Here is a 111,402-nt window from a genome sequence, read left to right on the forward strand (position 1 = left end):
CTGGGGCAGATTATTCTATGTTTTGTTTGTTTGTTTGTTTGTTTTACAGGTCTAGGGATTGAGCCTATGTCTTCGTGCATTTTAGGCAAGTGCTGTGCCACTGAGTGACACCCCTAGCCCTCTCTGATTCTTGGTTTCCACATCTGTGAAACAAAGAGTAGATCCAGATGCATAGAGCTTTTAGGATTAGAGGAGTGTTTGTGTAGCACCTTCATGGTCTGGGAAGAAGTGAGCCCCGAATGGTAGCAGCTGGTGCTACTGAATTTAAGCTTTGTTTCATCCTTGTTCTCTACATTCCCCTCGATCCTGCCTGCAGCAGCAGGATCCACATAGGCAGTAGCCCTGGCCTTCTTGGCCTAAGTGCTCCCAGGTAGGTTCTCAACCCACTCAGCCCTCAGTTGCTTTGTCTGCTGGCTTAAATGGCAGATGCCTGGTCTCTTCCCTCAGAGACTCAGATTTGGTGATGGGCAGGACCTGTGAATCTGTACTTTTAGCTACCACCCAGGTGCTTGTGATGCAGGTAGTTGGTGTCACCCTTTTGAGAAATATGAACCTAAGTTGATAGCAACCTAAGACCCAAGGTCACTGGTCACTAGGCAGGACCCAACTCCCTCTCTGTGCTCAGTGCCCATCCAGCCTCATCATTTCCTTCTTGGACCTGGAAGGATCCCTGAAGGCAGGGCTCTCACACCTGTTCTTCACTACCACCATTGTCCCAGGACCTGAGTCTCCACCTCCATGGCCCTGGGAACTGGCTGGATGAGGGGCACCCCAACTATGTGATGGTTGGACAAAATAGGGCTCTACTCTGGAGCAGGGGAGACGTGAGGGCCTCCCTCAGATATTCAAGGAGCCCCCAACCACATGCCCACTTGGCTTCTGGGAACTCAGTCTAGCCTCAGACCTTTCGAAGAATCCATGTGTGGCTGGGTGGGGAAGCCAGGCCTCAAGGGGATGGTTATGACCCTTAGCAGAGATGTGAACTTGCAAGCATGTGTCCCTGGCTCCCGAGTGAGCTTTATCAGCAGAACCAGCACCTGGCAAGGGTCATCAGGAGATGGGCCCCTCGGCCTGCCTCTACCTCCTCACTGCTGTAGGAGAAGCCCCCTTTCTTCACCAAGCCTCCATTCCCCATTTGTTCGGAAGGGTGGTGAGTCTGGTGACAATACCTCACTTCAGGTCACTCCCCGTGTGTAGGAGCAAGGTAGAGTCTGGGAGGCAAAAGGACTGTAGTACTTGGGTGCTTGGGGTAGGTGGGAGGGTGGGACAAGGGAGAATCTTGGTTCCTGTAGTTTTCTAAGCCAAATTGCGATGATAACTATCATGTATAATATCTACTACTAGCTTGGTCCTTGTCATGGAATATTTATTTCTAGCCCTCACTGTCACCCAGTGAGAAAAGCATGTGTTCCCATCTCACAGGTGGGAACACAGTAGTGTGGTCAAAAGGAAAGACTCTGGAGTCAGACTACCCGGGTTCGAATCTTGGCTCTGGGACTGGGGGGTGTGGCTCAGTGGTAGAGTACCCGCTTAGCATGTGCATGCATGTGACCTTGGGTTCAGTTCCCAGCACAGCAAAAAAAAATCAATCGATCCTGGCTCCAGCTCTCGCAAGCAGTAATATTAAACAAGTTCATTAAAGTTTCTTAACTTTTCTGTGCCTCAGTGTTTTTATCTACAAATCAGGGGAAAAGATAACCTATTTCGTGAAGTTGATATAAGGATTACATGAGTGAATACACTTTAAAGTGTTTCAAGTCAGGTGTGGTGGGGCACACCTGTAATCCCAGGTATTAGGGAGGCTGAGGCAGGAGAATCTCAAGCCAGCAATTTAGCAAGACCCTGTCTCAAAAGTAAAATAAGATTATAAAGATGTAGCTCAGTAGTAGAATTGCTCCTTGGTTCACAGTCCCCAGTACAACAAAAGGAAGCTCCTAGTGAAGATGGAACTTGGACTGTGACATTTGAGGTGCAGGGCGTGTGTGGTGGGTTGGCTGATTTTCTAGTCCCACCCGGCCCCACCCTCCCCACCCTCCCCACCCAGGGCTGGAGCCTGGAGGCAGGCCCTTTCTTTCCTCTCAGCAACTGCAGGACCTGGCCTCCACATCTTGCTAGGGGCGAGGAGGGTGAACAAGGGGGCATTGAGGCTGGTGGGGCCTCACAATGGCTGCTCTGTCCCTGCTGGCCAGGGGCTGGGCCCGTTTCCGATGGGGACAATAGTCAAAAGGCAGTGACGTGACAGGGCCTGGAATCCCGGGCAGGATTTTCCAAGGCCTCAAAGCCTGCTGTTTGTCCTCACATGGAGACCCAGGAAGCCTGCCTCCCTGTCTTCTCCCACCCCACCCACCCACACTGGGCCCAGCGCCCAGAGGCCTTGACCCACTCCCCAGCCCTGAGGTGCCACTGTGACTTGGGAAGGATGGCCTGAAGTCCAGGTTCTGAAGGGGAGCTCTATATTGTAGGCACTGTGCCCGATGGCCCCTTCTTGGGGCCTGGGGTAGAAGACACCTCACATCTGGCTCAGCCACAGGCCTTGGTTATGGAGAGAAGTGGTAAAGGTCCACCTCCAGGAGGCAAGAAACTTCTGACGGCCATGAGCAACCACACCATAGTCGAGCTGTGCTGTCTACATGGTCCACTCTGCACTAGGCACGTTCAGTTGTGGGGCAGTCCCCTCTACGATTGCAGAGGGAAGCCCGAAAGAGCCTGTCAGAGGTGGGAGGCTGCTGTCTGTTAACTGGACAGTGAGCAGTGAAGACTTGACAGCCACGAGGCAGTTGTGTTAGGTATGTCAGAGTTGTGTCCTGACCCAGGGCAATACCGGTCGGTGGCTGACATGTGAGGCTGGGCCTGGGACTCCCAGGGAGTTTTAGCTTAGAAATCTGGGTGAGCTCCCACCTCTCCCGCTGACTGCAGCAGAGACCCCAGGACTATTGGACTTCCTTGGAGGACGAGGCCAAACAGGTGAACCTTAGTCCACCCTGCTTCTAGCCCTATCAGGACCTGACCTTACAGCCCCACAGCTCAGCTGGCAGCTGTTTTGTCCTCCGGAGTAGCCAGTGCTCAAACTCAGGCTCTGGGCTCCGCCCTGAGCTCTGCCTCCAACCCTACCCCAGTCTCAGCCTCTCAGGTGAAATTCTGCCCAGGTCCTTCCCTGACCCTAGGCTGGAGGACTGTTGGGTGAAGGCCTAGGCTGGCTAGTGGGACTTAGAAACCTTCAGCCCCTGTGGTGGGTAGAGGAGTCAGTACCAGGCTAGGAAAGGCTCTCCTTACTACCCAGTGTTTGCTGCCCCATCTGAGGGCAGGAGACCCATTACAGGGTCCCCAAATGGACTCAGAGGTGGCCTAAGAGCTATGGGGCCCTGGAGATTCAGGCTTAGGCCTCCCACCTGCCACCTATAGCCCCTTGTTCTGCTCCTCCTTTCCACCACCCTGGCTTCCCCTCACCTCCTGCTGGGCCCTCACCCGGCCAGGCTGGGGGGCCGGCACTTCAAGTCTCCTCAAGGTCTGACCCAGGCACTGGCACTGCCCAGCCTCAACTTAGGACCATAAATCAGACTCAGTGTGGCTGCGGGGGCTGGGGGTGGCAGCTGGGCCAGGGAGGGGAGCGTGGCGGGGGGGGGGGCCTGTCCTGGTACATGCTGCGTTAGCAGGGAGCAGTGCCCAGCTGCCAGCCAGGCAGGCAGGGTGCTGACTGGTGTTGCCCTCCTAGCTGGGGGCCCCCACTAGGGAGCCCAACCTTGGGGTAACAAAGCAGGAAAACTAGACCCCCATCCCAGGGGCCCAGGTAGCTGGGATATCTTGAGGTTAGATAGAGATGCCCCCTGCCTGGATTGAAATCAGAGTCAGAAAAAAATCCCCCAGGGGATAAATACAGACCTGCCCCTAAAAGGGTAGATAAATAGTTCTTCCTTTTCGCGAGGATAGTCACACAGAATCCTTTTTCCCCAAGAATGAGAGATACACAAATGCCTCCCAAAGGAACGGATATCCAACCCTCGCAAGGAGAAGACATGATCCCTCACTCCCTAGGGACAGAGGCACAGGAATGAAGCCCAATCCCCACCCCACCTTGGAAGACAAACACAGATCTTCCAGAAGAGCAAGAAATGCAGCCCTAGGGGGCTGGGGTTGTGGTTGAGTGGTGGAGCCCTTGCCTTGCATGTGTGAGGCACTGGGTTCGATCCTTGGCACCACATTAAAAAAAGTTATTAAAAAACAAAAAAAGAAATGGAACCCTTCCCAGCCCAGAAGGACAGATCCCCAGCTCTCAGGACAGACAGCAGACACACACCCTGGCTGGTCCAGGTCCTGAGGCTGCCTGAAGAGGTTGGCAGGTTGGGGCTGGGAGGGGCCTCTTTCTCACGCTCTCTGCCACTTTCTCCACTTTCCCTTCCGCCCAGGCATTTCCTCTGGTATGGAGGGTGGGGGCTGGGAGTGACATCCCAGAAAGGTTGGGAGGTAGAGAAGCCACTGTCTAGGATGCTAGGGAGCAGAGGTTAGAAGGAGACAGAGGGTCCTCCTCACCCCCACGGCCTGCCCTGGCTGGAGGGTCAGCAGGCCGGTGCTGGCTATCCAGGCAGGCTGGCCACCGTCAGGAGCCCCCAGCCTGACGTCAGTCCCACTCATTGTTGTTGCTAAGGCTTGAGTCACTCCCTGTGACGCCACTGGGGTCAGCTCTGGAGCGGCTGGGGTGGCCTTCAGGGCCAGCTTTGGGGCTCAGCTCTCCTCTAGGCACACCCCAGGATGAGGTGGGGCCATCCAAGGCCACACTTACCAGGCAACGCCAGCTGCCTACTCCCAAGGTCTTGGGTTGGCCTTCAAGGTCCCTCCACGGGCCTCTGCTGCAGGCATGGCTGAGAGCCCTGCTCAGTGGCCTGACTGGCCGGCCGAGGCCCTAGGCTCTGACTGAGAAGTTGGCTCCCTTTATTCTTGTCTTCCCTGCCTCAGAACCCCATGTCTCCCTTGGCCCTCAGCAGGATCTCTCCTCCAGCCTGGCTTTTCTCCTCCAGAAGGACTTCCCAGAATAACCCCCTGAGCTCCACTTCTTCCTGGAACCACCAACCCCCCTTCTCTGCCCATCTCCTCAGGTTGCCATCCTGTGTTCTCTGCAGACGTCCTGATTTTCTTTTGGTGCCCGGTCACTTCCTAATTTGCAGAGAGCAGGGCTTGGGACTCCTTCTTTCTGACTATGCCACTTTCTCTTTCCGGCCACCGGCATCTCTGGGATGACACTAGTGGCCCCCATAGAACCGCCTACCATTTTTCCCCCTACTTGTTGGGTTTTCTTGCCCAGTGGTACCTCCTGGTCCATCTCACCTCTGTAAGACTAGGAGCTCTCAGAGGGCAAGTATTGTGACTTGTTAGCCAGGCATGGTGGTGCACAACTGTAATCCCAACAGCTAGGGAGACTGAGGCAGGAGGTTCACAAGTTCAATGCCAGCTTCAGAAATGTAGTGAAGCCCTTAAGAAACTTAGCAAGATCCTGTCTCTAAATAAAAAGGGCTGGTGCTGTGGTTCAGTGGTTAAGGGCCCTTGGGTTTGATTGCCGGTACAAAAAAAAGAGAATCGTGACTTGTTCCCTTTGGCATGTGGACAGTTACATATATAGGCATGAATGAATGAATGAACAATTGCATCTCAATCCTCAGGGGTAAGGGCATGGGAGAATTCATGCTATGCCATACCACTTTTTTGATTAAGATCCCCTCCCTAACCCGACTACTCAAATAAAAGTGGGACCCTGGGTCTGAGTTGCAGTGAAGATTTCCCTGGAAGAATTCAGGGTGGTAGGAGGAGGCAAGGCCTAGCTAGCTGTGAGATCAGAGAGGTGAGGGGACTTAACCTCACCTTAAGGCAAGGAAGCCTTCATGGGGAGGATGAGTTTTGGTGTAGGGACAAGAGTGGTAAAGGCTGGTGGAATGAGGAAAGAGCAGCTAGCTGTGTGGCCTTGGTGAGTGTATTAGTCAGGGTTTACAGAGACACTGAACCAATAGGACACATGCATGCACACAGACACCCACAGGAGTAGGGCGATAGAGGGATATTTATTATAAGGAATCAGTTCGTGCTGTTATGGAAGCTGACAAGTCCCAAGATCTAAAGTCAGCAAATAGAGAGCCAGCAGAGCTGATGTAGTTTCAGCCTTAACGCCAGCAGTCTTGAGGCCCAGGTAGAGCCAGAAAGGACTGATGTTCCAGCCCTAAAGCAGTCAAGCAGGAGTTCTCCTTGTGCATGGGAAGAGTCCAGTTTTTTTTTGTTTGTTTGTTTGTTCTGTCAGGCTTTCACCTGATTGGATGAGGTGGAGGCCACTTGCGATACTCCGTCTGCCAATTCAAATGTTAATCTCATCAGAAACACCCAGAATAATGTGTGACCAAATTGCATGTTTCTGTCCCAGTCAAGTTGACACAAAAAGTTAATCCTTGCAGCAAACCACTGCACATCACTGAGCTTGTTTCATTATCTATAAACTGGGACTGGGGGTAGAATTGTATATATATGTATATATACACACATTTATGTATATATATATATATATTTTTTTTTTCCCTTCCCAGTACTGGGGATTGAACCCAGGAGCACTTAACCACACTGAGCTACATCCCCAGCCCTTTTTAATTTTTATTTTGAGACAAGGTCTCACTAAGTTGCTTAGGGTCTTGCTAAGTTGTTGAGGCTGAACTTGTGATCTCCTGCCTCAGCCTCCCCAGTCTCCAGGATTGCGCTGCCGCACCTGGCTATCTATCTCGGAAGGCTTGGGGAAATCAGCACAGATGTGCCCAGGGAGTGCTGGCATGGTGTCTAATAGGGCTCCATGATGACGATGATGATGATGGCAGTATACTGGCAGCAAAGGGCTTGAGATGGTGTGTGTGTGGTGTGGTGGACAGAGGTAAGTCACTCTCCTCATTCACTTGCGGGATCTGGAGGTTAGGCCCTTGTTTCACCTGCACACCAGGGCTGGTTCCGACTTCCCTGGGTCCCCCCACCCCTTCACCTTTCTCATGGGCTCTGTCCTGTCAACATTCTCTCCTGATGACCTAGTGGTTTTGTGCAGGCTCCAGAAAAGGTCTTGTAGGGCAGGCATCCTTTTCTTCCCCCAGATCCTGGGAAGTCTCCCAGACTTCCCAGGGAGTTTTGCCCACACCTGGGATGTAGGCAGGGGGCTGAACAAAAAGTAGAACCATGGCGAAGAAGGAAGGGGAATAGGGAAAAGAGGAGAGGGAGAGAGGGAGCTGGAGACAGAGGCCGGGGTAGTGCAGCTGTGTTTGGAAGAATAGGTGGGAAGGGGAGCCCAAAGGGTAGGGTCGATGACAGTAGTGTGTTTAAGCTTACTGGTACTGGCTCTCAGGATACTGTATCCCTGATGATCAAGAGCAAATAGTTCATTCAATTCAAACTCTGAATTCAATGATGTCCTGTAGCTTGAAATTATCATGGTAGGAAATTGGCAAAAATGCTACAAATCAAGGCAGTTCCCTACTAGAGAGTAAATGTTAACATTTACCAGCACACTACTGGTGGTGGTAGTGGGGTGTATTGGAGAAGGTACTGCACCAGGAGGGTCCTGTTGGAGAAAACTCTGAGGTGGTAAAGAACACTAGATTTGTACTTCTTGCTCTGCCACTAACTGAGTGACCTTGGGCAAGTTGCTTAACCACTTCCAGAATCAATTTCTTATCCACAAAGATTGATAGGTATCAGCTGTGTATATATATATATATGACATTTAAAAATCATGTCTATTTTTTTTTTTTTTTTAAACAGGAACTTGCTAGATTGCCCAAGCTGACCTCCTTCCTCAGTCTCCTAAGTGGCTGGGATTACAGGCGTGTGCCATTGTGCCTGGCTTAGATTCATGCCCTTTTCATGCCACTCAATAAATGTTATCTATTACTGTTTTGGGAGATAAAATGTGTTAGGAAAACGAGCACTTTAATCTTCAAGTAAACTCAGCAGTGCCCCCTGTTGGAGATGGGGCATGACAGATTCTCCTGGTATTAACAGAGCTGCTGACAATTCTGACCTGAGTTTATAATCTGCATACAGAAGGAAACATATTTTTAGGCAGTTACAGAACACTAAAAATGCACTCAAGTTCACTGAACACTTTATAAGTCACAAAGGTTTTCCATATGAGTTATCTCTTCTGATCCTCATGGCAGTTCTCTGTTTACAGAGGGAATCAGAATGAGTGATAACAGAGAGTTACAAGCTTACAAGAACTGTCACCAGATCGGTCATGGTAGCGTGCCAGGTATTGCTGCTGTATAGTAACCCGCAGATTAGTCCCTTTCTCCAGCATCTTGGTGAGGACCAAGGGGGAGAGATCTTGCCTATAATTCAAGCTGAACAAGCTCAAGTTTTGTCATTAACTTGGCGTCATGCAGCACACTGGCGTGCGCTCATCTTTAGGACCTCTCTCTAGATGGTATGCCCCTAATTTTATGGGAATGGATGCTCTTAGCCCAGAATTCAAAATTTGGGACCAAATCTCTGTGCTAGGGATGCGTCTCACCGCCATTGACTCCTCTCCGCCATGGGAGGCAGCGCGGAGCCCATCCGGCCCTCCTTCCCTATCATCTCTATGGCGGAAATAAGTTATTCCGGCAGAAACAACATTCTCGCTGGTTGAGTATATGGACTCGTCCAAATGAGGGGGATACTTCTTACTATCAAATTTTACGATCCAAGGAATAGTCAAGAAAAGGGCAGTACCGAAGTTACAGAGAATCACAAGAATATATGTATGAGATCCTGTGAGTTTTCAAATCCCATGAGCAGCTACAGTGGTGTCGGGGCTCGGCTGAGCCGGGCCGCTCCCCGGCAGCCGCAAGTGGCATCCTCCAGGGGCGGGGCGAGACCAGGACTTCCGGTCCCGGAGCCGTTCTCGTCGAGGTGGTCTGACGCCTGCGGGGAGTGGGGTCGCGTGGCCCGCGGGGTCCCGGATCTGAGTTGGAAGAGGTAGGTGACCGTCTTAATAACCCGTCACCTGTCCTGTGCGAGTGCGGATGCTCCCCGGGGTGGCGGGCATGAGGGCTAGCCCCGAATCCCGGGGGCGGCTAGGGACGCCGCCGCCAAGACGTCTGAGGAGCCAGCTTTTGCCTGGGTCCCTAAACTATGGAAGTTCGCCGGCGACGGATGTCCTGCCTGCCTCCCACCCGAGTCGCGGAGCCAGACAACCTTCTGTTTTTGCTTCTAGTCTGTCTCACGGCTCAGCGCCCGCGCGGAGGTTGGAGAGCGTCCCTGCGGAGGTGATGTCCGAGCGGGAGGAGGCGAAAGGGTGATCCGAACCCCAGTGTCCGGCGCTTTAGGTTTGACGCATACGGTGGGATAGGTGGTGTTCAGGCCTCTGACCACCTCTGAGAAGGCATCCGTCAGCCTCTGGGGCGAACAGAGGGACCAGGTGAGGCTGGGGCAGGTCAGGACTGACTTTCTGGAGAAGTGGGCCTTTAGATTAAAACTGAGATTGAGGGAAGAGCCTGAACTTGGGGCCAGAGTATGGAGTTGTATGACCTGCATGAAAGTTTGTGGAAGAAGGTGGACTGAACTGGAGGTGAGAAGCTACAGGATGGAGTTAAAACTAGAGGACACAAATGGTCAAAATAACCCATCTTATCCTTGATCTCAGAGAAACAAACCCTGCAACCCCTACCCCTGGAAGGACCTGGAATTCCTGGGTCAGGATTTGTTGAGCAGGTATTTTGTTCCAGGTACTGGGAACTGAGTGTTGTGTTGAAAAGTTTGTAGTCTTTGTCCTTCAGGAACTGTCTGGTGGGAGAGGTGAGAATAACACCTGACAATACAGATAGGCCCTGGAGTGCAAGGTGAGAGACTGAGCCAGCCTGATTTCTGTGTGGTCCACTACTGAGCACCACTGTTTTAAGACGGGGAGAGACAATGCAAATGCAGAGGAGAGTTGCCAGGACACCAAGGAGTCTTTTAGGATGTGGTGTTGAGCAGACGTGTTTATTTAACTTGTTAGAAGCGGGGAGGTGGTTGGACAGAGAGCTGCTTCTAGATTTCTGAAAAACTTACTTGTGAAAAAGGGCTGAGACTTACTTTACGTGGCTTCGGATATGAAAGCTAAATCCAGGTGGTTTTATGGGTGCAGTGGTGCATGCCTGTAATTCCAGCCACTTAAAGACTGAGACAGGAGAATCATATTCTCAAGGCCAGCCTGGGTGACTTAACTAGACCCTGTCTCAAATGAAAAAATAAAAAGGGGTGGGAATGTAGCTTAGTGGTAAAGTGCCTGGGTTCAACCCCCAATACTAAAAAAATAAAATCAGTGGTTTGAAGCACAAGATACAGATGCCTTCAGGAGCAGGAATAACTGACTTGAACTGTCTCAAGTTGAAATGAGGTGCTGTGAGAGGTAGTGAATTCCCTGTTGGGTGGTTTGCAAGCTGAACACAGCTGAGACACTTGAGTGTTCCTCTTCTGGGCTCATGTTTGGTTGGTTACTAAGTTCTGGTACTCAAGTCTGTTCTCTCCCTCTTGGTCCCCCTGCCATTGCTGTAACAGCCTTGCATCATCTCTAGTCAATAACAATATAATAATGAATGACTGCAGCTAATGCTTAGTGAATGTTTACTATTTGCCAGGTATTGCTGTAAGTGGTTTACACATGCTAACTCATTCAATTCTTGAGACTGTCCTTTTAAGGTAGCTATTACTACAATCTCCTTTTTATAGATGGGGAAGCAGGCACATAGTTGTTAAGCAGCTTGCCCAAGATCACCCAGGGAATAGTGCAGCACTGGGGTTCCAATCCAGGCTGGCTGGCTTCTGAGTCATTGTTTTTAACATGTATTGTACATGTATTGCCTTAACCTTTCCTTGCTCTAATCCCTGTAGTATTGCAGAATATCTTGGCAGGGAGGGCATGGCAGAGTAAAGCTGTTCCCTCATGGTGATCAGGAAGCAAAAAAAGAAGGGACCAGGGTTTTAGTGTCATATTCAGTGGCACACCCCCAATGCTGTAATTTCTGTCTATAGGGTTCTAAAAAGTTTCACTACTAACCAGTGCTACAGGCTGGTGACCAAGCCTTCAACACATGGCCTTTGGGGAACAGTTAAGATCTATACCATAGAACACAGCAAGATGTTGGAGAGCTGGGTGTGGGCCTGTGCCTGCAGTCCCAGCCACGGAGGAGGCTGAGGCAGGAGGATTGCTTCAGTTCAGGAGTTCAGGGCCAACTTGGACAAACAGCAAGACCCTGTTTTTTAAACAGAAAAACAAAACAAACAAACAAAAACCCATGTGGAAGAACTGGGATTCAAACCCAGTTCTGGAGTTTGGATGGCCCTGGTAATATGTGAGATTTAGTGTGTAAGTGTGTAATCCGGGTTTTGACTTCTTGAAGCTGTAACCCCAAAATAGTTAAGAGCCATTCTTTGCCTTTTAGTTAGAGTTAACTTCCTCCTCTCCCTGCTGCCCCTCTCTGTCTCTCTTTATTCTAGGGCTTGAACCTAGGGCCTCACACCTGCTAGGCTCATGCTTTATCTTTGAACTACATCTTCAGCCCTTCTTAAATTTTATTTTATGACAGGTTCTTGCTAAGTTGCTAAGACTGGCTTTGAACTTGGAGCTGTTGACCTTAACCTCTTGAGTAGCTGGGGTTATAGGTGTGTGCCATTGTGTCCAGCCAGATTTTGGTTCTGGGGCTTGAACTTAGGGGTGTATTACCACTGAACCACATCCCCAGTCCTTTTTATATTTTATTTAGTGACAGGGTCTTGCTAAGTTGCCTAGGTTCTCACTAAGTTGCTGAGACTGGCTTTGAATGTGCAATCCTCCTGCCTCAGCTTCCCAAGCCGCTGGAATTACAGGTGTATGCCACTGTGCCCAGCCTCAGATTTAACTTTCTTTCTTTTTTTTTTTTTTTTTTTTTGTGGTGCTGGGGATTGAACCCAGGCCCTAGTGCTTGCAAGGCAAGCACTCTACTGACTGAGCTATCCCCCCGACCCCAGATTTGATCTTAGTACAGGAATGCTTTGACTCTTTACTTACCGCAGGATAGTCCAAGTGCCTTAATCTATTCATTCAAGATCCCAGGAAGTCAGACTCTAGTCTTGTTTTCTTATTTCCACCTCATCTTCTCTCATCACAGTGGGACTATTTACTGGCCTGTTTCTTCTGCGTTCCTTCAACTTCTAATAGCAGTGCTAGGCTTGCTTTTATGTGGCCAGTGCCCAGCAGGTGTCACACAGTGAGCCTCTATTGCACGCTGCACCTATTGTTGTAAAGGGAACTCAAACCTCAAACAGGTTTTTGGATGGGTAACCTTGAAACTCTCTGATCCCAAGGGCCTATGAATTTCTGATAGTAGGTGCTTCCAAAGGACAGAGAAGGGCAAGGAGAGGCAGGGGCTGAGCTGAGTCAATGCAGATGGTTCAGAAGGTGTCAGCATTCTGATCTGGGCTTTTCTTGCAGGGTTGCCCTTGAGTGGGTTGAAGCTCCCTGTCTTTGTCCTTGTCACTTGCCCTGGTGTGGCTCCAGGATGAACTGTCGTTCGGAGGTACTGGAGATGTCAGTGGAGGGGCGGCAGGTGGAGGAGGCCATGCTGGCTGTGCTGCACACGGTGCTCCTACACCGCAGCACAGGCAAGTTCCACTACAAGAAGGAGGGCACCTATTCCATCGGCACCGTGGGCACCCAGGATGTTGACTGTGACTTCATTGACTTCACCTATGTGCGGGTCTCCTCCGAGGAGCTGGACCGTGCCTTGCGCAAGGTTGTCGGGGAATTCAAGGTAGGGGTGTGACAGCCTGAGGAACGCTCGTCCGCCCTCTTTGTTGTACCAGCTTCTCCTTCCTGAGAGTGTGACTTGGACTCTCAGGCTCTAAGGAGAGCTCCTCTCAGAGTTGGATGTTGATCTGGGATGCGGGAACAAATTCTTAGGGAAGAAGGGACAGCAGGAAGCCCTTAACAGCGTTGGCAGTCAGACTCCCGTTCGAGTCATTGCTCCTGTGGTCTTGACCTTTTCTCTGGCTCCACAATTCTCTCTTGACATGTCTCTGTTTCTGTGTTCACTTTTCTCTGGTCTGGGCCTTTTGCATTTGAGACTCCCTCAGAGGGAAGACTGCTTGACTTGGCAGCTGCCATCCAAGATGACTGATCCCTTTGGGCAGTGTGGCATGGGTTTTTATGTGCCTGTGTGGAAGGAACACACGAGGTGCTAATGTTGGTCACCTCAAGAGGTGGGAATGGCAGGATGATTTTTAACTTTATCGTAGTTGAGAGTCATGGTGTTTCCCTATTTCAGTGAGTGGCTATTTAAAACCTGTAAAGAATCAAGGGGAAATTTTTCTTTTTCTATTTTTTGAGGGCTATAGGGTCATGCACTTTGCAGTAGTTGCCTAGTGTTAGTTGGACCCCCTCCCAGGCCACAGCATTCAAAAAACCCCTCCCCACATCCCTGCAAGCCCAGAAAGAGTGAGTTCATGAGGTTTCCTAGTTATTCTGCAAGAGAAGCACCCTTTTTATCCCTCTATCCCTCTGAGAGGCACTCAAAGCAGTGGGGGTAAGAGCATGGGTTCTAGACCGAGACTATACCAACCAAATCTCACCTAGGGAAAGTGACTCCACTGTATGTGAAATCAGGTGTATGTACTACAAGGACTAAATGAGTCAACTGTGTCCAGTGTTTCGAACAGAGCATAGCACACAAAGTGCATTGTAGAATTCTAGGCCATTGTAGCCATCAGTCAGGGTCATGTGACCTTGGTTTGTCCATGAAGGAGAGATTATTCCCTGATGGGTGGTTCGGGATTTGAGGCATTCTCATTTTCTGGATTGTCACTAACTTAGGTTGAAATGTGCTTCAGGGTCCTCGCTGGGAGGAGGAGTATGGGGCTGCCCACACCCATGGGGATGGGATAGATAGGCAGAATTATTGAACTAGTTTTTCCATTGGTTTCTCAGAGAGTTAGCCAAGTTTGGCCTGTCTTTCAGCTATCCTTCTTCATTCTGTTTCTTGGCTTCCTTCTTTCTATATAAGGATCCTGCTTGGAGAATGTTATAAGGATAAGGACCAAAGGGCTGGGACTGTGGAGGGGGAAGGCCCTGAATAAGACGATGGAAGAGGGATTTGGGGCTAAGGGTGTAACTCAGTGGTAGAGCACTTACCTAGCAAGTACAGGGACCTGCGTTCAATCTCTAGTACTGAAAATAAGGAAACAAAAAAATAAAAGAAGAAGAAAAGGAAGAATTTTACAGTTGAACAGTCTAGATTCAAACCCTGGTGCAACTGTTTATAGACATATGACTTTGGGAAATTACCTTCCTCCTTTGAGCCTCATTTTGCCTCAGTAGAATGAAGGTAATGTACCTACTTTGGGGAGTTGAGAAGATTCAGTGGAATTGTTTATTTAAATTTCCTACAGACCAGAATTATTTCTACAGCATTAATCCCACCCCCCTCCCAAGTACTGGGGATTAAACACAGGAGTGCTCTACCACCCCTCTTTTAAAAAAATTCATTTCGAGGCAGGGTCTCACTAAGTTGCCAAGACTGACCTTGAACTTGGGATCCTTCTGCCTCAGTCTCCCAAATAGCTGGGATTACAGGTGTGTGCCATTGTGTTGGCTTTCTATAACACCAATTTTTTTTCTTTTTTTCTTTTGTGATAATTGGGAGTTAAATACAGGGATGCTCTTGTCATTGAGCTATAGCCCCATCCTTCTTTGTTTTTTTATTTTCAAATGGGGTCTCACTAAGTTGCCTAGGCTGACCTCAAATTTGTGATCTTTCTGCCTCAGCCTCTCAAGTCCCTGGATTATAGGCATATGTCACTGCACCAGGTTATAACATCAGTTCTTTTTTTGGTGCTGAGGATTGAACCCAGGGGCACTTTACCACTGAGTGACATACCCAGCCCTCTTTATTTTTTATTTTGAGACAGGTTATTGCTGAGTTGCTTGGGGCCGTTGCTAAATTCCTTAGGTTGCCTCCAAACTTATAGTTCTCCTGCCTCTGCCTCCCAAATGGCTGGGGTTAAAGGCATGTGCCAGTGTGCCTGACATAACATCAGTTCTTTTTTTGGTGGGGTGGGTACCAGAGATTGAACTCAGGGGTACTCGATCACTGAGCCACATCCCCAGCCCTCTTTTTTTTTGGGGGGGGGGGCAGTGCTGGGGATTGAACCCAGGGCCTCATGCTTGCAAGGCAAGCACTCTACCCACTGAGCTATATCCCCAGCGCCCCCAGCCCTCTTTTGTATTTTATTGAGACAGGGTTTCACTGAGTTGCTTAACGCCTTGCTAAGTTACTGAGGCTAGCTTTGAATTTGCGATCCTCCTGCTTCAGCCACCATACCCAGCATAACATCAGTTCTTAATAAAGCTGGAGGTGTTGGGCTAGGAGACAGGCATTAGTTTACTTGAACCACTTATTTTCAGGCTGGCTGTGTCACCCTCATGCAAATCCTTAACTCTCTGGGTCTCGCTCCCTGTCATTCCTAAAGGTCTAATAGAGCTAGGAGAGTATAATTCCTAGGACTCAGGAGCAGGCCCCCCCAGGGAAAGAACTCCTCAGAGACTTTTACTTGCTCATCTCTTATCCCTTCTTCCCAGGATGCACTGCGAAATTCAGGTGGCGATGGGCTGGGGCAGATGTCCTTGGAGTTCTATCAGAAGAAGAAGTCCCGCTGGCCTTTCTCAGATGAGTGCATCCCCTGGGAAGTGTGGACCGTGAAGGTGCATGTGGTAGCCCTGGCCACAGAGCAGGAGCGGCAGATCTGCCGGGAGAAGGTGGGTGAGAAGCTCTGTGAGAAGATCATCAACATTGTGGAGGTGATGAACCGGCATGAGTACCTGCCCAAGATGCCCACACAGTCGGAAGTGGACAACGTGTTTGACACAGGCTTGCGGGATGTGCAGCCCTACCTCTACAAGATCTCCTTTCAAATTACTGATGCCCTGGGCACTTCAGTCACCACCACCATGCGTAGGCTTATAAAAGACACCCTTGCCCTGTAGGCCTCGGTAAAGCCTCAGGAGCTTCCTCAGGGTTCCCAGACTTTGCTTCTGGGCATTGTACTGTCAGGCCCTTGGGATTCTGAAACCCGCTCTGGGTCCTGGTGAGACTTGGATGGGGCAGACCCTGGCTTCCATGTTTTGTGGTTGCCAATCTTTGGTCATCCCTGTGACCTTTGCTGATGGTCAAGTCCTGTCTGCAGTCACCAACCCTTGTTCCCCTTTCTTCTCCACTGTACAGAAGAGCCTTTATGAGGATGGCGAATAAAGTTGAGATGTGAGTCTGGGTTCAGTCATCACTCCCTGACTTGTGTTCTGCTGTGAAGCATTAATACTTTTTGGCCTTTCTGTGAGGACACAGGTGTGTGTTGTGGGCATTATTGCAAGATGAGGGAAGGGATAGATTGGGTTAAAGAATATTGAAGCAGACAGATTTTTGTTCTTTGTTGAATATTGACACAAGCAGCTCTTACCTGCCCAGATGAGTGACCATGACTAGTCCCATGAATGACGGGTATAGGGTGAGGGTCTCTCACTCTTGGATGAACTGAACTTACTTTCTTCCATTCTTTTTTTTTTTTGTTGGGGTACTGGGGATTGAACCCAGGGATGCTTAACCACTGAGCCATATTCCTAGCCCTTTTTATTTTTTATTTTGAGATAGGGTGTTGCTGAGTTGCTGACATTAGCTTTGAATTTGTGATCCTCTTGCCCCAGCCTCCTGAGTCACCATGATTATAGGCATGCGCCACCACCCCCAGCTTCTCTTCCCTTCCTAAGGGAGCTATGACATCCTTAGGCTTTATGTTGTCTGGATTTGTTTCATGGTGGCCCCGAAGAGTATCTTCTCTGTCTTCATAGAACATATACAGGTCCCCATCTAAGCTGGAAAGGTCACTTGATATGGGGTGTCTGGGGAGAGACTGACAACTGGTAATATCACTTCCAAGTTGGGCTGCCCTCTGATTGTTAGGGCATTGCTTTGGTAATTCACACTCATTTTTACCCAAGCATATTAAAAATCTCCATTGCGTTCAATGCTTTTGATTTGATCTGTGTTTGACAATGCTTTTTGGCCACATCTGGGGCAGTTCTAACCTTACAAAGTGAGATGTTTATAGAGAGAGGTGCTAAGGGAGGAAAACTGTGGGTGGGGGTGTCTTGCACATGGCTCTGGAGCATTGCATAGCCAGGAGGGTCAGGGAATGTTTGTTTTTCCCAGACCACACCACCCTTGGCCATGTGCTCTTTCCTGACTGAGTTTTATAATGTCCTACTCTCAATTTCTGGGCACCAGAGTTGGAGGACTGAGGAGAGGGTTTGGAGATGAGAAAGACCTCTTCCCCAGCAAATATCTGATGGCATGTGACCTCCACTTGCCCTCCTGCAGTGCAGGATGGTGGTAGTGGTTCCTGTTTTTCCTCTGAGATGTTGGCTGATACCAGCAGTGACATTGTTTATTTTATTTTCCTTTTTTTTTTTTTTTTTTTTTTGCTGTTCTGGGAATGGAATCCAGGGCCTGCCTATATTAGGCATGTGCTAATTATTTATTTATTTATTTATTTGTTTGTTTGTTTTGGGGAGATTACACACCAAATTATTGGGAGGAATATTTACAGGGGCAGGAAGAAGAAAAGGAAGTCACACACAAGGTAGAGATAAGGCAGGGGACATGGTAGGTACAAGGCAGACCAGGGAACACAGAATGATCTCTTCTCCCCCTAAACCCTAGAAGCAGGGGTCAGCTAGGGCCTAGGAAGACTGGGATCAGAAAAGGACAGCGATGATCTGAGTACCTGGGCTGGGGGCTCTGGGCTTGTAAACATTGACCACTCTCAGAGGGATGGTTTGGGGCAGGGCTCCCCCACACTTCCTCACAGTTAAGGCCACTTCAGGCTTGTGGGCCCCCAAGCTCAAAGTCTCTCTCTCTCTTTTTTTTTTTTTAATTTTTTTTATTTTTAAAAATTTTTTTGTAGTAATATGGATAGAATGCCTTTAAAAAAATTTTTTTTTTTAGATGTTGATGGGCCTTTATTTTATTCATTTATGTGTATGCAGTGCTGAGAATCAAACCCAGTGCCTCACACATACCAGGCAAGTGCTCTACCACTGAGCCACGACCCCAGCCCACCTTTTTTTTTTTAATGTGGTGCTAAGGATCGAACCTAGTGCCTCACACATGCTAGGCAAGCGCTGTGCCACTGAGCTACAACCTCAGCCCTCAAAGTCTGTTTAGGTGACTTTATTTTTATAAAGAAGGTTCAAAGTTGCTGCAGGGTCTTCCAAAAGGCCTGGGCAGGAGGGTTTGGCTCCTATTCTAGCTTTCCTACTTTCTACCTTTTTTATTGGTACAAGGGATTGAACCCAGGGGTACTTTACCACTGAGCCACATCTCCAGCCCCTCTTATATTTTATTTAGAGATAGGGCCTTGCTAATTTGCTGAGACTGGCTTTGAACTCATGATCCTCCTGCCTCAGCTTCCTGAACCACTGGGATTATAGGCATGCACCACCATGACTGGTCACTTTCTACTTTTCTGTATTCAGATGATTGCTCCTCCTACCCTGGCTGGCTTTTGGACCTCCCCCGTCGCACACCTCAACCTCGTGCTCCCCCCCCCCCCCCCCCAACAGCAGTGCGCTGCCCTTGGTGGATAGGATAATAATGTACCCATCCCTTTTGGCTTAGTGATTGTTTTGAGACACAAGACTATTGAGCCCGGATGGCCCAAATCTATACTCTCCTATTGGTAAATATGTCACTCCTTGGTGTTTGGGGTGGGAGAAAAGGAGTGGGGCTAGGCCTTGAAATCTTGGTATCCTGCTCTGCATGGCCTCCATCTCCTTGCCTGGACTTTGAAAAAGGCATTGGTCTGCTTGTCTGCTTCTGGGGGAAACTCAGATCTTAAAGAATGCCCATTGCCTGGTGTCCCAGCAGTGTTGAACTTTGGTCAAGGACAGAAAGCCCTTATTTGTCCTGTGTCCTCCCCAGAATGGGCAGCACCCCAGCCAGCACTTGGGACAGGCCTGAGTCTTCAGTCCTCTGAGGGAGTCTTGGCCTTTGCCGAGGGAGGAGAACCTTGGGGATAGGGCTCCTGGGCTTGACTGCATGAATGCATACAGGTGGGTGTGTGGGCCTTGGTGAGAAGGAGAAATATGTTGGGAGTCCCCTTGTCTGAGAAGGGACCATAGTCTACCCTGGAACAGCCCTCTGTCTAGGAAAGGCCCCAAGTCTGCGCAAGGAGTGGGGGTGTAGGGCCTCTGGGACCCGCCCCTCATCCCGCCCCTATGCAATCTCCTGCCTGCCTGCCTGCCAGCTGAGGCTCCAGCACATCTGTCTGTCCCATGCATATCTGGGCAGCTGGTGTCGGAGCATGAACAGCTCCCTGGCGGGTCCAGCGGCCCGGGCCGCCTGGCTGAGCTGCTGTAACCAGTCTGGGCCGCTGTTGGAGCCCTCCGAGGGGCCACGCGCAGTGCAGGCCGTGGTGCTGGGCGTGCTGTCGCTGCTTGTGCTGTGTGGGGTCCTGTTCCTGGGTGGCGACCTGCTGCTCCGAGCCCAGGGCCTGATAGCGCTGCTGGCCCGTGAGCGGCAAGCTTCCCGCGAAGCTGAGACTGGTGGCAGCACAGGCGATGATGTATCCTAGGTGTTGGGCAGTGCCAGAGGATCCCAGTCCCTTCTGCGCTTCCAGAGCCACAGAGCATGCCCACCACTGCTGCTGAGCTGGGGGCCCTTCCCCGACACTCTTGTGCCATGCACAGGTGAGAGGGTTGGGTGTCGGGGGCATTGCGGTACCCTTATTGCTGGGTGCCTCTGGGTGCAACCAGGCACCAATCTTTGGAGAATCAGGTCTTCAGCATGTCTGATCCCAGGCTTGGTCTACCAGCTGTGTGTCTCTCCCACCTCCCGATTGTCTCTCTTGCAGCATTGAATCCCCTAAATGTCCCCCTCCCCTAGGAACAGATGACCACTGTGTAACTGTGGGAAAGGGAGGCAGGTGGATCAAAAAGGAGGTAGTCTGTAGGGTCCACAGTGTGCTTTGGTGCCCTTCTACCCTGAGACAGCCTCTCTGTGTTTCACATCACCCCAGAACCACCAGGTACTGAGGCCCAAGCCAGAGAGCCAGTACTGCTTTTGCACAGGAGGCCCAGGAGAGTCAGGCCAGGAGGGCAAGTAGCCCAGCCAAGTGCTTCAGTGGGCCCCCCTCCTCTCTTGGAATCCTTTTCCCTGGAAGGGGGTTTAAGTACGATTCCTCACTTGGCCTCCCACTTGAGGCCTCTTTGGAGGGGAGTGTGGTCTGGGCAGCCCTGGGGTTTGGGGAGGTGTGCAGGGCCCTCTTCCCTTGCTTAGGTTTGGGAAACAGATGTAGCTCAGAGCACAGAGCTTCGTGTGGTGTGTTGAGGGTGTGTGGATGGCAAGGTTCCCAGCAGCTGGGGGGCCTCAGGAGCACCATGCTCCAGGAAGTGGGGCTGAAGACTCCCAGCTGTGGGTGCTGTCTGGGTCTCCTGCCTCTGTCTCTCCAAGGACAGGAACCATCTGGAAGGAAGGGCCTGGGTGGCCCAAGGACAAGGTAACTTGAGGCCAAGGCCTGCTCAGGGCTGGGTGGGGAGAGCCTTCTCCATCTGTCCCCTCTGCTCAACTGTGTAAGCAGGAGCTCCTGGTGGGGTGGCAGTGTTTGTCAGGGTGACTGACCTCCCTTGCCCCTCTCACTCTGGAGCCTCCCCAGTTTGCCCAGGACAGGGGCAGGGTCCTAGTTTCCCTCAGAGGAAGGAGTCCTATTGGGTGCCTAAGAGGACGGCCGGTGAGGGTCAGTGGAAGGTGTGGCAGGTGCAGCTAAGCAGCTGTGAAGCTGACGACGATGTGCCATCCCAGCAGAGCAGCTCAGGATTTGGCGCTAATCCTGGGCAGCTGTGCCACATTGGCGTTGCTGAGCTGCAGGCTTCTCACCTCAAGAACCCGCCCCCACCCCTTGGACAGAGAGCTGCCCAGGGCAGCAAGGGCATGTGTGTGACTGCCCCTGGCACCAGGGCAACAGACTGGGCCCAAGGGACATTCCCCAACTCACTTTGCTCCATCCTGGGGGATAGGGGAGAACTTCACCGTACCCAGGTTCTCCTGGCCCTCTGGCTTGAGGCATCCCCTGCCTCTGCTTTCCCGTCACTGTCTGAGAGGCTGATGTCAAATATGGCTTCTCTCCCCCCAAAGCAAACCTTCACATGCCCACATTTTGACATATAGCTTGAGTCAAGGACTTGAACCTTAAGCCTCTGTGTCACTGCCCTCTCTTGTCCCCCAGTGGCCTTATCAGATCCTTCTTGCTGCTAGAACAGTCTTCTGGATGCCAGGCAGCAATTGCCCTGCCAGCTGGACCCAGCTTTCCTGGCCTGAACCTGAGGAATGGGGAAGGTGCAGAGGGTTAGTAGGAATAAACGCTGATGGAAAAAATTCAGGCTGTAAGAGCAGAGGGATCAGAGCTGAAGGGTAATGACCTCCGGGTCAGCCTTTGGGTTCAAGTGCATATGGTGTTAGGAGTACAGAGTGATTTGGTGGGGAAGGGCTGTGCCCTAGTATCACAGTGTTTGCTCATACCCTGCTCAGGGCAGGGGTAGGTGGAGGGGGTAGGTAAGGGTAAGTCATCCCACTTCCTGACTTTGACGTCGCTACTCAGTGTTTGGAGTCGGTGTCTGGAGACAGTGTGGGGTGTGCTGGGGACCTCAATGTTCCTGGGGGAAGATATTGAGATGTTTGCTATGGAAATCTGGCCCTGGTCAGGCTGAGTGGGGAGGAAAGAATTTGGAAAATGGTAAAGTAGGTGCTGCTGTCACCCTATCTCAGGCTCCAGCTGGGACTGAGAGGTGGGGGCTGGTGGTAGTTCTGAGGGCCCTGAGAGAAGCAGCGTGTCTGAACTTCCAGCAAGCTCCAGTAGCCTGCACTCTGTCCATGGGACAAGGACTGGGTGACTGATGGGATGAAACATTTTTTTTTCCCTGTAATGGAGATTGAACCCAAGGGCCCTCTACCACTGAGTTAAATCCCCAGCCCTTTTAAAGTTCTTTCAAAAAATTTGAGACAAGTTCTTGCTACGTTGCCAAGGCTGACCTTCAACTTCCTACCTCAGTCCTCCGAGTTGCTGGGATTACAGGTATGGGCTACTACACCCAGCTAGGCTGAGCTCTTCCCTGACTTCCCTCCAGCCCCTGAGTTCATCCTGAGCTATCAGGCTGCCAGGAGGTTATCTGATCCTCTCCTCAGACTCCACACAGTGAACTTCCCTCCAGCAAGATGGGGGTGGCCATCTCTTACAGATTCCTGAACCTTGCATGGTCTTCTGAGAACTGTCCTTCCAGCTGCCACACCGGGGAACCCCTGCCACCTTCAACCCATTTGCATCGCAGATGATAGCGTGGGAGACACCTGGACTGTGAGGATTCCTCATCCTGATATCCACCCAGGATCCTAAAGTATTGCTGGGTGCGGGACTAGGAGATCTGAGCTGCCAGGAGCGAATGAGTCTGCTTGGTGACTGCTACATGGTCTGAGCACTGAAGCGGCCACATACCCTGGGAGCTTGGTGCAGGAGACAGTGGCTGTGCCCTCTGCTTCCCAGGTCTCTGCCGACATATGCATAGCCTCTGTCCTGCGGATGCAGAAGAGCATGGTCTGATAGACCTGTCCCTTCTGGGGGTCACTGTCACCCATTTGGAGACATAGGGCACCCCAGCAATCTAGCAATGCCCCATCACTTTATGTGGCTTGTTATTAAATATGCTGATCATTCAAGTTTCAGGTATACAGTTTGTTTTTAGTCCTTGATTTTTGAAATTTGTGGTCTGTTCCTGCACTCTCCTTGTTTGACTCTTTTGTAGCAGATAATGAACTTGTGGCCCCTTTCCCCTGGTCTCTTCTAGTAATGACGGGTCCCTTTCCACCCTCAGATCCCAGTCCTCCTGAGGGTGAATGTGAGGTGGGGCTGAAAGTGACCCTGACGCCCGCACTTGGCTGCCCCCTTGTGGTCAATGTGGGCAAAGCACTGCCTCATTCAACTAGTAGTGACCATTGAGGTCTTGCTTAGTACTGTGAGATGAGACTGGATTTTGTAGTGTGTGCACTGAGTTCAAACTGTGTGCAAACTTTACCGACCCCCAGTCTTTTCATCCATGAAGAAATGGAAGCAACAGTATCACTTTTGAGTGTCCAACAGGTAATGTACTTGTCCACTGATAAAAGACTTTCTGCACTGTAATTATCATGTGACTTTGTTTCCCCCGAACCCGATCATCTCCAGAGAAGAAGAGAGGAGAGAAAGAAAGAGAAGTCCCAGGATGAACAGATGCTGGTGGCCATAAGCCAACCCAAGGCTGCTGCAGGTGAATCCGTAGCTGGGGCAGTCTAGGAGTTACAGGTGTGTTGAGTTTGAGGCAATCAGGGCTGGAGCTCAGCAAAGAGAGAGTTCTAGGCCGTGGTGTTGCTAGAGATGAAAGTCTCGGGCTGATCCGCTGAAGAGAGGGCAGGAGCCTGGAGGTGCGGCCCTGGCAGACCTTCACTTCAGTGAAGGGCGGGCAGAGAAGAGCTGCAGGGAGAGGGAGGAGGAGTGCCAGACAGCTGGGAAGCTGGGGAGGGGCTCCCTTGGGAGTCAGGGAAGAGAGGTTTTCAAAAACTGAGCTGCTGGCCAGGAACGTTTTGTGTTCCTAGCAGTTCTGAGGTGCTGGAAAGGAGCTATATCTGGGGGCTGTGGAGAAAGGCGGTGGAGAAGGCTCCAGCCCACTGGGGCTGCCCTGCCACTGCCCCTTAGCCTGGGCAAATGGAGACCTCACGCAGAAGAAGGTGGGAACAAGGCTCCCTGGGCTGGAGAGCCTGTTGTGGGCAGAGGGGTAGACTTATTTTTAAATACTGTGTGAGTGCTCTACAGTGCACACGCTTCACCTAGGCAACTAAGACGCACGTCTAACATCGACAGCGAAACCCTTTTCCAGACATGGAAACAGGCACTTCATCCCACTCCACGGCTGGGCTGCCCTTGCAGCTGCTGTTCATGAGTCCTGCAGGATGGCCGAGGCCTCAGCCACACACCTCATGCCCAGCTCCTCTTTGCATCTGTGTCCCCACTCAGACCTCTCTACCTCTAAGGTCACTTTTTTTTTTTTTTGTACCAGGGACTGAACCCAGGGGCACATAACCACTGAGCCACATCTCCAGCCCTTTTTATTTTTGAGTCAGGGTCTTGCCAAGTTGCTTAGGACTTTGCTAAGTTGCTGAGGCTGGCTTTGAACTTGCGATCCTCTTGCCTCAGCCTTCTGAGTCGCTGGGATTACAGGTGTCTTGTGGTCACTCCAGTTCTTTCAACCTATGCATGTGGCATTTTCACTAGAGTGCCTGGACTTTGCTTCCTTCCTGTCCCTCAGACCCTTCTTACCCCTTCCACTTTAGATTCCATGGTCACTGTCATATCCATGTCCTAACTTCGATCCTTGCATAAAACCTTCTGGGTCAAACCTCAGCCCTGGATGACGGCAACACTGTTCTTTGACCTTGCATCTGACTGCTGGGTACCTCTGGAAGAACATCACACCTGGACGGACGGGTGGCAGTGAGAAAGGTGACCAGGCTCCCTGGGTCCTCATGTGGCCTGGCCATGCTCCAGCCACTCTCTCTTAGCACACTGCCTTCAGTCGTCTCTCAGCGGCTGAGCTGCCTGCCTCCACGAACTCTGCTCCCCTTCCATTCTCTCAGGAACAAGGCGCCAGCCGAGGGCAGCACCCTGCCTCTGCAGCCTCCCAGGCCCGCCTGTGCGCTGGCTTCTGCTCCTCAGTGCTCCTCCGCTGGCACTAGCCTTCAGACGTGCTGGGTTTCTTCCACCTTAAAATAGCCCTCTTTGCCTCCACTATCTCCTCCAATTACTCTCCTACAGCCAAACTCCTCAGTGGCTTCGCCCTGCTTGTCACCTCTATTTTTTGGCCTCTGACTTGTCCCTCAGTCCTCCCCAGCCTGGCTTCCACCCTTTTCCTCCCAATCACCAAATGAGGGGCCAATGCTCCAAAATCCCTTTCTCTGTTCTGTTTTAGCCTCTCCTGACCACTTTTGCTGTCGTTTACTCCTGTCCCTTCGTGGTCCTCCCCCTGGTTATGTGAACCAACATGGCTGGGACACTGGGCTCCAAGACAACACTGGGCCCCAATGCTGGGTCTGCCCCTTAGCACCTAATCTAAATTCTCCTCATTGTCAGGAAGGAAGGATGGTAGTAATATGGACTTAGACTCAGATGCTTTGGTGACATGCTCTTTTGGCTTGGGCAGGTGACCCCTCTGGTCACCTGCTGGGTCTATCCCAGCCTCCCTCAGCTGCTTGCTCTGCCTTAAGGAGTCTTGGTTTCCCTTCTGCTTATCTTCCCTTTTTTGGGTCAGCCTCTCCTCCTCCCTTCCTGCACTTCCTGCCAGTTCCTCCGGGCTCCTTCTAGCTCACACCTTCCCTGGTACTGGAATGACCCATGCTGTGTCCACAGTTCCCAAGTCAGTAGCCCAGCTGGGGATATCCATTCTGCAGAGCCCCATGGAGCAGCTATTCTGGGCAGCTGTTGTCTGGTCACTGAAGAGAGGTTCCTGCCCCACAAAGCCCTGTGTTCAGGTGTCGGGACATTCCATGGACCTGCCATGGCAATGCCTGACAGGGATTCCAGTCTGGAGGGGTGTCAGGAAAGGCTTCCCTGAGGAAGGGACATCTCAGACCCAAAGGACCCTTTGTTTATCAAAGACTTGTGAGGTAACTACTTATGCTTTGAATCTAGGGGGCGATTAGTGAAAGTGTCAGGGAAAGCCTCTCTGGAGAGGTGGCGTTTGAGTCAAGACCTGACCCACGAGGAAGAGCTGGGGCATGGTGTTCCTGCCAGAGGGACAGCGTGTGAAAAGGCCCGTGATAGGAAGGAATTTGGCAGGTCCGAGGGACAGAACAGAGTCTAGTTTGATCCAGCTTATGGAGGTGGAGGCAGAGGGAGAGTATGGGATGTGGTGGGCAGGAAGGTCAGCCAGAGTAGGGCTCACAGTGATGGTGACACACGGCTTTGGTTCCAAGAGCATATCCTGCCCTCTGGAACCATATTCCTTGCATGTTCTTTGTTCCTAATGACTGGTACAGCTTCTTCCCTAGTGACTGTCCCCGCTTGTCTTCCCTTCCACAGCCAGACCATCACCAATTATGGACCATTCTACCTCAGAGAAAGCTTTGCTCCATCTCCTGCCTACCAGGCTCAACTTTCACTTCACCCGCATCCCTCCTTTGGTTCTTCCGGGCCCCTTCATTCCATACTGACATCATGGTGGTCTTTAAAAAGGGAATACCTTGTCATCCCACTTTTCCATTTAGCCCTGTTCCCCCACCCCAATGCTGCTTCCGATTGCTCAGAAGAGTCTAAAAATCTTCCTGTGGTTCCTAAGCATAGCCCTTCTGGGTTCCTGCTCTTTCTTGCATCTCTTGCTTCTTCCCCTGCCAACCAATCCTCTAACGTCTTACGTCCTCTGGGACTTCAAAAATGCTATTCCTACCAGGCATGGTGGTGCACACCTGTAATCCCAGCAACTCCGGAGGCTGAGGCAGGAGGTTCACAAGTTCAAGAACAGCCTCAGAAAATTAGTGAGACCCTAAGCAACTTAATGAGATCCTGTCTTAAAATGAAAGAAATAAAAAGGACTGAGGATGTGGCTCAGTGGTAAAGCAATCCTGGGTTCAATTCCCAGTATCAAAAAAAGGAAAAAAAAAAAAAAAAAGAAAAGAAAAGAAACCGTTTCTCCTCCTACTGCCTATTGTTTGACTGACCCCTTGTCCTCTTTTGGGTCTGAGAGGTCCACTAATTCAGGGAAGTCTTTCTTCATACCCTTCCAGACAACTGGGGTCCCTATAAGACATTCCCATGGAATCCAGGATTGCCCTTGAGTCTCCCTTAGTTACACATCAAGTATTCAGTTCCACACAGTGTCCATTCTCTGAAGTTATATAAGCCCTGTGAGAACAGGGCCTATAACTGTGTTGGTTTATTGGTTTACTGGAAGTGCCTGATGCATAATAGGTGCTCAATAAATATGTGCTGAATGAGTGAATAGTTGAGTTCACAGAGAGAACAATGTAGGCGGGGGAGGGCAAGGTGTCCCTGGCCTGCCCGCCCCTTGTATTTGGGTTGTCCACCCTTGCTCATCAACCCTCGCCCTATAAGATGAGGCCGAGGCTCCCTGACATCTTCCCATCTCCTATCCTGAACCACTGAGCTGTGACCTCACTTCAATTCTGTGTCTCATCCTCTTCCTATTCTCTACCTGGTTCATCTTCTGCCCTCAGACCTGTGGGAGAAAGATGTTGCTCCTGGGCACAGACTTTATCTTCTTTCCTTGACTCCTGTTTGTTTTTCTTGTATTATATCTTCTTCCAGCTTCTCTGGGAGATGTCAAGACAGCGGGATCCAGGCTGTGGCTGTAGCTCAGTGGTAGAGTGCTTGCCTAGCACGTGTGAGGCAGTGGGTTCGATCCTCAGCACTACATAAAAATAAATCAATAAAATAAAGGCATTGTGTCCGTCTACAACAGAAAACCAATTTTTTAAAAAGATGTTAAAAAAAGAAGATAGCTGAGTCCTGGGTCTGGTTCCAGAGCCAGCTTGGGTGGACCAGTTCCAGGTTACGCCAGATTGGAAGCAGTGGGGTTGAGTACACTGAAGGGCAGTACTAGGTGTGAATATTCCCGCCAGAACTGGAGTTGAAATTTAATCTCTAATATGAGGTATTAATATGGTGGAAACAACCAACTGTGATATTTGGAGGTGGGAGCCTCCAGAAAGTAATTAAGGCTAAAGGAGGCCATAATGACGAGGCCCTAACCCGATGAGACTGTGGCTTTGTAAGAAAAAGAGGAGAGACTTCAGCTAGGATGCTATCTCTGTCTCACCATGTAAAAGCCCTGTGCTGCCTTGGGACTCTGCAGAGTCCCCCACAGCAAGAAGGACCTCCCCAGATGTGGCTGCTTGATCTTGAACTTCCCAGCCTTCAAAACCAAAAGCCAAATAAACCTTTATTCCTTATAAATTACTCAGTCTGTGGTATTCATTTGTAGTAATGGAAAATGGACCAAGACAGTCAGTATATTGCTGGAGGGGTCCCCATCCTTCATCAAGGGTAATTAGGAGTGGGCAGGTAGTGGAGACTGGCAACCAGGTACTGAGTCTCCTCTGGATGTGAAGCCATGATTTATTTGTCACATGTTCAGCCTGCCACTGTTTAGAAAGCATGGAGTGGTGCATGCCTATAATGTCAGAGGCTTGGGCAGGATCTGAGGCAGGAGGAGCATGAGTTCAAAGCCAGCCTCAGCAACTTAGTGAAGCCCTAAGCAGCTCAACGAGATCTTGTTTCTTAATAAAATATAAAAAAGTGTTGGGGAAGTGGCTCAGTGGTTAAGCTCCCCTGGGTTCAATCTCTGGTACCAAACAAACCCTATTTCAAATCAGATCATATTCTGAAGTACTGGGGGTTGGAACTTCAACATGTCTTTTGGGAGAAGGGGCCCAGTTCCACCCGTGGCAGACGGGAATGAGTGCCACGGAGAAGGCGAAACTGGGAGGGCACATGGAGAGTGTCAGGGAAAGGCTGGACCTCCAAGTGGGGTCGCTGGGGAAGGTGTCACTGACAAGGTGACAGGGGCAAAGACCAGCATGGAGGTGAGCTGTAGACAGCACTGGGGAAAAGCAGGCCAGGTAGCAGGCAGGTGCTGAGACGGGGGGTCCTGGTGGCCTGGTGGTGAAGGAGCAGCAGGAGGCCGGGGAGCTGGGCCAGTATGAGAACAGGGACCATGAGGGCAGGAGCCCCAAGGATGTGGAGACCCTTGGGCTTCCGTCCTGGGCAGGAAGCATCCACGAGAGTTTGGCAGGTCAAGTGGGTCTTCATGGAGAGCCAGAAAATGGGCCGCGCTTGGACATTTTCTCAGGAAGTCTCTGAAAGTTGTTCTCTATCCAAACTTCAGAGTGAGCCAGAAATGAGGGCAGCGTGAGGCTCCTCTGTGTGCTTGGGGAAAGTGGGGAGATGGGAAACCGTCTCATGAGCTCTCCGGGCGAGCATGTTGGATGCTCCTCTCGCCCAGGAGTGCACAGACAGCCACTGAGAGGGCAGCTCCTTTTGAACTCTGTCCCCAGCCTGGCTGCTGTCCTTCACTGGCCAATACACATTGAACTTTTTTTTTGGTAGCGGGGATTGAACCCAGGGGTGCTTAACTACCGAGCCATATCCCCAGCCCTTTTTATAATTTTATTTAGAGACAGGGTCTCGCTGAGTTACTTAGAGCCTCACTAAGTTGCTGAGGCTGGCTTTGAACTCATGCTCCTCCTGCCTCAGCCTCCCGAGCCACTGGGATTACAGGTGTGCACCACCGCACTGGTCACATTGAACTGTAACGGACACCCGGGGCATATTTTAGGGAAGGATCAGGTAAGGTTTCCCAAGCTGCTAGTAGAGACCTGACTTTGCCAACTTGCTTCCTCCTGCCACAGTGGTTTCCTAAGGCTTCTGCTTCACTGTCCCTCTGCTTTGTTCCCTTCATGCCAATCTATTGCCCCAGGCTTCAGGTGATCCTCAGCTTGGGCCTCTGGGAGCTCCTGGCCTCTGGGAGCTTCTGACTGGCTTTCTCTACCAGAGCCTCTCTCTTCTCCTCCAGAGCAGCCCAGACCCTGCGCCTGTCTGAAAGCTGCTCCTCATTTGATGTTTACTCTCTTATTTTCACGATTTCAAACCCATCCTTGCTAAACAACCTGGCTTAAGATGCATTTGCCTCCTTCTTGTACTGACTTTCATGATAAGAGCCATCATAGTAGCTGGAAACTTCTGTCTGAGCCATCTGCTCAAATGCCAGCTCTGTTAGAGAGGGACTTTTGCTGTTTTGCTGTTTTCTTCCCTGCACATAGAGGGCAGTTAGGAAAAAAAAAAAAAAAAAAAAAAAGAATATATCTATATATCTATATATCAATGGCATTACCTCTTAAATTTCTTCTTTGATCACAGGGTGGAGAGGAGGGGTAACTGTAAATGTGTCATAGCCTCTTAGCTCTCTCCAGCAAAAAAAAAAAAAAAAAAAAAAAAAAAAAAAGTGTCACCTCCCAGAATGTGCTAGAAGCTAACAGAGGCACATTGGAGTTGATCATATGATATGCTGCTGGCATAACCAGAAAACTTAGAGAAATGTTACAGCACAGTTGAAGGAGAGGACAGCTGGTAGGCTTGCAGATACTGTCATGCTCATCTTTTGGATTTAGCAATAATGAAGTTCTGTGAGGAAATCAAATAACTCCAAAATGTTTCCAATACTGTTAATTTTTTAGACACCACGCTTCATGGATTTGCCAAAAAAAAAGATAGAAAGTTCAGCACGTTTTCTTCTGTGTGCAAGCTGGATAAGAGGGACACAGCTGTGTAATTGGCTGGAAATGTGAACAGCATGCTCTTGTACCTGGGAGGGTGTCCCAGAGGTTATGGAAACATCCGGAGTGTGACCAAGCACTTCAAAAGCACAGGTGGCTGGTAAATGGAACAGTTTGTTGCCTGCTCCTTCCCAATTTTGAATGTATCTTTTTGTTTAAAATGTCTTTATCACATACCAAATGCTACAGGAATTGTAGGGGAAATGATCTAAAAGTAGAAACAATATTTCATCATTTGTCATTTGAGAGAAATGATGAATATTTCAAAACCATTTGGCAGGAAGCAAGGAATTATGTCCCACCTTCCCTCCCCCAGGGGCTAAGGCAGAGTTCCTTCAAGTGAGTTCCAGGTTTCTCTGGCCCCAGGGGACTCTAAAGGGTGTTATCCTCAAAGAGGGTTCCATGGTCTAATTGGAGGACTACTGTGTTAAGCAAAGTTAAACAGGGTTTTTATTGCAGCTTTAAGAGGCATCATTATGCCAACATTACCATGAATCTAAAAGAGAGATGGAGAGGCTGAGGCAGGGAATTTTTGAGCCCAGGAATTTAAGACCAGTGTGGGCAACATAGACTTTGTCTGAGAGAGAGAGAGAGGGGAAGAGAGAGAGAGAGAGAGAGAGGGAGAGGGAGAGAGGGAAGGAGGGAAAGAGAGAGAGAGAGAGAGAGAGAGAGAGAGAGAGAGGGGAGAGAGAGATTGTTTTCCAAGTAGATTTGACCAACAATTCTTTTTTTTCTTGGTGCTGGGGATTAAATCCAGGGCCTCATGCACGCTAGGGACATACTCTACTACTGAGTCACACCTCCACTGTCTTACTTACTTAAAAAAAATTTGTGGTAATGAGGATTGAATCCAGGGGAACTCTACCACTGAGCTATACCCTCAGCCCTTTTTAGTTTTAGTTTGAGACAGGGTCTCTCTAGCTAAGTCATCCAGGCTGCACTTGAACTTGAGGTCCTCCTGCCTCAGCCTCCCAAATTGCTGGGATTACAGGTGTGCACCATGGTTTGGGCTTTTAATTTTTAAAAGGAGCATTTCATGGGACTCCAATTCCAACAAACATGCTTTGGGAAACATTGTATCTAAACCTTCCCTTTGGAAGAGAAGCAAAATATTCAGGAAAAAAAAATCAGACCAAGTCACGTCAGATAGTGCATTTGCCTTACTTTGTCAGAACAACAGTATAAAACTAATTTTATTTCCAAGGATTGTAATGTCACATTACTAAATTTAAATTCATTTTTTTCCCCTAAGAGAGATTTAAAGAACATTTCTGAACTACAACTTATGTGAAACAAACTTCTATGTGCAACAATGGCCAAATATGTTCAAGAATTTTATGCAGCATGCAAATGTGGTCCCAGAACTTCCTTTCTGCCACGACTGTCTTACCCAAAGTTCACAGCACTCTGTGCGTGGTTCCAGCAGTGCAGGAGAGCTCAGAGGGAGCCGTCCGAGAGGGAGCCCATTCCTCCTGGAACTGTTCCATTCGCCCAGCAGCCTTGTTACCTAAAATGAACTGACCTGGAGAGGACGGTCAGTGGCCTGGGCTGCTGGCCGAGGTGCAGGGACTGAGGGCCGATCTGGGGAGTTCCAAGGCCTGACTGGTCGGCTGTGGGGAAGTTGGCTGCACTGGCGGAGGGACTGGTAATGTTTTACTAAGCTAATCGGAGCCTACCTTGCTCAGTCTTGTTCTGAGTTGGAACCCTGCCTAGGTGGTTTTGGCAGGGGGGGTGATATTGGCTCTGTAGCTTGAGGAACATAATGAAAATGAACCAATTTTCTTTGTTCCGGGGATGGAGCCCAGGGCCTCGTGCAAGCTAGGAAAGCACTGAGCTACATCCCTCGTCCTCATCCTTTTTATTTTTTTAAATTTTGAGACAGGGTCTCGCTAAATTGTTGAGGCTGAACCTGAACTTGCCATTCTCCTGCCTCAGCCTGCTGAGTTGCTGGGATTACGGGTGGGCACCATTGTGTCCAGCTGATCAGATTTGTTATGAAGCTTTATTTATTTATTTATTTTGGTGCTGGGGATTGAACCCAGGGGAACTTTACCATTGAGCTCTTTTTATTTTTAGACCAGGTCTCATTAAGTTGCTTAGGGTCTTCCTTGCTTAGTTGCTGAGGCTGGTCTTGAACTTGCAATCCTTCTGCCTCAGCCTCCTGAGCCACTGAGATATAGGTGCCACTACCGTGCCCGGCGAGTGCTTCAATTTTCTGTGGCTTCATAACATGTCAACCCTGAACATGGTAGTGTGCACAATGACCACCTTTGATTTGCTTTTGGTTCTGCCTTCAGGATTCTGGGAAGGGCCCAGAGAGGAGTGCTGGGTAGTCTCACGGGGGGCGGGAGGAGCCAGGGTGACTTTACTCCCATGTTTGGCACCTCAGCTGAAGTGACTGGGGCATCTTTCTGTCCTCTTGATCTCTCATTCCATAGTCTGTCCTATGCTTCTTCACAAGGTGCTGGCTCCTAAGAAGTCACTTGGTGGCACTTCTACTGCAATGTATTGGTCAAAGCAAGTCACAGAGCCAACCTAGATTCAAGGGAAGGGAACATAGGCCACACCTTTAGATGACAGGGGTGGTGAAGTCCCCGGGTAAAGGAGCCTATGCGTGTTCTGGTGGCGGCAGCGGTGGGGCTGGGTGTTGCTGTGAGGGTCTTCTGAAACAACCACAACTCCCAAATATGCCCTGGGGACAGCCCAATACAGTGGCCACAGGTGAGCTCTGCTGGCTGGGTATTTACTCTAATTTGAATGTCCCTTCCATCATTCATGTTGAAATTTAATCTCCATGGTGATGGTATTGGGCAGCGGGACCTTTAAGAGGCGATTAAGTCATAGGGCTGCATGCTCATGAAAGCACTTTTGGAGAGTGTAGGTGAGTTATCAGGGGCGTGGCTTTGATATAGGAGTAAAACTCTGTCCTGCGCGCTTGTTTACCCTCCCACCACAGGAATATACCCTCACCAGGTGCTGGTGCATGCTCTTGGACTACCCACCCTCCAGAACTATGAGAAGTACTTTCTTTTCTTTATAAATTACCCAGTCTGTCAGGACATGGTGGCACATGTCTATAATTCCAGTGATTAGGAAGGCTGAGGCAGGAGGATCACAAGTTCGAGGCCAGCCTCAGCAACTTAGCCTGAGCCTGTATCAAATTAAAAAATTGAATAGGGAATGTAGCTCAGTGGTAGAGCACCCCTGGGTTCAATCCCCAGAACCAAACTAAACCGACCAAATGAAGAAACTCAGTGTGAAGTATTCTGTGACAGCAGCAGAAAATGGACTGTCTATCTAAGAGGGTCAGCTAAGCAGCTCCAGATGACTGTCTTGTGAGGAAATTCAGGTACAATGTTGTTGAATCTTCTGATTTTTCAAGAGGAGATGGAAATCCAGATTTTTACATAAATCTACTCATTTTAAAATATAGGCCTAAATAGAAAAAAATGGTGAGAACCAATTCAGATATCCATCTGTGACCTGAAGTTGGTCCATGAGCTGCCAGCTTTTGATCTCTGATGACTAGAAAGTCTGTTTCCAGGTTTAATTATCTCCTGAACATCAGCACCACATACAGAATGGCATTCCAGAGGCGTCTTAGTTCCCACATGTCCAAAATTGCACTTGTCACCTCCTTGGAGCTGGTGGGTCCTGATTCCTGTTCTTAAGTGAGGACGAAGGGAGCATACCATCACTCAGACACCTGGTCCTCTTGGACCCTCCACTTCCCTCTCCACTTTTTCATATTTTTCTATTTTTTGGTACTTGGGATTGAACTGAGGCACTTTTTGTCACTGAGCCACATCTTCAGCCCTTTTTACATTATTTTGACACAGGGTTTCACTAAGTTGCTGAGGCTGGTCTTGAATTTGCAATCCTTCTGCCTTAGCCTCCTTAGTCTCTGGGATTACAGGTGTGTGCTATTGAGCCCAATCTCTCTTCACTTTTAGGTGATCTTTATGACTTCCCGGCTCTGGCTATTGACAGTCACTAGCATTTATGCCTTCTCTCCATCTTCTTGCCACTGGTTTTAGACCCTAATTCTCCCTAACCTGGACTGCTTCCACAGCCTCCTAGCTGCCTGCCTCCAACCTTCTGCCTTCACATCTGTCTTCCATAGCTGCACTGTCCACTGTAGCGATAGACACCTGTGGCTATTTGAATTTGAATAAATTAAAATTAAATAAAATAATAAAATTAGTTCCTCAGTCTTATCAGTCACATTTCATGTGCTCAAAAATCACATGTAGTTAGTGGCTTCCATGTTGGACATTGCAAATACGGAATGTTTCCTTCGCTGCAGGAATTTCTGTTGGATAGTGTTGCTGGGCGATCAGTGTCACTTCCCCGAACCCCTCTCTGGTTGTCATTTCCTCTGGACAGATAACACCATCTCCTTAGTCTTGCTTACACCCCGCCCTGCCTCACGTCTCCAGCTGCACCTCCCATCTTGTCTTCATCCCATCCGCCTCCTTGCGGCCACACCATTCTGGAGGTATTGCTTTACCTGACTTCTGGGCATCCTCAGGTAGCATAAAACCTCCCACAGCACCTCGATGACCCCATCACTAGTGGCTTAGTTCAAACAGTGTGCCTGCTTGTGGTTTCGCTGCCACGCCCACACCTGTACAGCACATGCGCAGTACCCTAGGCAGAGCTTCAACACAGCGCTTCAGACTCACTCTGGATTATGAGTCTACCTCTCTGGCAAGGTCTAACTGAGCTTCCTTCCATCTGCATAACCCCGATTTGGGGAGTGGGGGTAGGGACTGATTGGGGATCACATCTTTGAGAACCGTTTCAGGGTTGGCAGCAGGCTTTTGTTTGCAAGAAAATGCCTCACTCACACTGAACTAAAACAGCAAAGGGGTTTTATCAGCTCAACTGGCTGGCCAGTGCTGGGGAGGGCCTCAGGGCCGATTTGACCCTTCCGGTGGGGTGGGGAATGGGAGTGGGATGGAGTTCTGTGGGTTCCTCCTCCAGGTAGGCGTGGTGCAGCCACCCCCTGAGTCTGGCGCCCTCGTGTGGCCTAAGTAGCACAGCTGCTCACAGGGCAATGGCTCTCCGGTTCAGGTCCCGGGAGGGAGGGGGAGGCCCCTTTGGGAGGCTCTCCTAGGAGGCTGAGGGAGTGACTTTCTGAGAAGCCCACAGCAACACTCTCTTGGATGGGGTCACAGCTTCGTCTTGACTCATAACTGGCAGGGATCTACAGGTACGGTATCATATACCCAGCGTAGAACCCATGGAGGGGTCAGTTCCCAGCAAAGCACTTGGGCTGCTTGGGTGCCCTGTGGGTATGTGGGAAATAAAGTTAGGGGTGTAATAAAAAATAAAAGTGGAATGGTTGCTGGGAAGCTATCTGAGGATTACCACAAACTTCTAGGCCGTCCCCTATTATTATTTGGACCTGGAATGTCTCCCAAACACTCATGTGTGGAAGGCTGGATCCCCAGTGCAGCTGTTTAGAGTTGAGGCTCTTGGGAAGTGACTGGATCATGAGGACTCATCAGTGGATTAATCCACTGAGGGCTTCATAGCTGATGGCATTATTGGGAAGTGGAGGAAACTCCAGAAGGTGGGTTCCAGTTGGAGGAAGTAGGTCACTGGGGAAGCAAGATACATCTTGGCCCTGGTTTCTCTCTCCCTTCTGGCCACCATGAGGTGAGCAGATTTGCTCCACCATGTACTTCTGTCACGAAGTTCTGCCCCAAATCAAAAGCCAGCCAATCATAGGTTGAAACCATGAGCCAAAACAAACCTTTCCTCTTTTAAGTTGATTTTCTCAGGCATTTTGTCACAGTGACGAAGAGTTTATTAACTTTCCTTCAACAGCTAGCCAGAGGATAACACCTCTCACCTCCAACTAGGAGTGGTTGAAATTGGAGAGGCACTTTTGTTCTTTCCCTCTTCCAGTCTCAGGGAGGAACAATCACTATCCACTGCCACTTAATGGAGAAGTCTGGGAATGTTGTGCTTGGGAGCAGATCAAAGAGCCTCCCACCACAGCTCCAGACACCCAGGATCCTCTGAGTCCCAGTCCTTGCCAGCTGTGGGGCCTGGTCTGAGTCTGCACTAAGGGCCCTTACTGCCCTCCACCCCTGTGCTCCCTTCCCTGTGCAATGGGGTGGGAGGGGAGGGGGATTTCTCTCAGCTTAACTAACCCTCCTATGACCTCTCTAGGCACTCTGAAAGTGTGGCAAAGGAATTGGAGGGATACTCAATTCTTCATGAGGAGCTCTGAAGGCAACCAGGTCAGAGCCCTTCTCTCAATCTGATCCAGCAGGTCCTGGGAACTAGGAAGAAATAAAGGACTCCGGATAGAATGATGGGACCTCTGGAGCAGGACAGATGCCTTGCAAATATGGAAATGTTCTTTCTTCCTTCTCATTAGTTTGAACTTCTCCCTGGGAGATGCTGTGCCGTCATCTAGGCTAGAACCCTCTGAGAAGGAACTGGCGAATCTGCAGCGCCCTCTAGTGGGAATTCTGAAAAGGAACCAAATTCGAGAATTCCCTTGGTTGTCACTGGGGGCTTCCAGCAGCCTCTAAGCCCTCTCCCTCAGTGCTCCTGAGTAGACAGTAAGGGTTTGCCTCTTCTCCATCCCCCTGCTGAAGTCAAAATGCTATCTAGGGCTGCAGGACTCCAACCTGAGGCGTGCTATGAAGGAAGACGAAGGGAAAGCGTGGTAGAGAGAGAATTTTCTGAAGGAAGGAGTCCATGCTGGGGGGTTGGGAAGGCCCCGTCTTTAGGTCCATTCTTTGTGAAACTCAAAGGGGAGTCCAAGCCGGTTGGGATGTCATTTCTTCTCAGAAGGGGTAAGCACTTCAATAATAAACCTGCATGCATGGCAAAGGTGCCCTTGGGGGAGAATTAAGGAACGGGGGGCAAAGGGGACCCGTGTTCCTCCATCTCCATTTTCTAGTGGAGGAGATGTCAGATTACTGAGAGGCCAGGAGGTTCGTGGGGGTGATCTGTAGCTCTAGAGGTAGCACAGCAACAGCAGAAGAAATAAATCAGAGGACATATGCTGGACAGATAAGGAACCAAATTTTCCTATGGTGCCCAGAGAATTGAGAATTCTGCCATCCCTGGCCCAGGGTGAAGAGGACAGGGATAGTGAACTGCTGCTTGTTTGAGGACGGTGTGTGGACCATCCGAGTCCACTCCCACCTCCTTTTGTGTGCCTGTTTGGACTGTAGAGCCCTGAAAGCCAAGCCCCACACTTCCCTGGGCTGTGGCAGCCAGGGAAGTGCCACCAAACAGAGGAGTTTATGCAGGGTTCAGAAGGAAGTGTGGTCGACATCGGCTTCCTGCTACTTTTTCTGTTTACCAGCAAGGTTGTGCCAGGTGTTTGTGGCCTCTGTGTCTTGTTCCAGCATCTGGTCACCAGGTTCCTGGTGTTGGGTGGTAGTTTTGGTGGCAGCAGCTGCCACAGCAGCCATTTTGGAACCACAGAAGGTAGCATGGTAGAAGGTTGGTGTGTCCACACGGTCCCATGGGGAAGGAGCCTCCTGCCTCCTGCTTGCCCAGCTGCCCCCTTCCTTTCCAGCCTGTGACTATATGAGCACCTGATTCTGTGCTGAGTATCTGTTTAACCTAGAACAGTTTTTCTGGCATGATTGGTGCAGGGGCCATGCAGGAGGAGCTGCCTTGAACGAATCTGCTTCTCTAACAGGTCCTGGGCCCCCAACTCTGGAAGGAAGGATCACACTGGGTAGGTGGGGAAGTGGGGAAGAATCCTCACGGGTGTGGGGTTGGATAGAGGGCTGTCTCACAGAGGCCAGAACCACAGGCCCAGGAGGAGGGCAGGCGTAGGTAGAGGCAGATGCTCCTAGAAAGGACCAGCCTCTGGCTGAACGGTGACCTTAACCAAAGCGATCTTAAGGACTGTAGGTCCCCTTCTCTTCTCTCCCCGCCCCAGGTATCCAGTCGAGAAGGACTTTCGGTCACACACAATGGCCCTGTTCTCCCTCCTCCTCTGTTAGCCACAGCTACTCTCTGGCAAGATCTAGTGGGTTCACCGACCTGGCAACATTAGAGGACTCAGACCTTGTGCCAGCTCCAAAGGTGGTGATGGGGAGACAGGGGGGCCCATAGGAGCTGCCTTAGAATGACAGTCCCCCTGAAAGCAAGGATGAAGGCTGTCCTTAGGCATGGCAGGCACGAGCAGGGTGATGTTGGGATACCCCAAAAGCAGATACATGAAGAGGCACCTCAACGGGGCCTTGCTATGGTGTTATGAGGTGTGGCTGTTTAAGACAGGGTCTCCCATTCTTTGACACTCGCCCCCATGGAACTGGGAGTCAATTTCCTCTCTCCCTGAAATCGGGTGGGCTTGTGACTGCTGCCACCAGTGGGGTGCCGAGGAAGAGAGGCCATGGGGTTACCTCACAAAAGGCCAGGCAGCTTTGGCCAGGGGGTCCTGGAAGCTGTCCTTTGGTTGTCCCTCTCTGACACTCTGCCTCAGAACCCGCTGTGGCACTGGGAGCAGCCTCAGCCATGTGAAGAGGTGCCCTGTGGGTGCTCCAGTTGGCAACACCTGCTGAGCCATCCGATGTGTGAGTGAGCCTGGAGATGGCTGCTGACCCAGCCCCCATGTCCCTGTCGTCCCAGAAGCGAGTCCTCCCAGCGAGGCTCAGGCTCCGTCGCCGTTACACCTGTCTCTGGCCTTGAGCCCGGCAGACTCTCCACACCACAGAGTGGTTGCCTTAGCATGCCCCCAGGTGGGCGCGGGTTTGAAGCAGAGCAGTAGCTCAGGCCACCCGGGCTCACTGTCCACACCAGGGCGCTTCTGTGGGATTGCCGCCAAGCCCAACACAGTGGGTTGTGCTGGGACAACCCCACACTGGAGCCGCAAAGTCTAGCGTGCACCTTGAGCTGTGCAGACGGACCGCAGATGCTGGAAAGTCATGGCTGCGTGGCGGGCACAGACCACGCCCCTCCAAGGTGGCCGACCCTCCCACGAGGCTGCTGGGGCTTCGTCACAGGGCTCAAGGTCTTCACCCATGCCCGGAAGTAATCCCAGGACTCCCAGGGTGGAGATTTGGGGGAGAGCTTACTGACATGTAGTGGGGGCATCTAGTCACCTTCCCCCTTCCCAGGGCCCCTCCCACTCTCCCTTGGCCGTCCAGCCTCTTTCCCCTCTGTACCCAGTATTTTTTCCTATAATGCAAAGGAGCATCCCCCTGAAATCTAGTCACCACTTGTCATGGAGACCTCGGGTATGTCCTCACAGGTGGAGTAGTCTCTGTTTGGCCAAGTAGGTGTACAATCCTCACTGTAGCCGTTACTCTGGTGGTGGGGTGAGACTGGCTCCAGTGGCTACTGCCTCTGGACTAGGCAGGGTTGGCCATATCTCTGAGTCTCAGTGTCCCCATCTATAAAACAGGGACAGTGTTGAGTCCCATGGAGGGGAGCTGTCCTTCTCATTAGATTGCCGGTGGTGAACTAGCCTCAGGGGAAGTTCACGCAGTTGAAGACAATGCCCAGGAGCCAGTCTGGTGGCTCCTGGGAGCAAAGACAATGTCATTTCATGGGTAGTTCTTTCCTGGAATTCACAGGGATATAGGTTAGCCTACAGATTTTGAGTCTATTGCATTAGACTCAAAATAACAGTGGCTTAACCACAATGGAAGCTTAATTTTCTCATAGTTTTCCTTCTGGGAATGGAATGCAGCTCCGGATTCTAGTCAGAGTCTCAAGCTGTTTCTATCTTGTTGCCCCAGGGGCTGATGGGCAAGTTTGAGCCAAGCTGGATGGCTGCCATCACCTCTGTGTTCCAGCCAGTGGCCTGAGGCAGGAGAGGGTGTGTTCCCAACCTCATCACTTCTAGTGGCATCCTGTTGTCCAGTCCTCAGTCATGTGACGCCCCCGCCAGCTACAAAGGATCCTGGGAAACACCATGGGTGGCCGTGTGCCCTGATACACATTAGGGCTCATTTTTTCCACAGAAGGGGAAAGCAGATAGCAGGGAAGAACGAAGAGTCCGCTGAACCAGGCAGAGAGGCGTGAGCCACCTTGACCTACTCCTCCCAGGCTTGCTCAGCTCTTGAGGGTGGGAAACCAGGGCTGGAGTTACAGAAATGGAGGGGACTGGCCCTTTCCTCAAGGGACCACCCATTTCTCAGCAAACTTGAGTGGGTAGAGGGTGTTTCAGGGACTCTCTGATGGACTGAACCACCCAGCCAATTTCTGAGTACTCCAAGTTCTGGCTGTGACCAGACTCTCCTGCCTGGGGAGAGTCTGTCCCTGGATCTTGTTGGCCACCTTTCTGTGTCCCTGGTACAGTGTTTTCAGCAGTGGTCAACTAGTCACAGGAAATATGCTTTCCTCTAGCTGTCGAGATTTTTTTTTTTTTTTTTTGCGGTGCTGGGGATTGAACCCAGGGCCTTGTGCTTGCAAGGCAGGCACTCTACCAACTGAGTTATCTCCCCAGCCCAAGATGTTTTTTTAGGATGTAGCCGACAGATTTCATCACTCAGTGTTCTCCATTTCAAGGTCCACGCCAACCATTTTTATTGGAATGTGTCGGAAGGGCAAAGCTTTGTCCCCACAGAACAAGCAGTCTGCTTCCTGCAGATAGTATGGATCCCATTTCTTCTTCTGCCCCGGCTGCCTTGAGGTTTCATGGCTGCGTGTTGCTAGGCAGGCTGGCCTTTGGTATTCTCTGTTTTCTGGGGGCCTGCATTTTAGTTCTCTGCATTGGCTACGACTCTGAAGCGTGTTGCCTCCCACGTTCTTTCTCTCTGGAAAGAAGCAGGCTATCATTACCGACAAAATAGAAAGTGAGAGCCCACTAATTGGGGGGGAAACGAAGCCCGTGGCCATGAGGGTGGTACCATCCCTGACTTGTTTTCCAGAAGCTGGGGCAGAAGGGGAGGAGTTAGCAGGCTGTCTCAGAAAGATGGAGGTGGAGACTGGAAAGCAGCAAGCCCTGAGCTGGGGGAAAGAGCTCTCGCAGGCAGATGGGCCACTTGGGCTCGGATCCCAGTTCTTCCATCTGGGAGCTGTGTGACCTTGGGCAAGTCACTTTGCCTTTGTGTGCACCAGGTTGGTGGGAGGGTTAGATGTTTAATGCCTACAAAGGGTGAGGAGAGAGCCTTGCACTCAGTAAATGCTCAATAAATGTACATTTGCGTCGTGCTCATAATGGGTGGAGAAAGGATGGGGAGAAGGAGATACACAAGCATTATGGAATCCCTTAGCTTGGAGTGGAGCTGACGAAAAGTTTGGTTTCATTTGTCTATCAAGGAAATGCAAAGTTAAAACCAGAATGAGATAGCCAGCTCTGTATTTCTGGGAGCCTAGCTAAAACAGAAAAGACTAACAATAATTAGTGTTGGTGAGGGTTTGGAGCAGCAGGATTTCTCGCAGGCTGCTGGTGGTTGTATAAGCTGATACAGCCACTCTGGAAAACAGTTTGGTGTTAAGTATTAAAGATGAAAGCAGGCAACTTGGGAGGCTGAGGCAGGAGGATCAAAAGTTTGAGGGCAGCCTCGGCAACCTCAGTAAGACCATCTCTCACAATAAAAAAGAGAAAGATCTGGGGATTTAAGTAGAAGGAAAAAATAGAGCTGTAGATCAGTGGTAGAGTGTCCCTGGGTGGTTCAATTCCCAGTACCAATTTTTTTTTTTTTTTTTTTTTTTTATAAAGTCACATGAGGCTGTGTCATGTGGAAAGGGAGGGGTGGGCATGAGAGAGCCCTCTGGTGGTGACAGTTTTCCCTTTTCACCTGTATGGGAGTTAAGCAGGTGTTTGCTTTGCTGTAGTTTAGTGAGCAAGTTTAATTTTTGTATATGTATGTGAGTTTTTTTTCCTGTATGTATGTTATACTTCTTTTTTTTTTTTTTTTTTTTTTCGGTGCTGGGGATTGAACCCAGGGCCTTGTGCTTGCTAGGCAAGCACTCTATCAACTGAGCTATCTCCCCAGCCCTATGTTATACTTCTTAATTTTAAAAATGTTAAAACTAAGATATCTGTTTGTCTATATTTATCTATGAGCCTGAGAGGATTTGCCCCCTTTTTCTGGGGTGGGGTCTCAGCAGTTGGCCGTCTCCCTGGGGGCCCTAGGAAGGAGGCGCTCATCCCATGCTGGCTCAGCTCAGCTCTCAGTGGGGGCCACACGCCTGTGCAGGTCTTCCTCATCACTCAGCCTGGGTGAGTCTCCTGCTGTGAGCAGACGGGCCTCTGCTTCTGGCCTCTCCATGACCAACCCTGGAAGGCCACTTCCCTGACGGCCTAGGATACACGGAACCAGGCCTTGCTCAGCCTGCTGCCGCTTTGCTGTGTGCCTCCAGGGGTTGGCCTGTGCTTCTTGGCTGAACCCTTTATCAAAGCTCTTTTGAACACATGTTCTGTAGTGTGGCTGCTCGGTACTGAGGACAGAGCCCTCTGGGACTCACAGTCTGGCTGGGAGTAAAAGTGGATCAGCTAGTCCCTCAATTGATAACAAATCCCAAGTGCTACAAGGGATGGGCAGGGACTTGGGAGGGAGGGAACTGGAAGTGTGCCTGGGAGTGACACGTGACCTTGGATCTGAGGTTTGTGAAGGACTTAGTTCAACAGTTAACTGGGGATGGACGAGCATTCTAGGCAGAGGGAATGGCATATGCAGACTGCCCATGGGGACAGGACAAGCATCCTGAGCAGCAGCGTAGGGTTTCAGCTCCAGCAAGGACTCTGGATGAGGGTGCCAATGTGTTCTGGCACCTCCAGACCTTACATGGAGCCGCCCAGCTCGCTGCTAGGATAGTTTATGCTAACTTGAAATGCCAGAGCTGCCCTGGCAGAGAGTGGGGGAAGGGAAGGGAAGGTTCTGGGAAAGTCATGCGGGGGGTGGGTGTTCTGTGCATGGCTAGATCATCCAGAGGAGGATTTCTGTTCTTGGGAAGGATCCGAGGACACACCATATATACACCAAATGGAAAAAGAATGGGCTGATGGGAAGCACTGTCCCTTCCACATTCAGGATAACTTGGGGAAGAGAGGGTACAGGCAATCAGGTGTCCTAGCCAAGTTCAGGCTGGACTTGGCTCAGAATTCAATGCAGAACCTAATTGTATCATTCTTTTATATTTTTTTGGGTACTGGGGATTGAACTCAGGGGCACTCGATCACTGAGCCACATCCCCAGTCTTAATTTTGTATTTTATTTAGAGACAGGGTCTCACTGAGTTGCTTAGTGCCTCACTTTTGCTGAGGCTTGCATTGAACTCAAGAGCCTCCTACCTCAGCCTCCCAGTGGCTGGAATTACAGGCGTGTGCCACCGCGCCTAGCTAGTTGCTGTTTCTTTGATCCCCAAATGTATAACTGGGGTTGACCAGAGCAAGTGCTACCTCCACACTGAGTCCTTGGCTGTGGGAAGGGCTATCACTGGAAGAGGCCAAGTGAAATGCCCTTCCACCCCAAAGCCAAGAGCATAAATCAAAACCAGCACTGGAGGGTGGCTATGAATGCCATCCCTAAGCCTGTGAAAGACTTAGGAGAGTGATGACCATCACATCTCCAGGTAAAGCACCAGCCTGGTCTCAACGGAAAGTGGACAGAACGTGGTAGATGGACTGTCATGACCAGTGGGCAAACACTAAGTTCTGGTGAGAGGCAAAGGGGGATTGGAAAATAAAGATTGACAGACCCAGATCTTGAAGATTAGGTTGGGATCAGGTGGGCCTGCTCTCTGATGGAGATGCAGGTCTAAAGAGTTAGGCCAGCAATCTTTATTTATTTATGTCTCATTATCAGGTTAAAGACTATGAAAGCATTATTCTTTGTATTCAGGAAAGTTACAGAAACTAGGACAGCTATGTAGCTTTTCCTCAGTTGCAATCCACAGTTGCAAAGTGCAATTTAGGAGCTTTGTGTAGTTCTTAAGAAAGCCCATTGTTAAAAGTTGCTATAAGGCGGGCAGGAACTGGAGAATCGAGCTGGAGAAACATTGTGGTTGTCTAGCATAAGAATTTCTTTCTTCTCGGAGCTGTGTGCCTGAGATCGAGGTCAGAGTTCATAGGGCTCTTGCACAGAGCCTGCGCATACAGGGCATTGCTACAGTAGTTAGGCATCCTGTGCCCTTGCACAGAAACATTCCCAGAAACCTGGCATGCCACAGCCACGAGGGCATCAGAGACCCCTGATCTCAGTAACTGCTCCCCCATCCTCCATCACTGCTCCCAACAACGGTCATAGACTACCACTGTGTGACCAAGTAGGAGTCCCCGTTGCAACGGCCACGCTAGATGTGGTGTCTGCTAGAGAAGAAGAAACCAAGCTGCGATATTTAGTGAACAAACACTGATTCTGCAGCTGTGTTCTCATCTTCTTCTAATCTAGCTAGAGAAAAGGAGCACGAGGCAGTTCACATCACACAAACTGGGAAGTAATATAATTTGCAGCTTTGCCCCAGGGTTATATTAAATTTCTTGCTCTTTGTCATATCCTCTTTGTTTGAAGAGGATCTGGACTCTGGACATCTGCACGTCAAGTTGACCTGTCACATCATGGTATTGCACTAATTGGGTCAGATGAGCAAGTGGCTGTACCCAGGAGGCCCAGGCCACCGCTCCTTCTCACAGAGGCATTTGCTTTTTCTTTTCTGTTTTGGTGGGGCGTACTGGCGATTGAACCCAGGGGCTCTTAAGCTCTGAGCCACATCCCCTTTTTTTGTATTTTATTTAGAGACAGGGTCTTGCTGAGTTGCTTAGGGCCTGGCTAAGTTGCTGTAGCTGGCTTTGAACTTGTGATCCTCCTGCCTTAGCCTCCCGATTGGCTGGGATTACAGTCGTGTGCCACTATGCTTGGCTTACAGAGACATTTTCATTTGAACAACTGTATTCATGGTTGTCCTTTCAGTTACATCCCTAGTCCTTTTATATTTTATATTTATTTTTTGGTACCAGGAATTGAACCCAGAGGCACTTAAACACTGAGCCATATCCCCGGCCCTTTTTATTTTTTATTTTTTAAATTTTGAGACAGGGTCTTGCCAAGTTGCTTAGGGCTTCACTAAGTTGCTGAGGCTGGCTTTGAACTTGTGGTCCTTCTGCCTCAGTGTCCCGAGCTGCTGGGATTACAGACATGTGCCACCCCACCCAGCTTCTCACGGCTGTCCTAACCAATCATCACCAACTTGTTGACTTGAAAGAACAGAAATTTATTCTCTCACGTTCTGAATTCTGATTAGGCCAGGAGTCCCTAGTTATGGGGGCTTCAAGGCTGTGCTCCCTCCAAAGGCTCTAGGGCAGAAGGCTTCCTCGCCTTGGCCGGCTTCTCGCAGCCGAGGTGTTCCTGGCGTGCGCCACATCACTCTAGACTCCGAGTCTGCCTTCATCTTATTCTTTCTTTATGTGTCCACGTCTTCTCTCCCCCAGCCCTGCTCTCCCACACAGAATCGATCAATCCGTCAACCAGTCACTCCGTCAGTCACGGGGTTTAGGGTCCACTTGGTAACCCAGGACGCTCTCAGTTGGACAGCCTTTTGATTCCATCTGCAAAGACACTTTTGTCAAATAAGGCCACACTCACAGCTTCTGGGACATGGGCCTATCTTTTACAAGCCATCATTCAAACCACTACAAGGACTAAAGTTTTGGGTCTAAGCAATGGTCTCCTGTGGGTGGGAGGAGAGGGCCCCATGGGCCCCTCCGGATTCCATCTGGAAGTCTTCAGATTTCCCCACAGCTGCCTCTGCCCGTTCAGATGTAAGAGCCGCCGGATGGGGCCTATGCTCCTCTATCTTCGCTGTCTGGCTGTGCACACAGCAGGTGCTCAGTGCATACAGTAGGCTCTTGCCTCTCTCTGAGGGCACTCTGGGGCTGCAGGTGGCACGAGGCCAAGGGGCCCAGAAGGATGTGCAGAGAGGAGGACTGAGCACAGGATCGCCTGGAGCCCAGCAGGAAAGGGCTGGGCATCCTTAGCATGGGTCCGCTTACCTCCCCCCAGAGTGGCTGGAGGACGTCTGCCAAGCCAGACCCTCACCCTGGACATTGTCACTGGCGGACAGACTCGCACTTCTCCCAGCCCGGGCACACACCAGCTCAGTGGTCAGCTTTAGGGTCTTCCTGTGACAGCGGCCACTCTGGGCCCTCTCCTGTTCAAACACCTCCCATGGCTCTCCACTTCTGCTGAGTCAAGTCTGAACTCTTTCAAGGTCGGCCATCATGGGGAAGTTGGTTACCTTGCCAGCCTGAGAATCCTTTCCTAATGTCCTTCTCTTTATGGCTGCTTCATAAACCTAATCCTTTTCTTAACACTGTCCCTCCTGAGGAACCTCTTCCCTCCAGCAAACCTAACCCTTGACCATCTTTAAAGGCCTAGCTCTCTCTGACTGCAAACATCCAGATTTCCCAAGGCAGAAGCGATCCTTTGGTCAGCCATGTCTATCTTAAGGCACTTCCTACTTTCTATCTTGTCCCATTGCTGTTTGTGAACAGGACTCATTTCCAATATAGAGGTCACCCCTGCTGTCACGAGGCATGTCCAGCTCACTTTTAAGATTCCTAGCACCTCACACATAGTACGTGCTCACTAAATATTTTTCAAATGAGTAAGATACCTGTGGTAGTTCTTGCACATTGAGCTTCTTTAGCCACAGAGGCAGGGTTCTGAGGAGAGAGCTGCATGAAGCTTCCTGACCTTGGGACTTTATTCTGTGGTGGTTGGTGTGGGGGCATGAACTAAGATTTCCCTGTGGGACCTTTCCTCCAAGGTGGGTCGTGGTTCATTGTGGGTACTCTGTTTACCTATATGATAGAGTTGGCTTGAAACTTTGGAAACTTTGTCTTAAAGAATTAATGAAATTTAAACAATATAGTTTATACCTATGAACTATTAATATAAGCCTTAAAGAAAAAAATGAGGGCCAGGTGCGATGGTGCATGCCTGTAATCCCAGCAGCTCAGGAGGTTGCGACAGGAAGATCGTGAGTTCAAAGCCAGCCTCAGCAATGGAGAGGCCCTAAGCAACTCAGTGAGACCCTGTCTCTGAATGAAATACAAAATAGGGCTAGGGATGTGGCTCAGTGGTTGAGTGCTTCTGAATTCAATCCCCAGTATCCGCCCCCCCCCCCAAAAAAAAAAGAATGAAATGAGGATCCAGGAGTCCCCCACCCAGCTTAATTGAAAGAGATGCCCTCTCCCTTCCTTGCCCCTATAAAGCTCAGAAAAGGCACAGTTGAACACATGAAGCCTCTGCCAGACCACCAGGTTCTGAACTCTTTACCTCACCTTGCGTTCATACTAAAACGGAATTTGGACCATGAACAAAGAAAAAATTTCATGACACAGTTCTGTCACGATCTGTCTTCTTATTGGTAACCAGATGAAGCAGATCAGGTGTGCAGAAGTCACTACAGTAATGAATGGCACCTTCGTGGTTGGAGGTGTTGGTGCTGGGGATGTTAACCAGATCTTTTTCTTTGGAAATCCCTCTAGGTACCTCCTACAGAAACCTCTGCAGTGCATATTTCTGTCCCTAGATGGCGTTGCTGCACCATGCCCTGGCCAGGGACAGTCTGGGGAGAAGAGGTACTTTGGATTTTGGAGATGGGAGAAATGCTTTATACTGAGAAGTGAAACTCTGACCCAAACTTAACACGTCAGAGTTAGTTGCTAATTTTGCGGAGCATAAATCCTGATCCACTTACTGTCTGCATGGCTTTGGGCAGATTGCACATGTGGAGTAGAGAACAGCAGAGCCTGACTTAGAGGATTTTGGGGATAATTGAATGATTTCCTTCATATGAAGTGTTTAGAACAGTGCCCGGCACATAGCAAGTGCTCAATAAAATTCTAGATTTTTTTTGTTCCTTTTCAATTTGCATTGCAGTGACCTTTCTCATCTCCTGAGGGCAGGGACCATGGCTTACCACTCATCTCTACTTCTCAGGTGACTGGCACAGAGCAGGCACTTTGTAAAATATTTCTCTCTCTATCCTGTACCTGTCACATGGAGAAGAGAGAGTTGCTGTGTTCCAGTGAGACCAGGTGGGGCCTTATAGGAAGGTGAAGGGGTAGGTTGATTGGCAATCCGAGTTGTCCAAGAATGAAACAGTCCTCCTGGTAGAGTGAGCTCCTGGGCATTGGAGGTGTGCAAGCAGAGGTCGCCTGCCACACAGGGAGGTGCAGAGGGGACCCTGGTTCAAGTGCAGTCTGGAGGTCATGTTTCTAAGTGAAATGCTGACAATTGATGGGGTGCTGGTTGTAAGAGAGACAGGAAGGTCTGGGAGGGTGGGGATTCAGTGGCATTAGGGGAGACAGGACCCTGATGGGGAGGGGAGAGACGTGTGAGGCAGTTCCAGGCCTTTACCCTCCCTGTCAATATCTAGGATGGACGAGCTTTGAGTAGAGGGTGGGCCGTGGGTGGCTCTGGGTGTGCCCTTGACCTTGGCTGGGCCCGCAGTCATTTTCTGGGGTGAAAGTTGCTGCCTATGGGACCTCCGTCTCCCCATTGATCCCCTGCCCACACTGTCCTCTTCTGACAGTGTCTTAGTTTGCTGAGTGACTCCTCTGCCCAACTGGTTGCCCAGTTCCCCACGCCTACCGGCAACAGAAAGAACTTTCCTGAAGGAGAAGGCGTCGCACCTGCTCTCCCTGCTCTGCCTCCGCCTGCAGCTCTGCTCTCCCTGCTAGCAGGAGGGAGCCTGGGAAATCTTCCATCCAGGACTTTGGGGGCTTTGTCCTTGCCTGTCCCTCTTTGCATGGCTGGCTGGCACCCCTGCTCCTTCGTGTCTTGACATTCAATACATCCTTCCCTGACCGTCGGCATGAACTTCAAACTCCTCCTGGCCACCCCACCCTTCCATGTTTTACTTTTCCCCACAGCAGTTGCCACTTAGCATGGTATGTTTAAGGCTGCCCATGGAAGTTGCAGGCTCAATGCAAAGTGAAAATGAGGGCCCCTTGCTTAAAAATGAAGAGCTAGACAGCGACAGAGGAGCACTGAACCAGGTGAAGGGCCCTTCTGGGTGTGGACTTGTGGAGTGGCCCTGACAATGTGGCACTTATGTGTTTATTGTCTTCCCAACAGGCAGGTAGGCCCCACCAGAGGAGGGATCCTGGGTTACCCGCAGTAGTACCTTTTAGAATCTGTTACATGTAGCCGGGTGCGGTGCACACGCCTGTAATCCCAGTGGCTTGGGAAGCTGAGGTAGGAGGATGGTGAGTTCAAAGCCAGCCTCAGCAACTTAGTGAGGCACTAAGCAACTCAGTGAGACCCTGTCTCAAGGGCCAAGTGCCCCTGAGTTCAATCCCTGGTACAAACAAACAAACAAACACCCCGCCCCCGAGACATCTAGAATGTAGTAGGTACTCAGTAAACACATATTAAATGAGTGAAAGAGAAGTGCACATAGGAGGTCAGCTCTGAAGGAGCACTTCCGCCAGCAGTGGGTGTAGGGAAAGGAGGCACATCGGAGTTCGGTTGGAGAGATGAGTGCAGGGCTGGGGAAAGCTATCCCAGCTTGAGTGATTGCAGTAGGATGTGCCCTGGTTCCAGTCTACTGTGTGACCCTGAGTACGTTACTCAATATCTCTGACCTTAGTCTCTTCTTTAGTTCCCCCACCCAGCTTTTTTGTTTGTTTGTTTGTTTTTTTGCAGTACTGGGTATTGGACTCAGGGGTGCTTTATCACTCAGCTACATCCCCAGTCTTTTAATATTTTTTCTTATTTTTGCTGAGAAAGGCCTCAAACTTGTGATCTTCCTTCCTCAGCCTCCTGAGTTGCTGGGTTTACAGGCATTTAGTTCCCTTGTCATAGGGATGATATAGGGGACGGTGAAGAATACTGAGTACACAGAGTACAGGGTACAGTAATGATAGGATGGCGTATTGGTGTCTGTGGGCTGGGAGAGGGTGGACCTCCGTGCACTCAGTGTCTGGGAAACAGCGGACAGTGGGTGGAGCAGGACTGGTGTTGACCGCAGGGCCAGAAGGACTGCTGGGGGCTCCTGAAGGGAGAGAGGCGAGGGGACTGGAACCAGGGGATGAGGAAACCTTGCTTGGGAAGGACTCTAAAGTTCTGGACCTGAGGACATGGGTGCTCTGAGGCAGAAGAGTTGTCTTCCTCCTTGCCCCTCTGCACCCTGCCCGGGTCAGGCCCCTGAGGCTGGGAGGGCTAAGGATTCAGCTGGCCGCTCTCCAGACAAGAGTTCTCATGGAGGACACCAGCCATGGAGGCAGCAGGGCCTCCACAGGGAAGCAGGAGCAGAGCGAGGGCCCTGTGCAAGGTTTCACACCTGGGATCCCCCTGAGATAACAAGGGAGACTTCCTGGTGGACAGCAGGAGGCCCTGAGGCACAAAGGAGGCCCCAGGAGCCCCTCTGATTTGGCATGGATGTCAACATGACCACATTTTTATCCACGGGCTGGTGACCTCAGCACAGCACCTAGAAATTAGTACATGCTCAATAAACAGGAGTTGACACCTGTGTCGTTGGTGTGTGTTCTCGGGAGGGCTCTGCAGGGAACTGAGGCAGGCTGGGTGGGTCATGACAAGCACAAGGGTGGGAGGGGAACTTACCAGCATCTTATCTACACCAAGCTCATTTTGAGAAGATTTACTCAAGGATGGGGTCAGAAGCCAGAGAGGGGAACTGTGGGACATAAGGAATCTCCCTGCTCCCGGCCGTGTCCCTAACTCTCCAGGGCTTCAGACAGGAGTGCCCACTTCCTGCTGTCTCCTCTGGGATGCTGTTCAGGTCCCTCAAGCCCAGGTGTCCAAGACAAGTTCTTCAACTCCCTCCCCAGGACTTTGGTCTCACCATCCCCCCTGGGGCCAGAATCTGGGAGTTGCATGGGCTCCTTCTTTCTCCAGTCCCCAGCCCACCCCACCGCCAAGTCCAAGGCCAAAATCCACAAGGCAGCCGCCATCGGCCTCTGCTCTCTGCTGCTCCTCCCTGGCCTGTTCTCCGTGCCGAGACCTGACCGGTTCCTCTTCAGGCTCACCTCCTCTGATTTGGCCCTAGGTGCTCAGTAAAGTCAGAGTGGAGGGCGGCTAGGGGTGCTGGGGCACGGAGAACTCTTTGGGGCCTGGGGCCTGACTGGATCCCATGGTCGTCAGCTGGGGGCGCTCCTGCCCCATGGAACCCTAGTGTGGGGGCGTGTCTCCTGCGCAGCCGGCCCAGCCAGACTGGCAGGTCTGGTCTGGGTGCGGGCGGGAGGTGGGAGGGTTTTGGAGCAGCGCGTCTGTGCGTGGGAGCAGGCCAGGGGGCCGGCTGGGAGCTGGGTGCGCACACTAGCTTGGAGTGTGTTTGTGGGGGGCCTCAGCTGTGCCATGGGCTGCTTAGAGCTGCCCTGGCTCCTTGGCTGGCCACAGCCCAGGCCAGGAGACCCTGCAGAAGTGTTACAAGGCTGGGCCAGCTCTGGTCATCTCCCGGCACACCTTCCCCAGGGATCCCTACCTCTTCACCCACTTGGGGCAGCCCTGTTGGGAGGGAAGGCTTTGGGGTCTAATGCCCACTCTGCCACTTGGTCTGTTACTTACACTGTTTGGCCTCAGTGTCATTGTAAATAAGGGGTCAAGACACGCAGGTCACAGGACTGTCATGAGAACTGGAGCTGGGTGTGGGACGCTCTTAGATCCTGGTTTCCACAGTGACAAAAGGGATGGAGAGGTCAAGCAGAGAACACCATGAAGTCCCAGTCCCAGTCCCTGAGTACTGGCCAGAGGGTGAGAGTGGCCCAGAGAGCCTGCGGTTCTGGAGACTGGAGGCCTGGAGGGTGGCAAAGACCACGGATAGCCACAGGACAGGGGAGGAGGAGGGACCGTCAGAATTCAGAGCACAGTAGTCTGGGCTTCAGAGAAGCAGACCCCCTAGATGGCCAGCTGCGGGGGGATTCAGCAAGGGCCTCTGGGAGGAGGTGGGGCACCGCTGGAGCTGGTCTCGAAAGGACGATGGGATTTCCCAGGGAAGGGGGGCCCTCTGGGTGTGGAGGGAAAGCTGCAGGGCCTGTCTGGAGGGCAGCGGGGTCCTGCCCGTCCAGCGGGGTGTGCAGTGGGATCAGGCTGGGGCATTGGCAGGATGCAAGGACTTGACTGCTGGTGCAAAGGCCTCAGTGGCGGGTGGCAGACTGAAGTATTTGAGGGGCAGGGATGCCATGCGAGCTGTTTCCAGAAGAATCTGCACAGCCATGGACCACTGGAGAAGGGATAGCAGATCCCTCTGCAAGTGCAGTGGAGGGACAGGGCCTGAGCCAAGGAGACCAGCTGGGATGGGGCAAGAGGTGCCAGGGCCTGGCGTGGAAGGCAGCTGGAGGAAGGGAAGGTTCCCTAGGAGGAAAATCTCCTTCTCCCCTTGGTCTACACGGTAAGGAATTGAGGTTAGATGACCAAAAGAACTTCCTGGGCCCAGATCTGAACATGGCCTGTCCCTTACCTGTCCCCGAGTCCCTTGCTGCCCCCTAGCTCCTACTACCCCCAGGCATCCCTAACTGTTGACTAGGTTTTGGGATGAGCCCTGACCTGGCTGAGGCCTGAGGTGGGCCAGGGAGTGTAGGATCCTACCCCACTGAGTAATAGGTGACGTGTTGTGACTTGGCTGCAACCCATCATGTGCCTGACATAGAAGGGTCTGGGGGTCTTGCAGAGTTTGTGACAGGGACTCAGCCAAAGGGCTTCAGGTCGTAGCAGAGGGAGGTATTTTTTCAGTGAGCTGGGGCAGCCACCTGGGAAGTGGAGGAGGGTACCCAGGCCGAGACCAGCCAGTCATGCCTGGCTGTCTTCCCCAGAGGCCACCTGCGGGCCTTTAGGAGGGCAGGGTCTGGGTGTTGGAGGGGGGCTGGCCCCTGGGCAAGCTGCACTCTTTCCAGAGGCCTGGGGTTGACTCCCTCCCATGAAGTGCAGGTGGCCGGGGCCTGGGTAAGGGAGAGGGCTGGGCTCCTAGTTGGTAGGTACCTGGGCTGCTCTGAGCTACCTCCCCACCCTGGCTGCGGGAGGGGGCAGCAGCTTAGGGCAGGTCAATGGGCCTGAGTCTGGATGGCCCATGGGAGAGGCCAGCAGACCTGGGGGCAGGTCCTGGTGATACTGCAGACCTGCTGTTCTTACCTGGGGGCACGTCCTCTCCCTAGTCTCTGCTGTCTGTGGTAACTCCCAGCCTGCACATGTGGACCTCTGTTCCACTACTGTGTCCCTGTCCTGCCCAACCTTCCAGGCACAGCCCTCTCCAGTGGAGGCTCCTGATTGTCAGACAGTGGACACTGGGAAGGCACAGTGGGGGCAGCTGGGGGAGAAAGAGGCTTCATGGGGAGCCTGGGATGGGGAGTAGGGTTGGTCGTGAGGGAAGAGGCAGATGTGGGATATTACCCGGATGTGGAATAGGGGTGAGGGTTAGGGGACAGCCTGGGGAGGCAGGGTGTGGAGGGCTGTGGGTTTGGGGCAGGGTAGGGCTGCCACTGGAATTTGAGGCACAAGTGAAGTCAGGGTTTGGGATGTGACTGGTGGAGGGCTGGGTGTCAGGGTGGGGGTTGACCTGAGCTTAGAGAAGCACCCAGATTTGAAGTGAGTAGATTTAAGGTTGAGTTAGGGGGCTAGTTCAGATTTGGGGTTAGAGTTGGGAGTAGAACAGTGTCAGATGGGATGTGGGGTGAGGGTGAGGGGCAGGTGGCATGGGCCTGGGGTTTGGGGATCCTTCCTGTCAGGGAAGGCAGTGTCCCCACCCCCACCTGCTCCCTGTCCTCCTGGGTGGCCTCTTCCTCACTCTGGACACTGCATGGGAACCCAGCTCCTCCTCTGAGCAGCTGCTGGTATGAGTCTCATCTGGGAGAGTCCTGTGCCTCTGAGGAACCTGGTCCCTGGTCTGGTGGGGGAGCTGGGCCTGTGCCTCACCTGGCCTTAACCAGGTGGTCACCTGAAGACTTGGCTGTCTCACCTTGCGATTCCCACATGAGGGCCAGACTTAGGGACCAGGGTCGGGCTGCGTCTGCAGTATATCTCTGACACAGACTGAACCAGGGCCTGCGGCCTTCAAGGAGGGCCTCTCCCCTCGGCTCAGTTCCTCTCCAGGTCTGGCCTCCTGAGGAAACTCCCAGAAGCAGGTGCTCTGCTTCTGGGCTGAACTGAGTCTGGGGTAGTGGTGGGCTGATGTCCTGGTCTATACCTGCACCCGCCAGGCTTCCTGGGGCCCAGCTCAGTGGATATACCTGAGCATGCCCAGTCAGGGTGAGGGGTGCCCCTGTTCTTCTACAGCAGCAGGGGTTGGGGGCCTTGTGATTCTCTGGGGTGGGACTGGCTGGGAGGCTTGGGGGCACCCAGTTGGGTGTGTCTGTGTGTGACTCAGAGGGATGCCGAGGCCCTGAGCTGGTGGCTTTGTTCTCCCACTGGCCGGGTGGGTGCGTGCCTTAGCCATGAGTCATCAGGGTGTGGCCCAGATGCCTGTCAGCCACACAGCCACACACTGGACCCAGGGCCGCTCAGAGGGGGCTGCTTGCAGTGGTTCCTCTCATTGGTAACGCCGCGGCCTTCCTCCTCCAACTTCACGGCAGCTCCCTGGGAAGTGGGGTATACTCTGTGGGGTCTCGAGGTGCTGGAAGGGAGCTGGCACTGCAGCCCCAGCCGGAGGGCACAGAGTCCTTCCCAGCCGCCCTCTTAGTGGCACTTGTGGGCCACTAGATGCTGACTTCTCAGTTGTCAACTTGCTGGGTCCTCACACAACACTGAAGGTGGGTCTGAGAGTTCCCACCTCATAGAGGAGGACACTGGGGCTGTGGGAGGTGAACAGCTGCCCAAAGTCGCATCTCGAAGGGTGTCCAGCTGGATGAAATCTTCTCATCAGGTGCTCTGTCGCTGTGGTTGGCTGGAGCCAGGTGTGGGGACATTAGTGAGGCTGGCCTGGCCTCTGTCCTCCCTGTTAGTCCAGCTCTCCACTAGGACCCCTATGAAGTCCTTCCCCACAACTTAGACTCAGGCAGGCATCCTCTGGGGCTTGGTTTTCCCTTGGGGAATGAGGGAGGGATAGCTGAGGGATCCTACTGTCCCTCCTCTTGCCACTGGACTGGGCCCGAGTCCTCTGAAGGTAGAGACAGATGTGGCCCTGCTGCTGCTTGGGAGGTGCCCTGGTCTGCCTTCTCTGGACAGGGGCCAGAGGAGGGGCCCTGGGGGCAGCTCCCTCCTTGGGGCACTGGGCCTCCCTATCCCCAGAGACAGGAAGGACGTGTGTGTCCCACAGGACCACCTCCCTCTCCATGGGTGTCGGTGTCTGCCTGTGGGCCAGCCCGGCTGTCAGTGGGGTGCAAGGGGAAGCGGCGCAGGTCAAGGGCCCAAAACTGTCCGTTCATAGCACCATCCCACAGGGGCAGGATGGGACTCAGGACCCAGGTTCCCAGGTGCGCCTGGGGCCTCGGAGGTTGCCCTGTATGGCTTGTTTTCTCTGGACAGTCGGGGGTCTGCTCCCAGAGAGGTTGCTGTGACTCTGTGCAGCTGGGTGGCAGGGGAGGGTGCACTCCCAGGGCCACCTGCCCTTGCCCACACCTAGGGGGTTCTCGGAGGAAGCTGAGCAGGAGGGAGAAAGCACCTTATTAGGTAAGGAATGCCTCCCTGGCCAGGTGGGGAGAGGAGCTGGCTCCTCCTCTGGGCCCTCTCCTTCTGGGTGGCAGTGGCAGGCCTCTGTGGTGCCCAGGACCACTCCCAGCCCTGCTTCCTGGAGCTCCTGCGGCCTTGCTAGACCCCAGCAGGTCCACCTGGCTGGGGGGAGACTTGTTGCGCTCACCCGGGAGGCTGAAGAGGCAGGGGCCTTGAGTCAGCTTGGTGGCTGTGTGGCCTTTCAGAGATGCGGCTCCTTCCTCTGCACAGTGAGGGGTGGGCCAGGGCCTCCGCAGAATGTCCTTTCACTTGCACTCACAGGACCCCGTCACAGTGACCCCCTTTCTTTAAGTCGAGGTGCTTGCTTGCCTTCTGGGCCTGTCCTCTTGGTTCCAAGAGAAGTGGGGTTCTGAGCAGGCCAGTTTCTCCAGGCAGGGTGGCCTGCTGGATTTGGCCACATCCCAGTGACAGGGCTCAGTAGAGAGCTTGGGACACAGGTACTGCCCCAACCCCCTGCAGTGTCCCCCTTGACCCCCCACCGTCGAACGCCAAGGCAGGCCTCCCCAGGGCCTCACCCCTCCATCTCTCTCCAGCCCCTGTGGGCAGTGTGTTTGGCGTCTCCCTTTGCCGGCTGTTGGGTGATGGCCTTGGAGATGAAGGCACGGACCCCGCATGTCCGAAGCCTTTTCACGCATTATTCAGTTTGACCCCTGCGACAGCTCCTCTCCCGGGACATTTTGGTGGGTGAGTTTCATGGAGAGTGTTCACTAGGGGCCTGGACGAAGGCCTGCTCCTGCCCAGGTCAGCAGGGGAGGCCACATGTCCTCCTGGTGGTCCAGGAAATATCAGAGCTGGGAGTGCCTTTGAGAAATGTCCTCCCCGCCCCCACTGTGAGCCCTGACTCTGGGGCCTAGGGCTTCTGCCACCTCCTCCCCAGTCCTGCTCCAGCCCTGCTCCAGCCCTTCCTTCCTCTGCCTGTCTCTGAGCCTCCTGCCCTGCCCACTTCCAGCACTGTGATGGCTCACAGGGTTTCCAGGGAGGCTGACAAAGCAACTTCTGCTGTGTGAAGAAAACAAGGCCAAACACGTGAGAACGTCCATGTGCAGAGCCACCCTCTTCCATTTCAGCCTCCCCTGTGTACAGCCTGTCCCCATCCCCCTACCTTATGCTGAAAGGACAAAGCCCCTGTGTTCACTCACACCCCCTCCTGAAAGCACTAGGGCTCAGGGAATCCCCCAGTCTCTTGTAGTTTTGGAATTCTGAGAGTTCAAGCAGGAAGTTCTGCCTGTGTCTAGCTCTAATCTTTCCTGCTGTTTTAAGTCCCCTGTTCTCTGGAGTATGCATGCACTGCCCAGGGCTCAGGAAGATTCAAGGTCAGGATTCCAAGGGTCCACATTCTCTCCTCTTTGTTCTTACCTGTGGGACTTGAGAACACCAGCGGCGCCATTCTGAATTCTCACTGGGGAGGCCCTCTCTACTGTCCTCCAGCTGGTTGGGGCTTTCTGCATCTTGTGCTCACTGTGCTCTATTGGGGCTATTGACACTCTGTCCTCTACTCTGCATCTTTGTTGGTACCTGGTATCCTCTGTTCCTTGCTGGTCTGGTCCCCGTGCCTTGGACAATGCTTGACACTAGTTGGTGCTCAATAAATATCTGGTAAGGGCTTGAATAGTCCCCACAACAGGAAACTCTCTACTTCACCATGGCAACTTTTGTGGGAAGCACTAACTGAGGAGGACCTTGTTGGCTCTGACTGGCTCCCCTCACCCTCTGTTCTGAGGCACGGATGAGTCTCGGTTCCCCTCGCTGGCAGCTCTTCAAGTGCATGCTGAGGACCATGGTCAGTGGACTCTTGCTGACTTTCCAAATGGGAAACTGCAGAGAAGCCCCGTGGGTCTGGCCCATTGGACTTCCGGTTCACAGCCCTCTAAATCGGGTTATCTTCACCACATGAACTGGGACTATCTTTTTTTCCTGGCCTGTAGGATTGTACTGTGCCTTAGAGGGGTTACAGGGCAGAGGAGACCGCAGGGCCTGGACACAGACCATCACCCATCTCCAGGTCACTCGTGTGGCTTCTTTGGGCCTGGACCAGGATTCACTAGAGGGTTCTAGAAGCCAAGAGGGTCAGGCCAAGGGAAGCAGGTGTGGTTTCTCTCAGGCCCTAGGCTCAGATGGGAACTGAGAGCAGACAGTGTGTGGACAATTGTTAGTTTGTGCATTCAGTGAGCACTTCCTGTATAGAGTAATTCTGGAAGGGGAGAGCACATTGTGAAGGGAATACGTGTAGGTCCATTTTGAATCTCAGATGGCAAGTCTGGGCTGGGTCTTAGAAATGCCCTTTTTCAACCAACTCAAAAACTTAGGGCTCAGAGAGGGAAACATGCTTTCCTGGGTCACACAGCTGTGTGCGGTGGCTGGGATTGCAATCTGTGCTCCTTCTCCAGCATCTGCTGTTCAAGGAACTGCCTGAGCCTGGGTGCAATATTGGGAAAGGGGACACTCAGGAACCAACAAACTGTGCCCAATGTTCTGAGGCATGGCTGCCACCAATCAGGGGCCCAGAAAGGAAATTACAGGAGTCATTTCCAGAAATGGGGAGTTACAGGCATCAAGGGTGAGTGAGTGTGTGTGTGTGTGTGTGTGTGTGTGTGCGTGCATGTGCATACATGTGATTGTGTGTGAGAAGTAGGGGACACACAGGGCTTGTTGTGGGCAGATTGATTAAATATGTAAACGCTTAAAAAACCTGGAAGACCTGCTTGCCCAATGTGAATATTTGGCTCTTGTTATTTTAAGGGGTCTCAGAGGAATCCTGTCTGGATGTGAGAAGTGGGTATCAAGGGCAGTGTGACGGGTGGGCTGGGTGGACACGTAAGCGTCTCAGAGGCAGGCTTCAGGGGAGGGAGGTCCAAAAGCGAGGTCGCACCTTCAGCCTGCTGGCTATGGGCTGTGCGGAGGGTGCAGCTGGTGTGGTCTGGGGTGTGTGTAGCTCAGAGCCATGGAGGGTCGGAGGGCTCTGGCTCTGTCCGTCTCCAGAATCCCCTGCCCGGCCGCAGGCACAGGCAATAAGTGTCTGAGGAGGCTTGGGTGGTGGGATGGCGGCGGATCGCCAGCTCTGGTCTTCGGACGCGCTGCCCCCGGCTCCTGCGGCTTTCTCCCAGGCCTGCAGTAGCCCGCGGCGGCCGGCAGGGGGCGGTGCCCGACCGGCTTGGGGAGGCTCCCTCCCCTCTCTCGGGCGGGGCGCCCCGGAATGCGGCGGGGCTCAGATGTGGCGGCGCCGCCCGCGTCCTGTCGGGTCCCGTCCCATCCCGTCCCGGCGGCCCGGAGCAACTTCCCTGCCCGGACACGCCAACCCGCGGGCGGGCGGACACCAGGTGTCGGCTCTGCGGGAACAGAGGCTTCCGAGCCTCGCCCTCCTGCCTCCATGGGGCGCCCGGGGGACCACTGCCAGGGACGCACAGGCCTCGCCTGCCCGAGTTAGAGTTGGGGCTCCTCTGTGGGAGGGAACGAGAGCGGCGAGAGACACACCTGCCTGCGGGTGGGCGCTGGGGGCGGCAGCTCCTAGCCTCGGCTCCAGTAGCTTCCCGCGACCTGCCCGTGCCCCAGCTGTTAAGAGGGCGAGGATCCTGGCTGGCTGTGCTGTTGAGTTAACCCTTAGGACAGGCTTGTGATGTCTCTGACCACCTCCCGCATCTGACTGGCAGCTCCCCCAGGGGAGTCTCCTCAGAAGGGTCCTCTTGGTCCTCCTACCCCACTCTATGGCTGGCTGTGTCCCCAGGCTGGGGTGGGTGAGTGGGCACAGAGACGTGGAGCAGAAGCTTTGGCCTGTGCTGCTGGTAAGCTGGCCTGGTTGCTCTGTCTGGTGTCTCTGAGGGGAAGTTGAGGCACCCTGAGCCCGAAAGGGCCTGGAGAGTGGGTCCCCAGGTCCCGCTGACCCTGCCCTTGACCCACAGAGCCAAGACAGAGGAGGCAGTGGAGAGGCACATTCCTGATGTCTGGAGGGAGAGATGCAAGCCACAAAGGGCAGACCCTGGTGGGGTGGTGGGTGGCGGGTGGCCAGGAGAGGAGTGCAGGCCTTATTTCCAGTTGGCAGATGGTAAAGGAGTCTCAAGTCCTCCAGTGAGTTAGCGGCAGAAGCTGGACCAGGATAGGGACCGCTGACTCCCAGTCCAGCACTCTTCTCATTTCCTCATATTACAGTGGTGGAGATGTGTGGGTCTGAGAATGTGTCCAGGATCCCTCCTCTCAGACCCAGGCCTGGCTGTGGCCATACTAGAGACACTCATCCTGGCCACAGTCCTTCCCTGGAAGTCCCAGAAAGGACACTGGTCAGTGCAGCTGCCCTTAGCCCTAAGGCTCACCCTGGGAAAGAAGACCACCCGAGGCTGCTCTTCCTCTCAGCAGAGGGAACACTTGCTGATTTGGGTGTGTGTTGGGGACTCTGACCCTTTCCTCCCCACCAGTGGGCAGTCCCAGGACACAGGGCAAAGCCCAGAGTGAGAAATTCCCTGAGTCCTGGCTGCCTCCCAGGGGGGTGATCAGGAGTCTAACTGACAGGCTGTGTGGCATAGAGCGGGGCTCTTCCTCCCTGGGGGCTCAGTTTCTCCATCTGTCAAATGAGGGGCGAGGTTACATTCATGGTCCTGGGATGTCATCCCTAGGCTACGTGCTACACCCCCACAGTTGAGGTGTAAGGTGACCCGGACCTATTCTACCTGAAAATGGAAGTGGGATGGGTCTAACTAGGCTGCATGGTTAGCTTTTGTTTAGTTTTTCAGAGGACAAATGAAAGGGACCCATTGTCTGCCAAGTTTATCCTGCCAAGTGCTCCTTGTCTGCTGGGGTGAGCAGAAGGTTAGGCAGGGAAGGGTCCTGTTCAGCCCTTTGGGGCCTGATAGGACAGGAGCTTGGTGACAGAAAGTTAGACTTCAAGGGGTGAGCTTGACACCTTGTGGAGAATCCTGGCAGGCCCTGGTCCCCCCAGAGGCCTTCAGAATTAGCTCATCAGCCCAAGTTGTTCTCTGTGCTGGACACAGGACAGGGAACTCCCTCCAGGCCCAGGTCCTGAGGTGTGCTTGACGGTGGCCTGGTGAGCTGGGGGCGTGTAAGGGGACTTAGAGACTAGGGAGGAGTTTTCCCAGGAGGCCCTGGGGAGAGTGTGTGTGTTGTGGGATGCCAGGGGCCTCTAGGCTCAGCAGCCATGGGCTGTGGGAAGATGGAGTCGCGGAGGGGGCTGCAGGCAGGATGGAGAGCCCGAGGAGCACCCCAGGCTCTCCCAGTCTCAGGGAGTCCTCCTGGGGTACCCCCAACTCACTGCGACGGGACAAAGCCTGTGGTAGCCCGCAGGGTGAGGCCTTCACTTTGTACCCCAGATGTCTTCCAAGAGGAAGCTGAAAGAAGCAGGAATGCAGGAATCCTGCCAGACCTTGTTCCAACAGGTTGGTGGGAAGGGCTGGGCTCCTGCATGCGCCCCTGTGCTCTGATCTTGGCTTGCAGCTAAGCAGCTCCATAAATAGCAGAAACACAGCAGCTTCTGTGTGCGTGCGCATGTGTGCATGCCCAACTACGGGTATGTGAGTGTGCACACGTGCACGCCTGGGCTGGTGGCTTCTGGGCTCAGGGACCTCATTGCCTCCAAACGTGGATGGGACCTTGCCTCTTACTTTAGTCAAGTCATACACCGGCCCAAGGTGGCATTCTTCTGCTGAGCGCTCACAACATACCAGGCCCACCTACCTTAGCTCCTACGGTCATGTCCTTTTTATCCACTTTCATAGTTGGGAAAACTGAGGCTCTGAAAGTTTGCACATGTTCAAAGCCATAGAGCAAGTGAGTGGTAAGCCCAAACCAGGGTTCATATTGAGGTCTGTCTGACTGTGGAATGTAGTTTTACCCCCTCCCAACTGTTTTTGGTATGGGGAATTGAAACCAGGGGTGCCACATCCCCAGCTCTTTTTATATTTTATTTTGAGACAGGATCTCCCTAAGTTGCTGAGGGCCTTCCTGAGTTGCTGAGGCTGGCTTTGAACCCGAGATTCTCCAGCCTCAGTCTCCCAGGCCACTGGGATTACAGGAGCACACCATCTGGCTGGATGTGTGCTTTGATGGTGGACCTGCATCTGCCTGAGCCAGCAGGACACCAGTACAAAGGCGTTGCACAAATGCTCATGTGCACTTACATGATACACAGCTCCCATATGTTGTATACATGTGTGTGCATGCCCAAGAATGCTAACGTGCACAGTGCTTACCTGTATTCACTATCACAGGTGTGTGCAGGGGCTGTGCCATTTGTGTGTGCTTTGCAGAGATCTGTGTGCCTGCGTACATGTGGTCCTCTCCACAGGCTGACCTCATGGCCTAACCACCCTTTCTCCCATTCTCAGGATCTTGACTCAGCATACATGTGATATTTGTTTGCAAGCCAATGCCCCCAGGTCAGTCTATGGCAGGTTGGGTGATGCCTTGTGGATGGCACAGGGGCTTGAAGGAAGAGCACTTGGGGAAGGTGACTTGGCAGAAGTGAGGGCTGAGCATGAAGGGGAGATGGGAGGAGGGGGATGAAGACCTGGGGAAAGAAGACCTACTATAGACTGGACCGGAGCCTTGACCTTGCCTCCTTCTACCATCTCTTTCAAGGTTCACCTCCAAGCACTTGGGGAGATGCTCCAGGGAGCCTTTAGGGGGTCCCAGGTTCGGGAGAACGTGTCTGTACGTGTCCATGTGTCTGTGTGCCAGGCAATCCTCCCCTAACCACTGAAGGAACAAAGGGGTGAGAGGGACCCCATATGGGAAGGCTGAGCCTTCTCTTTGTCTCCCAGGAATTGGGTAGAAGAGTTGAGCCAAAGTCTGGTCTAGGAGTTTCTAGAACAGGCTGAAGGTAGCCAGCTCTCTGCCCACGTGCAGGTGCAGGTGGGGCATCGGCCAGCAGGGGGCACTCGGAGCCTGCGGATGGTGTGAGCAGCAGCGCTGGCCTGACTGGAGGCCAAGGGCTGGGGCTGAAGAGGGGCTGAAACACAGGTGTGTGTGTGTGTGTGTGTGTGTGTGTGGTGGGGGGTAGGAGGTGGGATCACACACCTTCTCCCACTCTCCCTGAAAAGACAGACTTGGGGACAGCTCTGACTGTGCCTGGGCTCTGGGCTGGGGGTTTGAGGCCCTGAGAGGAGCTGTCTGCTCTGACTTGCCTGTCCCTCTCGTGAGGCAGAGTGACCTGGCCCTTTGTGACAATGCAGGGGGTAGGGTGGGAAGGTGAGGACTGGGAAGGTGAGGACTCTGGAGTCAGACAGACTTGAGGTATGATGCTATTTCTGCCTCTGGGTGGCCTTAAGGTAGGTCACTCAACCTCTCTGGAAATGGGGCAATGTCCACCAGCTACCCAGCTCAAAGCCTTGACATAAGTCGAGCCTGGCCCCACCCTGGCTGTGGCCTCCCCCAGGTCCTCAGACCTCCGGCCCTTGCCATTTCCTCGGCCTGGCCTGCTCTTGCCAGTCTGACTTCTCCACTGCCTTCTGCCTCTAGCTGCTCCCTCCTGCGAGGCCGGCCCTGACCTCCTTAAGAACTGACCCCGCCCCCTTCTGCTTGTTTTTCCTTCCCAGCATTCCTTGCCACTGGCCATCTGCATCTTTTACAGGAATACATTACTTTTGGGTTTGTCTCTCTCCATGAGACCATGAATCCAACATAGACAGGGATTTGGGCAGATTTGTTCACAGCTGTCCCCTGGGGCCTCCGTTAAGCTCACAGACCTTCGTGGGGACGTGGAAGGGTAGGTTTCTCCCCTTGAAAAAATGACACATGTAAGAAAGCTAGCAGACAAGGGGAGGTGTCTTGTTTTTGAATGCAGGGCTCTCAAAGGCATCCCACACTCCACCTGGGGCACAGGTGCAGCCACCTGCCCACCTTCGCAATGCCCACGCTGGTTTGGCCACCTTGTCAGAAGTCCCCCAGTCTTTAAGCCTTGTCAGCTGTTCTCAATTAGAAGGAAAAGCTTTCAGTGTCTCCAACTTCCCTGCTCCCAAGTCTAAGAACCAACCCCAGGAGGTTCCTGCCTGGGTTCTGGGTTTGGGAGAGGCCTCCTTTTCAACCTAGGCCTGGTCTTGTCTCCAACAGCTCTAACTGCCCACTCTCCGTGCCTGCATAGAATCGCTCTGAGCCCCCTACCATGGTTTCTCTTTCCCCCACTGGACCCCCACTGATGTGTTCAGAATGAAAAGAGCAGCAGGAGAGCACAGACTGTGCTGAATGCCACCAAGGGTACAAACCCGGGCCATCGGAACGTGATAAATCAAAAGAAGAGTGGCATTAGGTGTGGTGGTGGTGCTTGCCTGTAATCTCAGCGGCTCAGGAGGCTGAGGCAGGAGGATTGAGGGTTCAAGGCCAGCCTCAGCAACTTAGTGAGGCCCTAAGCAACTCAGTGAGACCCTGTCTCTAAATAAAATACAAAAAAGGTCTGGAGATGTGACTTGGTGGTTGAGTGCCCCGAGTTCAATCCCTGGTGCAGTGGCAGTCTGTTCAGATGGGCTTCGGGGGAAGATCTCTAAGAGGACCTAGACCTGAAAAATGAGGGGGAGCCAAGTGAATGCACCAGATGGGTCAGGGTCTCTGAGCTGTACCTTCTGGGTAGCGTGGAGTGGAGGAGGTGAAGGGGCTCACTCTAGGGGGCCTCTGAGAGCTGAGACCTGAAATTTGAGCCAAGAGTGTGAGTCTGAGTCCTGGGTTTAGTATTTTAAAACACAGCCCCCACCTCCTTCTTCCCTCCACTTTTTCCTTCTTCCCTCCCCTTCTCTGGAGGGGAGAGGAAACCAGGTTGGCTCCGGCTCCTGGGAAGTGCAGGTCTCACCCTGGCCAGCAGAGGGCAGTAGTCACCAAGGTACAGGCTGACCAGGCATCCGCTGACCTTTCCATAATGGAACTCAGCCTGGGCTACTATAGAAGGGAAGAGGAAGTGCTGGGCTTACCCTTTCTTATCCTCAGCTCCCCTAAACAGATCTCTGAGTTCTGGACTCTCCTGGGAAAGGGATGGTGTGTGAGGTGGGGCAAACTGTGCTTAACCACTGTAAAAGTCAGGCACATTCCAACTTTACCGGGGCCAGGGGAAAGACTCTCGAAAGCTTGTGTGTTTGCTGTTACTGTTATTAAGAAGCACTTAACTCTGTGCCTGGCACGTTGCTAAATTCTTTTTATCGTGTGTCATCTCTTAAAAGCTTCACAATCTGTGAGGCAGGTACTCTTTATCTGCAGGAGGTTGCCCAGGGCCACGCAGCTGGAACCAGGATCGGCTCTGCAGGCCACGGTCCTGGTCGCTATCACCATTACCTCCTTGGGAGGCTGTGCTGCCCAGGGGAATTCAGGGGACTGGGGAGGAGGTGAACAGGACTGCTCGGTGCTGATTGGAGGAGTTGAGGACTCCCTAGATGCCATCGCTTGGCATACTGATGATTTTGAGCTGGAGGTGCTTGAGAAGTGGCAGCTGCAGGAAGCGCTGTGTGACTGTCCCTCTCCTACCTATAGCAAACAAACAAACACAAACTCCTGGTGGGAAAGCTGCTTTCCCGGGACCAACATCAGATGGTAACTGTTATTACCAGGAATCATGCTGCAAGGGATCTGTACACACAAACTTACCAACATCACTCCTCTTCCATTGGCTTTCTGCCCTCCATATACCTCCTGGGGGGCTTCCCTGAAGTTTTAAATTTTATTTTATTGCTTCTAGCTCAGACCTATCTGTCTCATCATTTCTTCCCCAGATTTATTGCTTGATGCTTAAGAAGTACAATAGCTTTCTTCTTTGTCTGCTTGCTTCTTCAGATCCTTACACTCTCGTTAGGATTCCCCATACATGTAAAATTAATAACATGTGTATGGTTTTCCCTTGTTAATCTGTCTTGTGTCAATGTGGTTCTGAGAAATCCCTGAAGAGCCCACCTAAGAACACAGATGGCTAGAGGGAATCTTTAGCCTCCTCTATATGGCTCGGAAGGAATCTAAAAGATCACTCAAGTCAGATGCGATGGCCCACACCTGTAATCCCAGCGGCTCAGGAGGCTGAGGCAGGAGGATCGCAATTTCAAGACCAGCTTCAGCAAGTTTAATGAGGACCCTGTCTCAAAACAAAAAATAAAAAGGGGCTGGGGATGTGACTCAGTGGTGAAGCTTCTCTGAGTTCGGTCCCTAGTATCAATAAAACAAAAAAACCAAAAAAATCCCAAATCACTCAAAATTTGCTTTCCAGATGAAGAGAACTCAGAGGGACATGACTTGCCCAAGACCCCACAGCCTCACAGAAAGTGCAGGGCTGACCACAACACAGGGGACTTAGGCAAAACAGGGGACCATGAGGATCTTGCCAGAGTCCCTTGAGGGCAAGGACCCCATCTTACCTTCATTCCCTCCTTCTTCCCCATGGTGCCTGTCTCAGGGTGCAGCACATAGTAGGTGCTCAAAACATCCTCCATGATGGGTTCATAGGGTACCTCTCCATGGCTGCCATCTCTGGGGGTTCATTGATCCAGCCCTTAGCAAGTGCTGACTAGTTGCTTGGCGCCCTGCATGTCACCAGCATGTGCTGCTGAATACAACCCAGTTGGTGCCAATTGGTTTATATCCTGCTGGGCCTTTGGGGGTACCCCACATTACAACCTGTGCCCTGTGGTTTTCTTCCTTCTCAATTCCCCTGCTTCTGTCTCATGACTGGCAGCCTGGCTGGAGGTGAGCAAGTCTGTTCCCTGTCCTTTGCTGGTCCTCATATCACTTCTTCCAAGTGTGTCCTCCTCACCTCCAGGAAGCCTTCTTTGACTTCCCAGGCCCAGGGCAGAGTCTGGTTCTCCGCCCAAGGATTGTCTTCTGCTTCTGTTTAAGCATGGGCCTCCCTCTTCAGGCCCAGAGCTTTCCAAACACAAGAACAGCTTTGTTCCCACTGGCCTCCGACCTGGGCCTCCATGGAGGAAGCTTCTTCTGGAGCTGCCAGGGCACTACCCGGGCTCCCCAGACCTACCCCAAACCTCTGAGCCCATCTGCCATGCTGAGCCTGGGATTCCAGCTGGTCCCTGCTCACCTTTGCCCACCTTTTGTGTTTGAGTCTCTACCACACCAGCTCTCAGGGTTGGCCATTTTTCCTGCTTTTATGGCATGCAGTTGGCAGGTAAAAAATGGTTTCAGGGAACCAAGATACTTCCATTCACCTGCTAAGCCAAGGTTGAATGCTTGGCTTGGCTTGTAACCTGTAAGCCAAGGTTACAATGCTTGGCTTCTCTGGGCCTCAGCTAACAGAGAAGAGCCAAACCTAGGTAGGGGCTTATTTTAATTATAGCCAGAGGAGGGCCAGCTGTCCAATTGACCTGGAAGGACAGGGCTGGGAAGAAGGAGGAGGGAAGAGAGAAGGCTGCCTAAGGAGGGGAACAGACCCTGCCTTTCAGAGGATGCTTTGGGTCTGCTAGCTGGCAAGGGACAGGAGGTTTCCTTGTTTGGGTCATTTTGTCCCATTAGTTCACTCATGCTGCACACACCTACTGTGTGCTCCTTCAGCGTGCTGGGAACCCAAAGCTCAGCAAGACATGTCCTCTTCTTCGTGGGACTTCTAGGCCGGGAGATCTCAGCTGTGGAGCGACGTCGTTCATTCATCTTTTCACTCATTTTACATTTATCGAACACCCACTCTGGGTCTGGCATCCCTGGGGATGCAGTAGGCCCAAATCCCTGCCCTCAAGCAGCTTAAAGTCATCTGAGGATCAAAAGCACAAAGGAGGCAAATGGAGCCCTGCTGAAGTAGAGGAGTAGGGAGTCAAGGATGCAGAGATAAGTGTTGGCCGATTTAAATGTGCTCCCAAGCCTCCAGAGCAGGGCCAGGCACAGACTAATGAACACTTATGAAATGGATGACCAAATTTCTAAAGAACTTGGAGTCAAATAATAAAATAATTTTAACTATGTAATAAAAAGGCTGCAAACTGGAATGACACTCAGCAGTCAGAATGGTACTTATGGGGAAATTTATGATCTTTAAGAATTTCTTATCTGAAAAGAGGAAAGATGAAAAATTAAAGCATTCAACTCAAGAAGTTGGAAAATGAAAAAAATAATAAACTCAAAGAAAGTAGAAGGAGGGCCAGGCACAGTGGCCCATGCCTGTAATTCCAGTGGCTTGGGCGGCTGAGGCAGGAGGATCGCAAGTGTGAGGCCAGCTTCAGCAGTTTAGTGAGGCTCTAAGCTCACTGCTCTTTGACCCTGTCTCAAAATAAAAAATAAAAAAGGACTGGGCATGTGGCTTAGTGGTTGAGTGCCCCTGGATTCAATCCCTGTACCAAAACAACAACAAAAGAAAATAGAAGGAGGGAAGTAAAATATGTAAGTTTTGAATATGATATTCATATTTAGATTCAGAAATTCCAATACATATTTGAAAATTAAAAAAATAGAAAACAAATGAGAGGGATGTCTCAGCTTTTTGGGATGGGTGTGTCACTATCTGTCAGTCTGTCCTGGGTCTTGAGAGCAGAACCTGTCCCAGCAGGCCTATATTTGATGAGTCAGCTTTCTTTCTTTCTTTCTTTCTTTCTTTCTCTCTCTCTCTCTCTCTCTCTCTCTCTCTCTCTCTCTCTCTCTCTCTCTCTCTCCCTCTCCCTCCCTCCCTCCCTCTCCCTCCCTCCCTCCCTTCCTTCCTTCCCTCCTTCCTTCCTTCCTTTCTCCCTTCCTTCCTCTCTCTCTCTCCCTGCCTTTCTCTCTTTCTCTCTCTCTCTTTTTTTTTTGGCACTGGGGATTAAACCTAGGGGCTCTTAATCACTGAGCCACATCCCCAGCCCTCTTTAAATATTTTCTTTAGAGACAGGGTTTCACTAAGTTGCTGAGGGTCTCACTAAGTTGCTGAGGGTGGCTTTGAACTCTCGACCTCCTGCCTCAGCCTCCCAAGCTCCTGGGACGATAGGTGTGTGCCACCGCAGCTGGCCAGTTGACTTTCTTAACCTCTGCTATGCCAGCAATGACATCACCAATGATCCTTCATATTGGTTAAGCTGTCATAGTCCGAGTGCTAGCAGTGAGAGGTGTGGCACTCCTGATAGGAGGGACCCCAGCTATGTCATCAGATCCCCAGATACCCTGGGAGACACAGGAGAGGTGTGTGCTCCATGACACCAATGAGGGAACGCAGATTCCACGTGCCCGAGATCTCACGGCCAGCGTGGGTGGGCCAGCCGGGGCCAGTGCCTCTCTCTTCTCTGACCTTCTACAGCACCCACTTCTGCACTTGGTGAGGAAATCTGGGTTGGCTCTCTTGAGGTGCTGTCTTATTCCTGACCCTGGCCATGGGTTCCCTGCTGTGGAGGGGTGGATGGCAATCTTGGAGCCCTAGCATAGAGCCAGGCTCTGAGAAGGTCCTCAATCTTTATCTGTTGACCTGGGATTTGGTTTGGCAGGATTAGGCCTGTATTTATTGGGCTCTATTCTGGATGGTGCCAACCCTATAGTTGGGCAGAAGTGCTAGAGCAGGAAGCCTGCCACTTGGGGATCCCCCATTTGTGCTTGCCGAGGTGGCCCCGTGTACCTGGACACATCAAGAGGTGCTGAGAGTGTGGACCAATATTATTTCGGTCCCCTTGTAGTCTGGTGGGGCAGGGGACTTTTTCATGTCCAAGTGTGAAGGTATAGCTAGACCCTGGACCCCTTTCTCTGTAATTGGAGAGTTCATAAATCCCGGGTCACCCTGACTGACCAGCCTCTGACCCACCCCCAGAGGGGAGATAAAAACAGACACAGGCCTTTATCCATGGACAAATCTCAACACTTTATTCATCCCTTGGCAGGGAGAGAGGGCATTGGCCCAAGCTAGTCAGCTAGTCAGGTGGGGTGGCTGGGATATGTTTATCTAAAATCCAGATAGTACATACAGCACTGCTCATGCAGAAACAGTAAGGGAAGCAATAAGTTAAAAGCCACATAAGTTATGAAAAAATAATATATATCTTATATATCTCATATCTCCACTGAGGATTTGCTCCCTTGGAAACCAATAAATAGCCCGAGAGAAAGCAGCAGTGAGCACCCTCTTTGGGGACTTCAGGGATGAGTATATATAGCTGAGTTCCTGCTGACCTGGGGTGGGAGACCATCAGCGCCCCCAACAGGCTTGGAGGACCTTGAGGCCTAGGAGGGGCTGAGGCCCTAGGGCATCTGGTCCTGGAAGATGAGAGGAGAGCAGAGATAGGCAGAAGAGGAGGTGAGGAGAGGGGTGAGTAGAGGAGATGGGAGGGAAGGAGAGAAGGTGGCTTGTGAAGTGGGAAGCTGGAGCTGCCAGGGTCCCCCTCAAAACCCTAAAGGCGAGATCTCAGAGAGGAAACAGGGCCACTCCTGCCCACCCCAGATCTTGTGGCTGCATATTTTTCTCTTTGGTTGAGCTGTTTTAAGGCTGCCATCGAGGGCACCCCAGCCTAACCTCAAGGGCTCAGAGGCTCCCGGAGCTGCCTGGACTGTACCTCCTTCATGGCCTGCTGGAGGCGGGGAAAGGGGGCATGGAGGGAAGTAGGGTCCAGAGGAGGAAGAAAACAAAGAGCTAGAAGCCCACAGGTGTAGGGTGTTCTGGGTTCCTCAGTGAATGAAAAAGAGGGGAAGGCCAGACTGGTCCAGTGGAGAGGCGAGCAGGGGCCCTGAGAACTGGGATCCCTGGGACATGAGTCACAGCAGGGTGGGGCTGGGGGTCTCCAGGGCCTGGTACACCAGAGCCAGGTGATGAGGTGGGAGAGAACTGGGCTGGGGGCAGAGAGCTCAGATACCAGGCCCCGTGGGGAGCCCTAGAATAACAGGGAGGTGAAGAGTGGGTCGAATTCTCCTGCCTGGTATCAGATTGCCATTTGGCTTCTGCTCCCAGGGAGCTGACCTTGGCCAGCATAGCTTCTGGAGGGGTGCTGGGAGCTGGCAGGGGCCCGAGTGAGGGAGTTCTGCCTATGATCTCCTGGGAGGGACCAAAGGGAAAAGGGTTCAGCTGGGGGGCTTTCTGAGGTTCAGACTCAGGCCTCTGACCTCCAGGGCCTCCTCCCTCCACTCCCTAATACTGTCAGGTGTCTGGGGAGCCCAGTGCAGGAAAGCCAGGGGGTCCTCAGCATCCCACCGCCCCAGGGACTCCAGATACAGGATAGGGCCTGAGTGGCCCTCTCAGCTCAGCCCAGAGTCTGGGCTGGGGGCAAGGACAGCAACCTTGCTTCTAGGTGGAGGCAAGGCAAGGCTGGAGAGAGGAGTTGAGGGCAAGCATTGGACAGAGGACTTGAAGCACCTGGGTCTAAGCCCTGGGCTGGAGGAAGAACCTCAGAGGGGCAAGGAGGACCCCAAGTTCCAGTTTACCCAGCCAGGAAAACCTGTGGCCAGAAGGTGGCAAGGGGGGACAATGAGACATTGACAGTGGGTGGAGCCAGGGACGCCCCCCTCCACCCCAGGTAACCTCAAGAAGGGAGCCTCTGGTTGGAACTCTTTTTTCAGTTCAGCTTCGGGTCTTGTCTCCCCTTCCGACCTGGAGGCTCCAAGCTGCTGTCTGGAGCCCAGCTTAAGTCCCACCTGCTGCGATGGGAGTGACCTGGGGCTCCTGGGGTCAGCTGCCTTACTCTGAGGCCTCAGACTCCTGGGAGAGGTACTTCTCTGACATTTCGGTGATTTTGATCACGGGACCTCTGCGGTTCCTCTTCTTCCGGAAGGAGCCCTTGCAGCGGACTGATTTGGAGGCAGCTATATGGGACACAAGGGGTTGGGGAGGGAAGGGGCTGGAGGATTGGGAGCCACTTTAAGGATGCCTTTAGGGTCATGACCCCCTACACCCTGTGCCTCCCCACCATGGGTTCTTGGGGCAGGTGGACTCACCGACTCTAGGCCTGGACTGCACAGCACTGACCACAGTGGCTGAGGGCAGGTCCATCCTGTGGAGAGAGATGGGGGTATGTGAAGGGAGGTGCGACTTTAGTTCCCTTGGGATTGGAGACCTGGGGACTGGTAAGTGGGGCAATTTTTGGTTGTCACTCTCAGCCTTGGACTTGCCCTATGGTGACCCAGGTCTGCCAGCTTTTTTTGCTTCCGTCCCTTCTTTCTTCTGTATATGTGGCAAATGTTCCTGAGCACTTGTTTTTGACAGGTTTTTGCGCGCATAATCCCATGAACCATCCCTACTGGCGGATGAGCCATGTTTATGATCAGCCCATTTTCCAGATGGGAAAGCTGAGCATTTAATTAATTGGACCGAGATCCCAGTAAGTGACTGAAGTAGGTCTGGAACCCAGGCTTGCCAGGCTCAGTGTGTCCTGCTGGAGGGGAGCCTGGCTTTGCCTGGCCTGAGCCTCCCTCACCCTCCCTCTCCCCAGTCCTGCTGTCACCTGCTTTCCTCGCCCTCCACCAGCTTGCGGTAGGTGGCGATCTCGATGTCCAGGGCCAGCTTGGTGTTCATGAGCTCCTGGTACTCGCGCAGCTGCCGCGCCATGTCCTGCTTGGCCTGCTGCAGGGCGGCCTCCAGCTGGGCCAGCTTGGCCTTGGCGTCCTGGAAGGCCAGCTCCCCCTGCTCCTCAGCTGCCTTGATGTTCTCCTCCAGTTTCAGGCACTGCACCCAGGACAGAGGGAAGGAGTTGGTGGGCAGGGAGGGAGGGAGGGAGGGAGGGAGCCGGCCAGGGCCGGGAGTAGCCTCTGTCCTAGGGGCTTGCCTGTCTGTGGGGGGGCTAAGCAATGTCCTTTCTGGATGTGGAATGGTTGCAATGCAGCAAGAGGGTGTTCAGTTAGACCCTCTTCTAGGGTCTGAGGGAAGTGCCACCAAGAAAGCTGTCCGGCTGCCTGCGGGGTGGCTCTTGCTTGGACAGTTTATCCTGGCTGGAAGCTGGGACTTAGGCCTCCAATCCCTTCTCTCTGATTGGTTGGTGAGGGGTCTGGGGGTGGGCTCTGGGTGTGCTCAGTGGTGGGACTTTCTGAGATCTCACATCCCTGGCTGTTTACAGAGCACAGGTCTATGCAAAGCTTACGAGACCTCACGACCACCGTAGCAGGTTGTGCTACTCTCCCATTTGGCAGGCTAGGGAACTGAGGCACAGAGGCACTAGGTGACCGGCTCAGGGTCACACAGTCAAGTCTTGCATGTGCTCAGTGTGTATGAGCATGGCCATGTGTCTCCCTGCCTTCCTCCCTGCTCCTGCCCCCGTGGGTCCTGCAGACACTCACGTGGCTCTTGACCGAGAGGATCTGGGACCGGAGCTTCTGGATACGCACGTTGAGATCGGCGATCTCGCAGCGGCTGCTCTGGAGGCTGTTCCCAAACTCTGCCGAGCGTGCAGCTCGCTCCTCCAGCTGGAAGGGAATGGGGCAATCGCAGTGAGGGGTCATTTACTGTGACCCTCCCAGGACTCCTGGCCCTCCTCCCCTTCTCCCAGCCCCGGCCATCTCTTCCTCTGGGCTCCACTTCATGCCGGCCTCCCTCCTGCTGTTGCCATATGACTCTAGGTGGCCTCTGCTGGGCTGCCCTTGGTGAACCCCACAGCTGTCCTAGCTTCTGTTGGGGGACAGCACTACTGTGACTTCCAGGGCACAGGAGGGCACAGACCTTGGGCTTCCCTCTTGACCACTCCTCAGGGCCTCACAGGTGCCCTGCTGTGAAACGCCCACCGTGGCCTCCTCTGCCCGCCCTCTGCCCACCCCACACTTCCCAAGCGACCTCAGCAGTGTCTAGAACAGCCCTTCCTGTGGCCCAGAGGGAGCCTCCGCCCTGCATGGTCAGCCCCACACCTGGCTCCGTGAGTACGCCTCCGCCTCCTCCAGGCTGCGGGCCGCGATGGCGTCGTACTGGGCCTTCACCTCTTCCACGATGCCACTCAGGTCGATGTGGCAGCGACTGTCCATGCCAACCGTCACCGACACATCCTTCACTTGGGCTGCCAGGTCCTTCAGCTCCTGGCCAGGCACAGATGTGGAGGGCTCAGGGCTGGTGGGGAGGGAACGAGGCCCCTTTGTCCCTGGGGGTGGTGGGGAGTGGGCCTCTGCCCTCCAATCTCCCTGGAGAGGTGGTCAAAAAAGACCGACTCCCCAGCTCACTGCCCTCCGCTCACCTGGGCACTGCCTTCCTCTCTGAGCTGAGGGGAGGACCAGGGAGGGGCTCTTGGCTCCAGAGGCCTTATTCCCTGTCTCCCACTGCCTGCCCAGTTGCCCACTCCCCGGCTAGGACACCCTCCTCCTGGCTGATGGGGAAGCCATGCTCCAGGCTGGCAGGCGAGGTAGGTCCCTCTGCTTGCTGTTTTGTCACCAAGCTCTGTGGCAAGCAGTTTTTCCCTCCTCCCCCCGACTGGGTGGGAAGCTTCATGCAAACTTGGCAAAGTCGAGTTCACGGCTGGGCCCCCCTGTCTGGCAAGGGTCATCGAGTGCACAAGGGAATGGAGGGTGGGGAGGGGCAGGGCGTGGCTGGAGGCGGCCCATCTGCCCTCGCCATCCCCCTGCCTCTTTGAAAATGGGCCCAGCCCCTGAAAGGCCGAGGCATTGCTCTGGCTTCACAGTCCCCCTGGAGGCTCACTGCCCACTCCCCCTCTAGTTGAGGGATCTTGCCCCAAAACATGACAATCTTTTCATCTCCTTCCGGGCTCCAGAGCCCTCTGGAAATGGTAAAAGTCACAGCTTCCGGAGGCTCACTCCAGGCCAGACTGCTGGTGTTCCCGCACGTCCTCCCGGGTCATGGAGGAGGACAGGTGGGTGTGGAGATGGCTGAGGGGGCAGAGAGGGACCTAGAGCTCTTGTGTCAGCTGTTCCTTCTCTGCTTCTGCCAGGGGCAAGGCCAGGAGCTGAAGCCTTCTCTGCTGTCTTCCTGGGTCCAGGCAGGCCTTCCATGACCCCGGCCGCCAGCCTCAGGCTCAGGGGTGTGTAGGGAAGCAAGTGGGACAAGGGTCTCCTTAGGAGGTTGCAAAGTGTCACCCTGAGCCTGGACTGCTTCCCCAGGGGTTGCTGAACAACAGGCTGGGCCTGGCAGGGCCTCCGTGTGGAAGGGAGGAGTGCGAGTGTAAACAGAGCGCGGGGGGGCCAGCAGTGCAGAGAGGGTGGAGTCAGTTGGCCAAAGGGCCTCAGGGAGGCAGGGAGGTGCCAAGCAGAAGGTGGCGCAGTGCTGGGGCCATTCTGCAAGCGCTGGGCAGGGGCTGGTAGGGCTCTCTCAGCCACAGTCTACCCTTGACCTCTATTTCAATCGTTACATTTCAGTCAGTGTTCCCAGTCTGCTGAGGCCTCAAAATTTTTTAGAACTCCGAGTCAGGATTCAAACAAGGTCTGTCCCTTGCTATTGGTCCCCAAGACCCCAAGTTTCTTTTTTTCTTTCCTTTTTTTTTTGGTACTAGGACTTGAACCCAGGGGCACTCAATCACTGAGCCACATCTCCAGTCCTTCCTGTATTTTATTTAGAGACAGGGTCTCACTGAGTTGCTTAGGGTCTCACTAAATTGCTGAGGTTGACCTTGAACTCTTGATCCTCCTGCCTCAACCTCCCGAGCCCCTGGGATTACAGGTGTGTGCCACCGCACCTGACTCCCAAGTGTGTGAGTCTGCACCCCTCCCTTTCTCTCTTTCCTTGTCCTTTTTCTTATTGGAAACAGGGTCGTCTGCCTTGTAGAGTGCCCCACAGTCTGGGTTTTCCCGATTGCTCCTGTGCCTATGTTTGACATGTTCCTCTGTCCCCTACTTTGTACTAGCAGCTGGATCTGGAGGTTGGCTCTGATCGAGGCTTAGCCATTTAGCCTATGGCTGCCTCCTGACCCTGGCACCTGACTTTTGGGACCACCCCTTCCATTATACTCAGGTGATGGTGGAGCCTCTGGCTTCTGTCCCTGTCGGGGGCTGATACTTCCAATCCATGAATTGTATCTGGGGGTTGTGGACTAGCAGCTAAGTGGAGTCAGATGGGTTATGTGGGAAGCCATGAAGGTCACACTGCCCATCTGCTCACCTGCCAACTCTGCCTACCAGTGCCTCCTGGGGACAAGGAGGGGCTCCTGGAAAAGGAAGCTTGGGTGATGGCAGGCATTGTGAAGACCCTCTACCGACCTACCTTTGTCCTGGGGCCAGCAGGACCCTGAGCTCAGTGGCTAGCTGCCCCTGCTGAGGGGTTTTGGTTGGTCTTCTAATGAACTTAACAGAAGTCTCTGGGCCCAGGCAGGCTGAGGGGCCAGCCCAGAACAAGGCCGAAGTTCCCTGCAGACCCATGCTCTCCCTCTGCTGCCCAGTTAACATACAACATGTCTTTTTATGAGATGGGGTCTCACTCTATTGCTCAGGGTGACCTTGAACTCCTGGGCCCAAGTGATCCTCGCACCTCAGGCTCCTGAGTAGCTGGGACTCCAGGTACAGGTCATTGTGCCCAGCTGTCATCTGACACTTCTAACATGGAACAGTCACGTTAGCAGGCACGGCCCTGGACAACTTGGGTGATGTGGCTCTGGGCTTCTTTGGTAGAAGGGTAGTGAAGGCCAGCGAGCAGGGGTCCTTGGTAGAGCCCCCAGCAGCGCTTCCAGACCAGGACCAATTTGCCTTTTGGTGTGGCTCAGAAAAAGGCCAGGGCACTCCAGGAGCTGCTTTAGGGGACTGACCCGTCAGGAAGAAGGGATGTGCAAACCACAGCTGATAGAACAGCCTCAGAGCCTTTCTGGAGAGAGGCAGGCTTGGCAGGAGTGCGGTAAACAGAAGGAGGAAATGGAGTGTTCAGAATATCTGCAGACCTGTCCGGACATGCTGGCCCCCCACCGGGAGCAGAGGGTATAACAATGCTTGCCTGTGTGATGTGGAGGTGCCACCTTGGGACAGGCCCCCAGAGCCCCAAAGTTGGCAAGAATTAAGCCAGGGTAGTTTTGGGCTTCCCTTAGGAGCTGGAGCCTGAGGAGGTTGCTGTGTGTATGCGACCACCCGCAGAGGGCTCCCCACAGCAGGCTGCATGGTGATTCTCATGGGGTGGCTCAGTGCTGATTAGCAAAATGTGGCACTTAAGCATACTGGATTCTGAATACTACCGCCTCTTATTAATTAGATAGCCCTGATCAAGTTTTTAAACCTGAGTCTCAGTTTTCCTGTCTGTAAAATGGGTATAATTACAGAACTGAAACCAGCTAACATTTATTAAATGCTTACCATGTGCCAGCCACTGTTCTAAGTTCTTTAGGATCTATTAAAAAGTAAATCCTTACAACAGCCTGGAGGGGCAGTGCTATTCTTCTTCCTATTTTAATGATGGAGATGTTGAGGCAGAGAGTGAGATTAAGATAACCTGGTCTGGTTTGCCTGCCGTGTTTACTATGCCAGGATTCAAATCCAAGCTGCTCCCAAATCCAGGCTTACTTAATCATTAGCCCTAATTCAGACTTGTTGAGAGGATTAACTGAGATTAAGCCAGGAAAGCTCGGAGCACAGTACCTGGACTATAGTAGGTGCTCAATAAATAATAGCTGCAGATCTATTGTTGTAAATGGTAAAGGTGATACAGCAGACGACAGGCCCAGGAGCAAAGCAGCCTGTGCCTGGAGTGGCCACCCTGCCCATGCTGTTTAGACAGCACTGTTCTTTCTGCAGGGATCCACCTCCCAGGAGGGGAGCCTGGCTTCAGGAGGTTGTCAGCAGATTCCACAGTTAATCTCTCTGGAACCAGAGCTCATGGGTGGGGCAGGCAGTGTTCATGCTGGATGGATCCAAGTCCCCAATGCACCCGGGAACTGGAATGTTCTGCCAGAGCTGAGCAGAATGTGGGCTTCTGCCAGCCCAGGGTCCTTTCGCCCTGCCAGCTCTTGTCCCTGGAGGGGAGGGGCAGAAGGGTGCAGAGAAGGCTGCAGTGTGCAGATCCTGAGCATATTCTGGTCATGGGGTCCTGCCCAGTGGGCTGGGAAGGGTTTTGCCAGGCCCCTGCTGTGTTGGGGGAGGGGAGGGCTGCTTTCTGGGACATGGCATGGGCCTGGACAGCAGTGCTTTTCTGATCTGGTCCAAACTAGAGTGGCCAGCCATCTGGGGAGACTCGTGGGCTGCCATATTTTTCTGTAGCTGGCACAACCCCAGGCTTAGACCTGCTCTGTCCAGCTAGTCACAGGTGACTGCTGAGCACCTGGAGCGTGGATAGTGTCAACTGAGATAAACTGTAACTGTAGAAAATGCACCAGATGTTGGAATATTTAATATGAGACAAAGGGTATAAGATAGCCCACTATTTTTTTATATTGACTACATATTGAAATAATCATATTTTGACTTTATTGGGCTAAAATGCTATTAAAATTATTTTTTGGTTTCTTTTTTGAAAATCTGGCTCTTAGGACACTTAAATTAGATATGGATCCTGGTCTAGTTCTATTGGACAGTGCTGGCTCAGGGACCCACTGGTTGGGGGATCTTTCTGGCAGATTGCCAGTGTTTTTCTCCTCAAACTCAAGTAGCACAGGGAGAGAAACACAGAACTTGTATCCCAAGGTCAACTTGCCATCTTGCTGCTTCCAAAAGTGACAATAACTGCTATACAGTTACCCCTCTCTATCCACAGATACCATATCTGAGGATCTGACCAACCACGGATGGAAAAACTGAATGTACGAACTTTTTTCTGGTCATCATTCTCTAAAGCTATACAGTGTAGCAATCACTATTTATATAGCATTTACACTGTATTAGGTATCATAAGAGATCTAGGAATGGAAGGATCTGGAAGGATGTGTGGGTTATATGCAAGTGCTATGCCGTGTCATATGAGGAATTGAGTGTCCACGGAGCGAGGGACGCGCTAGGCTCCTGGAACCAATTCCCTGAGGACACTGAGGGGCAAGTGTGATGCATGGTGACCCTCACGGCGGGCCCTGCTCCAGGGCAGTCTCATGACAGCACAAATGGTACCTGAACCCCCTGCACCCTACCCCAGTGCCATCACACTCAGATAAGGTCTCACTCTGTCTCAGAGCCCAAGGCCATGCATGAGCCTAACCTGCTGGTTCCCCCTGACCCAAGGCCCCACGCTGCCCTGTCTGTTCTGACCACAGTGACTTACTTTCCTCTCCCTTCGGTTGCCAAGCTCGCTCCTGCCTTAGAGCCTTCACACAGCTCTCGCTGGCGGGAACCTTCCCTGTGGTTGAGTCTTGGCTTACTTGTGCCTCCTCAGAGAGGGGCCCTGGCCAAGGCTCTGAAGGTCCTCTCCCCCAGCACTGTTGGGCCACCAGTTTTTTGGCAACCCTGCCCTTAATGCCCTTCTGAGTGATCTCCCTTAGGGGCTTATTCTCTTGCACGTCACCTGTCTCCTCTGAGCTAGGTGGGGCTCTCCTGGTGAGGAGGGACCTTGCTGTCTTGCTCATGCTGTGGGGGTAAAGATGGCACTCAGTAGGCACACCACAAACGCTTGTCTAACGAATGGATGGATTTAGTCCACATCACAACTCTCCCCTGCACTATTATTCTCCCATTTTACAGATGAGGAGCTTGAGGCGCTGAGAGGAGACACAGATGGCTCTGAGTTACACAAATGGTAAGCAAGGCCAAGTCAGGATTGGGGTCCTGGTTTAGAGCTTGAACTTGGAGCTTGCTGAGGGTAGGGCTGAGCAGCTTTGGAAATGCTGACCCTGGTGATGCTTGCCTGGCCTGCACGCCTGCGGAGTTTGTGCAGAGGAGCCCTAACCTGCTTCTCAAGCCAGCCAGTGGGTGTGGAGCCCTGGTTAGTCCCACAGGGCTTGACTTGGCTGTGGAGGGCTGTGCTGGACAGGGCACTTTCCAGGGCCTCTGTTGTGGATGGGCTGCAAGGGCCACTTCCTGCTCCTCCCAAGGGAGATAGTGTTCTCTCTGCTGTGCTATATGCCATGGGCAAAACAGGTCTCAGTCCACAGGGGCCCAGGGACCGAGCCTGCTGGAAAGGAACGGGGCCCATGTACAGATATGAGGTCTAACTTCCCTGCTCACACGATGAGGCCAGGGAGTTGTAGCCAGTGGTCTGCAGGGTCCAGAGCAGAACAGTTTAATTGTGGTGGTGACTCTGCTGCTCTGCTCGTGGCTACAGCAATGTGTGGCACCAGATTGCAGAGCCCAGTCGACCCCAGCAGTGATTCTGCCCCCTCATAGCTCAACCAAAGACACTTGTGGAAGGGCACTTTAGTGCAGGAATATCTCCTCTATAACCCCAGGCCCCTGACAGAGGGAGGTGCAGAGGAGGAGCAGTGTCCCGGAGAGCAGGGCCATCTGATGACTGGACTGGCAGCACCAGCGGCCTTGCTGGACCACTGTCCACTCAGGCTTGGCTGAGGACGCAGGAGACAAACGAGAATGTATTTTGGAGGCCCCTTGGTCTGCATTTGTTGGATAATCTTTGTTCTGACAGAAATCAACTGTGAGTCTTCCCTGTTTTAGCCCCAAAGGGGAGAGGGTAAAATGTAAAGCCATCAAAGCTGGAACTGGGGGTCCCTATGGTTTAGGCTACAGGGACTGAGAGAGAGTAGTCCAAGCGGAAATGTTATTGGAGGGTCCTGGATGGAGACGGGGGCCAGCCTCCTGATCTTTGCCCAATGCATCTGGTCCCCTGACACCCTTGGCACTCCAGCACACATGAAAGTAAGGTTCTCCTTGAAAGAGTGACTTTGGGGAACCTGCCCATATTCCATGAAATGAGTGGCAAAGGGACATGTAGGATGACCGACAGCAGGACAGGAAGGGACATAGGACATTGCTATGTTTGTGGTTGGACATCATGGCTGTGGAAGGTTCCAGGCCTCTGGATGCCCTCCCTTTCCCTGCACCCCTTGCCGTTGGCACTCAGCTCTTAACTCGGCAGGACGTGGGCCCTTCTCACTCACCTGTTCATAGATGGTTCTCATCAGCTCCACAAAGCTCTGTAGGCCTTTTAACTTGGTTTCCAGTTCAGTCCGTCGAAGACACTCAGCATCCAGGTCCTGGGGTTGGGAGCAGCGGTGAGAGATGGAGAGGCTGGCTGGGCTCCAGGCAGGACTGGGAGGGGGAGCTTAGCTTCCTGGGGGAGAGTGGGGTGATTCCCAGAGGAGATCTGGCTCAGATCTTGGGGAAAGGGACCAGATAGGGGCTGGTCTATCTGTCTGTCCTTGGGTCCTGGGACTTAAGCCCTTGGGCACAAAGTGGGCGATTCTGAGGGAAAGAGGGCAGGGGCCCAGGAGGAAGGAGCCCTGGGCGGGCTGGGCAGGCTACCTTCTTCAGCTGGACAAAGGTGAACTCCAGGTCTGTGCGCTTGGAGATCTCGTCCTCATACCTGTGAGGGTGGTGGGGGGAGGAACTGCTTAACTGAACGTGGCAAGAGCTTGGAGTTGGTTAATTCCCTTTGGACGGGGCCCAGAACCTCTGTCACCCTGTTCAGTGCCTGGTCAACTAGAAAAGCAGCCCATCCTTTGGGCGTCTTCTGCGACATGTCCCTACTTCCCAGTGACACTGACTCCCCATTCTCTCACACCTTCCCAGAACTGCCCAATTTTCTCCCACCAGCTCCTGCCCCTTCCTGGCTCTGCTGCATGACCACCTGCCCAGGAAGCCTTCCCTGACTGTGGCCCTTTCCCCTGGCACGCGGTTCCTTCCTCCTGCCCTGAGAGTCTCAGGTTCAGATGAGCTGTGCTTCAGGCGTCCCCAGCCTCCTGCTCCCAGCTCCTGTCTCCCACCTCCATTCCCTCCCTGCAGCCCCACCCTTCTTCCCTCTGCTTGGCCAGTGGGACACCATCCTGTTCCCTCCAAAGGGAGGATGGGAAGAGAGTGCTTTTGGACAAGGAACTCCCCCACCCTGCAGCTTCCTTGTCTTGGTGTATGTGTGCAACGGCCAACAGAGCACCGCAGCTCCTTCTCCTGTGCCAGGGCCACCTTCTGTTGTCAGGATCCTTTCATCCCTGACCTGACCCTCTTCCTCCAATCACGATGTTGGCCTCCGGGTGGGTGGTGTCTGCTGACCTCAGACTTCCTACCCAGCCCTGCTGGCCCTAGCATGCATAGATTATGTGGCTTCTGCGATCTTTCCTCCCCTCCAGGGAAAGTCTGAATCAGTGGCAGCTGTCATTTCAGCCATCTGCCACCTGCCCTAGTCCCTGACTTTACAGCCGGGATGGTGTTTTCCATGGCCTGTGTCTGCTGGCCAGACCTGCCACCCCCATGCCTTTTTGTTCACCAGCCACCTGAGGAGCTGAGGGGATCGGACCTATGGGTGGTGAGGGCCTGCAGAGTACCTGGGTCTCTGGATATCAGGGTGCTGGGTACACAGGCTGCCCTGGCCTTGTCTTGGATCCCAATAATCTGTGAGAAGCTCTAGGGTGCAGGTCACAGGGGCTGGGTAGAGGGGTGGGCCAGGGAGAACAAATGTCCCACAAACACCCTGATGAGGGAAGGGGGTGACTGGTGCAGTGGGCCACCTCCTTCCTGTGCTGGTGCTCACTACACCCTCTCCTGTGACCCTCAGGGCCCCAGATGAGGAAAAAGACTCAGAGAAGGGCTTGATGTGTTGGCTAAGCAGGGGCTCCAGTCCTGGCTTCCCCCATGACTTGCTGTGTGGCCTGGGTAGGTTACTGTGTGTGCCATAGTCACGATAATGGAGAGGTTGTGAAGACCCAAAAGGTTGGGTAGGACACAGTGTTCACAGTGGTGCCTGGCACTCGGGAAACTCAAAGGCTTGGCCCCTCTGCCTTGGCCTCTCCCATCCGCAGACAGAATCCCTGTGAAGCCTCGTTGCGGAGACGAGGTGGCTCTCTGCAGACGCCCTCGCAGATCTGCAGGGGTGGGCTAACTTGAACAGGCTTCCCCCTGAAATCTGGGGGCTCTGAGGACCTCCATGGTCTGGGGGTGCTGCTACACATGCAGGCAGGTGGCTGAGCCCTCCCCTACCCTCTTCTGGGTAGCAAAGTCCTGCCTGCTTAGGGGCAGGACATGGGACAGCAGGCTTGGGGGGCCCAGCTGCCTCACCCCCTCTCTGCCCTTTCGGCTCTCTGGACAGCCTTCCTTCCTTCCTCCCATCCGCTCTCTGACTCCACTTGTCCCGTGAAGTCATTCCCATTGCTTGGAGGCTGCTCTCTGATTTGTTAGCTCTGTCCCCTGATAAACCTTAGGAGGGGACCTTAGGCCCTGGACTGGGAGTCCTGGGTTCCATCAGTCTCCTGCCCCCTTGCAGATGTCCTTGATGCGGGGGTGCAGGAGGAGGGAACCTGTGTTCCCAGGCAGTTCCTTGCAGATTTGCTAATAGAGGCCACCAAAGACCCTGGAGAACATACACAGGGAGTGTAGTGCCCACCCTCGCAGAGAAGGACACAGGGAGTATGGGGACCTGAAGCGATTCCTCATGGCTACTGCCCAGGCTGGGCTTACCCTGGCCCTCCAGGAGGCCAGTAGCAGGTGGGCTGGGTCGCCAAGGCCTGGCCCAGGGGAGGCTGGTGGCACAGCAGGTGCACTTGGCTGAGGCCAGATGCTGGGTTCCTGTCCAAGGCTGGTTCCCTAGTCCCCTTGAGGCTACTGCTGGGCCATCCCCAGTCTTTGTGTGACTAGAAAAAGCCCCTTCCGGATGCGCAACTGATCTCAGCTCCCACTCACCCCTCAGTCTCCTGCTCTCGCCATTAGCCTGCTTGCACAACCGTAGGCGGTGTCCCTGAGTCACTTACTGTGTGGGCTTGGGCAAGTTGCTTCCCCTTGCTGGGCCTCTACTCTGTCCTTAGCAAATAGAAAAGTCAGAGGAGCCAATCCTTGGGGTCCCTGCTACTTCTAGGCCCTTAAAAGTCTCTCTCCCCACAGAGGCTTAGGTGACACCTTATCCCCAATTCCACCCCATTCCTCTGCCGTCTGCCAGCTCCCAGCTCCCTAACCCGTTCTCAGGCTTGTCACACCTGCACCCCTCTCCCCGGTAACTTGTTTATTTCTGGGAGCCAGGCTGATCTCATCGCCTGGAGAGGCAGGGCACAGCCCCTCCCTGCTACGGCTCCACCCAGCCTCCCGGGGCCCAGGCTCAGCACAGCTGGGCTGCAGCTCCCTGGCTCTGGCCACCAGACCCAGTTTCTCCTCTGCCTACTAAAGTGCTTCCCTGTCCAGAGAGGGGACCAGAGGCCCTGAGACTAAATTGTAAATCGGACAGCAGGTGGATGGAAACCAGGCGGCGTGCCAGGCAGGGGCTGAGCCAGATGAAAACAACGGGCAGTGTTTGTACAGGACTTCCAGCTCCACCGTGCTCCCCCAGACACCGGCTGGCAGGGCTGGCGGGAGCAGCCTTGCACTGTGGCAATCGGAGTTTAGCGTTTAGCATGCGTGGACACGTGCCTGAGGATAAACCCCCCTCTGGGCTTCCGTTTGCTTGCTCATAAAAAGAGGACCCAAGACCCCCATCCAGTTCTGCCATCTCTGATCCTTAGAAGGTCAGAGACCTACTAGGGACCAGTGAGATGGGATCATGGATTCTGGTGAACTGCCATGGCTCTGTGACCAGATGTTGGGCAGCTGGGCAGTTCAGAGTGGGCATTCAGATGCCTGGGAGGGTAAGGCCCCAGGACAGGCTGAACCACAGCCCAGGTCCCTGGACAGGCTGCCTCCACTCTCCAGCCCCGCCAGGCTGGCTGCTCCAGAGGATACAGGCCTCGCCATCAGTTGACCGGACTTAGGGCTGGGCTGCACTGGAGGAAGGGAGACAGTGGTCCAGCCATACTCCATCCCTCTCACCTTGACTGGGGGGACCTCAAAAGGAGATAAGACCCAAGTTCAGGGGTGCAGGCGCATAACCTCTCTGCTCTGCCTCAGTCTCCTTGTTCCTAAAACCTTGCCCGTGATCTGGTCAGAGGGGTCACCTGTCCTCTAAGTCACCCAAATGCCTCTTCTGTCCTCATAGACCTGGGCAGCAAACTGGATCTAGGCTAATTCAGTTCAGCAAACCCATGTCAAGGACTGGCTCTGAGCTGGGGACTTTAGACTTCTAGGGCATGGAAAGCCCACACACCACGCTGACCTCTTGCCCGCATCTTCCAGCTTTAGGTTGTAATCAACCATCATTCCCATTTCACAGTGGAGGAAACTGAGGTTCAGACATTAGGCTTAATGTCTTGCTCAAGTTCACAAAGCTAGTGAGGGTCGGGGAGGGGATTAATGCCTCTCTGGGTCCAAAGGCCAGGGCTGGACCTACAACTACAGGAAAGTACCACCCACTCTCTGTTGGCTGGCCTGTCTGTCTGTCCCACTAAGTTGCCAAAACATCTTACTGGTGGGGACTGTATTCTTCATCTCTCTAGTTCCCAGGCCACCTAGAGGCCTGGCAAGTGTGACCTGTAGGGGTTGCATTTTTATTAAAACCCACCCTTTCTGTCCTCTGCCTGCACCTGGCTGTTCCCCCTCTTTTTCCCATCTGACTGAGATCAAAATCCAAAGCCATATCCAAGCAGAAAGCCAGCTGTTGTTCTACTGGTGACATCATGTCCCACCTCAGTTTAGAGCGTGGGCCTAGGCAAGCGTGTTTGTAAGGCACATGTGGAGGCTGCTGGGGCCAGGGCTGCGGGTTGTGACAGTTACCAGGGACCAGCAAGCACAGGGTCCAGCTGTGAGCCAGCCCAAGAAGGACTTTGCTGTAAGGATCACTACTGTGGGAGCGGGTGGCTGCAGGTTCCTGCTGCCTCCCCAGTATTTATAATGGCACCTGGCACATACGAGGTCCTCAATTGATACATCTTGAGAAGATAAATGTCTCATATGGACTTTCCCCTTTCTCTGGCTTGGGACCATCCCTCCTGAGTACAGCTTGGTCCCTACCCTCAGTCCTTGCCTATGGCTCCCGCAGGGTGTGTTGGGACCTACCTGATTCGAAACTCCTCCACCTTTGCCAGCACCTGCAGCAGGTTGGCTTCTAGCTGTCCCCGCTCCTGGCTCACTTTGCGCAGTTCTTCCTGCAGTCGGCCCTGGTAGGCCTCATAGTGGTGCCCCAGGTCGAAGGTGCCAGAGTCCTGGCCCTGCAGGAAGCTCCAGCGGGTCTCTAGTAGCTGGTTGCGCTGTTCCAGCGCTTGTACCTGGGAGAACAGGAGAGCGCTGAGCAGGCTAGGGCTGGGCCCGTGGGGGGCGACCCCAGGCCCCAGGGGGGTCTCCCTGGGAAGTGGTGGCTCATCTGCCGCACACATCGGCTCAGGTTGCTGGAGCATTCAGAGCGCACCTCCAGTGACTGATTATTCCAGCTAAAGATGCTGCGATAAGAGGGAATGGAGGTGGAGCCAATTAGCAGAGGCCTCCTAGGGGAGGGCAGAGCTGCTGAGATGGGGGAGCGCGTGACAGGACTCCTGGGCCGGCATTTGCCTCCAGTTAGAGCCAGGTTTGCCTTGAGGATGAAGACTGGGAGGACTCTCACTCTCCGGTCCTACAGGGGCTTCTGTGCCCCTGAACCAGAGCCCTGCAGGCTGTCAGAGCCCCTCCCCCAGTGCCGCCCAGCCTGGCTGGGGCTTCCCCTACCTCTTCATCGCCCTGCCATCCTGCAGGGGGGCGCAGCTGGTTTCGGCACTCTCCTGCCCACACCCCCAGCCCTGCCTGCCTGCCTGCTCCCCACGCGTGCTCCCAGGAGTCCTCCCGCAGGAAGCCCCCTTCCCTCCAGCAGGCCCTCAGCTTATCTGCCTGGCCACCACCCTCCCTGTCAGACTGGGAGCCGTCCCACCTCTCAGAGCCCAGGACCTGGGCAGACCACTGTGGTGGGAGGGATGACTGGGCCTGCTCCTGGACAACGTGGGCTGTTTTCGTCATGAGGACACTGTGACAAGTGGCCCAGTGATGCTCTGTATGACCATAGGCAACTGGCTGGGTCCCTCCCACCCCTGTTGGTGCTGCTGACCTGGCTAGGAGAGCTGCCAGCAGCCTTACAGGGGGCGATGGAGGCCTTGGGGATCAAGTGACTTGTCTAGGGTCACACAGCAACTGATGGCAAAGCTTTCCCAGCAGGCCCTGCTACTGGCTCTGCCCACCGTGGACCTTCGTGGGCTCCCTCTCCCTCCTCTCTGGCCACCCTACCTGCATCTCTAGGTTTCCTGTTTTTCCCTGAGTGGCTTGGATGACCTTGGCAAGTGTCCTTTGACATTCACAGTAGGTCCCAACTGGGAGAATTGGGGGACAGACTGCATTTGAGAGCTGCTTAGCTCCCATCTGTATTGGTAGGTTCTGCTTGAAGCTGCCTTGAGCCTACTGTACGCTGTAGTTATAGCTGAACAGGTTCAGTGGGGATGGAGGTCAAGAGGGTTCTGCCCTGCTTTGTGTGTGAGAGGAAGCATTGGGGGGGAGGTATCTGCTCACCCCACCTTCCCTCCGTTTTGACAAGCAAGAGTTCCATGTTGACACTGAGGGTGGGGTGGAAAGAGAGATGTGAAGTTCCTTCCTCCACCCACGAACAATAGAAAACCTTCGCACCAGGAAGTTCTTCCCTTAGTCTAACCCCAATGCTCTATGCTTCACCACTAGTCTGCTGAGAGAGTGTGCATTTGGCTAGCCAGTCCAGCCTGAGGGCATCTGTGGTCTTAGGGGATTAGAGATAGCCTCTGTCTCCCACTGCCCTTGGGAGAGCCTCTTGTTGTCTCAGTAGGTGGGGTTGGAATCTCACCTCCCACCCAGGTCCTTCTTTGCAAAAAGGCTCCTCCCTTAGGAACAAAGGCCTGGGGAGGGCTGATAATCCCAGCTCCCTAAGAGGTGCCAGTCTTTCCAGGCCTGCAGCCCTCCCCTCGCACCCTCCTCTCTGCTCTGGCTGAGCCCCTGCCTTTAGATTATATAGGAGCTCTGAGAGCCGACGTCTGTCCCATCTGCCTCCCCATTTTATAGATCTGGAACCCCGACTCAGAGGAGTGGAACTCACACTAGCCCGACTCCACGATACTGGGCCAGGCCGGGGCGTGAAGTGTTTGTAGGGGGAACGGAGCAGCCTAAGCTGGCACTCCTGCTGGAGCTGGGGAGCACCACGGGGAAGGTGAGCCGGGGAAGGTGAGCCGACCACCTCCATGGGGCTTCTGGTCCCGAGCCTCAGGGGCGGTGCCTCAGGGGGAGGCAGGTCCTGTTCCTCTGAGGAGGCATCAAGTCCCCTGCCTTCTGCCAAGGAGCCCCCGAGTCCTGGTCCCTGTTCTGCATTCAGACCCGTGGATGACTCCAGGGACTCCCGAGGTCACCCAGGCCTAGGGGAGATAGGATCCCCTTTCCTATGGGTCTAGGCCTTTCACCACTGCTCCTGAGTTCCCTCTCTGTAGCCTCCTACACCAGCCTCAGACAGTCCCTCTCTTGTCTACCTTCTTTGCCTCTCTTCTACCTGTGTGCAGATAAGAGACCCAGCCAGCAACACCTGCCTCATGTGGACACTGCCCTTTCCCCCTCACTCCTCTTGCTGCTACGCCTCCTCAGCTCCTCATGACTGTGACCTTGCTAGTCCTTCCACCGGCAGGAGGGCCACCTCGTATTCCAGAGCATGGAATATGAGGCACAGAGAGCGTAAGTGGCTTCCCCAAGGAAACACAGCTAACAAGGGGACAAAACAACACTTTTTCAGGGCCTCTCTGCCAACACCTGGAAGTTCACCCAGTCTGCACTCGGGCTCGCACTCTGGTCTCTCTTCATACCTCAGAGGGACTAGGAGGGGATGTGGAGCGGGTGTCCCTTCCCCTACTCTTTGCTTGGAGCCTCGCTGTTTCACTGATGGTGGCGTCTCCCCCGACCTCCCTGTGGGCCCAGCCGTCACTCTGACCGTCTGTATCCGCCCACCCAGTGCCTTCGCTCCTCTCCCTCCAGGAGGGCCCTCCCTCCTCCGTTCCCCAGGGACTAACTGAGTCCTAGAGCTCTCTGGGCCAGGCCCATTTATTTGATTTTTAAAATTTAACAGTTATAAAGCACTCACCCATATCAAGTGTGTTCTAACTGCTTCTCAAAAATTATCCCATTATACTGAAGTGCATTGAGGCACAGAGAGGTAAGTGACGTGCCTACGATGACACAGCTGGCCGGTGGTGGGGCCAGGATTTAAACCTACTATGGTGCTCCAGATTTGCCCCTCTTAATCGCTGCTACTTCTCTTGGAGCCCTCACAGCCATTACTAGGATTCCCTGGGGCAGAATTCCAGCAACCAGGGACCCCAATGCTGGTACCTCCACCTCCCTACATCTTACCATGAAGGACACCCCATCCCAAGGCCAACCTTGAGGGCTGGGAGGCTCTGTCTCTGCTACAGATCTCCAAGGGCACTGCCCTGGGCCCTGGGCACAGGACCCCAACCCCAAGGGCCCCTCCTGGTGCCTACACTCATCCACTCTCGCCCCATCCCCATGCAGAGGCACAGGGTGACATCAGCACTGGCACTGGAGGAAGAAAAGTCATTCGAGGGAGAAAAGTCACCCAGTGGAGCCAAATTACATAGCGCAGTTCAGCATTCCTTTTAAGGGATTAACCGGGTTTGGTCTGAAGGCCCTGGGCAGAGACCTGCCTCCTCAGGGCAGCGGCTCTCTGATGAGAGCCAGGCCAGCAGCGGGGACTGTGTGCAGCCAGGGCTCTGGGAAGGGATGTTTTGCCTTGGTGGATGCCTGTCTGTCCTTTCCACTGACCCCCATTTGGGCATCCAAGTGCAGACCAGGAAACTCTGCTATAAGCACATGAATGGGGGAAGAGATGATTCCCACCTCAGAGACCACCGGCTCTGTTTCATCGACCTGGGTTCAAATCTAAACTGTACCACTTGCTGGTTGCTTGACCTCCGGTCAGGTACTTGACCTTCTCTGACCCTCAGTTTCTTCATCTACCAGTTGGGAAAACAACAGCCACTGCAGTGTTGCTGTGTGGGCTCAGTGACGCCGCACTGCCAAGTGCCTACTGAGGGCCCCACATCAGCAGATGTTCCCTGCATGCTGCTGTTTTCCTTCCTCCCCCCTCTACAAGCTCCCATCTCCTGGGGACAACCAGTATGTGCAGGGGAACACAAAGGAACACAGACTCAGAACCACGATGCAGGCAAGGACAGAGCTGAAGCAAAAGGCTGGGTTTGTTTACTGGGAGGATCAGGGAGATAGAGCTTTCCTCATCCGTGAAATGGGCATAAAACTCTCTTCTTTTAGCTGGTTGTTGAGGGAAATAGAGACACATATGTGAAGCATCCGGCACAATGCCTGGTGTAGAGTAAACGATTCGTCAGGGCGGCTGTGGGAGTTATGATGGTTATTCTTGGGCAGGACAGGAGGGAGCAGAGTTGGGAGGACTGGTCAGAAGTTTCTTGGAGATGAGTGACAGCAGATTTGGAAGGTAAACAGGACTTCCTGGGGAACTCCTTTGCTCTAGGGGTAGAGATGGGTATGGGGACTCCAAACCAGCTATGGGCAGTAGAATCAAGGAAATGGGGAGAGTGGGAGTGGTGACTGGCCCCTTCTGCCCGGCTGGCTGCCTGCTGGCTGCCTAGTTCTGACCCAGGCATCCGTCCCTGCATTCCTATCTCCTGACTACCCAAGCTGCATCTTCCCTCCGGTGGCCCCAGCGGCGGCCTCCTTCCGGCAGCACCACACACCCTGCCAGCTCTTCTGTCCGGGGAAGCTGAGCAGAGTTGCCTTGAGGGATGGACAGGGGTAGGACTTCGGAGGTCATCACCACCCGCTTGCCTGCAGTAGGACTGCAGACCACGCCTCCACGAGCTTTCCAGGGAGGAGGAATTCCCTTGGTCACGCTCAGTGCCCTTCCCCAGCCCACTACCGGGGAAGGGCGACCCCAGCCACAGGCTTGATCTTTTCCAGACCCGTCAGAAGCCATCCTGAAGTCCCTCTGCTCCCGGACTCCGCTCAGAGTTAGCCTGCCGCGTTAGCAATGCCGCCTACCCATTGGCTGGGCGCAGGGGCGGGGCCTGCTGCTCCGCTCCTGCCCAGGCCTGGGGGTCCTAGGCTTTTGGTACCCCCTCCTATCTCTGCTCACCTTGCCAATCAGGGAGGCAAATTTATCGTTGAGGACCTTCATCTCCTCCTTCTCCTGGTTCTTCTGCTGCTGGATGGCTGGGTCCACCTTGAGGTCCAGGGGCACCAGCAGGCTGGGGTTCACGGTCACCTTCGGGATGGTGCCAGCCGGATAGCAGCCTGTGAGGCTGCGCGAGCTGAAGCCCGGCACAGGGGGCCCACAGCTGCCCCATCCGGATATTCCAGGCCGGGGGCTGCCCGCTGGGGTCACCTCACAGCCGCTGAGGCTGCTGAAGCCAACAACGCAGGAGTGGCAGGCCATGGCGGCCCCCCGGCCTGGGAGCTGGAGGGCCCAGGGATGAGCGAGTGAGCCTTGGAGGGGAGGCGAGCGGCGGGCGGCTGCCTCCTGTCGCAGCCAGGGCAGGCTGGGGACTGAGGTGCAAACACCTGTTGTACAGTGCTCATTACCTGCGGGAGGGCGGGACGCCTCCAGCCCGACCAACCTGTTAGATGATGTGTTGCTCTTGCCCCTCCCCCGCCACCACCACGCTCTCCCTCCCCAGCCAGGGATCTGCCTGGCTGAGAGGGCTGGTCCCAGGCCCCCCATCCCCCTACCAGGCAGGACCTGGCTTGGGGAGGGGTTCAGGCTGGCCGGTTGGGTTGCCGGTGGGGAAGCAGCATGAAGAAGACAGATTTAATAGGAAGGAGAGAAGAGAGAGAGAGAGAGAGAAAGACAGAGGGCCTGTCACCAACGAGCTCATGCATACCTGAGGGCTGACGTAACTGGGCTCACATACTTCTGGAAAAGATGAGGCAAGCGCTGCCAGAGCTCCCGAGTGCAGGGCAGCTGTCCTGGGCACCGTGCCAGCCTGGCATCGGAAAACAGCACCTTTATTATTTATTATTATTTTTTCTAGCTGCCAAAGAGTCTCCCTGGTTTATCTTTCTCCCTTCCTGTCTTTGCTCATTATTGAGGACCTGCTAAGCGCACTCCACTGTCTCAGGGCTGGAGGAAAGAGACATTCAAGGCCAGAGTCCTCAGCTTTGAAAAAGTGAGATTGTGTTCGAGGCAGCGTGGCTGCTCACCACGGTGGTGGCCTCGGGCCGGTTGTTTGATTTTGTTCTCATTTGTAAAATGTGGATGAAAATCCAGGCTGCAGGAAAGGCGTCTAGGCAGAGCCCCAAGGGGCCGCGGTACAGGCTCCCCTCATAGCAGAAACAGCCGCGTCAGGTTCAGCTCTGCTCAGGGCTGTGAGAACACTGCCCTGCTGCCTCTCTCCCTCTCGGCTTCCCATTCCTTCTTTCTCACTTCTCTAGCTCCTTGGGCCTCTTTCATATTCAAAATGAAGGAGAACGAGAAGAAAACAGTTGACCCCACAGAGCCTCGTGGGGCAGCAGAAGGTTCGCCAGCCTGGTGTTTTCCCGCCTTCCCCATGCCTCCACTTCCAGGGCCTTGCCAGCTCTCTGACCCAGCCTCTTCCTTCCTGGCCTGATGGTCTGGTGGCCTGGTGCCCTGGTGAACTGGTAGCCTGATGGCTGACTCTGTGTGTCCTCTCTGGACCTGGCACACCACCCTCAAGCAGATAGAGGCATGTCTCTGGGAGATGGTCAGAGGTGGAGGGGTCTCCGTCCCCTCTGGGACTAGCAGACAACGAAGTCCTGAAGGGGTCCTACTTGCCACGTCACATTGCCACCCTGGGCCTCTACCCTCCTTCCCCTTGACCTCTTTCCCACATGTGGCTCAATAGGACAAAGAACCACAGGACTCTGCACTTGGTTCCGATTCATCCTGATCCTGGGTCCCAGAATCTGCTGTGGGGTGGGTTGGTGAGGGACTTCTGGGTGACTGGGCCTCTGCAACAGTGTCTCTCCACTTCTGCTACCTGCTGCCCTCTCCCACTCAACAGCCTCACGCAGGGCCACCCCAGCTACCCATCATCCTTACCCTGGCCTGGTATCCAAATGGCATGTGGTTAGACATAGCACCTTGTTCTCCCCTCCCCTGGTCACCCCTGCATGTTCCGTGGGGAAGGGAGGGGGCAGGCAATGGCATCTGGACTCTGCCAAGGCCACAATAGCCGTGGATATGTCAGATATGTCCTGAATGTTCCCTTGGTCCTCACCATAACCACCACTTGAGGTAGATGCTTTAATTCATCACCCCTACCCAACCACCCATTTTCCAAGGAGAAACTGAGTGGGGTTAGGTGGCTGGTCTCAGGGCACACAATTTGTCAGTGATGGATTTGGATGCAGAGATGGCTGGATTAGGCGCTCTTACTCTAACCTTAGCTTCTAAGTTCTAGGACCCCAGAAAGAGTAGGGGATAGAAAAGGGAGTTGGCTTGTTTTCAGGGTCCAGCCTCAGTCAGGACAGTCCCCCGCCTAACTCTCTCTCAACTGGATGCCTGACTCTCAGAAGTGCCTCTGCACAGCTTAAATCTCCTATTTCTTTCTGACTTCAATTGACCTCAGTCAGTTCCTGAGCATTGAGAAGTCAGTTCATTGACAAGCCCCTGGCTTTTAGACTGCCCTTTTGGGGCTTGTCTCTGGGACCGAGCATTCTTTGGGGGGGGGGGGGTGTCCTTATCTCCCTGGAAGAATGGAGGACATGTGTGGCTGGGGCAGAGATGTGGGGACCCGCCTACTGCTTCCTCTCTGGCCCTGCAGTCTCCCTTGGGTGCAGTCCATAGGAGGTATCTTCAACTGTCACAGCTCTGGCTGGGGAAGAGCAGCAGAAAATCCCAAAACAAACAAAACTCCACAGGACTGCCTAGCCCTGCCTCCTTGTCCCTTCCCTTGTTCATCCCGTACCCCCTTTCCTATCTCCACCTACGCCTCTCTCTGCCACTTAGGGCTCTACCTCAGTCAGTGGGGATCTCCACCCTCACTGGACCTGACATGGCCCTTTCCTGGCCTTTGTTAGAGGCCTGAGCACCTAGGGGTTCAACACCCCAGGAAAGGAGGAAGCCTGTGGGAGTTGGGAGATGGGAGATGGTGGGGAGGATTTTCAGTCTCTGGAGATGTTCAGGTACCTAAGTGGGCTCCAGATCCCTCCTGTATGTTCTAACAAACTTGCTTGGGCCTTTCTGTGGGGATGGGATTGGGTAACCCAGTTGGAAATGACCTACGGCCTCTTGTGTCCTCTGGTACCCTGGAGGCCTGTCCTGGTTGGTTCTTACACGTTTCAGGGACAGGAATCTCACTCCCCATCCCCACCAGTCTGTACCTGTTGACCCTATCCCTGTAACTTGTGGTAGTTCACAATCCTGCTCATTCAGGAGGCAGAGAGAGAGGACAGAGGAGAGTCAAGGACTGGCCAGAGACAAGGAGCCTGGAGGAGGCTTGTCCACCCAGAAGCCTCTGGGGCTTGCTCCTCTAGCATGAGGAAGCTTTCGAGTTTCTTCTTCCTTTCATTTCTTCCTCTGCATGGCTCCCTCATGACCTCTGATCTGCCTCTTTGTCCTCTCCCTCTCCTTCTTGCATTTGCTGTTGTCTAGCACTGCCTTTCTCTTGTCTCCTGCAGGCTCAGAGACCTTGCTGGGCACCTCTGTCCCTCAGCCCTGGGGAAGGAGAGGTGTCTGGGTTCACCTCCCCACAGCCTGGCTGACTGGCCTTATGGAATGGCATCCCTGTGTCATAGTTTCAGTGCCTCCTCTTTGCCCTGCTCCCCTTTTGGCCCACGGCTTGGCCTGTGGAGCGCGGGCCTCATAACGCAGGGCAGCGAGACATACTTGCTGCATGAATGTTCCATTGAGCACACGCCAGCCCGGCCCAGGCTCCGGGGCAGGATGCAGTTCTTGGGGCAGAGGAGACAGGAAAGAGTTTGGGATCTGCGGGGGAGAATCTTGGTCTCATTCCAGTGCATGATGGGAAGGAGGGCCTCTCCAGGAAGCCTTCCTAGGTGAGCCTGCCCAAGTTCCTGTCCATCTCTCATTCTCTCTTAAATGTGTGTTGTCCACACCTTGGTTATTACCTGGTTCAGTGCCCTCTCCCTGCTGAGGCTGGAAGTGCCTGGCCTCCTTCCTCTGGATCTTCCCTGTGAGCAGGGCCTTCAGGAAACTGCAGGAGGGAGGTCCTGCCCAGGGGCCAAGTCCTGGCAATGAGGCCTGAGGGCCTTCGAGTAATCCCGGTTATGTGATAAGAATTTATGAGGGCCCCAGAGCTGGGGCCTGGGGCGTTGAATGTGAGTTTGGGAAGGGAAGGGCCCAGAAAGGGGAAACTAGCCACAGGGATGGAGAGATGAGGATTCGTCCACGTGCCAGGTGCACTCTGGAGACGGGGAGAAGGCACCGAGCCAGGTGCGCGTGCCCCTGGGAGGGGATGGTGAGAGCAGACCTGGAGGAAGAGGAGGCATTGTCCAGGCAGGGAGGGAAATGGTGTTTCAGGTTCGGGTAGCATCGTGAGCTGGGAGGTGAGAAACTGTGGGATGTGGTGACAATGGCAAGAGCCAATATGAGGACCCACTGGAGTGTTGGGGGTGCCGTGGAGCCTGGAGAAGCCAAGGCTTCCTCAGGAGCCTGTGGGGGCTACAATCACAGGGTCCTTCAGTGGCTCCCCATGGCTTTCGGGATAGAAGATTCCTTGGAATGTCACACAAGGCCCTGTGCATTCACTGCCCTTCTTCCCTGGGTCCCAGGTCCATGTGTCAGGGCTGGACAAAGCAGATATGAAACATTTCCATCATCAGTATGATTTTATTGGATGGCACTATCTCTAAAGAAGGCCTCTGAGATGGGCCAGGAGACTGTACACTCCTAGAGGCTGTGACCTGGTTCAAGACAGCATGAGGCAGTGGCAGGAGCTCTGGACCTGGCGTTAGGTGACCTAGCATCTGGTCTGGGGCTCTGCCACTCACCTGCTGTGTGGTTTGGGGCCAAATGCTTGACTTCTCTGGGCCTCAGGGGCCTATAAAATCAGGTTATAATGAAGGATCATTGTTTTTCTTCATTTTTCTTCCCACTTTGGTTCAAAAAATGTTCCTCAGACTGTTGTCCACCCCCAAGCTATGCCAGGTACTCAGCTTACAGTGGGAACCACGGCCCTGGGCCCAGCAGCCTGCTGTGGAGGTGGGGCGGGTGCGGGCATTCTGTAATGAGGGCGGGCCTGGAGGGCTAGGGGGAGGTGAACACAGGCTAATTGCACTTTCCTGTCTGCAGAGCACTTAGCCCAATTTGTAATTATTTATTGTTGGTTGTTTATGTGTTTGAGTCCATCTCCCTGGCCGAGCTCTGGGAACACACGGGGCAGTGTGGGGTTTGTTCCTCAGTGTCCTGGTGCCTGACACAGGGCTTGGCACACAGTAGGTGCCTGATGACCAGAGATTTCTGGGATGAGTCGAAGGCCACCCTTCCACATGGGGCACTAGTTATACTGTACTGAGACAGAGGGTACACCAAGAGCTTTGGAATGCTGTGGAGTGACAGACCCGGTGGACTGTGAAGGACAGCCCGCCTCAGAGGTGGGCTCTGGAGCCCCTTCCCGGCTCATCCTTGCCAGGCCCAGATGAAACCTCAGTCAAATGGGTCCTCCATCCAGGGTGTCACGTGGACCATCACCAGTCAGCTCCTAGAGGCCTGCGTCCTGCCCCTCGGGCTTCCTACTTAGCATCCGTGGGAACTCTGACGCCTTCCTGTCATAACCAAATACCTTAGTAGGAGAGAAGGGTAGGAGAGTAAGGTGCCCCCTCCAAAAGGAAGAAACAGAGGAACTGGGAGGCCCCAGTGGGTCCAGAGTTGAGAGAGAGGTGCACCCAGGGCAGGGCAGGGACCAATCAGAGCCCCTGGGCCCCTTTCCTTCAAGGTGGGGCCCAGGAATGGAGCGTGGAGGTTCCCCCGGTCCAGGCATAGGGCCAGCCCAGCCTCTCCAGGGAACCACAACCCATGCCTGACTGTGTGGGTGCTGGGCTCCTGCCAGCGGCACTTTGGCACAGTTGCCAGGCCTGCTTCTGGGTGGAGAGGAGAAGGAAGAAGGATTGCACAGAAGGAAACTGGCAGCAGGGCCCCACTTCCTCTGGCCGCTCCATGCCTCCCAGGGAGGGCCAAGGGGCAGCCCAGCCTGGCTTGGTTCCTTGGGAGGCACGGCATCCTCTCATCTGCTTCTCTCAGGAGCAAATGCTAGCCCCAGCAACGGGCCCCACGGAGCCCACTCTCACCGCCACCCACTGAGCCTGGCTTCTGTCCAACCTGTGAGCATGATTTTTACAGCCTTTGTTTCTCTGGTCTCAGACAAACACTCGACCCCCTCCTTCCTCCTGTCTGCCTGTAAGCCTTCACCCTGGCCTCAGCCTAGCCTCTCCAAAGGGTTCCCTTGCTTGTGCTTTGAGTGGGAGAACTATCACCAGCCACAGTCACCAGGCCAGGGACTTCGTGTTGCTCACAGTTCTGTTGCTGCTGGCACAGTAGGTGTGCAATGAATACTTGTTGAATTATGCAGTGCAGCCTCTACTATTTAGCACAGTTTCTTTTCTTTTTTTTTGGACTGGGGATTGAACCCAGAGGTGCTTCACCATTGAACCACATCTCCAGCCCCTTTTCTGTGTTTTATTTAGAGATAGTAACTTGCTGAGTTGCTTAGGGCCTTGCTGAGGCTGACTTTGAACTCACAGTCCTCCTGCCTCAGTCTCCTGAGCCACTGGGATTACAGGCATGTGCCACTGTGCCTGGCTAGCATCATTTTTTTTTTTTTTAAATTTTTTAGATGTTGCTAGACCTTTATTTTTATTTAAAAAAAATTTTAAGTTGTTGAACCTTTATCTTATTTATTTATTTTTATGTGGTGCTGAGAATCGAACCCAGTGCCTCACACATGCTAGGCAAGTGCTCTGCCACTGAGCCACAACCCCAGCCGCATAGCACCAGGTGTGATGGCTGTTTTAGGTGAGAATCTCTTCCCTCCCTCCCCCTTATTAGACAGGGTCTGTGGCCCTGATCCTGGTCCCCCCAGTTCTCCCTGGCTGTCATCCAGGTTACTGGAGAACCAGCGACGTTCCCTACTCTGCTTTTTGCTCATTCATTCTGGAGATTCTTTCTGAGTCCCCCGGCTACCTAGTCCTGTGCTGAGCAGTGGGGTGTATATGAAGATGAGTAAGACAGGGCTGAGACTGGGGTGTTCGCTCCCCAATTCCAGGGGGTGAGAATGACTCTCACTGCCCCTAAGAACCTCTTCTGTCCAGCTGCCCCTGCCCAGCTGCTTCCAGCCTCCTCAGCCTTCCTTTCCTGGCACTGCACACGGCTATTTAGGAGGTGTCCCCGTCCCTGGGGCTGCTTTCAGAGAGGAACAAAGAGGGACTGGTAGGCTGGGTGGCTGACAAAGGAGGCTGCGGGAGTGGTAGCGCATGTGGAGATGCTTATTTGTCAGCTCAGATCGTTCCCCGGAGCTCCAGCTACTGCCTTTATCTGGCGTGATAATAGACCGAAACCATGTCCCGCTCCCTGCTGAGAGATCTGTGCACCTGCCAATGTGGCAGCAGCCCAGGGTGACACTGGGCTCTGCTCCAGCTGACAGGCTGGCCAGCCACGAGTGGGAGCCACGGGTCTGCAGGCTGCCCACCGCACAGGGATATGCCGCTCCTCCAGAGGTCCTCGGCGCCTGGATGGGAGGCTCTCAGGACCCATCCAGGGAACGGAAGCTACGTGTGTTTATATGGTTCTTTCATCTCTCTATTCTGGGCCTGACCACAGTGCCCAGTGGACAGTAGGAGTTCAGTGGTTGAACTGTATGGATTCAGCACCTACTTATTGGGGACCTACTGTGTGCAGCCACATCCTTTTACTTCCCTCCTCCAGTATCTGTTGGGAAGCCCATGATGCAGTGAGATGGGGAGTCTCCAAGATAACTGGTCTATGACAGCCTAAGCCAGCCCTGCTCTCTGTCTGTCCAGGAGAAGGAGGTGCCCCTTCCTTTGGCCCCACCACTCGCATCAGCGCCCAGACTTAAAGTGCTCATGCATGTCACTGATGCCGTCTTCCCACACTCCCAGGCAGGCCTGGAGCTGTTGCACTCTCATTTTGCAGGGGAGGAGGAAGAGGGGGCTTTGCATCCAGATCTTCGGTTCCACAGTTTGGCACCCAGCCTAGCCTCTGCTCATGCTGTTTAGGGGCTCCATCCCTGAGATAGATTCTGAATTTCTGGAGAAAGTGGGGAGGGTGAGATGAGAGCTGGGGCGGCATGGGCCAAGGAGGGGTGGCAAAGGGCAATGGGCGAGGAGCTGAGGTGCAGGCTGGAGGCCGGGGCCCAGGGGTGCAACTGGGCTCAGACCAGGGTCCCAGCTTGGACGGCTGGATGGAGCAGGAGAAGTCAGTGGGAATCTGATGACCTCAGCTTCTCTCTGAGGTGCCACAGGCTGCCTCTCGAGTGGGCAAACAGTGCTGGGCGAGATCGGGGACTAATGACTGTTTTCCAGAAGGCGATTCCTCTACGTGGGGAGCATCGTTTCAGGTCATCACTCTGCAGTTGGCACTTACTGAGGTAATAGCAGCCTGGTCTAGGGCCTCCGGCCCTCCTGCTGGCCCCAGGGCCCTGCGAACTGATGGCAGCAGACGAGGGAGAGGAAGGCAGGAATAAACAGAAGCAGCGCGCTCTCCCCTGCCCTGCCCCTCTGTTCCAGGTCACCGCAGGAGTGTGGGACAGTGTCAGGGTACCTCCATTCACAGCAGGGCCTCACCCCTGCCTCGATCCAAGGAGCCCCCCACCCCGCTCGAGCCCGCATGGCCCAGCATGCTGGCCTCTAAGGTCCCTCACCCACCTTTCTCCTGCTATATCCCCTGCCATGTCCTGGAAACTGAAGCAGGAGAAGACAGTGCTCTTGATGGAGGACAAGCCTGGGTGGGAGGCCCTGTGTTTGGAGCCTCCTCATGGCTTTCTAAATTCCCATGGCCACCCATGTCATTGGCGCTATTTTTTTTTGCCACTGAAGATGCTAAGCTCTGCATCTTAAGTGACTTGCCCAGGGTCACCCAACATGGTAGGCAGGGTAATAGCACCCCAAAGATGTCCAAGTCCTAATCATGGCAAAAGGGACTTTTGTGATTAAATGAAGAATCAAGGATGAAAAGGTTATTCTGGATTTTCTGGGTGAACCTTGTGTCATCGTATGGGTCCTTTAAATGGGAAAGAAAGAGGCAGACAATGGATGGCACACGAGAAAAACTCCACTGGCTGAGTGGCTTTGAAGATGGAAGGAGAACAGAGGACTTCACGGGAAAAGGAAGGAAACTGGTAAATGAATAGTCCTCCAGAGCCTCCAGAGAGAAAGCAGCCCTGTTGGCGCCTGGGCTGGAGCCAGTGAGACCTGTTTCAGATTTCTGACCTCCAGAGCTGTGGTAATAGACAAGATTAACAGAGGTAAATATTTTTTTGATTTAATTTTTATTTTTTTGGTACTGGGGATTGAACCCATGGGCACTTCACCACTGAGCCACATCCCCGGCCCTTTTTTTAATTTTATTTAGAGACAGGGTCTCACTGAGTTGCTTAGGTCCTTGCTAAGTTGCTGAGGCTGGCCTTGCACTTGCAGATCCTCCTGTCTCAGCCTCCTGAACTGCTGGGATTACAGGCAGGCACTACCGCACCTGACAACAGAAATAAATAAGTAAATAAAACGATATTGTCTTAAGCCACCAAGTTTATGGTGATTTGTTATAGTAGCAACAGGAAACCAGCTAGTAAGTGAGGAATTGGACTCAGAGGACTGGACCTCCACTCCACTCTGCTCCTTGGGGCCTCTCCTGCCTCAGGCCCTGCAACTTGACAGCCAAGTGCCTATGGGAGAGGATGGGAAAGGAGATTCCCAACTGGAACAGAGGCTGGGGTTCAGTGGCTGCCCCTCCTTGGAGCCCCAGCCTCCCTTTCCTGTCTGTGCCTGGCTCTGGAGGTCAGAATTTCCTAGACACGTGGCTACAACAGCCCAGTCATGGATGTTCACATGAGGCAGGGTCTGAGCGGCCTTCAGCCTGGAAGCACTGCAGTGCTCAAACCCACACACTCTCTGCCCAGAAGCCCTGGCTATGCAGCTGCCTCCCCACATCTCTTGGCTTCTCTTTCCTGCCTGCAGGCTTTTTTTTTATTATTATTATTTTTTAAAGAATATTTATTCTTTAAATATTTATTAGTTGTAGATGGATACAATACCTTTATTTTATTTATTTATATGTGGTGCTGAGAATCAAACCCAGTGCCTCACACACGCTAGGCAAGTGCTCTAACACTGAGCCACAACCCCAGCCCTGTGGCCGCTGGGTTCTTTGAAGCAGGGTGGAGGGATAGAGGTGTGTGGTCCTTTCCTTTGGGGTCCTCCGAGGGTGTGTTGCCTTTCTTCGGGCAGGGAGCAACGGTGTGACCAGTGCCTGATTGTGGGAGAATCCCAGTGCCCTCTGGTGTGTGTGCACATTCTGTGGCTCTCCCAAACAACATGTCTAATCAGCCTCTGTATGCAGGTATGTGCACGAAAGTATGAGTGTGTGCATATAAGCATGCAAGTGTGCGCATGTGAATGCATGAATGTGCCTGTCATGGCCCCGTGCATGCCTGTGAGATTGTGTGAACAAGTGTGGGACTAAGTGTGAACATGATTCTCTGTGCCTTGTGTATGTGTATGTATGTCTACTCTTACCTGTGTGTGTTAACGTGTGTTTGTGGGTGCCTGCTCACTGTTTGAACATCAGTGTGCGAGTGGAAGGTGTGTCTGCTCATGTTCCTCTCTGTGAGCACGTAAGTGTGCAAATCTGTGCACTCAGGTCCTCACATGTGAATGTGAGTGTGTGGGAATGGAAATGTGTTTATGCTCCTAGGTGAGTGTGCAAGTAATGTCTGCTCACACTTTTGCATGAGTGTGTGAAAGTGCTCAAGTGTCTCCTTCCTCCTCTGTGTGCGAACCTGGGCGTGTATGAGTGTGCACCCAGCTCTGTCCTCTGCCCCTAGCTGGCATCACCTCACCCTGTGACACAGCTGCTAATGACTGTTTGCCATTGTCTGTGCACGGTGGCATCACCTACTCTAATGACAGTCTCCCTGCCTAATGACCTGGCTCCTGCCCCGTCATTTAGGAGCCACAGGGGCACTGGCCCCGTGGCCAGGGAGATGTTGACGAGCTCAACACATTTCCATCTGGGTGTCAGTGGGGGTGGGGGAAGCACCCCATTGTACCCCTCCCCCGCGGCCCTCGGGGTGCCCGCGTGGGCTGGGAATTTCAGCTGGCTGGTGGCATTCCTGGGCAGGAAGCCCTGTCTCGGCAGGGTTGGGTGGCTGCTGCCCCTCCCTACAAGTTTACTGGACCCTGGCAGGCAACTCTCTCCATCAGCAACACAGACAGGGTCTGCCTTCCCCTTACAAAGCCCCAGGCCCTCTGGTCTTTGCTAAGGAAGGGGTGTCCCTTCTGAACAGACCTCTTGCTGCTCTGACATGCTCTGGTCTGGGGCCACCTCTGGGGAGCAAGAGGGCCTGGAGCTGCCAAGGACCCCTAAGGAGTTCACATGGCCCAGGGCAAGCCACCTGTGGGAGGCCACCAAGGAAGCCTCACTTGATCCCCCCCTGATATTTTGGTCAAAATTGAAATTAAGTTAAAATGGTTTTTATTCTGAAGGAGGAACCGGAAAGTTTGCTGCTCCCTTTTGGGGAACTCACAAGCCTTCCTTCTGTTCTTACAGCTTTGAAGCTACTCCATCTGGTTGGCGGTCCCCATTTACAGGTCTGCCTCCCGCTACCTGAAGTTTCCCTAGAAAGGCCTAGTACTCTGGTTCCAAGGGATCACTAGAGGTTTTCTGAATTCAGGGATGCATGCCTGGAATTAGTCAGTGTCCTTGGCAAAGTGCTGATTCTGTGGCATCTGCTTCCCAGGTTGTTCTGGGAACTGAATAGCTATCTGCGAAGCACTCAGGGCATGACAGGCACAGAGCAACGCACAGTCAATCTTTTTAAAACCTCCCTGTGCCTTCATTCATTGTCTATAAAATGGGGAGGACGGTGGCCGGCTGCTGGCGCTCAGCTGTAGGGAGGATTGGGGAAAATTCATGGCAAGTACTGGTGGTGGAGGGGACAGCTCATGGTGTTTCTCCAGGGTCCTCACCCTTGGTACTTGTCTCCCTACCCATGAGGGGCTAAGCAAGGGAGGAAGAAGGAGCAAATGCACCCATTTTTCACCTGCTGACTCAGTGTCCTTGTCCGGCTGGGAGCATTAACTTCTTTGCCATGCGCCAGTGAGGGCTGCAGCTCCTCTCTAGCAACAGGATTTCTGAGCCTGTCATTTGTGACTCTCTAGAGGCTCATGAAGACAGAAAAGCATCCTAATGCATTACGAAGTACTGTTTTATGCAGGCATGTATGTGTTGGTCTCTGGGTAAAATGTACTTCCTCCTGTGGGGAGGTTAAAAAGCTGGAGGCACCTGGCCCACCGTCCCTGGGCAGGGGCAGGATGATAAGGACCCCTGAGCTTTGCCTGGCGGTTCTGTTCTACCCTGAAGCCTGTGCTAAGGCTCATGTGCGCTGTCTTGGAGGGACTGGGCCCCCAAATGGGCAGGCTCTGATCCACCTGGGGCATATCCCTTCCTGCCTCAGTTACCTTCCGGAACCTTCTCTCAACATTTGCCTGGGTAAGGTCCTGACGGGGCATTCAGGGGTGGCTTGAAGGATAGAGTGTGGGGCTGGGCATTGCAGGGGTCCGTGGAAGGCTGCCCAGACACCTGTTCTGAGGACCCACTCTTGGGTTAGGATCCCTGCTTCTTCTCCCACGACTCAGGGCCCTTTGCTCGCCAGACCCATAGGTGGGACAAAGGCATCAGAAAACACTTCCTACCAAAGCAGACCAGTTGGGAGTGGGTGGCAAAGAAATCAGAGACAGTCTTTTCTCCTCCACCAACACACCAGTCCCACCTGAGCTCAGGTCAGTGGTGGGCTACAGCGGGGGATCCTGCAGCACTGAAAATGCCAAATTGCACTCTGCTTGCTGGGTGATGAATCTGTGCCAGACGCGCACAGGTTGATTTACGTTTATCAGGTCCAATCTTTACCACCCTCGTAAAGGGCTCCTATGATTGTGATTGTTTCACAGATAGTGAAGTTGAGGTCCAGAGCAGTTAAGTCCACACAATTAGGAAGTGCCAGAGACGAGATTGATCCCCCACATCCTGTTGTGGCCTCTGAAGGAGTTGTGTGTGTGCCGGTGGGGACACAGCATTGGCAGGCAGCCTGATTCTTGAGGCCAGGAAGAGCAAACCTGGTCTTGGAAGGTTTTCCAGTACTCTGAGAAGTTGACCTCTTCCAGGCAGCCCAGAAGATTCCTGCCCCTACACGAACTTATGTGGGGCCTTCCCAACAATTAAAGCAAGAACTTGAACGTGGGGAGAAGCTGCTCATTGTTGGGAATTTCATCAAGTTTAATCAAGCATCAAGGGAGATTGCTTGATTATCAAGAGGAAAAAATTGCAGCAAGAGAGATGTGGCTTAGATTCCAGAGCCTTCCTTGGCACTCCTTAAGGGCAGGGACTAATCCTCTAGTAAAATGGGCTTAATTAACACTGGGGACTCTCACAACTAGTGAGGATCATGGAAGGTGTAACTTTGTGAGAACATTTGCAAAGTAACACATAAATGAGGGCAAACGACCGCCAGGTAATTCGGATCTAAGTACTGAGGGGACACGGAGGAAGCCAGTGCTAAGAGCTGGGTGGGGTCCGCCAGGGAAGGCTTCCAAAGCTTGGAATGGGCTGGGGAGGGACAGGCTTTCTTTGAGGTGGGGGCAGGCAGGGGGAGCAGCAGGCATCATTCCAGAACAAGTCCCTAGTGGCCCCACCCCAGAGACCTGGCTCAGTGACCTGCTACCCTGGGCATTTGTCCTGCCTCCTAGTTGGGGACTGTCCAGTCACTCCCCTGCACAGTCAATTGGTGTCACTTGAAATATGACAAGGAAATGTTCTGTGGCTTAGCCAGGTCCTTCTCCCCAGGGATTTTGGACCCCTGAACATCCAAGTGTCTTCTCTGTGGAGTGTGAAGGAGGGGGCAGGGAGGAGAGCAGCTGAGGGAGATTCTGGGAAGTGAGCGGGAAGGCTCAGCCAGCCAACGGCCTCCCTCCTTGGGGGTCCCAGGACTCCCTGCTGGCCTGCCTCCATACTTGGCTGCTTCTGGAGCTGGAATCTGGGCCCCAGGCTGTGAGAGACACTCAGATTGACAGAGCTCCTGAGCAGGAGGGGACCTTAGGCTGCCCCTTCATTTATAGGAAACAATGGAGGCTGGGAGTGGGGAGGGGAGGGGAGGCTATGGTGTGTGTGTGTGTGTGTGTGTGTGTGTGTGTGTGTGTAAGACCAAAGACCAACATGTGAGGAAGAGACACTGCTGGTTTTCAGGGATTTTCTGGAGAATGGGGAGACCAGCACATTCCTGGACATTAGTACTTGGAGGTGGGAGGTGGGGAGAGGTGGTCCCGTGGGCCCCTGTAGGAGAGTGGGCCGTGGGATAGGGCTTTAGGAGTCCAAGGGGCAGGGCTGGTCAGGGGCTCCCTCCTGGGCAGAGGAGCTGGGACATGTGCGCCTCTGGCTTCTGTGAGGTGGGGAGTACAGAGAGGGCCTGAAGGAGTCCTGGCTGGCCCAGACTTTTGCCTGCAAATGAGACCAGGTCTTCTCATGCTGGTCTCAGGAACCGCACCCTGTCCAACAAGGGCTCGGGGGAGGGGTCTCTTGGTCCCAGGCGTAGATTTCCCGGTGGGCGGAGAGGATTATTCGGGGAAGGTGCAACCAGGAATTGGCTGGGGAAGGAGAAATTGAAGGTCAAGACTCAGGAGAACTTTGGGACTGGGGTTGACTCCTGGTTTGTCCTACCTGTAGGGACGCCCTGAAACTGGGACCGAGGCATCTATTTGGGGATTCATAGTCATTTTATAACTGGCATTTAGGTGCATGCCTGCAGCAGTCTCGGGAATCCGATCATTCATCTCCTGCCCAGCAAACGCTTTGCGGCTTAAAACAAGGGCATCTCATTCAAGGTCAGCAAAGAGGCACAGAGGGGAGGCTGTCCCTGGGGAAGGAGAGCCAGCTGTCCTTGTCTTCGTAGAGAGGGCGGCAGTGGTAAGGCCATGGGCAGCACCAGGGGGCCTGGAAGGAGGACACTGGCCCAAGGCCACACGTGGAGGCCAGAGGGACACCATATCTGAGCCCCATGGGGACAGCTCTGTTGTTGGCTCTCGGTCACCTTCCTGCCTCCCCATCCCCAGGCTCTGTGCCCAGTCCCTGTTGTCAGCACCTGCTGTCTGAGCCAGTGCCTGGCAGAGGCAGCCATGAGATCATGGGGTGGGGTAAGTTGGCAGGCCCCCGATCTTCCCGGAGCCGTGGCAGGTGCATGTCACAGCCCTGGGCCCGGCGCCTCTGTAATCTCCCTCCTGGCCCCATCCCCTTGCAGGGAGGTGGCTCCTTCAACCAGCCAGTTCAACTTCTTCCACCTCAGCGATAGACTTCAGTACAGTGGCATGAAGTCTTGAGATTAGACTCTGAGAAGGACTTCCTACTTGATGATGGGATGGTGGGACAAGGGAAGGGGGAGTTAACATCAAGGGCAGGAGATAATAATCAGCGTAATGCTCGACACTGAGGGCGGATTCTGTGTCCTGATCTGTGCAAAGGGCTTTGCAGGCAGTTCTCAGATAACCTTCACTGTGACTTGATAGAAGAAAGAAACTAAGGCTGAACTTTCACAGCCGGTGAGCAGAGGAACTGGTATCACAACTCATCTGGAGTCCGGGGAGGCTGGCCCCTGCAGGAGCACAGGGCTCCGGAGAACTCATTCCCGCCATGAGACGGGCTTCTGGAAGGCAGGAGCAGGAGGTCAAATGGGCAGGAGAGATAAAAAGCTGTCACCTTCCTGAGGGTGGAGGTCAGTCACACGGAGTGGGTGGGCCTGTTTCTGTCTGGCACATCTTGAGTCAGAAAGGAAGCAGGGACATCAGAAGTGCAGCAACAGGAGCCAGGTGACAGCTAGACATTCTGACTTTGGCAGGTGAAGGGTGTGTTTCCTGGAGAGAGAGCAGCCGGAAGGAGCTCCATTGGGAAGAGGGGCAGACAGCCCAAGTTGGGGTCCGTGAAGGCTTGTGTGTGAGTGCATATGCCTGGGTGTCCGTCATCTCTAATGATGTGTTTCTGCCCCACCAGCTCTGGGCTTCCCATGGCACCTGTGTTGTGCCACAGGCCTCAAGAGAGGACAGATGGTCTGGGATGTACTTTATATCTGGGTACAGCACTGTCTTGACTGGGGACTCCTCTTGTTCTACCAATGTTCTCCAATTTGTCAGATGACTTACTTTAATCTTGAAGCCTTGCCCTTACTTATTTCCCGAAGTTTCTCTGCTTCCTCTCCAGGGATGTCATCCCTTCCCCTGTCCCTGGGATTCCAGGCAGTGGTGGGCACATCCCATTGCTCTCCCTTGAGCCAGCAGCCCATCTTGGTCCTGTCGTGTCACAGCTTCCTCAGGACTGTACCCACTGTAGTAAGGCCATACGTCTGTGCACAGATGCATGGGAAGGAGGGACACAAGTGACTTGGGAGCGTAACTGAGGTCAAGCCTCAGGTTTCTCATCAGGGCTGCTGCCCTGCTTGCCTCTGGTGTCCAAGCTGTCCTTCATGTCAGGGGTCTGGTGTCAGATTCGATATCAAGACTCAGCAGCAACACACACAGTCAGAGCCAGGTGGCACCTCAGAGACCATCCAGGCTCATCTATTGTTCCTTCACAGACAAGCCATCAGAGGGAAAGCGCCTTGCCCAAGGTCACTCAGCAAGTTGCGGGGACGTAGCAGGTTCCCCAAACCACAGCTTTTCTGACCACGTCACGCTGTTTCCCCAATTTAAAAAATCTATTTTTTTTAGGTGTAGATGAACACAACACCTTCTCTTTATTTATTGATTTTATGTGGTGCTGAGGACCGAGGCCCCCAGTCCAGGTTTCCCTAAGTTGGACGGGCCTCTCCCCTCCCTCTGGCTCTTCTTACTTTCTTATGCTTCCCCTCAGGTTCACCCCCAAGACCCGGCCCACTTCTCAAGACATAACTGGCTCTCCCTCTGGAACCCGCAGGTTTCTCTCCCAGCTCTATTAGCATGTCCTGCTAATTCCCATTCCCTAATTGTCTGTAACACAAATTAATGCTTTATTACTTGATGCTCTAATGACCTGGGTTCTACCCAGGCTCAATTGCTTCCCAGCTGTGTGACCTTGGGCTAGTTACTTCACCTTTTAATCCTCTGTTTTCTTATCTGTAGAATGGGGCAGGTTGCTGTGGAGTGCATGGCTCGGAGAGTGAACCTGGGAGACAGGCGAGGCTGAAATCTGAGATGGTGGGTGTGGGTGGGAATGGCGGTGGAACAGGTGGGGGCCCCATTATGGGGGAGCCTCACCTGGGAGGGGTTATGTTACTGGTCGGGGAAGGCTTAGAAGGGAAATAACAACCCCCCGCCTAGACTTTGGGGTGACCATGAAGTGGGATAGGCTTTGGAGTTGGTGAATTTGGATTTGAATTCCAGCTCTGTGACTGGCAAGCTGTAGTGACATTGCACAAATTGGTATAGCTCTCTGAGTCTCCATTTTCAGTCTGTAAAATAAGGACTACCTACTCTGTAGAGTTATGGGAAGGATTAAATGAGAAAATGTGTATAAATTGCTTAACTTGGATTTTTTTTTTTTTTTAAGTAAAGGGGATTGAACCCAGAGGTGCTTAACCACTGAACTACCTCCCCAACCCCTTTTGTTTATTTATTTAATTATTTTATTTTATTTTGGGTACCAGGGATTGAACTCAGGGGCACTCGATCACTGAACCACATCCCCAGCCCTATTTTGTATTTTATTTAGAGACTGGGTCTCACTGAGTTGCTTAGCGCTTCACTTTTACTGAGGCTGGCTTTGAACTCATGATCCTCCTGCCTCAGCCTCCCAAGCTTCTGGGATTTCAAGTGTGCACCACCATGCCCTGCTTTATTTTTTTATTTTGAGACAGGCTTTCACAAAGTTTCCAGGCTGACCTTGAACTGCAATTCTCCTGCCTCAGACTCCTGACTTATTGGATTAGCTGGGAGCCCTGCCCTTAGCAGTGCTTAATAAGGAGTAGCCATTGCCACTGTTGTCATCCCCAACCAGTGCGTGTCCACCTGTGTCGAGGCTGGCTTTGTGTCTAGGTCTTCCTGGGCCCTCGACGTCACATTCGCTCATTTTCTAACCTGGAAGCTTCCCCAGAGCAGGGCTCACAGGCATCATCTTCTTGCTCTAGCTACTGTTGAAAACAGGTGATGTCACTTCTTGGGGCCTCTGGGTGGCTCTGTTGAGGCCACAGGGATCTGCAGTCAGGTGGGGGTGTCTACAGCCCTCTAGGTCATCCTCTGGCCTCACAGTGTCCAAGGGGATTAGGGAGCCCAGGGAGCTTGGCGTGGACATGGCCTGTGCCCAACTCTCTCCTGGACTGTCTGGTCATCTCTCCCAGGGATGGTCTTGGGGGCCTCAGGTGCTTTGATGGGCCTGATGCTGCTCATGAACCCCATGGAGGGGACGATTCTAGCACCCAGAGAGGGCTACCCACCCCTTGCTGAGAATCTCCTTGGCCCATGAGGATGGAGAGGGGATTGAGACATACACCATCCATGAAATCATCAGTCTAACAATTATGAGAAAATATTTATAAAACACCTATTAGGTGTTGAGCCAGGTGCCCGAGGAGGCGGGTGGCGCCAGGGGCTGTGGGAGTTCTAAGGGGTAGACTTTGGCCTGCCCAGAGTGGTGGGGTGTGCTGTGTGTGGGAGATGTAGCTGATCCCCATAAGCAGAGGGACCTGAAAGCAGTTTTGTGGTTTAAGAGCAGCCAGTGACCTGAGAGTGTCATATGGAGATGAAGCCATTTCACAGGGGTCTTGAATGTCACATTGAGGAGTGTGCTCTCTGCCTTTAAGGGAAGTTGGGGGCTATTGAAGGGTTTCTGAGCAGGGAGAGATGTGGTCAAATGCAGGGATATAGAAATGGGGAGGATGGGGTGGTCTGCCTTCAGGTTTCTTCAGGGAGAGTGCTGGGTGGTGGGGGAATTGAGCTTCAGGGAGGGCTGAGGGGAAGGGCTCATCCTACCTGCCACCTGGGTCTTATTGGAAGCTGTCCCTTTGTGGGTGTTAGGCAGGTGGCAGACTGGGTTGCTAGGTGCTGAGACAGTGCACCCCCTCCAGGGGACTCCTGTGAATGGAGGTTGGCGGAGGGGTCCTGCCTACCCCAGGAGAAGAGGAAGAGAACTCCTGCCCACTGGGAGTGCCCTGTTCTTGAAAAGGTGCTCCAGCGGCTCACCCATGCTTGCCCAGCATCACCACCTTCCCTGTGGGCTGGGGGAGCCCTACCAGCCTTCTGAGTCTCAAAATCCAAGGATCCTTAGATCCTGGGTCTGGAGAAGGGAGGGGTCCTGGCGAAGCAGAGCCCTGGCCCTGTCTGTTCTGCCTGGGGTTGGGCTGGTAAGACGAGGAAGCTGGCTGGCCAGGTGAAGTGCCCCTCATCTTCCCTTTCCCCCTCTTCCACTCATCGTCCCCACTTACACTCCTGCCTCTGTGAGTTCAAGCTGCCTCTTCTTGGAGTCCCTGCCCATCCAGGCAGGAATCCAGGGCCACCGAGATGCCCCTCTCCTCCTTCCTCAAGGCTGGTGGTTGGGTGCTTACCTGAAGCCCAGAGGTGCCGCCTGCTGCCTGCCTGGTTCTCAAGCAGGGGTGGTGTGGCTGCGCTGCAGAACCCAGGGCTGGGGCTGTGGGCTTGACAGTGGCCCCCAGAGGCGAGGCGGGGGATTGCAGCCTTGGCTGCAGCCCCTCCCTGCTCCACCCCGCCTGCCTCCTGAAGGTTCCACCTGTATGTCTAGGGGTGTGAACAAGTGTGTGAATGTTGTGCATAGTGTCATTAGGCATACACGTGTGTCTGGGGTGTGTGTGATTTGAGTGTGTTCATCCTGCTAGGCGTGATGTGTCTGTGTCACTGTCCAGTGCACAGGTGAGTGTGCTTGTGTGTGTGTGTGTGTGTGTGTGTGTGTGTGTGTAGGGCAGGCCATCTTGTACAGTCTTTGCACACCTGTGAGTGTGTACATGGAAGCAGTGTGACAGAACTCAGGCACGTGTGTCTGTGGGTACTTGGAGGAGCCTTGCCGAGTGTGAGCTCACCTGTGCGCGGGGACTCAGGGAGCATGGGAGTAGCATGAAGACCTGTGGGCGAAGAGGGAGTGAGGGGCTGTGGGTGCTCACCTGGACACATCTGTGTGCCAAGAGAGCCTGACCGCCTGCCTGAATTAGGCTGATGTCCACACCTGCATTTTCACAGTACCACGGCAGGGAGGCAAGACCCCCACAAGGGTCCATAGTGCCTTAGGTACGTGTGAGCCGAAGGCCGGAAGGAAGCACTCCTGTGGCTTTCTAGGCCAGGGGTGTGGCTGGGTTGAAAGGGGAAGTATTTAGGGATTTGTAAGCTTTTAAAGAAATGCCTCAACCCCTATTGGACCCTAGACACCATGAGTCCCTCGAGTCACTAGGGCCTGACTCAGTAGGCACCTGAAACCACAGGAATGAGGGGAGGCTGCGTTGGTCCCACCACCTCACCTGCCCACCTACTGTAGGACTGAGGCCAGGAGAGAGCAAAGACACCTGCCCTGAAGCACCTGCAGGGAGCAGGCCTGT

General features: G+C 53.3%; 3 protein-coding genes across 15 annotated transcripts; 2 read left to right on the forward strand and 1 right to left on the reverse strand.

Annotated features, from left to right (window-relative positions):
* The first annotated feature begins 8,847 nt into the window (after window positions 1-8,847).
* ATG101 (autophagy related 101) lies at window positions 8,848-16,266 on the forward strand. 7 transcript variants are annotated; one of them, XM_079143206.1, is made up of 5 exons: window positions 8,848-8,967; window positions 9,206-9,331; window positions 9,635-9,716; window positions 12,443-12,761; window positions 15,584-16,266. In XM_079143206.1, exons 4-5 carry the CDS (start codon window positions 12,510-12,512, stop codon window positions 15,986-15,988), a joined length of 657 nt encoding a protein of 218 aa, XP_078999332.1. In that variant the 5' UTR covers window positions 8,848-8,967; window positions 9,206-9,331; window positions 9,635-9,716; window positions 12,443-12,509; the 3' UTR covers window positions 15,989-16,266. The 7 variants fall into 7 exon arrangements, with proteins under 7 accessions (XP_078999332.1, XP_078999334.1, XP_078999336.1 ...); XM_079143208.1 differs by having other exon boundaries at window positions 9,206-9,317; XM_079143210.1 differs by having other exon boundaries at window positions 9,206-9,257.
* A 3,030-nt stretch (window positions 16,267-19,296) lies between these two features.
* On the forward strand, window positions 19,297-72,251 carry SMIM41 (small integral membrane protein 41). 5 transcript variants are annotated; one of them, XM_079141017.1, is made up of 3 exons: window positions 19,297-19,744; window positions 20,074-20,226; window positions 22,289-22,765. In XM_079141017.1, exon 1 carries the CDS (start codon window positions 19,360-19,362, stop codon window positions 19,627-19,629), a length of 270 nt encoding a protein of 89 aa, XP_078997143.1. In that variant the 5' UTR covers window positions 19,297-19,359; the 3' UTR covers window positions 19,630-19,744; window positions 20,074-20,226; window positions 22,289-22,765. The 5 variants fall into 5 exon arrangements, with proteins under 5 accessions (XP_078997143.1, XP_078997144.1, XP_078997146.1 ...); XM_079141018.1 differs by lacking the exon at window positions 22,289-22,765 and adding an exon at window positions 22,126-22,282; XM_079141020.1 differs by lacking the exons at window positions 20,074-20,226; window positions 22,289-22,765 and adding an exon at window positions 72,042-72,251.
* KRT80 (keratin 80) lies at window positions 69,689-91,269 on the reverse strand. 3 transcript variants are annotated; one of them, XM_079140880.1, is made up of 9 exons: window positions 90,777-91,269; window positions 85,679-85,887; window positions 81,077-81,137; window positions 80,713-80,808; window positions 73,670-73,834; window positions 73,109-73,234; window positions 72,280-72,500; window positions 71,774-71,829; window positions 69,689-71,694 (listed from the first exon to the last, which is right to left on the reverse strand). In XM_079140880.1, exons 1-9 carry the CDS (start codon window positions 91,074-91,076, stop codon window positions 71,642-71,644), a joined length of 1,287 nt encoding a protein of 428 aa, XP_078997006.1. In that variant the 5' UTR covers window positions 91,077-91,269; the 3' UTR covers window positions 69,689-71,641. The 3 variants fall into 3 exon arrangements, with proteins under 3 accessions (XP_078997006.1, XP_078997007.1, XP_078997005.1); XM_079140881.1 differs by having other exon boundaries at window positions 69,689-71,676; window positions 90,777-91,267; XM_079140879.1 differs by having other exon boundaries at window positions 69,689-71,641; window positions 90,777-91,099.
* Between the last annotated feature and the right edge of the window lie 20,133 nt (window positions 91,270-111,402).

Source organism: Sciurus vulgaris (assembly GCF_902686455.1).
Source record: "Sciurus vulgaris genome assembly, chromosome: 5".
Classification (NCBI taxonomy): domain Eukaryota; kingdom Metazoa; phylum Chordata; class Mammalia; order Rodentia; family Sciuridae; genus Sciurus; species Sciurus vulgaris.

Excerpts from the sequence above, each read along its gene's own strand:
- ATG101 (XM_079143206.1), top strand. The coding sequence starts at position 12,510 with ATGAACTGTCGTTCGGAGGTACTGGAGATGTCAGTGGAGGGGCGGCAG. Across the intron at positions 12,762-15,583 it reads AGGTTGTCGGGGAATTCAAG|GATGCACTGCGAAATTCAGG; the intron begins GTAGGGGTGTGA and ends CCTTCTTCCCAG.
- SMIM41 (XM_079141020.1), top strand. The coding sequence starts at position 19,360 with ATGAACAGCTCCCTGGCGGGTCCAGCGGCCCGGGCCGCCTGGCTGAGC.
- KRT80 (XM_079140879.1), bottom strand. The coding sequence starts at position 91,076 with ATGGCCTGCCACTCCTGCGTTGTTGGCTTCAGCAGCCTCAGCGGCTGT. Across the intron at positions 80,809-81,076 it reads CCTTTGTCCAGCTGAAGAAG|GACCTGGATGCTGAGTGTCT; the intron begins GTAGCCTGCCCA and ends TCCCAACCCCAG. Across the intron at positions 72,501-73,108 it reads TCCTCTCGGTCAAGAGCCAC|TGCCTGAAACTGGAGGAGAA; the intron begins GTGAGTGTCTGC and ends TCCTGGGTGCAG.